At 44.4% G+C, this 125,509-nt stretch overlaps 1 protein-coding gene across 1 annotated transcript; it reads right to left on the bottom strand.

The window, feature by feature from the left end:
* Positions 1-28,503: 28,503 nt before the first annotated feature.
* On the bottom strand, positions 28,504-40,827 carry LOC121544777 (protein LBH). Its single transcript, XM_041854919.2, has 3 exons — positions 40,598-40,827; positions 33,247-33,349; positions 28,504-28,719 (listed from the first exon to the last, which is right to left on the bottom strand). The coding sequence occupies exons 1-3, from the start codon at positions 40,624-40,626 to the stop codon at positions 28,519-28,521; spliced, it is 333 nt and encodes a 110-aa protein (XP_041710853.1). The 5' UTR covers positions 40,627-40,827; the 3' UTR covers positions 28,504-28,518.
* Positions 40,828-125,509: the final 84,682 nt, after the last annotated feature.

Genomic DNA, 125,509 nt, shown 5'->3' with positions numbered 1-125,509 from the left:
TTCACAATGCGGTGGCAGGAAAATAATGGATCTCCCCAGTGAAGCTGTCGCTGTCACGCACGTTGACTGATGACTCGTGGAACCAAGGCGCAGCGTGATAAGCGTACATTTTATTTAGTACACAACACACAAACAAAACAACAAAACGAACGATACGTGAAGTCCTGAGGTTACAACAACACAAACCTTTACGGAACAAGATCCCACAAACTAACTGGTGCCAACAGGCTGCCTAAGTATGGTCCCCAATCAGAGACAACGAGCTACAGCTGCCTCTGATTGGGAACCACCCTGGCCAACATAGATCTAAACGATCTAGAACAAAAAACATAGAAAACTAAACATAGAAAAATCCACACCCTGGCTCAACATTTAAGAGTCCCCAGAGCCAGGGCGTGACAGTACCCCCCCCCAAAGGCGCGGACTGCGACCGCGCCACACAAACACAAGAGGGTAGGGGCCGGGTGGGCATTCCGCCTCGGAGGCGGATCCGGCTCCGGGCGTGACCACCACCTTTTCTCCACCTCCCCGTTGCGCCCCTGGTCTGGTCCCGCTGACTGGAGCTGGACGCGACGACGGTGGACCAAACCTTACCGGCTCCGGACTGGAGCCGCTGGCCGGAGCTGGACTGGACACCGGTGGAGCGGATTGTTCTGGCTCCGGAGTGGATCCGCTGACTGGAGTTGGACCGGACCCCGGTGGAGCGGATTGCTCTGATTCTGGAGTGGAGCAGCTGACCGGTGCCGGACCAGGCACCGGTGGAACAGGCACGGGCCGTGCCGGACTGGACACACGCACCACTGGCTTGGTGCGGGGAGCAGGAACGGGCCGGACCGGGCTGACGACGCGCACCACTGGCTTGGTGCGGGGAGTAGGAACGGGCCGGACCGGGCTGACGACGCGCACCACAGGCTTGGTGCGGGGAGCAGGAACAGGCCGGACCGGGCTGGCGACGCGCACAACTGGCTTGGTGCGGGGAGCAGGAACGGGCCGGACCGGGCTGACGACGCGCACCACAGGCTTGGTGCGGGGAGCAGGAACAGGCCGGACCGGGCTGGCGACGCGCACCACTGGTTTGGTGCGGGGAGCAGGAACAGGCCGGACCGGGCTGGCGACGCGCACCACTGGCTTGGTGCGGGGAGCAGGAACAGGCCGGACCGGGCTGGCGAACCGCACCACTGGCTTGGTGCGAGGGACAGGAACAGGCCGGACCGGGCTGGCGACGCGCACCACTGGCTTGGTGCGAGGGACAAGAACAGGCCGGACCGGGCTGGCGACACGCACCACTGGCTTGGTGCGAGGGACAGGAACAGGCCGGGCCGGACTGGGAACACGCACCACTGGCTTGGTGCGGGGAGCAGGAACAGGCCGGGCTGGACTGGGAACACGCACCACTGGCTTGGTGCGGGGAGAAGGAACAGGCCGGGCTGGACTGGGAACACGCACCACTGGCTTGGTGCGGGGAGCCGGAACGGGCCGGGCCGGACTGTGGAGGCGGACTGGAGGTCTGGAGCGGAGAGCTGACACAACCCGTCCTGGCTGAATGCCTATTTCCACGCAATATGTGTGAGGCATCAGCACAGGACGTACAGGGCTGTGCACTCGTACTGGCGCTACAGCACGTGGCACTGGTGCAGGATATACGGGACCGAGGAGGCGTACTGGAGGCCACGAGTGTTGAGCCGGCACACCCCGTCCTGGCTGCATGCCCATCTTAGCACGACACGTGCGTGGTGCTAGCACCGGACGTACAGGACTGTGCCGGAACACTCACGGCACAGTACGTGGCTCCGCATAACACGGAGCCTGCCCAGTCTCACGCTTCCTAGCCTGAGTACAGGGAGTTGGCTCTGCTCTAACTCTAGGCGCTGCCAACCACCCTTTTAGCCCCCCCCAAAAAAAATATTGGGGCTGTCTCTCGGGCTTCCTCCTCGGCCGGTACCCTCTGCGATGCCGCTGCTCCTCTCTGTAGCGCGCCTCCACAGTCTCCTCCCAAGGACGGTGATCCATTCCGGCCTGAATCTCTTCCCAAGTCCAGGATCCCTTCCCGTCCAGGATCTCCTCCCAAGTCCAGGCTGTCTGTTCCTGGACACGCTGCTTGGTCCTTTTTTGGTGGGATCTTCTGTCACGATCGTTACAGGAAGAGACGGACCAAGGCGCAGCGTGATAAGCGTACATTTTATTTCGTACACAACACACGAACAAACAACAAAACGATACGATACGTGAAGTCCTGAGGTTACAACAACACAAACCTTTACGGAACAAGATCCCACAAACTAACTGGTGCCAACAGGCTGCCTAAGTATGGTCCCCAATCAGAGACAACGAGCTACAGCTGCCTCTGATTGGGAACCACCCTGGCCAACATAGATCTAAACGATCTAGAACAAAAAACATAGAAAACTAAACATAGAAAAATCCACACCCTGGCTCAACATTTAAGAGTCCCCAGAGCCAGGGCGTGACAGTCGCGGTTACATTGCTTGTGATTTAGAATTGCAGGCGCATATTAAATGCTACGATTTCAAAATGATTTGGAGGCACAGTTGAAAAATTACAGTGGATTAATTAGAAAATAAAAGCAGCATGTGTGAGAAATATGCGTGAGAAATAAGAGGTGTGCTGTGTGAGCGTGTGAAGAGGGTCAAATGCGGGTGTCTCACGGCCAATGCCTGAGAGTTGGCAGCACTGCCAATCCATGTGTACAATCATGCAGTAGGTACAGTGTACCGCAAGCAGTTTAGAAGTTACACCGGTGGGACCCCGTGGGTAAATGAATAAAACCGAAAGCTTACCTTGACTTGGAAGAGTTGGAGTGTTGGATTGCCTTAGCCAGCTAACTAACATAAATAGCATTGCTCTCTGTTTGAGTCAAGTTGTTGAGTAGGCTAAATTAGCTGAATTAGCTTGCTAAGTAAGTGAAAGTGAAAGTGGAAAAAAGTACAATGAAATATAGCTGTCTCTCTGCTGGTTCTCCTTAATATTTTAAGAAATTAATTTGTTCAAAACGGTTCAACTATTGTCTTTCTCACTTGAGTCAACTAACGGTAGCTAACTCCGTTCCGTACATATGTGGGCAACCGCGGCATTCAAACGAGGCTGCAATGAAAACTAATGGGACTGTAGCGACTGTGTTGGCATCAAAATCTGGGGTGTGAACTACATTTCGATTCAGTGTTGATTGACATGGTGATTGGACCAATTAAATTGGAGAAAAGTTGAAAAAACTGACCCTGCTAACGCTGTACGTTAAAGTGTGATATGTCACGACATTATACAACTCATTCTGTGCCGTACAGCCTCTTTCCACCAGGTGTAGCGCTTTTCTTGCTGATTAAAACAAGAAATGATCAATGGTGAGCATAATGGTGAGTGTAAAGTTAATTACTCGTAAGTTCATGTAGTGTATTAAGATTATGACTTTGTTAATGTTTTTAAGTGGAACCTGAGAGGATGTTTATTTAGTGTCAGAGGGAATGTTTTAGTGTGACGCCACATACAAAAGACAGGAAGTGTGTGTTGTAGACAGGGGATTGGACAGTAGAGGGAGCCACCCATATCTTGGGAAGATTATATATACTGGGTAAAAAGGAAGAAGAGGTTAGAGCGGCCATTGCAATCTGGGACGCCGCTCTCCGGGTGGTCATGACATCCGTGACCTCATGCTGAAAGCTTGTGATATGAATAAACTTATGATCAAGGTTCAGTATGAGCGGACTCCTTTGTTTATCAGCAATGACTAGCAACTTTGACTCGACACTACAAATGGCGTCACGAACAGAGATAGGGTCTGCATCTCTTCTTTGTTCCATTCATTGCCGCCAGGCTGACTCGTTCTGAAGTCATGGCCAGATAAGGGTGAGTTTTTTCTCACCACTTTGGAAATTTGTTAGTTTGGAGGCTATTTGAGTGTGCGCTGGAGAGATGTACCGTTAGGACCGATGTGTGCTTAGTGTTGCTTTATTGCTGAGAACTGGGAGTCTGGCTAACCATAAATTTGGTTGCACTGGTAGACAGCGCAAAAGGGGGGAGAGTACCTATAGGTAGGAATTCTAGAACAATTGATGGTAGTGAATAAGGCAGATATACAAGGCAGATATACGTATACAATTTAGAACATTGCGGATTTGGCAAGCCCTCGGAACGAGGCGACCTCCATGGTGGGCCACAAATCCTATGACGCGTTAGGTGTTTTTAGGTCAGTCTGGGACTGGAGTTTGGTTATAGATTTTATTGTAAGTTACTGCTCATCTTGTATCCGACGGGGTATCTGTTTGGGGGGACCTCTCATAGGATATCCATAACTCACGGCAGAATAAAGTTAGGACAAAGAAAATGAATTTTAAGGTGCAATGTAGGGTACATGCTGAGTGTTGCAAGCCACATGTTGCATACATGCTAATGCTAATGCTAAATGCTAATATGCTGCATGCTACATGCTACCATGTGACCTTAGAGGGATGGAATAAAGCCTCTTAAATTATGTTTGTGTGTGTAGAATTTAGGTTCTATGCTTTGTGAGCTCTGTTAAATGTTGTTTGACTATGAGGAGAAAACGGAGTTACAGCTGGACTGTTAACTGTCTGTTTGGGTTGGGGAGAGAGCTGAGAAGCTCCCTTCCATGGTGAAATCGTATTGATGAATGTACTGCGCATGCGTGTGATTTTACGACACTAGAGTGACGTAGGGAGCATATGCGTCTGTTACACTGTGCAAGGGGGGACACAGACGAAGGAACAAAGAGGAGAGATTAGAACACGAATGGAATCTTCTAGTTGTTACATCGGCTGTTGGTTAAAGATGAAACTGTTTTTGTGACCTATTGAATTGATAAATGAGAGAGATATGTTGACGGATTAAAAATAAAAGTAATTAAATAAATAAATAAAATAAAAATGTTAGAGCTATTTATGCGATTCCTGAGTTAATTCTTAGAGCGAATGTGAACAGAGGAATATTGAATGGTTGAAGTGACTCAGTGACTGCATAGACTGCTAAATTCTTTTTCAGTTTCTCTGTTCTTTTGTCATATGAGAGGCGATGGGACGAGAGAGAGAGAAAGAGAGGAGGTGCTGACGTGTACATCACGTGACAAGGGGTGACGCGACAGAGGATCGAGTCAAAAGGTTTTGGTGCTGTTCTGTTTACAAAATCTTCCCCTACAGGATATTTGATGTTATGACAATTTCACAGAGACTTAGCAACAGACTGATCAATTGAATAAAATTTGCATTTTGGAGTTTCTGTGCATCAGTTGGTTTGATTACAGTTGTGTTGGGAATCGAGTACTGACATTATTCTGTAAAATTAAGATAATTGGGTGCTTATAAAGCAAGGGGGTTTATGGGTATTGTAGTGTTGTAGGATTGGAAGTCTTTATTTTTGGATTGCTCTGAAGTTGACTACTTGCATTTACTTTCCTGAAGGGATGTGGTAAAATAGCCACTAATTGATAAATTAGTAAAATAGGATATAGAAATAAAAAAATATGTTTGATTATTCATAAATTTTTTAATGAATTTTTTAAATGTTTTTTATTTTAATATTCATATTTTTATTGATTGATTTGGGAGAAATTATGTTTTTTTGTACTATTTTTTAGTATTATTATTAGTATTATTATTTTATTTTATATTTTTGATTCTTTAGTTTATATTAATAATTAAAGGGAGGAAGCCATAGGCTATATAGTCTAAAATAAAATAATTCACAATAAAGGAATATAAAAGAGTTGTTACAATGGGGAAAAACTACATCAAGGCTATGAAGGTAATTACACCTGTTGATATAGTACAAAATAGTAATCCTTTAACTAAAGTATTGCTAGGTTATCCGGCAAATGAAACAAAAGTTGCCCTGACATTGAACAACCATAGCTAGTAGAGGGAATCTTAACCCTGACGTCATCAACATAATGAAAGTGCTTCTGTCAATTCATAAAGCAGATCAAAAGAAAGGGAAAAAGGGAACAACGTAAAGAAAAGACACAAAGAGAGCTGGGTGTTCTTAAGTTGTCCTTCATTCTCAAACAAAAACTGATAAAAGATTCCAGCGATAAGATAAACAAAGGTATAGAGAAAATGCTAAAGGAAGAGAAGGCGACAGAAAAACTAATGGCAGAAGTTACTACACCTTTCTCACATACGGATTTAGCAAAAAGACCCCCACCTTATGAGAAGGAAGTAGAGCTTAGGGACGTTTATCCTCAGCTTCCAGTGATCATCCAGGAGGGTGATTATTGCATCAGAGATGAAGATGAACGAATAATAGAGAGAGGACAAGCAGAAACGACCATAAAAATGAATCCAAAACTCCAGAAGTAAGAAAAAACCGAGATGTCTGGAAACTAAGAGAAGAATGAGGTTTGGGAAGATGAAGATAAAGATGAAGACTTGGAGATTAAAGGTGCTTTATGTTCAAGAGGATTTTATTCAACAATGATTAGCACAGAAGAAATAGAAAGAGATATAGACCGATGCGTATCATGCCTGGATAAGGGGAATAATTTAGAAGAAGTAAGAGAACTGCAAAGTACAACTCGAGAAGCTGAAGATACAGAAGAGAGGAGAAACTGCTGAGAAAAGGATCCCAAGAATTGGAGGAGAAGAATACATTGAGGCCAAGGAAAAAGGCCACTAGGAAGAAGATGATGGAAGATGATATTTCGAGGGCAAAACTTAGAATATAAGCTGTTGAAGAATACTGATATGTCAACAACAAGAAAGAACAGGACCAAGAAACTCTCAGAAAACTCAATCAAATACAACTGGTGGAGAAGAAGAAGGAGAAGAAACAAGCTTTGGTTATGAAGAATCAGAGTGAACCAAATCAACAATCACTGCTACAGCTTCAACTGAACAAGGTCAAATGCAATTGTACCAGCCACCAAGGGCGGTACCAGTTGTTTCATATCCACAGCCAGTTTCTGGACAGACACAGAATTGGAGAGGAAGAGGACGAGAAGGCTTAGAAGGAGGAGGAAGAGTTCAGCTACACTTCCAGCAACTTTCAGAAGAGTGTTATAATTGTGGACAGGTTGGTCACTTTACCTGTGAGTGCAATGCGCCAGGAGGAAACAACAGAGGGAATTTCTGAGGAAGATAAAGAAGCAAGTGAAGATCACCTGTCCTCCAGGTGAACCCTTAAAGGAGCAAGGATTCTAGAGTGCCTAGAAGATACGAAGGGGGGTGTCAGCTGATAGCACCGATTAGGGAAAAAAATATCTAACAATTGAAGTGAAAATAAAAAGGACTAGAAGAAGGAATAGAGGAAAAGCTTTTATCTGTGTTGAGCCTAAAGAGGTTAAACATCTCACTATGTAAAATTAACTAATTAGGATAGGGATTTGAGAAAGTAAAACAGCTGATTACTCTTAAGGAACCAATTGAGCTCTGCTATAAAAAATCAAAGAGAAATTAAAATACACATACTAATATTAGAACATATACCTATTGCATTGTTGGGAAGAGATGCATGGTGTAAATTGAACTGTACAATAGGATGTACACTAGACGGCTGGCTGGTAGAAGATTTTAAAAGATTAGGGTTTTTGGGAATCATATTTGCTTGAAAAGATAATATCCTAGGAAGGATGATAATCTATTAGACTGTCTATTAGACAATCTGTCTGAAAAATAAAGTTAAAAGGGGTGACTGTTATTCTTGGTTACATTCCTACACCAAGAGGGGAAAGAGATTTCAAACTAGGCTAAAAGATGTTTGATCGTTTGCCAAGTCTGTGTGTAAAGAAGTCAGAAGCAGGTGGGGACTTCCCAATCACATATTCTAAAAATTGGTGGTAAAGGATTTTGTGAATAAATCAGTGTAAAGGTTTTTAAAGGTTAGGAGAAAAGATTAGATAAAAAAGTTAGGAGAACTAGGGTTGAAGGAACTCTAAGACAATAAGCTAAGTTTCAAAGTTAGTAGTAAGAGAGAGAGAACAGTGGTGAAGGAAAATTTAGAGTTTAGTGGGAAGATAGATATGGTAGGAGTTTAGATCTGTTAGGAGCAGATGCATTGAGAAAGTATGCGTTGCTGAATGATAAGAGAAGATTGAGGGTGATTGGGTATCTATATTTACAATTCCCAGCAGGAAGATCAAGGTAATTGTAGGTGTATTTTTTATAATCAAAAGTTTGAAAGTGAGGGATTAGAGTTAGGACTGATAGTTAATGTAGTGACACTAGTGGTGATAGATGGAAATACAAGTAAGGAGTTAAAAGTCTTAGGGAGAATGGATGAAGTAACAACAAGGACATCAACACTTCAGTTTATTATAACAACAGTGAGAAGCAATTTAACTCTTTCAACATTGATAGTTATTAAAGCCATAAATATAGTGCATTTGATTACAAGGGAACCAATAGCTCCAGCACCAATTTTAGGGGGAAAAAGACTGTTATTAGGGTTAGGATGGGTGATACAGCTCATCTTCCTTGTAGCTGTGAGAGATGGAGTGGGGATGGTGACGTTCCTCCCACATGGAGAGATAATTATGGAGAAGAAGTATTGCTATCAGGACCAGATGTAGAAGCTGTACCCCCTAGTGAAAGGAAGTATATTTTGTACAACGATATGAAGTGGAAGAGGGTTATGAGTGATTGTTCACTTATTTTGCGTAATGTTACAGAGAAGCATATGGGAGAATATATGTGTACTTATCTAGTGCAAGCATTACAATTTGTTCCGGTTAAGAATTATTGGTTAAAAGGCTATTTAATTCGTAAAGTGACGCTTATAATGGAAGATTTGAAGTCTGTTGAAAGTCTGTTGAAGCTTCCACAGTCACCAAAGGAGTTCAGGAGCAATATATTACAGTAGCCACTCCAACAGTAAATGATACACAGAGGATATCGGTAGCTTTCCCACTAGAAGTAGTTAAGGGTGTTAATACATCAACTAAATCAACTACTTTAATGGTAACTTTGAAAGGGATTAATGGTACGACGGCAATAACAAATGTAGGAAGTATGACACCGACACCAACAACAACTTTTCTGAAATTAAAGGATGTAGCAAGAGTGACTCAGGAGTTTATGATACGGATGGAGAGTGCTGTCAATGGTAGTAAGGATAGGGTTAAAATAGGAGAGCAGATGGTGGTAGAGAAGAATATAGATTCATCTGAAATAGTGAAGGATACTATCATGGAGGTACAGGATGAGTTCTTTGATTTTAATGACAGACAAGGAGAGGTATTTGATCAGTACCGCTCGTTAGGGAAGAGAGAAACTAAATGGAAGGCATATGGGTTTGATTCTTCTGTTGTGAAAATTAAAGATGGATGGGCAGGTAGGAATCTTTGGTTCCAGCAGCTAGCTCATTCTGTAAGATCAGTGAGGAATCTTGAGGGTTCATGTCTGTTGAGAATTCCAGCACCAGACACGTGGGGTTCCATTTTAGAGACGGTCGTTCAACCTCTAGCAAGTACGTGTCAATCTTATGCTTTGTCATGGCTGTTGTATCAGCAACAATCATTAACAGATAAAATAATGTCGTTGTCAAAACATTTGTTTAAGCCTAGGTTTAGGTGTTCTTGGTTAAATGAATTACCCTATGTGAATTTGTTAGATGGGAAGGAAAATCAGTTAACAGCGAACCCTGAAGCATTGTAGGTGAAATCAGTGAGGACTAAAAGTTGTTTTTGTTCTAATAAAACATATGATGGAAAGGGTATGTTCATGGGAATATCAGATTGTGATGATTATATGATGACTTTGGGTAAGCATGAACATAAGGTTAGAGATGAGAAATATAATGTTACTTTTTATGTTCCCGTTAGTAAGAACAGCAGGACTTTGATGGTGGAAGATCAGATTTTGCCTGGCAATGTGACTATTGGGAATTTTAGAGATATTTGGTGGGTTTGTGGTGATAAAGCATATATATTCTTACCCTATGGATGGACAGGATGTTGTTACATGTCAACGTTGAAGCTTCCATATGAGGTTTCTACCATTAAAAGAGGGGTAGCACCGGACACAGATAAATCTGATTCTAGGTTTGGAAGTAGGGTGAAAAGGGAAATGACGACATTTCATAGTCTTGAAGCCTATCATTGGAGGATAAGTCTAAGAGAGAAGTGGGGATTTTTCCATGGTATGGTATAACATTTGGGAAGATCATATTGATAATATTAGCTATACTTTGATTCCAGATAGTTCAGATAATATCACTAAGGGTTATAGATGCATTGAAGAATATAAGGGATGCATTTGGTAGATCTGAAGGAGCTGGATGGTCAGTGAAGTCTTGGTTGCAAGATCAGTTAGGCCAAGTGGGAGCAGTGATGGTTCAGATTTAATAGCAGCTTTGATAGCACTGTGTGTGATGTTTTCTTTTATAATTTGTTACTGACTGTCACGCCCTGGCTCTGGGGACTATGTTATGTTGAGCCAGGGTGTGTAAGTCTATGTTTGTATATCTATGTTGGCCTGAGTGACTCCCAATCAGAGGCAACGAGTGTCAGCTGGTTGTCTCTGATTGGGAGCCATATTTAACTATCGGTCTTTTCACTTTGTGTTGTGGTTTCTTGTTCTCATTTTGGTTTGTTTATGTAACCAGAGACATCACGTTTTCGTCAGTTATTTTGATCGTGTGATCAGTCTAATAAATACTATGTTCACTTTCAACGCTGCGCCTTGGTCCTCCTCATTAGACAATCGTGACAGAAGAAACCACCAAAACCAGACCAAGCAGCGTGACGAGGAGAAAGGCTGGAATTACGAGAAGTGGAGAGAGAATTGGACGAGAACCATGGAGGCCTGGTCCACGGGGGAGAGACAAGCCCAGAAATTTTTTAGGGGGGGGCTCACACCGTGGACGACGGGGCAGCAGGAGTACGGGATAGAGTGGTGCAGAGGGTTGGCAGAGAAGGCCGCCAGGTTAAGGGGGCCACTGGTCACAGAGGAGAGGGAAAGTGTGGAGGCACGGCGAGAGGTACTGGGGTGTGTTACCAGTCCGGTCCGGCCCGTTCCTGATCCCTGCGTAGGGCCAGTGGTGTGTGTCCCCAGTACGGTCCGGCCTGTTCCTGTTCCTCGCATCGAGCCTGTGGTGCGTGTCGTCAGCCCGGCGCGGCCCGTTCCTGCTCCCCGCCCCAAGTCAGTGGTGCGCGTCGTCAGCCCGGTCCGGCCCATTCCTGCTCCCCGCACCAAGTCAGTGGTGCGCGTCGTCAGCCCGGTCCGGCCCATTCCTGCTCCCCGCACCAAGTCAGTGGTGCGCGTCGTCAGCCCGGTCTGGCCCGTTCCTGCTCTCCGCACCAAGTCGGTGGTGCGCGTCGCCAGCCCAGTCCGGCCCATCCAAGCTCCCCGCACCAAGTCAGTGGTGCGCGTCGTCAGCCCGGTTCGGCTAATTCCTGCTCCCCGCACCAAGTCTGTGGTGCGTTTCGTCAGCCCGGTCCGGCCCGTTCCTGCTCCCCGCACCAAGTCAGTGGTGTGCTTCGTCAGCCCAGTCCGGCCGGTCCCTGCTCCACGCACCAAGCCTACGGTGGGCGTCGTCAGCCTGGTAAGGCCCGTTCCTCCTCCACGCACCAAGCCAGGGTTGCGCGTCGTCAGTCCAGCACAACCCGTGCCTGGGTCATGTCCGAGCCGGATCCGCCGCCGAGGCGGAGTGCCCACCCGGTCCCTCCCCTGTTGTGGTTGTTTGGCGCGGTCGGAGTCCGCGCCTTTGGGGGGTACTGTCACGCCCCTGGCTCTGGGGCCTATGTTATGTTGAGCCAGGGTGTGTAAGTCTATGTTTGTATATCTATGTTGGCCTGAGTGACTCCCAATCAGAGGCAACGAGTGTCAGCTGGTTGTCTCTGATTGGGAGCCATATTTAACTATCGGTCTTTTCACTTTGTGTTGTGGTTTCTTGTTCTCATTTTGGTTTGTTTATGTAACCAGAGACATCACGTTTTCGTCAGTTATTTTGATCGTGTGATCAGTCTAATAAATACTATGTTCACTTTCAACGCTGCGCCTTGGTCCTCCTCATTAGACAATCGTGACACTGACCTTTGAGAAAGCTATGATATTGAGATAGGTTGGAGTTGTGATGCCTGGAGACAACACTCAGATGCCGTTGTTGACTGTTCCTGATCTGGATGAAGATGGACAAGTGGGACTGGATGGAGTATTGATGGATAAATATCCTTTTTGATTATTTGATCATTTTTCAAAAAAAAATTCAATAGTAGTGTGATTTTAGTATGATGTTATGAATCAAAGGGGGGAAATAGGATAATGTGATTCATACATCATTTATATATCATTTTTTATATTCTTAGTTGATATTGATGTTTTAATTTGAAAGTGTTGTTTTGCAAAAGATACTGTTTGGTCTTTTCTTTTCTTCCAGAAGCATTTGGGGGAATATGTAGAGATTGAAATACTCAAACAGGGACAATATGAAAGGAGAATGACTGGAGGAGATGGAACAAGGAAGGTGTGGAAAGGTTCCGATTCCATCATCGAAGATGCATTGGAAGTCGAGACTACGGAGGAGATGAAGTGTAGTGGACTACATTCCAGTGTCTGCAATGAAATATAGACATATTTGCATGTGTAATACATAATTTGTGTCATATTCTTAGGTATTACTTTTTGTAGAATGATATTTGATGTTATTGAATACATGTGGGGATCTTAGATGTTTTTGTTTATTTCGTGAATGCTTAGGGACAGGGAGTCTAGGCAGGGATAGAGATCCACTGTAGGGTCCGATGGGTCGACCAGCCTGAGAGTGGACATTTTGGATAGTATTTTGTTTGCTGGGGCTTACATGTGTATTTAATTGCATCATAGTTTCAAATGCATTGATAAAGATTTATGAATTGATCTGGAGTACCTAGCTGGTTGCCTGGGGCAGAGGGGCCGTGAGAGAATTTTACTGTCTTGATTGATGGATGGATATTTGGAACGAAGGCTGCCAGACAGTTTTTCGCTCTCACACTCCATAAACATTTGTTCATATTTCATAGAAAGGTATTTACACTCCAGAGGGAAATGTTTTTGGTTTAATGTTAAAGATACTCAATAAGATAAATTGCTACTTGTCATAATCCTATTCTGTTTGTTTTCGAGACTTTTAGTTCGTCTCGAAGGGGGGAATGTAGTGTATTAAGATTATGACTTTGTTAATGTTTTTAAGTGGAACCTGAGAGGATGTTTATTTAGTGTCAGAGGGAATGTTTTAGTGTGACGCCACATACAAAAGACAGGAAGTGTGTGTTGTAGACAGGGGATTGGACAGTAGAGGGAGCCACCCATATCTTGGGAAGATTATATATACTGGGTAAAAAGGAAGAAGAGGTTAGAGCGGCCATTGCAATCTGGGACGCCGCTCTCCGGGTGGTCATGACATCCGTAAACTCATGCTGAAAGCTTGTGATATGAATAAACTTATGATCAAGGTTCAGTATGAGCGGACACCTTTGTTTATCAGCAATGACTAGCAACTTTGACTCGACACTACATTCATCAATAGGGACCGTAAAGGAAATCACACCACAAACAATCACCCACATGCTCTTAAGGAAATTGTGAATGTCATGGATACATTAGAACTAGTAGATATATGGAGGCTTAAATATACTGATCTAGTGAGATATACATGGCGGAGACTGAATCAAGCTAGTCGTCTTGACTTCTTTCTTATCTCATTCTCGTTGGCACCAAAAGTAAAAAAAAGTGTTGATAGGGGACAGAATGCGGTCGGACCATCATATAATAGGCATATACATTACTCTTACTGAATTTCCACGTGGGCGAGGATATTGGAAATTTAATCAAAGCCTATTGGATGATAATTTATTTATAATTAGAACAAAGGAATTTATAACTGACTTTTTCCAACATAACATAGGTACAGCGAATCCCCTTATTGTATGGGACACCTTTAAATGTGCCTTTAGAGGCCATGCAATTCAGTACTCATCTCGAAAACAAAAGCAATTTAGGTCAAAAGAGTTTATACTAAGAAAGGAAATAGAAAGTCTAACAGAACAGATAGATGGCAATAAAAACTGTAACATAGAGGCTCAGAATAAATTAGAGGAAAAACAAAAAGAAATGGAGAAACTTATTCAAGAAAGATCAAGTGTAATATATTATAAAAATAAAGCAAACTGGATGGAATATGGGGAAAAATGCACAAAATTCTTTTTTAATCTTCAACATAGGAATGCTACCAAAAAGAACTTAATGAAACTGGTTACAATTGACGGAGTCACCCATAATTCACCAAATGATATTTTGAAGGAAGAAACAAAGTACTTTAAGCATATGTTTTATTTTCAGTCGCCTCCATCTCCTCTAACTGAAGCTAATTGTAGAGATTTTTTTTCTATTGATAATGTCAAATTAACAGCCACACAGAAAGACTCATGTGAAGGTGAAATTACAGAGGAGGAACTTCTGGATGCAATTAAAGACTTTAAGTCTGGGAAAACTCCAGGGTTGGATGGCATACCAGTCGAGGTATACCAAACCTTTTTTGATATACTAAGAGGACCGTTATTAGCATGTTTTAACCACTCCTATGTAAATGGTAGATTATCTGACACTCAAGAAGAAGGTCTGATCTCATTATTACTGAAACAGGATACAAGTGGAAAATATAAAGATCCAGTCCATTTACAAAATTGGAGGCCCCTTACACTTCAGTGTTGTGATGCAAAAATCCTAGCAAAATGTATAGCGCATAGAATTAAAAAGGTATTGTCGGATATTATTCATTCTAATCAGACAGGTTTTTTACATGGAAGATACATTGGAGATAATATAAGGCAAGTATTGGAAACAATAGAACACTATGGAAAATATGGGAAACCAGGCCTGCTATTCATAGCAGACTTCGAAAAGGCATTTGATAAAGTTCGACTGGGGTTTATATATAAATGCCTGGAGCATTTCAATTTTGGAGAATCTCTTATAAAATGGGTCAAAATCATGTATAGTAACCCTAGGTGTAAAATAGTAAATAATGGCTATTTCTCCGAAAGTTTTAAACTGTCAAGAGGAGTGAAACAAGGTTGTCCACTATCGGCATATCTATTTATTGTGGCCATCGAGATGTTAGCTATTAAAATCAGATCCAATAATAATATCAGAGGATTAGAAATACAGGGCTTAAAAACAAAGGTGTCATTGTACGCTGACGATTCATGTTTTCTTTTAAATCCACAACTAGAATCCCTCCACAGCCTCATAGAGGATCTAGATACATTTTCTAACCTCTCTTGATTACAACCAAATTATGACAAATGTACTATATTACGTATTGGATCACTAAAAAATACAATTTTTACATTACCATGTAGTTTACCAATAAAATGGTCTGATGGTGATGTGGATATACTCGGAATACATATCCCAAAGGAAATAAATGATCTCACTTCAATACATTTTAATAGAAAGTTAGCAAAAATAGATAAGATCTTACTACCATGGAAAGGAAAATACCTGTCAATTTGTGGAAAAATCACCCGGATTAACTCTTTAGTATTATCCCAGTTTACCTATTTGCTTATGGTCTTGCCTACGCCTAGTGAACAGTTTTTTAAATTATATGAGAAAAAAATATTCAATTTTATTTGGAACGGCAAGCCAGACAAAATTAAAAGAGCATATTTATATAATGAATATGAATTCAGAGGACAGAAATTATTAAATATTAAAGCATTAGACCTATCACTAAAAGCTTCAGTCATACAAAAGTTATACTTAAATCCGAACTGGTTCTCAAGCAAATTAGTAAGATTGTCTCACCCAATGTTCAAGAAAGGCCTTTTTCCCTTTATTCAGATTACAACCACTCACTTTCAGTTATTTGAAAAGGAAATAATCTCCCAAATGTCACTATTTCTAAAACAAGCCATAGAAAGTTGGTTGCAATTTCAATTTAATCCTCCAGAAACGACAGAACAAATAATGCAACAAATATTGTGGTTAAATTCAAATATACTAATTGACAAAAAACCTTTCTTTTTTGACAGAATGTTTAAAAAAGGTATAATCTTCGTAAATGATATCATCGGTAGGACTGGTGGAGTTATGTCGCACATGCAGCTGACAAAAACATATGGAAATGTCTGCTCTACCCAAAATTACAACCAAATAATTGCAGCCTTACCGCAAAAGTGGAAGAGGAAAGTGGAAGGGGGAGAAAGTAAGGAACTTGTCTGTCGGCCTTGCATTAAAGAACATAATTGGTTAAGGAAAACTGTGATAAATAAAAAAGTATATCAGTTTCACTTAAGGACCAATGGATTGACAGCCGTCCCATATAGATTGCAAAATAGTTGGGAAGAGATCTTTGACGTACTGATCCCATGGCATAGTGTTTATGAACTGACACGCAAAACGACACCGGATTCAAAAATTTAAATCTTTCAATTTAAATTATTATATAAAATTCTTGCTACCAATAGAATGTTATTTATATGGGGGATACAATCTTCCCAGCTCTGCAGATTTTGCTGTGAAGAGACAGAATCATTAGATCATTTGTTTTGGTTCTGTCCATTTGTAGCTTGTTTTTGGACACAGGTCCAGGAATGGCTAAAGGATTGCAATATTTACCTGGAACTAACCTTGCAGATAGCATTACTGGGTGATCTGAAAAGTCATAGTCAATCAATCAATAATATAATAATACTTTTAGCAAAAATGTTTATTTTTAATTCACAATCTGTAGAAGCAATGAGAATAGAAAGGTTCAGAACTTTTGTAAAACATCACAGTACGGTTGAAATATATATGGCAAATAGAAATCCTATATGGATGGTGTTAAGAGATAGATGGGAGGTATTGAATAGAGTTGAAGGATGGGACTAATAACAAATAACAACAAATAATAACAAAGATAGCTAATAATGTAGGCATACTGTGTCCATGATAAGTGTATGGGTTGTATGTTGGGAGCTTTTGGGAGGGAGCACAGTTGGAAGGATGTGGCATGTAGAGGCGGACCGGATGGACATCGTGAGGATGATCGGAGAGGTTGAGAGTAGAAGAAGTTCAGGAGCAATAAAAAATAAAATAAATAAAAATATATATAATAGAATTATTGTAAAATTAACTCTGTCCATAAGGTGTAGATAGTAAGTATAGACCGGAAGTAGAGGCCTGGGCATTGTTGTTCACTAATTTACTCCAAGTAGGGAAAGGATGGTGGGGTTGAAAAGTAATAAAGGGGAGTATATATATATAAAAATATTAAAATATTAAAAAAACATGGGGGATTGGAAGTGATGCAGACAATTACATTGATAGAAGATACAATCTATCTGCAATATTAAGCTGATCCGTTTTTAAAAAACATTAATAAAAAGAAACAAAAATTAAAAATAAATAAAAAGTTCATCAAGAGTTAATTCAATCAATCGTACATTTTTCACGTAATCACTGCGAGCCATCATGACTCTCAAAAAACGTGACACCCACAGTTTAACTGTGAAGATAAATTTAGCGCCGCCCTAAAAACCCTATTCAAATTCGACTCAAACCTTCAAATAGGTATGTAATGAGACATTATATAAACTCTTTATAGTGTTTTATTTACATTTTAGAGGTGATAAGTTGGACAAATTGGGTGAAAAAAGCCGGTTCCCCACACAACATATCTCCCCCTTTCACTATGACGCAGTAGCTTCATGCTGCCATTTTTTAAAAGACCTGGCGGAGCTCCATTGCTTTCTTCAGTCATGCAGAGATGGGCAGCATGAAGGTCTCGTCATTGACTTTGCTGGAAAGGGGAGAAATTGTGCTTTACAATGATATTTATATTACAGTTGACCTGGAAGTATTACGTTTTTGGGGCACTAAAATAATGACAAATGTACGGAACAGCGCGATATACAAAAGTGCGTTAGCTACCGTTACTCACCACATTCTATGCACTACAGTGCTAGCTAGCTGTAGCTTATGCTTTCAGTACTAGCTAGATTCATTCTCTGATCCTTTGATTGGATGAACATGTCAGTTCATCCTGCAAGAGCTCTGATAGGTTGGAGGACATCCTCCGGAAGTCGTCATAATTACTGTGTAAGAACCATGAGCCTCCTAGGTTTTGTATTAAAGTCACTGTACCCAGAGCAGGATGGAAAATATCTGTCCTCCAGCTACACCATGGTGCTACCCTACAGAGTGCTGTTGAGGCTACTGTAGACCTTCATTGCAAAATAGTGTGTTTTAATCAGTTATTTGGTGACATAAGAATAGATTTAGTATATTTTTTTCTAAAAAGGATAACTTTTTTAATGTTTCACCATTTTCATTTTTCTGAAATTCCTCCCCTTCCTACTCTGAAGAGCCTCCATTGACACACACTCACATGTATGCAGGCAGGCATGCACGCACACACACACACACACACACACACACACACACACACACACACACACACACACACACACACACACACACACACACTCAGCAAGCATACCATGGTTGGTCAGAAAACAAATAACAAGGTTATAAGAATAGATATAATGTCATGTAACGTTACATAACATGAAACGTGAGGCAGTGTATGCAACTGCAGTCAATTATGGCAAACTTACTAGAACTACAGAGCAGTATAGTGAATGGTGGCTAGAGATGTCAGAGACGAGGGTGAGTTCCGGTCGGGCGATGTAAGAAGACGTGTTTGAGAGGTCCCCAATTAAAAATTTTTACACGCCGCTGTTAGTTCTTATGTGGATGTATCAGTTGGTTATATTCTTTTAATCACTTTTCATGGTACCATGAGCAAGACCAACCCGAAGAGAAGTGCTACGACTAACACATCGTCGAAGGCTGAACCAACTACTCGAACACAGAAAATGGCTGCCGCGGCCAGCCCTGCTGTAGAGTCGGAGGCCTTGTCTATGACCACGCTTGTAGCTGAGCTAGCTAAACAAAGAAGTAGCCTAAAAGAGGATATGGCTTCTCTCATCAGCATTTCACTGGCACCTCTCCAAACTTCCATTGACGCCTTTCGAGAAACAGTCAACACGTTTGGGCGACGCCTCACTACACTAGAAGGTTTTCACTGACAACACCGAGCGGATTGCCGAGCTAGAGGCAGCTGTATCTCATATGAAAACGGCCAACAGAGCTCTACTTTCCAAGGTAGATTCGTTGGAGAATTATACCAGAAGGGAAAACATCCGGATTGTTGGCGTCATGGAGGGAATTGAGACTGGAGTCAACCCTGTGAAATTTGTCTCCGACATGTTGGTGGAAGTGATGGGTAACGGTGTCTTTGATAAGCTGCCGGAGCTCGACCGAGCGCACAGATCCCTCGCCCCCAAACCCAACTCAGGGGAGCGGCCTAGGGCGATCATAGCCTGCTTTCTTCATTACCAAGACAAGGAACGTGCAATGCGCTGGGCGAGGGAGCATCAACCAAAATTCTGTGGCCAAGATATACGATTCTACCCGGACCTGAGTGCTAATATTGTGAAGAAAAGAGCTGAATTCAAGGACATCAAAACCTGTCTCTATAAGAAGGGGATAAAGTTTCAGCTCCTACACCCTGCCCGTATTCGTGTCTTTTACGAGGGAGAGACCCTAACTTTTGACACACTGGCCGAGGCTAAAACATTCTATGTCCGGTGCATAGAGTAAAGGAAGCGGCCCAGCTGGCTAGCCATGGCGGGAGGAATATGTGGCTGGCTACTTTGCTAGCTGGTAACGGACTGATTTTCATGACATCCACTTGGATATTACTTTTCACATGAAAGCAGTGTTTGTATTTTCTCATTCCGGGAGCACCCGATTACATCTTTATATTATTTAGTTTTATTTGACTGAGATTAGTGGAAATGTTAGCTAACACATCACAATTAAATTGGCTGGCTAGCTTATGCCACTTTTTTAAATGTATTTTTACACGGCAACAAGATGAATGCTTAACTCCAGGAGCACCCAGGGATATCTTTATTACGTCTATACTTGGCTGAGAAGATTTCAGAAAACAGGAACATTGGGCTGACTTGCTAACATGGCTAGCTACGCACAACAAAAACCGGAGTGCTGATGGACTGACTGGGTTATTTGAATGTGGTGGTGAATTTAGCAATTTCTTTGCCTTCATTAACCATTTGATTGTTACATATTCTACCTCAACAGTGTTTTGTCTAACTTTTCAGTACATGCTTTTTTTGTCACAGGATATGATTGGTGGTCTTATACAGGGTTTTCATCTCTATTCCAGTTATAATTTAGTAATCTCAACTTTTAATGACTGACAATTCAGATATTGGGGTGGGAGTTGGGGGGTCAGCTATTAGGTTTACAAGCTGGAACGTCAAGGCAATGAACGGCCCAGTTAAACGGGCTAGAGTATTTGCTCATCTTAAGAATTTAAAAACTGATATAGCATTCTTACAAGAAACACATCTGTGTACAGCAGATCATGGTAGACGCCGTAAAGCTTGGGTATGACAAAAATTCAATGCTAAGGCAAGGGGAACAGAAATACTTATTCATAAGAAAGTACAATTTATTGCTACTGATATAATATCGGATCCACAGGGGCATTTTGTTATGGTATCTGGTTCTCTCTTTCACACCTCTGTTTTGCTTGTAAATGTGTATGCTCCCAATTGGGATGATGTTGAGTTTATTAACAAACATATTTCTTTGCTGCCCAATCTCAACTCACACTATTTAATCTTTGGAGGCGACTTGAATTGTTTGATCCACCCACTCTTGGACCGCTCAAACCCTAGATCATTATCTCCCTCAAAAATGTCCAGCGCTTTGTCTGCGTTTATGAGCCAGGTGGGATGTGTCGATCCATGGAGATTCCTTTTTCCCAGTAACAAATAATTTTCTTTCTTTTCACAAATGCACCACTCATATTCTAGAATATACTACTTTTTCACTGAAAAAGCCCTTCTCCCCTCTGTTAAGAAATTAGAATACTCTGCCATTGTTATTAGTGACCATGCTCCTCTGTCGCTCGACCTCTCATTCTCATTGAACTATACAGATCACCCCCCATGGAGACTTTACTCATCTTTACTTTCAAACAATTCATTCTGCACCATTCTATCGAATGCAATTGATGTCTTTATTGAGACAAATAAAACAGAATCGATCTCTCCATCTACACCTTGAGAAACACTTAAAGTTGTTCTTAGAGGCGAAATAATTTCCTATTCCTCTCTTCTCAATAAACAACGGAAAATTAAACACCAACAGCTGATCGACCCAATTCTGGAATTAGACCAACAATACTCTGCCTCTCCATCACCATAACTTTATAAAGAAAGGCTCAGTCTTCAATCTCAGTACAATTTATTATCCACAGATAAGGCTGAGCAGAAGCTACTCCGCGCACGTGGTTTTGTTTACGAACATGGAGAAAAGGCTGGTCGACTTCTAGCTCATCAACTCAAGTGCAAATCTGCCTCACAGCTGATCACTCAAATTCACAACACCTCGGGTGTCTTAACAGTTAGTCCCACTGAAATCAATAATACTTTCAAAACATTTTATTCAGATCTTTATACGTCAGAATCACGTGAAGATAATTAAATTATGAATGATTTTCTTGACAACTTGGAAACTCCTACCATTAGCGCAGAGAAGAGAGAGGAAATCGATCAACCTTTTTGCATTTAGGGGAGATTATTAATTCAATTACAGCAATGCAAAGTGGGAAATCCCCTGGCCCAGATGGCTACCCAATCGAACTCTACAAGAAGTCTTCTGCCAAACTGGCCCCACTCCTGCTTGAAATGTTTGAAAACGCCCTGGACCAGGGTGTTTTACCCCAAACCCTGACAGAGGCGTCGATCACACTTTTGTTAAAACCCGGCAAAGATGCATCAGAGTGTGGCTCATACAGACCGATCTCACATTTAAATGCAGATGTTAAAATATTAGCGAAATTGCTTGCCTCTTGAATAGAGTCCATTATGACAGGCATCATATCGACTGATCAGACAGGGTTTATTAAGGGTCGCCACTCCTTTTCTAACATTCGACGTCTGCTTAATGTCATACACTCTCCTGCATCTTCGGACGTTCCTGAAGTAGTTATCTTTTTAGATGCGGAGAAGGCATTTGATAGGGTAGAATGGGAATATTTATTCTCTGTACTGGGAAAATGTGGCTTTGGTGCAAACTTCATTTCCTGGGTCTGACTGTTGTACTCATCACCCAAGGCATCAGTACTTACAAACAGACTTTGTTCACAGTATTTCCCATTATCAAGGGCCACACGCCAGGGATGTCCAATGTCCCCGCGATAGAACCCCTTTCTATTATGCTAAAGGCCACACTCTCAATACATGGTATCTACAGATGGGGACTGGAACACAAAGTTTCCTTGTATGCAGATGATTTGCTTTGATATATCTCAGACCCTGAAGGGTGTGTCCCTGAGGTAGTGGACCTACTGCGTAGGTTTGGTGTGTTTTCGGGTTATAAAAGTGAATTTTTTCCTATTAATGAATTAGCGTTACAAATTCCAGGGGATACTATTCCATTTCGTATGTCCAAGTCTGGCTTTAAATATTTAGGGATCAATATCACCCGTACCTTGTCTTCCCTCCATGATGACAACTTTACTCCCCTGATTAGCAAACTTAAAGTGGACTTTCAGAGATGGAGTATTCTCCTTTTTACTTTAGCTGGTAAAGTGAATTGTATCAAGATGATTGTATTGCCCAGATTTATTTATTTGTTCCAATGTCTCCCTCTTTTTTTTACCAGTCTTTTTTCACTTCAGTGGATAAGCTTATATTTGTTTTTATGGGGCGTGGGAATCCAAGAATACGTAAAGTATTCCTCCAGAGAGATAGAACACACGGAGGACTAGCCCTTCCTAACTTTATGGATTATTACTGGGCAGCAAATATACAACAGATTGTTTACTGGCTTCACACCCCAGAAACGGACTGGTGTCAAACAGGAGCCAACTCCTGTTTCTCTTCCTCTTTGTCAGCTTTAGTCACCTCCAATCTCCCTCTTTCAGCTTCGCACTACACATCCAATCCAATTGTTGTCAATACTCTTAAAATTTGGACTCAATTCTGTCAACATTTTAAACTCTGTGATTTCTCTTTTCAAGGTCCTATATGTAATAATCACCTCTTCCTTCCAGGCAAACTGGATTCAGCTTTCAGGCTGTGGCAGAGGAATGGCCTTACTAAATTTAATGACCTTTATATTGATGACACCTTTGCCAATTTCGAAGACCTCGCTATCAAATTCAATCTACCCCATTCAAGTTTATTTACAGTGGGGAAAAAAAGTATTTAGTCAGCCACCAATTGTGCAAGTTCTCCCACTTAAAAAGATGAGAGAGGCCTGTAATTTTCATCATAGGTACACGTCAACTATGACAGACAAAATGAGAAAACAAAATCCAGAAAATCACATTGTAGGATTTTTAATGAATTTATTTGCAAATTATGGTGGAAAATAAGTATTTGGTTATATACCCTTTGTTGGCAATGACACAGGTCAAACGTTTTCTGTAAGTCTTCACAAGGTTTTCACACACTGTTACTGGTATTTTGGCCCATTCCTCCATGCAGATCTCCTCTAGGGCAGTGATGTTTTGGGGCTGTCGCTGGGCAACACAGACTTTCAACTCCCTCCAAAGATTTTCTATGGGGTTGAGATCTGGAGACTGGCTAGGCCACTCCAGGACCTTGAAATGCTTCTTACGAAGCCACTCCTTCGTTGCCCGGGCGGTGTGTTTGGGATCATTGTCATGCTGAAAGACCCAGCCACGTTTCATCTTCAATGCCCTTGCTGATGGAAGGAGGTTTTCACTCAAAATCTCACGATACATGGCCCCATTCATTCTTTCCTTTACACGGATCAGTCGTCCTGGTCCCTTTGCAGAAAAACAGCCCCAAAGCATGATGTTTCCACCCCCATGCTTCACAGTAGGTATGGTGTTCTTTGGATGCAACTCAGCATTCTTTGTCCTCCAAACACGACGAGTTGAGTTTTTACCAAAAAGTTATATTTTGGTTTCATCCGACCATATGACATTCTCCCAATCCTCTTCTGGATCATCCAAATGCACTCTAGCAAACTTCAGACGGGCCTGGACATGTACTGGCTTAAGCAGGGGGACACGTCTGGCACTGCAGGATTTGAGTCCCTGGCGGCGTAGTGTGTTACTGATGGTAGGCTTTGTTACTTTGGTCCCAGCTCTCTGCAGGTCATTCACTAGGTCCCCCCGTGTGGTTCTGGGATTTTTGCTCACCGTTCTTGTGATCATTTTGACCCCACGGGGTGAGATCTTGCGTGGAGCCCCAGATCGAGGGAGATTATCAGTGGTCTTGTATGTCTTCCATTTCCTAATAATTGCTCCCACAGTTGATTTCTTCAAACCAAGCTGCTTACCTATTGCAGATTCAGTCTTCCCAGCCTGGTGCAGGTCTACAATTTTGTTTCTGGTGTCCTTTGACAGCTCTTTGGTCTTGGCCATAGTGGAGTTTGGAGTGTGACTGTTTGAGGTTGTGGACAGGTGTCTTTTATACTGATAACAAGTTCAAACAGGTGCCATTAATACAGGTAACGAGTGGAGGACAGAGGAGCCTCTTAAAGAAGAAGTTACAGGTCTGTGAGAGCCAGAAATCTTGCTTGTTTGTAGGTGACCAAATACTTATTTTCCACCATAATTTGCAAATAAATTCATTAAAAATCCTACAATGTCATAGTTGACGTGTACCTATGATGAAAATTACAGGCCTCTCTCATCTTTTTAAGTGGGAGAACTTGCACAATTGGTGGCTGACTAAATACTTTTTTCCCCCACTGTAGGTATTTCAAATCGCCAGTTTATTCGCACTCAATGCCCAACCTTTCCAATTCTATCACCCGGATCGGGTCTGGATGGCCTTTTGAAAACACCTTTTCAACTAAAGGGACTCATATCCCGTATTTTTGAGATAATCATGTCCCTTGATAACACGTCACTCAATAAAATCTGATCTGAGTGGGAAAGGAAAATTGGTGGAGAGATCTGAATGGTACCTTACTTAGGGTAAATGGAAGCTCCTCTTGTGACCGGCTCAGCTTTATACAGTTTAAGGTACTTCACCGTATCCATTCCAGTAAGGCCAGATTGTCCAAATTCTACCCAAATATTGATGGTACATGTGACGGGTGTAAAGGCTCCTTGGTGGACTTGACCCACATGTTCTGGTCCTGTCCCCATCTGGCAGATTATTGGTCCACTATATTTAAATCCCTTTCTGAAGCATTTTATATAAAGTTGCAGCCTAGTGCAGAAATTGCTATTTTTGGAGTACCAAACAACAATCCTTCTCTGACCAATGGACAGCTGGATGCCATTGCCTTTGCCTCCTTGTTAGCCTGCAGAAGGATTTTATTGGATTGGAAATCTATCAATCCTCCCATATCTGTGGCAGATTGTTTCCATAGGAAAGAATTGCAAGAATAGGCTAGAAGAGCTATTAGTAATATGTTGAGAGCACTCCGACAACAGTTTAATACACAGCCATGCACCCATACACACACTCACTCATGCACATTCTCACACCCAGCACCACAAGCCAACAACGTTCCCAGTGTTACTGTGGTGTTCTGATGTTATCCCTGCCCAAATGGAAGCTGTTGCCCTTGCAGACCACCATGTACTTAAATAGTTGTTCACACAAGGACATTGACAAAGCAATTACATTTATCGAACAGCATGGAGGGTAAGAGAAAGAAATGGATTAAAATCAGATGTCAGTTCACTAAGGGGTTGAGTTATGTACTGTTGGAGCCAGTAACACAAACAATTCGCTGCACCTGCCATAATACCTGCAAATCTGTGTACGTGACAAAAAAACGTTGATTTGATGTAACTACTACATGATTAGTTCTAGATTTACTCCAACTTGATTGAGGGATGGAGTGTTGGACCTTTGAACTGAGTGGATTTAATGCTACTGTTACGATGATGCCAGATAACTGATCAGAACAAAAACCTCACTAACCTACATATAAACCATTAGATCCTGCAATGCCTTTTTTATATGATGTTTACTGTATTGTGTCCTATAATTTTTTTGCGTTCTTAGCACCAGAGTGGTCATGACAATATAGCGGTGGCGACAGGACAAAGCAAGTCATGATTACTGATTAGCTGGGCCTGACCTTCTCCCTGCGGTCCCACGGCCTCGTCATTATCAGCCTCTGTGTATTAATAACTCTTTATGCACTGCTTTTTTTCCAGGAAGAAGGGGAGAATGTCAGCTCATTGTTCTCTTTCCAGGAAGTGGCCCAAAGACCTTGGGAGTGCCCCCTGGCCAATTTGAGAGGCCCTTGCCCCCCTCAGGTCCCACCCCTTTCACTTTGATGGACATCTCCAGGTACAAGTCAATCAAACTTGACCAGACCATGTTACAAGTACAAAGCAGTGAATCACCTGTAAAGTGTGTTTTCACAGAGACTCTTCATTTGTTCCTGTAAAGTATCAGCATGTGTGTTTTCTGCATTGTACTATGTCAATGTTGCTAGCAATCTACAAAAATCTTAACTGACTTTAGAATTTGCAATGTGCTTCAGTAGGCTGTAGAGATTAAATCATTTTAGTGCCTGAGAAGAGGGGGGGAGGTTAGAAAACAGGAAGATGTGTGGTCTGTGCTGCTATATATATTCTGTATACATGCATCAAGAACAAGGCAAGGTAAAGATGCAATGATGTGCAGGAAGTAAAACAAAGGCACTAGATCCTGTAACCATGGCAGGTAAGGAGGATTACAAAAAAAAAAATTACAAAAGAAAAAAACGAAAGAACACAAGAGTTTGTGCATTTCTTGAAAGTAATATGATGCACCATAGGGTTACCCCAGAACATTTTTATTTTGCCCCGTAGCAGTGTATCTGCTTTTGCAACCTCTGACATAGCACAAGGAATCAGTCAGACAGTTGGAAGCAAATTCAAATGTTTATTTACAACCTCTGTTCATCACAGAGTAAAGTGGTGTAAATACAAAAAAATTACAGCAAAATGGCAGCTAATCTCCCTGAGCTTTACAAAAACTACACAGGATTTGAGGGTGACAGCAGAGAGAGACAAAGAGATGTTCTGTACAGAGCTCTAAGGCCATTTACAGGGAAATGAAAGGGAGAGCGAGAGAGACATACACAAAGCTTCATATACAGATTCAGAAATGAAATACATAAGGGTATTTTTTTCTCCAGAAAACAACATGCTTTTAACAACATACATCCTTCCAAGAAGACTGGACATGCAGCTGGTGATGTAGAATAGAAATAGATGGCAAAACACCATTGGTTTGTCAAATTGCATACAAACCAAGTGGCAATTTATGTGGCAGGATCAATGAGTTAGCCAACTGACAGACACCGGTAACTGTTTTCAAGATCATAAAATGAAGCAACTTTTGAGGACTGGTTAGTAACAGTACAGAGTCCATGAACCAATGCCCATTTTTATGAACTGGAAAATTGGAGTTTCAGAAATTTATGAGAGTTATCTGGCCAAGTCACTGACCCCACATCATGTTATACCTTACTGGTTGAACATTGAGGGTGAAATACCCATCATGGATTTCAAAAGAACAGGAAGACTCTGAGCTCAGGTGAGAATCCCCTAGAACTAATTTCAGTCTCAATGTTTTGTGACAATAATAAAATAAACCAATCAACAGTAACCTCAGGTATTGGTTCTGAGGGGAAAAATATATTTACATGTCCTTCAGTGAGTCTTTGTCTATTATGGTGACACTGTTGGTTTTAAATCACTACATAATCTCAAAAATATATTGACTCTTACTGCCCCCCCCTTCCAATACCTATCCAATAACATCAGGGGGTACACGACAAGGAAACAAGCAAAGCACATGAGTGCTTCAGGGCACAACCAGCCTTCATAACATACTGTACATATTATTAACTGTTATAGAAGTAGGGAAGAGTTTCCTCTCTTTCCATCTCAGTGTAAAAAACTACTACTTTACCCAACGGGACCAAAGGTCTCCTTGTGTTTAGACAGTAACCCCTACTTCCTGTCAGCCATCAGAATCCACCGAAATGAAGAAAACATACCCCACCAACCTACACACAAGCACTTGGGTACCACAGCAGTAGCCTAGAAGGGTATGAGGAGTCTCTGGAGTCATGTGGCCGGCCAGTAGATTTGGCGAATGTTACATTTACATTTCATGTTGTGGGAACTGTAGTATCCTGCAGTACTAGATTTGTCCATAAAGCCCAGAGCTGCCACCGTTTTACTGGGCCTCCATTTTGGGGTGAGACACCGGGGTGTTTGGTGTTGATTTAAACTGTGTTTGTGTGTGTGTGTGTGTGTATTTTCATACATATGGAGTGTGAGTGTGTGTGTGGAAGGTAAAGAAACAGAGGTGAAATCTAGAGAGTAGATAAGGTACTGCATATTGCTTCTCTTGAGAGTGATGCTTTGGTGTCAAGGGAAGGAAAGTGAGCATCACTGACATGTGTGCCCTTGTTCAGTCTGTTTGAGTGGTAAGGTGTGAGTTGGGTGTACTGTAGGTGTGTGTGAGGAGGGGGGTCTGTCGTTTGGCCTCTAGTGCTGGTTGTTCTGCATCGGCTGGCCAGTTTGGCTTTTGCCATGGTTCTCCTTCTCCTCCTCACTGACAATGAACTCCTCCGGTGGCCAACGCAGCTCGCCGCTCTCCACTTCCCCCTCCGTGGGCTCCACTACGATGGACGGCAGGCGGTCTTTCAGTTTACAGCAGCGCTCGAAGTCCGAGGGGTCCGGGAAGATCTGAGGAAAGGACAAAAACACACAGTTAAAGTCCTGGGTCTGATCAAAGTCTTTCATGCTGCTAAATTTAATAGCTTTGGAAGGCATGGTGCCAAAGCTGCTTTTAAGTGATTACAAAATGGGGAAATTATACGAGAGCAAATCATAGTATTGCAAACCTACAGTAAGTTTGTTACAGTCAAGAAACCAAGCACGTTTTAAGGCAGTAGAGCTTTCTCTTAACTTAACCAAAAGAAAACTAGGTAGTAGATATTGTCAAGTCAAGTTTATTTGTCATATGCACTGGATACACATGGTACACAGTACAATGAAATGCTTACTTGCAGGTTCACTCTCGTCAGGTTCACTCTGATAGGCTGACTAAATAATCACCAATACCCCCATGATACTGAAAGCTAAGCAATGTGTATTATATCTCTGTGGAGTCTGCAGACAAAATCATTTTAAAAAAAGCAGTGAAAGCTAGACCCAAATGGGTTGTGGGTGTGCAATGTCAGACTTGCTGAAGAACCCAGCAAGATGTGTAGACTTTATTGTATCTAAAATGAAGGGCATGAGAGAGAGATACTCTGACAAGGGATTACAGCCATTCGTAGTCCAAGAACAGCATTTTTTGCTGTTGTTTGGATAAAGTGGAAGAATATTTTTAGAGCTGACATTGGAGACATTGGAAGGGGAAACCGATGTCGCTGTCTGGGCAAAAAGCCCAGTGGAAAGAAAGCATTAGATGAGGCTGAGAGGGAGACACAGTGAGAGAGAGGGAGGAAGAGGAGGGACCAAGTCACCCTGAATACCATGAGAGGGGGATGAGGAGGGAAGGGACAAAATGTTCTGAAAACTGCTGTGTTTCAGTATGTTTGGCTGTGAGTGCCTGGTTAGTGGGACAGATTTAGCATTTGCATCTCCAGACATCAGCTTGAGTGTGTGCATATATGGGACTGAGTATGAATGTTAGTCAGTGCCTCTGTGTGTGTGTGTGTGTGTGTTAGTGCATGTGTGCGCAGGGAGGTTTAGTATCTGCATATCCTTGCCTGTGTTTCGAATGTCTGTGCGTCAGCACCGAGGGGGGATGGCAGAGTGTGACCTTGCTATAAGACCCCCAGCAACAACGTCACAGCTCAGTTCACTTCCAGCGGCAGGAAATGGCAACACATCGCCAGCGAGGCACAATGACAGCTATTTTGGGTTGTGGTGGGGTGGGGGTATGGGGGTGATAGGAGCTTTGGGCGAACAGGAATCACTCAAGTGCAGACTCCAATTGAAGCTGCCGCAGAGAAGCCCTCACCTCCGTAACCAACCTCCAGTTACTCTGCTCTATAACAATGCCGCCATGCATCATTCTTTTGCAGATTTTTTTTATACAGCGACTCAAACATGGGGGTTAATGCAAAATGTAATGCTGTGTTGCATTACAGTCAGAGATGCAGTTGGCATTCAGGAGATGGACTCACAAATTGTATCAAAGTCAACAGTAAATTTGGAGGAGGAAGCGGTTAACTGTTACAGTCACCCAGCTGTCTGTCTGTCCATCCTCCTGGGCAGAGAAGTGACCTTGGGTCTGAATAGAGTAGGCAAGGTGGGTGGGGTGGAAGTGGCATACCAAATGGTGATGCAGCCAGTCAAGGTGCTCTCAATGGTGCAGCTGTAGAACTTTTTGAGGATCTGTTGGGCCCATGCCAAATCTTTTCAGCCTCCTGTGGGTGAAGAGGCATTGTCGTGCCCTCTTCACGACTGTGTTTGGACCATGATAGATCCTTAGTGATGTGGACACCGAGGAACTTTAAGCTCTCGACCCACTCCACTACAGCCCATTCGATATGAATGGGGGCATCCTCTTCCCTGCATTCCACGATCAGCTCCTTTGTCTTGCTGAAGTTGAGGGAAAGGTTGTTGTCCTGGCACCACACTTCCAGTTCTCTGACCTCCTCCCTATAGGCTGTCTCATTGGCGTTGGTGATCAGGCCTTACACCATCATGTCGTCTGCTAACTTAATGATGGTGTTGGAAGTCGTGCGCGGCCACGCAGTTGTAGGTGAAGAGGAGTACAGGAGGGGACTAAGCACACACCCATGAGGGGCCCCCGTGTTGAGGGTCAGCGTGGCAGATGTGTTATTTCCTACACTTACCACCTGGGGGCGTCCCGTCAGGAAGTCCAGGATCCAGTTGCAGAGGGAGGTGTTCAGTCCCAGGGTCCTTAGCTTAGTGATGAGCTTGGAGGTCACTATGGTGTTGAATGCAGAGATGTAGTCAATGAACAGCATTTTCACGTAGGTGTTCCTTTTGTCCAAGTGGGAAAGGGCAGTGTGGCGTGCAATAGAGATTGTGTCATCTGTGGTTCTGTTGGGGCGGTATGCGAATTGGAGTGGGTCCAGGGTGTCTGGGATGATGGTGTTGATGTGAGCCATGAACAGCCTTTCAAAGCATTTCATGGCTACAGATGTGAGTGCTACGGGGCGATAGTCATTTAGACAGGTTACCTTGATGTTATTGGGCACAGGGACTATAGTGATCTGCTTGAAACATGTAGTCATTACAGACTGGGTCAGGGTGAGGTTGAAAATGTCAGTAAAGACACTTGCCAGCTGGTCAGCGCATGCTTTGAGTACACGTCCTGGTAATCCGTCTAGCCCTGTGGCGTTGTGAATTTTAACCTATTTAAAAGGTCTTACATCGGCTACGGAGAGCGTGATCACACAGTCGTCCGTAACAGCTGATGCTCTCACGCATGGTTCAGTGTTGCTTGCCTCAAAGCGAGTATAGATGGCATTTACCTCGTCTGGTAGGCTCGCGTCACTGGGCAGCCCGCGGCTGGGTTTCCCTTTGTAATCCGTTATAGTTTTCAAGCCCTGCCACATCCGACGAGCGTCAGAGCTGGTGTAGTCGAATTCGATCTTAGTCCTGTGTTGACGCTTTGCCTGATGGCTCGTCTGATTGTGTAGCGGGATTTCTTATAAGCGTCCGGGTTAGTGCCCCTCTCCTTGAAAGCGGAAGCTCTAGTCTTTAGCTCAGTGCGGATGTTGCATTTTAATCCATGGCTTCTGGTTGGGATTTTTTATTTTATTTTTTTATTTCACCTTTATTTAACTAGGTAAGCCAGTTGAGAACAAGTTCTCATTTACAACTGCGACCTGGGATATGTACGTACGATCATGTAGGGGATGAAAACGTTGATGCACTTATTATTGAAGCCGGTGACTGTCATCGGATGGGTCCTGCAACCTATTCCAGTCTGTGCTAGCGAAACAGTCCTGTAGCTTAGCATCCGCTTCATTGGATCACTTCCGTTTTGAGCACATCACTGGTACTTCCTGTTTGAGTTTTTCCTTGTAAGCAGGACTCAGGAGGTCATGGTCAGATTTGTCAAATAGAGGGTGAGGGAGAGCTTTGTATGCGTCTCTGTGTGTGGAGTAAAGGTGATCCAGTTTTCTTTCACCTCTAGTTGCACAGGTGACATGCTGGTAGAAATTAGGTAAGACGGATTTCAGTTTTCCTGCATTAAAAATCACCGGCCACTAGGAGCGCCGCCTCATAGTGGCCTCACAGGAAAGACACAGCTGGGGTGTAAATGGTGAGAGGAAGGCAGCCCACCTTCCTACAGGGTCAGTCTGCATCCTCTTGGTCAACTCTGACACGTACAGCCACAGACACTCATAAAGGAGTGGGTTGGCCTTAAAATGGCTCAGATTCTTTCCAAACAATAAAACTTGTCAAGGCCACCTGAAGGCTTGCTACTCAGAAAGTTGCCCATCTGTGAGTTGTATTGTCGTGACATGTGCTCAGGCCCCCACAGTAAAGTCTGGAAGATTCCACTCTCCTATTAATTTCCTTTGCATGTTTTTAAAAGCCTTTGCAATCATCTCTAACTCCCTGCAAAGCTGCACTCCACCTCAAGGCAAAACTTTTTTTTTCGTTAAATAGCCCCCCTTGAAAACCCCAAAAAGATTTTGTTTGCATAACTTGTTACAACAATAACGTTGATTATTAGACCCCCTGGTTGGAAAACAAACCTCTCCTTACCCATGGTCCCCTGGGTGAGCTGCCTACAGTAAGAGATATGATGGAACATGCTGTCCTTAATCCAACCTCAACCTTTTGTTCAATATCCAAGACCATCTTTGGGTTACTAATAGTGGTGAGGACTTTTGAACATGGACGAGTTCCATAAACCAATTAAAACTAGTACACCCTCTGCCTCCTAGTTTGGCATCCCCCTTATAAAGTGCTCTACAGTGCGACCATTTTACTCGCATATGTGCCTAAATATTTTGCTGTGCGACCTGGAATTTTTATTTAGGAGTACCAGTGCGCCTACCAAAATGTAAGATTCTAGCTTTATTACCTCACATCTTTTTCATTGTGCTCCTACATTTCTTTGTGTGTGCTTAAACTTTCCAATTTAGGCACACAAGTGCTCCTTGTAAAAAAGGTCAGCGTAGAGCCCTGCCCTTATGGGTTATGTACCACAATCTTGCTGCAAACCAATTTCCCTCTGGGACAAAAACTGGTGTTAGTATGTGTGTTAGTTACCTGGAAGGAGAGCCGGTCCTTGCTGGGGCTGAGCCTCATGTCCTCCATGGGGGTGCTGCTGATCATCACTTCAGTCATGTCTCCGCTCGGCATAAACACTGGGCTGGACAGAGACATAGGGGAAAGGACTGGGTTATTCCACCATTCAGGATCCAATATCAGATCAGTCCCAAACTTTCACAATGAGGAGCAGTATTCAGAGCACCAGTGGTGGAAAAAGTACCCAATTGTCATACTTGATTAAAAGTAAAGATACCTTAATAGAAAATGACTCAAGTAAAAGTGCAAGTCACTCAGTAAAATACTACTTGAGTAAAAGTATTTGGTTTTAAATATACTAAAGTATCAAAAGTAAATGTAATCGCTAAAACATACTTAAGTATCAAAGCTAAAAGTATAAATCATTTCAAATTCCTTATATTAAGCAAACCAGGCAGCACCATTTTCTTGTTTTTTATTTTATTTACTGATAGCCAGGGCACACTCCAACACATAATTTACAAACAAAGCATGTGTGTTTAGTGAGTCCGCCAGATCAGAGGCAGTAGGGATGACCAGGGATGTTCTCTTGATAAATGCGTGAACTGAACCATTTTCCTGGCCTGCTAAGCATTCAAAATGTATGGAGTAAAAAGTACATTCTTTTTTTAGGAATGTAGTGAAGTAGAAGTAAAACTTGTCAAAAATATAAATAGTAAAGTAAAGTACAGGTACCCCAAAAAAGTACTTAAGTAGTACTTTAAAGTATTTTTACTTGAGTACTTTACACCACTGCAGAGCAGGTACATGTGTCCCAATCATAGTGCTGTACAATGGAGAATGGATAGGTTGGTGCGATATCATTTACATGTAGCTATTACTTTGGCAAGTGTTACGCAAATTAATCCTATCAGCAAGATGACCGAGTATGACTTTCAGTCATGTAGTTGTTGTGCATGAGATATGGCCCTTTGGTATTGTTTTTGCAATGACAAAGCTACGCATAAACCTTGTTCAGTCTTTTGTTTAGTCTCTATGCATGCATTTGCTTTCATTTAGTCTGACCACTGACAGGCTATGCAGCATAGATTTGGTGCACTGCACAGCTACACCACCACCGAGATGTGGTTTGCATTGGGTAGCCATGTCTAAATACAGGATGAGGTATGCTTCAACTAGGAGTGAGGGGACACAGTCATAGCGAGAATGCATTGTGGGCGTGCAGTGCAATTTGACAGGGACCCATAACACCCTATAACATGGGAGGGATCCAATACCCTCAGTTACATCAAAGGTTCACCAAACGTTCCATTTTAGTTGAAGCAAGACGCACTGTACATGCTGAAGCACTGTAAGAAATGACTGAACAGGGGGACTGAACGGAGGTACTATGTGGCAGGAAATCTATTATTGGGATGTTTGAGAACCAAGATGGCAGCCGAGCAGAGTGCACTTCTCATGCTTTCTATTTAAAGTCTGGTGGCACAGCGGTCAGTGTCCAAAGGACTGTGGTCAGGGTGGCCAACCCACCATAGGGGACAGGAAACATGGATGACCACCTGCCTCAGATGAGCAGAACAAGCACAGACTTGGTCCAAATATAACAAGTCAGTTTGTTTCTGCAAAAATGTGAATATTGGGTGCCATTAACCTCCTTTTACAGTAGAAACAATGGAACGTTTAGTGGTTGGTCATTTCAACATACCGTAGCCATGACCAACAAAACATTTTAGGTAAAACCAATGACGTGCACTTAAAAAAAGGAGCCTACATTTTTTTCATTTATATGTTGCTCCGGATGGAGTCTGTCTCAACTTAATCTTAAAAGCTCTCTTTTCTGAATATCTGAATATTTTTCTGAGGTATTTTGACAGTAATCCTATGTACAATGTCAGACAAGACCCTGAACTGGACTTCCAGACTCTTTATGGAGAAATCAACAGTGGAACCTCAGTGACACTTTCAGTTTGTAAACTTCCTGTGATCGGAAAATGAAATGTTTTCACCATAAGAGATTGTGGGCAAAAATGGAGATGTGTCGTATGACTCATAGTTTGCCACTCACTCATGTTCCTTCACTGCTTTGTTGACTTCTTTCTAAGATGTCCATGTTTATTATTCAAGAACCTATAAATCCCCACACAGTAAAGATAAGACAGTCTCCAGTGGGAATCAAGACTTTTCATCAAAAGAACACCTGTCAGTGACAGCGGTTTAAAAAGCACCAAAAAAGTTGCCTCATACTCTGATTGGAGAAAAACAACTGGAGATCAACAACCATTATTTCATTCAATGGGGATTATGTTCCAGATTAAATCTTTAAACTTCTGTCAATCCAATAATTGCAAATAAAGCCCCTATGCCATCCACATTTTCCAACACGTCACTTTCATGTAAAAGGTATTGGCCTTATGGTACCATAATACAGGACTGAGGAGATAATACATTCCTTAGGATAAGGGACAAAGCCCCTATACATTATAGTGTTAATCTATCCTGAATCTGTCAGAAAGAGTCAATGGCTTCAAACTGAAAAGGAGAGATGTGTGCAATAAATCAATTGACACAGCAACACATTGCCACACCCTGAAGCAATGGCTACTGCTGTTAAACAATCAATATTTCCATTCCCAAATTTGCATACCATGTGTCACATTCAAATTGGAAGAATATTTTTGTGCAGGTGGGGGCCGCAGGGGGAAAGCACAAGCCAAGACCCAAAGGCAGAATAGGTTTCTGGAATCTTCTCATACTTTTACAAATCAGTCGACTTGGTTCAGCGACAACAATAGCCGGAAATCTAAAAATAAAAACTAGTCCAAAGGATATTCAAGGATGAGTGTGGAAAATATGTCAAAAGACCCTTGAGATTGGAGAGAGGGTAAGCCAGAGACACATGGAGAGGGATGGACACAGAGTGGTGACAGTACAGACCTGTGCAGAAGAGCGAGGAGAAAGATAAACACTCTGCCTTTGCCAGTCATATTTCTGCTCGGGGATCGTATAAACATCCTGCTCAGCTAAGAATAACAGAACATTGGCCTAATAAAACAAAGGGGCACAATGAGGAGCACACGTACTGTAACAATTCAACCAGTGAGAGAACATACCATTCAAATCCATTACTGCTAAAAGTGTCTGCCCGATGTTACAAAATGTGTCCTTTTTTCCAAAAAGAATGTGGAAATGAGCCATGTTAAGTGTTCTGTATAATCAAACAACTCCAAATGTATGAGGATAATGATTACCATGGGCTATGCAGATAGGAAACACTTCACAGGTTCAACACTTTGAAGCCATTGTGCCAACTAATGCAGAGGCCAAGAGGTCAAATGTTGTGCATTCCTACTTCTACCCTGGCAGCACCCATCCAAGTACACATTTATTCTAAAAGGGCACCCCAAATTCTCTAATGCCCACTGCCAAAGATCAGTCACGGCACTCCACTTGTCAAGGACATATTCACTCAAAACCACTTTAAAATGATCTTAATCTTAATCCTTGACCAGGATTGGCCTGGGATGGCTCCTTTCTGACTATTGCCAAGTAGAACTTCTGGCTGGACTTGCTGTCCCATCTTCCATGGGCATGCGACATGATCAGGTACCGGCCAGCTTGGCACTTCAGTGACTATCTTTAGCACTGTCAACAGAAACAACTAGGCCTACACAGTCACATATGGGCTAATGCCAGTCCTATGTGGGCTAATGCCAGTCCTATATGGGCTAATGCCAGTCCTATGTGGGCTAATGCCAGTCCTATGTGGGCTAATGCCAGTCCTATGTGGGCTAATGCCAGTCCTATATGGGCTAATGCCAGTCCTAACACGTGTCCTGGCTAAACAAATAAAACTAAGGATCACAGAGGTTTCCTGCTGCATTTTCAAAAGATATAGACCTAGTGAGGGGTAAGGGTGGGTCAATCTAGATGGGCTTTGGCTAATCATTATGGAGCATGTGTGAAGGTCTGTCTGTCCAACATTACATTTACAGTGTCAAATATATTTTTAGATGAATCTGTGGTGAGAACAGTGTGACGACTCCAATTCCTGGATCGATGCCAGTCAGGATTTGTTCTTTAGGGTAGGTCTCTCTACAAAGCTGCACAATCCCATCAACTCTAAAGGGCAAATGACCCAGTAACTAAAAATAATATTACCCTACCCTGTATGCTGTCTGCTGTTTCATCCTCCAAGTGTGTATGGTATGGACATGACACACATTGAGGACACATTGTTCTATACAGTCATGCCAAGTAATCTGCCAGTCTGTGCTGACAGAGACAAAACATATATCCCCATAGCAATGCGACCCGGTGCACACGATAGAATATTACGTCTTGCATAATTAACATTGTTTCTCCTCTACTCCTCCCGAGTCTCGCTATGCACATTATACATCTGAGGAGGCTTGGCGACAAGGCGAAGCTGCTGCTGAGATTCCATACCAAAACTGGGCGGTAACACTATTTGTATAGTCCATCTGTAGATGCTCTACAGACTATCTACAGCAGGGGTCTCCAACCTTTTCTAGCACGAGAGCTACTTTTTTTAAATGTAACATGTCGCAAGATACAAATTTTTTTCTAGCTTTCAAATAGGCACATTCTTCTCTAGCTTTCAAATAGGCACATTCTTCTCCTCTACCCTGCAACTCTTCCCTCGCTCTAACCCTAACCCTTATCCTCATCTTATTCTAAACCTAACCGCAGGGCCGGCTCTAGCTTTTTTGGGGCCCTAAGTGAGATTTGGTTTTGGGCCCCTCCCCACCTCACGGGTAAAACATTTTAGTGCCCCCCCCGACAGTGTCCTGGAATTCTACCCATTTTGCAAATGGGGAGGAGAGACATTTTAGCAATTTTATAACAAATTTCATGCAATTGTACTCATTTTGCATGGGGCAGAGAAAATATTTGCAGTTTTACAGCAAATGTTCTGCAATCCTACCCATTTTGCCATGGGGTGGAGAGACATTTCCATTTTAAATCGAATTTCCTGTAATTCTACAAATTTTGCCTTGACTTATGCCATGTTAATGATATCTGAGTGAGAGTGACTAACAAAAGAAATAGGGGCCCCCTGGAGGTCAGGGCCCCTGGGCACGTGCCCTGCATGACCAGTCGGTATTCGGCCATGATTACTACAAGTTTAGATAGCTGGCTAGACTACTTTACCAATCTAAAAATATTTAGCTGACATGGCTAATTGAGTGACTGTCAGTGACTGACATAACAAGAGAAAAATTGCTGATGCACAACCAAATGTCCAACTTGCACCTTGTGTATTCTACTATTCTAACTTTCAAAGTAAGTTGAGACCCCGACTGAGTTCCAAAAATATATTATGTTGCTTATGCCTGGAGCCGGATGGCCCTGCCTAACAGTAACCTTAGCAAGCAGTTGCTTATCAATATAGCTTGTTGATAGCATGACCAGCTGTAGAGCATCTACAGATGGAAAATCCGGACTATCCAAATAAAGTGTGACCCGCTGGGCTGCCTGGCGGCCGGCCAAATCACACAACCTGGAGGTGTGTAGGGGTGGGGGGGGGGGGGCCGCGTCACTCGCTCTGAAACGTGTTGGAATTAATGGGCCATATCCAGATCGCTGCTCCAGTCCATAGGCTTCTTTGCTGAGCTCAGCCTTCTCAGAATACAGGAAACACTGTTACTGTGTTACTGACTGGACGGAACAAGCTCATGTTTACTTCCAGCTCCAGCACAACTTGAGGACATAATGCCAAGGTGCCAAAGTAGAGGCATTTGGTCCATGATGGCCTGATCACTTTATAGGAGAATTACATGTTCTCGTTTCAAGAGTTCAAACGTGTAAAAAGAAAAGATAGAAATGAAAGTAAAGGGGTCTTCCTGTTTACCAGGGATGTGATAGTGTGAGTTGTCACTCACCTACAAGTGTAACACCCACAAATGCAACAACTGCCCCTGGTAAAACATTGAAAGCTGTCAAATGCATCCCATGGGACTGCACTTATGACATGATAAACCTGAAACACAATTACTTTTTTCCTGCAGTGAGCTTTGAAAAAGGAACTGCAAAGTGCTATATTAGGCAGCAATGCATGGGGAAACAATAATCAAGAGATCTTAGCAAAAGGGTACCCCATGTAGCACAGAGGTATCTGAAGAACAGAGAAGCACACTGAAAGCGCAGACGAGAAGCTTTGTGGTTACTGTAAGTCATAGGGTCGGGTCTTCACTTCCTGGTGCAGGCAAACCGAGACTTGCAGAGGAAAAAAAAAACACAGAAGCGAAAAACAATTTATTGCATTAAGTATTTGGACGAAGTCTTCTAATCCTTAATGCAATGTTAAAAGCCTATATGGAGATCAGAGTACACAGAGTAAAATGGAGAGATTGAGTCACAGGCCTCCTCTGGGTGATGGACAGACCGCCAATAGGTTAAGAGCCTCATTCCATCTCCCTCTATTGCACCCCACCACAATAGCTTACCAATAAAGGTAAATTGCCTACCCACTAAAGGACAAACAATGTGAAACAGTAGTATGGTTGAACAGTTTCATATCGTTGCTTGTCGAGAAACCAAGGTCGGCTCATGTTATGTTATTCCTTCTGCAATTATCAGTAGTCTGACTAAAAGGTATTGCATCTCAATGCTCCCATTGCAACGTGAAAACATTAGGTTGCCCATCGAGGATGTGCAGGTTGACGTTTATTGTTATGAATCTTGCCCTGGAAGCAGAACTGAGTGAGTTCGGCTAGATGGGTCATCTGCAAAATCAAAATTAGCTATATTGTAAATATTATGGAAAACAAAAATGTGCATTTGGTCTTAATTTAAGGTTAGAGTTAGGCCTTAAGGTTAGCAGTGTGGTTAAGGTTAGGTTTAAAATCCGATTTTATGACAATGCCAGCTAGTGACCACTCTGCAAAAAAAACACTAACCTGCCTATGATGTCCCCTTGTGAAAGCAAAAAAGGTAAACCTCAGACACCACACCTGGATAGTCAGTCTTGGTGGGCCGCTTGACACCGGTCACCATTTGAAAAACAGAATTCCAAAAATGTGGAGTGTTTTGTTTGTGATCTTTCTTTCGGGTGGATTTATAAAGGTTTTTTTTTTTTATGCCACTGACTGCACCCTGACAGATTCAAGAGCGCATTTGTAATGGTTTGAAGCAGTAAATACTTTCTTTTGATTTACATACATTTTCCCAAGCATCTTAGTTCTCTATTGATTATACCTATTATAGCCATTAGCAAATATAAAGACAATGCTAGATATCACATCACTGGCTACATGCAATAATGAAACTTTATTCGAAAATGTTTCATCAACATCGAACTGAAGTCTCAGGTGTAAAAAAATTATATATACATGACAAAAATTATACTTACCAGTATATTTGGGGAGAATATACAGACATGAATTCACACCTGCCGTTGATTCTGATTATTAAGGAATTACTTCGATATTGATGCCTTCTTTTCCCACCAAAAAACGTTCAGCAAAGTAAATTAAACGCGAGCGTTTGTACAGAAAAGTAGAAATCGAAGCAGAGCCGTGACCTTGGTGAAACAAACAGCTCTCATGTATTTTGCCTTTTTGATATCTCGACTAGCAGAAATTACTTTTTATATAAGAGGCGTGTACTGTCGCTGCAGACACACCCTCTTCACACCGGCTCCAAATTCTTCAATGGCAGCAGGATCACTACGAACCAATCAAAGGATAGGTGCCTCGTACCCGCCGTGACGATAGCAAGGGATAAACAATTTCGTAAAAAAAGGTTTCACTCTCGCCAAAATATGTCAAAAATAACCCCAATGCATTTCTATCGGCTTATTTTGGACATAAGCTTGTCGCCTGCCTTCACGCCTTTGGGTCAACTATAACCATTGTTAGGGCGGAGACATGAGCATCTCGTCATTATATACAGATATTTATCTTCATTGATGGTCACTAAGGCAATATGATATGCTCCAAAATTAAACTGAATGAACAAAAATTGTCACACCATTGTCTGCTTATTTCTCACTTACATAACGATTTATGTTACACAACACAGGTCAGAATATCCAAGTGTCAATGTCCAAAGAAATATACATTTGTTTTCAATTATTGCAACTATATTTGCATAATTGGAGGGGATGATAATACCAGAGTAGGCTAGAAGCTCTTTTCCCGAATACATTGACATACAAATGTCACCGGTTAAGACCAAAAATCCAGGAATGCAGATTTTAGGCTACACAATACTGAAAATGTGAAAGTCACAAGTCATCCGAGGTAGCCTATATACAATATTTACAAGGCCATGTAAAGGTTAAAGCTGGGGCATACTAGTGTCAAATACAGGATGCTGTCCTCTCTAGCCCTGCGACATAGCAAGCATTTGGCAGACTATTAAGGTGTGCGTCTAAGTGTTCTACCACCACCTTGTGGCCGTAATTATTCTAACTGACCCGTAATTATTCTAACGGACTGTAACCCATAACCTCAAAAGAAGTTCATTGAAAGTATGCAACACCTTCATGGGATCAAAAAATAGGACAGCATATATATTTAGAGGGTGACATTTTTATTGCAGCAAGTTTTAGAGGGGCATCTTTTCTGAAATTCAACATAAAAGAAAATAGGAACATTTGTGTGTTTCCCAGTAAAGACCTTTACAGTTACCAACAAGGCACGTTGACCTGTAATCATTCGATTTATTTTAAGTCAGAAATGTACATTTAGGCTTTTTCACCATTTAGTGGACTTTAAGGACAAAGTCAGTTGGACACTGAAGAGATGTACACATGCTTCACTGAAAAAAAAATTATACATTTTCTCTGTAATAAACCTCAACCATTTATTTCATCAGACTAGTGACTGTTGAAAGCAATAATGAAAAGTACATGACACATCTTTGTGGTTTTGACTCTGAATTCCAAAAATCCTTAAAGGTGCAATATACCGAAATCACTCCGCCATTTCCTGGTTGCTAAAATTCTAATAGTTTGCCTAATTTCAGTTTATGTGACAAAACAAGCAATTTTGTAGAGAGTCATTTTACCATCTAAACCACTGTGAAATATATATTTTTATAACCAAACATAGTGTATTTTCAGCTGTTTGAAGCTGGTGTACCAAACCGAAAGTAAAAGATGCAAAAACTAAACTTAAGACCTGGAAGCGTAGAAATAGCGCACATAGAACATATCTACAGCTTTTTAGACTTGCTTTCAATGAGCATGAGAGATCTAATACTCACATTTCTATGTGAATTTGGTTGGGTTGCCCAAAAAGTTACATATTGCAGCTTTAAGGATATTTTACACTGACTGGTGTATTACTCAGTAACCTCTGGTCGGCCATTAAGAGAATCATATGAAAGGACATAAGATGCTTCGCAGTTGATTTAAATATGTATTCTTATGCAAATTAGGAAAACAAAAAAACAAACCACATTTCACCACATAAGTCTGTGTTAGTGGTGTCTAAACATCTAAAACTGTCAATGAGCAGGGCCGGCATAATGGGCGGGCATTAGGGTGCCTGGCCCGCCCTCCCATACCTCCTTGCTCGTCCAAATAAAATATTTAAATATTAATCATTTATTTGACCGAGACGCACGCTGACAGAAAGACTCATCAATCTCAGATAAAGCATCCGAGCAAGCGAAACAGCGCCCATCTGTCTCAGCATGTGTAGCCCATGTATCTGATGCTGTCTGGCCAAAAAGAGTATGGCATGTTATACTTGGCCAGACAGCATGAGATACATGGGCTACATATAGTAAGACAGAGGGGCGCTGTTTCACTCGCTCTGATGCTTTTTCTGGTGAGATAGTTTCAGTCAAACGAGATTCCCCAAAAACAAGCCACCTCGATACAGCGACAACCGGAAGTTGCTTTTTCGTAGCAGGTTAGCAGAACATATGCAGCAGGTGAGGAGAATTAACGTAGCAGGTTAGGAGAATTTGGTTAAGGTTAGGAAAAGGGTTAGGGACAATCCTCTGTTAACTTGCTACGAAAAGTCACTTCCGTTTGTAGCTGTATCAAAGTGGTGTATTTTTAGGGAGTCACTGGGCCAAACCGCCATGTTTTCATTCTATTTTTTCTCTCACAACACAAGCTGTGGGCGGCTTGTGTTGTGAAAAGCAACTACTGATGCGGGCTTTAAGTATATTTTACACTGACTGGTGTATTACTCAGTAACCTCTGGACGGGCATTAAGAGACTCATATGAAAGGACATAAGATGGTTGCCAGTTTATTTAAATATGAATTCTTATGCAAATTAGAAAAAAATAAAATAAAAAATATTTCACCACATAGGTCTGTATTAGTGGTGTCTAAACGTGTAAAACTATGTCTATGAGATATACACTTGGAATGCATTAAGACCACAAATATGTTTGTTTTTGCCGTCTGTTCCTTTACTCTTTCCAGCCTCAAAGAATGCCATGTAAATTACTATATTTTTTCCTGATAGGTTGGTTGGTGGTACTATAATGTACACTTGTAGTACAGCTTGGATTCCAGTTTCTTGGAATTTGCAAACTAGCGTGTTTTTAGGGAGTCACTGGGTCAAACCCCCATGTTTTCGTTCAAACTCTATTTTTTCCTCTCACAACACAAGCAGTGGGCGCCTTCTGTTGTGAAAAGCAACTACGGATGCGGGCTTTAAGGATATTTTACACAGACTGGTGTATTACTCAGTAACCTCTGGACGGGCATTAAGAGAATTATATGAAAGGACATAAGATGGTTGGCAGTTTATTTAACTATGTATTCTTATGCAAATTACTAAAAGAAAAATCTAACCATATATTTCACCACATAGGTCTGTATTAGTGGTGTCTAAACGTGTAAAACTATGTCTATGAGATATACACTTAGAATGCATTAAGACCACAAATATGTTAGTTTTTTTGTCGTCTGTTCCTTTACTCTTTCCAGACTCAAAGAATACCATGTAAATTATTATATTTTTTCCTGATAGGTTGGTTGGTGGTACTATCATATACTCTTGTAATACAGCTTGGTTTCCAGTTTCTTCGAATCTGCAAACTTGCGAAGGCCTTCATGAAATCTTCCTGGGTCACATAATCATGATCAGCACGGATCGCAAACATACTTGGGAAACACACATAGGAACAGACAGTGAATGAATGGCTTGTTTTTACGATGTCAAAATACAGTGTGTTGGATAGGTTCCTAACCTGCTTCAGTGCACACGCTCCTTAAATCAGCTCCATTAAATCCATCAGACAACTTCACAATGGCCTCGTAATCTGCAAAGAAATTCAAGTTAAAGCCCACCATGAAATTAACAACATGCGACTGAATTTCATCATTCAATTCAGTCACATCCACAGCACAGCATGGGCAGCTCAGTGTCTGTAGATACAAACCCAGAATTTAGGAGTCCGGCTGTTCTGTGATTGGTCCTGTCACGGTACACTTGTGGATGTGGTGGTGAAGTCAGGCGCAGGACACAGCGGATAAGTCAAAACGACTTTACTGAGACTCAATGAACAAATACAAATAAATGGCCTCGTAAAACACAGGAGGCGAAAGACTACGCGCAACGCGTAAAATACACTCATACACAAAATATACCGAACCTAGACAAACGACAGGCGGACAATAACACACAACTGCAAACAAAACCAAAGGGTAACTTATAGGTGACATAATCAATACAGAAGACGAAACAGGTGCACCAACTAGACAAGACCAAACAAACATCGAGAACATCAAGCGGTAGCAGCTAGTACTCCGGGGACGACGACCGCCGAAGCCTGCCCGAGCAAGGAGGAGGAGCAGCCTCGGTGGTATTCGTGACAGTACCCCCCCCCCCCCTTGACGCGCGGCTCCAGCCGTGTGCCGACCCCGGCCTCGGGGACGGCCAGGAGGACGCGGAGCAGGGCGCGTGGGATGACTACGGTGGAACTCCGTCAGGAGGGAGGGATCTAAAATGTCCCTCCTGGGCACCCAGCACCGTTCCTCCGGACCGTACCCCTCCCACTCCACGAGATATTGTAGACCCCCCATCCGACGTCTCGAATCCACGATGGACCGGACTGTGTACGCCGGAGCCCCCTCGATGTTCAGTGGGGGCGGAGGAGTCTCTCTTATCTCACTGTCCTGGAGTGGACCAGCTACTACCGGCCTGAGGAGAGACACATGGAACGAGGGGTTAATGTGATAATCATTAGGCAGTTGTAACTTGTAGCATACCTCGTTCAATCTCCTCAGGACTTTAAATGGCCCCACAAACCGCCGACCCAGCTTCCGACAGGGCAGGCGAAGGGGCAGGTTTCGAGTTGAGAGCCAGACTCGATCTCCAGGTGCGTATACTGGACCCTCACTGCGGTGGAGATCGGCGCTCGCCTTCTGCCTACGGATAGCCCGCTGCAGATGTACGTGTGCAGCGTTCCACGTCTCCTCCGAGTGCCGAAACCACTCATCCACCGCAGGAGCCTCGATCTGGCTCTGATGCCATGGTGCCAGAGCCGGCTGATACCCTAACACACACTGGAAAGGGGTCAGGTTAGTAGAGGAGTGGCGAAGAGAGTTCTGGGCCATCTCTGCCCAGGGGATATACCCCGACCACTCCTCCTGCCGGCCCTGGCAATATGATCTCAGAAACCTACCCACATCTTGGTTCACTCTCTCCACCTGCCCATTACTCTCAGGGTGGAAACCCGAGGTAAGGCTAACCGAGACCCCCAAGCATTCCATGAACGCCCTCCAGACCCTGGAGGTGAACTGGGGACCCCGATCAGACACTATATCCTCGGGAACCCTGTAGTGCCGGAAGACGTGGGTAAATAAAGCCTCAGCGGTCTGTAGGGCAGTAGGGAGACCCGGCATGGGAATGAGACGACAGGCCTTAGAGAACCGATCCACAACGACCAAAATAGTGGTATTCCCCTGAGAGGGGGGAAGGTCCGTGACGAAGTCGACCGAGAGGTGAGACCACGGCCATTGTGGAACGGGCAGGGGTTGTAACTTCCCCCTGGGCAGGTGTCTAGGTGCCTTACACTGGGCGCACACCGAGCAGGAGGAGACATAAACCCTCACGTCCCTAGCCAATGTTGGCCACCAGTACTTAACACTAAGGCAGTGCACTGTCCGGCCAATACCTGGATGTCCAGAGGAGGGTGACGTATGAGCCCAATATATGAGACGATCACGGATCTCGAGCGGAACGTACGTCCGCCCCACTGGACACTCTGGAGGAGTAGGGTCGGTGCGTAACGCCCGCTCGATTTCCGCATCGACCTCCCACACCACCAGTGCCACCAGACAAGACTCCGGCAGTATGGGAGTGGGCTCAATGGACCTCTCCTCTGTGTCATACCGCCGGGACAGGGCGTCTGCCTTGCCGTTCTGGGACCCTGGGATGTAAGTTATCTTAAAAACGAACCGGGTCAGAAACATGTTCCACCTAGCCTGACGAGGGTTCAATCTCCTAGCTGCCCGGATGTTCTCCAAGTTACGATGCTCAGTCAGAATGAGAAAAGGGTGTTGAGCCCCCTCAAGCCAATGCCTCCACACCTTTAGGGCTTGAACCACGGCTAGCAGCTCCCTGTCCCCTACGTCATAATTTCGTTCCGCCGGGCTGAGCTTCTTAGAATAAAAAGCGCAGGGACGGAGCTTAGGAGGCGTGCCTGAGCGTTGCGACAATACTGCCCCAATCCCGGCCTCTGACGCGTCCACTTCCACCTGGAACTCTAAAGCGGGGTCCGGGTGCGCCAGCACCGAAGCCGAAGTGAACAGGTCCTTCAGTTTACCAAACGCCCTGTCCGCCTCAGCCGACCACTGCAAAAGCACCGGGCCCCCCTTCAGCAGGGAAGTGATGGGAGCTGCTACCTGTCCAAAACCCCGGATAAACCTCCGGTAGTAATTGGCAAAACCCCAAAACCGCTGCACCTCTTTAACGGTGGTTGGAGTCTGCCAATTACGCACAGCCGACACACGGTCAATCTCCATCTTCACCCCTGACGCGGACAACCGATGACCCAAGAAGGAGATGGACTCCTGGAAAAACAGACATTTCTCTGCCTTGACATACAAGTCATGCTCCAACAGCCTACCCAACACTCGGCGCACCAGGGCTACATGCTCGGCTCGTGTAGAAGAGTACACTAGGATGTCGTCATTGTACACTACCACACCTTGCCCATGCAGGTCTCGGAAGATCTCGTCCACAAAGGATTGGAAGACTGAAGGAGCATTCATTAACCCGTATGGCATGACGAGATACTCATAATGACCCGAGGTGGTACTAAATGCTGTCTTCCATTCATCTCCCTCCCTAATGCGCACCAAGTTGTAGGCGCTCCTGAGATCCAGTTTTGTGAAGAAACGTGCTCCGCGTAATGATTCAGTCATACTCGCAATCAGAGGAAGAGGATAACTGTATTTGACAGTGATCTGATTGAGACTACGGTAATCAATACACGGGCGCAACCCTCCATCCTTCTTCTTCACAAAAAAGAATCTTGAGGACGCAGGGGAAGTGGAGGACCGTATGTATCCTTGTCTCAGGGACTTGGCTATGTATGTCTCCATAGCCGCCGTCTCCTCTTGAGACAGAGGATACACATGGCTCCGTGGAAGAGCCGCACCTGCCTGGAGGTTTATCGCACAATCTCCCCGTCTATGAGGTGGCAATCGCGTCGCCCTAGTCTTGCTGAACACGAGTGCCCAATCCTCATACTCGGGGGGAATGTGCATTGCGGGCACTTGGTTTTGGACTCTCCACCGTGGTCGCCCCGACGGAAACACCTAAACATCGCCCGACACACTGGACAGACCATTCCTTGAGAGCCCTCTGTTGCCACAAAATGGTGGGGTCATGGGCAATTAACCAAGGAAGCCCCAGCACCACGGGATATGCAGGAGAGTCGATCAGGTACAATTTAATGATCTCCTCATGACCCCCCTGCGTCTTCATCTTTAGTGGCGCAGTGACCTCCCTAATCAATCGACCTCCCAGATCCCAACGGACGGCTATCTAGGGCATGGACAGGGAAGGGTGCATCAACGGGCAGGAGGGGAATCCCTAACTTAACACAAAATTTGCGGTCAATGAAATTCCCAGCTGCGCCTGAATCGACTAGCGCCTTATGCTGGGAATGAGATGAGGAAATACTACAGGTATACACATGTGAACAACAGAGAGCTCTGGGTGAGTTGGGCGCCTACTCACCTGGAATGACTCCCCAGTGCGCGACCTGTTGCCTCGAATCCCTGGAGACCCTCCCCAGCACCTAGCCGCCGTGTGTCCTCCACGGCCACAGTTGGTGCAGGGACGGCCCCCCTCGGGCTCTCTCTCCTCCTCTCTCTAGCGCCAGCACCCCCGAGCTCCATAGGGCTCGGCTCGGAGATGCTGATGGATGGAATGGACGGCCCCAACTCTGGACGTCCGCGGGTGGCCAGCAGGGTATCCAGACGGATTGACATGTCCACCAGCTGGTCGAAGGTTAGATTGGTGTCCCTGCAGGCCAACTCTCGTCGAACGTCCTCACGCAGGCTGCACCGATAGTGATCGATGAGGGCCCTCTCATTCCACCCCGCATCCGCCGCTAGAGTCCGGAAGTCCAGGGCGAACTCCTGTGCGCTCCTCTTCCCCTGTTGAAGGTGGAACAGACGCTCCCCCGCCGCTTTACCCTCAGGGGGATGATCGAAAACAGCCCTGAAGCGGCGGGAGAACTCCGCGTAGCTGATGGTGGCGGCGTCTATTCCCCTCCAGTCGGCGTTGGCCCACTCCAACGCCTTGCCGGAGAGACAGGAGATGAGGGCGGAGACGCTCTCGTATCCCGAGGGCGCCGGGTGTATGGTTGCCAGGTAGAGTTCCACTTGAAGGAGGAACCCCTGACACCCGGCTGCGGTGCCATCATATGCCCTCGGGAGCGAGAGCCGAATCCCACTGGACTCCGGAGCTGGTATGGTGGGGCTGGCCGATGGTGGTGGTAAGGTAGGAGGAGGTGTGGGCATGCCTCCTCGCTCCCATCGGCGCAGGGTGTTCATGACTTCTTGCATGGCTGATCCGAGTTGCTGGATCCTGGCGTCCTGGCAGCTAACCCGATCCTCCAGCGACTCGGTCCCCGCCGCTGCTCCTGCTGACTCCATAGTAATGGTGTGTTATTCTGTCACGGTACACTTGTGGATGTGGTAGTGAAGTCAGGCGCAGGACACAGCGGATAAGTCAAAACGACTTTACTGAGACTCAATGAACAAATACAAATAAATGGCCTCGTAAAACACAGGAGGCGAAAGACTACACGCAACGCGTAAAATACACTCATGCACAAAATATACCGAACCTAGACAAACGACAGGCGGACAATAACACACAACTGCAAACAAAACCAAAGGGTAACTTATAGGTGACATAATCAATACAGAAGACGAAACAGGTGCACCAACTAGACAAGACCAAACAAACATCGAGAACATCAAGCGGTAGCAGCTAGTACTCCGGGGACGACGACCGCCGAAGCCTGCCCGAGCAAGGAGGAGGAGCAGCCTCGGTGGTATTCGTGACAGGTCCAGAGTGGATCTTCAGAATGTCTATCCGAGCCTGCTCATTGGGCAGCTCAGTGTGTGTAGATACAAAGCCAGAATTTAAGGCTTTGTATCTACAGACACTGAGCTGACCAATGAGCAGGCTCAGATGGACATTCTGAAGATCCACTCTGGACCAATCACAGAACTGCCGGACTCTTAAAGACACCCCATCCAACCTGACAGAGCTTGAGAGGATCTGCAGAAAATAATGAGAGAAACTCCCTAAATACAGGTGTGCGTCATACCCAAGAAGACTCGAGGCTGTAATCGCTGCCAAAGGTGCTTCAACTAAGTACTGAGTAAAGGGTCTGAATACTTATGTAAATGTGATATTTCTGTTTTTTTATGACTACATGGAACTCTATTCCACATCAAGTAAGTCATGCAAGCAGTACAATTAGATTGAAAAAACAGATAAATATACAGCTTATGGAACAGCGGGGACTGTGAAGCAACACAAACATATGCACAGACACATGCACACACACACACAATAACATCCGCACTATACACACATGTACACATGGATTTTGTGTTGTAGATATGTGGTAGTAGAGTATGGGCCTGAGGGCACACACTTAATGTGTTGTGAAATCTGTTGTGAATGGATTGTAATGTTTAAAAAATTGAATAATTGCCTTAACTGTGCTGGACCCCAGGAAGAGTAGCTGCTGCCAAGGGAGTAATTGCTTGAGTCTCAGAAGAAGTGGTCATCGAGGAGCTGAAAATTATTCCTGGTGTGGTTGATGCACAGGGGATGAATCATTGGGTCAATGGCAAGAAAAAAAATAGCTTGTCTATTCTTGTGTTTTTTGATGTGGAGTCCCTCCCGATCCGAGTGAAGCTGTGGTTTGTGTACTTTCCTGTAAGAGCTTTTATTTCCAGGCTGTTGGAGTGTAAATGGTGTACAATGTTTGGATATGTAGAGAGTGTCTGCAGGCGGAGGAATCCAAGATGTGGAAGTTGTGGAAAAGTAGGTCATGATGAATGTTATGAAGAAGATGTGAAGTGTTGCAACTGTGGTGGAAAGCACGTACCTACATCTTCAGAGCGCCTGACGAGGGTGAAAGAGAATGAGGTTGCCAAAGTCAGGGCCGTTTAGAGCATTTCATTTTTTATTTTTTTCATATGCAGAGGCTGTCAAAAGGGTGGAGGGAATGAAAGGTCATCCTGAGGACTCCATAGTGTTGGGTAGGCCTTCAATGCAGGCTGCAGAGTTGACTTCCCACCAGCAGGATCCAGGGATGTTACATGTTACATGTTTTTATGGCAATGGTGATCAATGGCACGGATAAAGTGGAGGGAAAGCCCAGGAAGACATTATTGTGGATGCGGCAGAGCGGTTCTTGGGAATAAAAGATTTCTCAGGGAAGGAGTTACATGAGGTGTTGTCACGAGCAGTGATACCACAGACAGAAGGTGTAACCAAGACACGTCAAAGGGGCTATAAAGCTGAAGCATCCGTTAAAAAAGTTTTCTAACCACCAAATATGGTAGTGAGAGGAAGTCCACTTGCGGGTAGTGGCAGAGGATGGAACTAGGTGAAACTGGGCCGACATTCTGCTAATTTTCTCATTGATGAAACATCTGATCTCAATAAATGTTTCTGTTCCCAAAACTAGAATCTGTTACGAACACAGTGCACTAAGTTTTGTAGACTTGACACTTCTGACAAAGTTTTTAAAATGTGCATTGTTTAGGAGTGCACTTCACAGAGGAGATGTTCCCTAACGGAAATATGCAAATATATGCTACAACGCGCCAATAGGATCTCGCTAGCTTGTGCTTGGCTTTGTCAACCTCCTTGTTTGTTCTGCCCACTATGCTTCATTTGCTCCCATTGTAAACGACACAGATTAACTATATTGGGTTAGTTATAAATATATTTGGTGATACCCTCTCAGGCCCCAGAGCCTATGGAGGGAGTTATGTTAGATAGAAGAAATGAGGGAGTGGGAAGAGTGTTGCATGATGGCAAAGCGACATGGACAGTTGTTTTGATTGAGTCAAATAGTGTCTGTAAAGCCTGGCTATTGACGGAAACGATGTGTCATACAAGAGAAACTGATGTTAATTATTAACGAATACATACTGTACATTCTTTCAGGCGTCCATCAATTTCTTCTGTAATCTTGAAGTCCCTTGTCTCTGGGATCTGCCATGATGCCTTGAAAAAAACAGCTCTGCTGAATTGTGAGTTTGAAAGTTGTGACATCAGAGTAAGTGTTTTGCTGGTTTTATGATAGGGGAGAGTGGGGTGTGTCGAGCCATTTTTTACATTCAGCATCACTCAGTCAATTGAAATAAATAAATATAAATATATGTATATTTATTTTATTTATATTTAGTATTTATTTATTTCAGGATGTTGTGTATCCCGGGAAATAATTAGAATTCATGTAAACATCACAGTTTTGAAAACATTGCTTGTCCAAAAAAAGTGGTCTCTTGGCACAGGTATGGTATATTTTGAGCTGCGGAACAGGGTAAGTTAAGCTGCCTACAAATTTCTGTACTGACTAAAATGTTACCAAAACCTTTTTTAAACCATGTATATCTTTATTTCCCAAAAATAATTCAACACAATCACAATCGCTTTTTGTGTTTTAAAAATTGTAAGCATCTTTTAACACAGGCTTGACACCTAACAAACACTTTGTACTTTTTCAATCACTTTAAACATAGGCCAGGCCCTGTTCTTACCAATAATGCCTTGCATTACGCCTGGGAAGAAAACACTTCAATTTGCTCAACTTGCCATTGGCTTAACCATTGGCTCAACTTACCCCATGGCCATTGGCTCAACTTACCACAAGGCAAACATTTGGACTACATTAGCCCACATAGCTATAAGGATGCACTTTCATTCTAGGTTTAGGACCTCATATTTAAGCTCATAGAGATGTATAGAACCATTTTTAAATTATCTACTTAGTTTTTTACACAAGCATCATGAAAACTCTAACACAATAAATGTTTTTGACTTGGTGAAAATCATTTTTTTGGACCTAACTTGCTTACCACTTTTTCCATGTGGTTTCTTCCTTCACAGACTCCATGAAATGATGACCTTTTCTAAATATTTAGTCAAATTATTAATTTTGTGTATGGTTTCCTCCTCAATTTACACCTATGGCTCAATTTACCCCACTCTCCCCTATGTATTCCAGGAACATCATAATTTATTCTAGGTGAATTTAATTGCGCTTTGATTTAACTTTGCCTTGAGAACATGTGAAATTGAAGACATTCATTCAAAACAACATATTTTGTGTAGGTGCTTTTACATACACTAGCATTGCTTTCAATTGTATCTGGTTGCACAAAAACAGTCCGTGGGATGCCAGAAGTTAAATACAATTCCATTTCAACTTACTGTGTCAATGGGCAGGAAGGTTGATCATTATGATGGGGCAATTTGAGACAAAATATCTAAAGGATTGTATTATTAAACAGACTTTCCAAACGTGGGTATATTTTAGACCCACTTCCTCTCTGCTTACCTCATGTCAAAATAAAAGTCCCCCACGTTATTCCTTTTTTGTCCACATATGGCGCACATGCAGGACTTTTATTTTGACATAAGGTAAGCAGAGAGCAAGTGGGTCTACAATAGACCCACGTTTGGAACGTCTGTTTAATAATACAATCCTTTAAATATTTTGTCTCAAGTTCCTACCGTCATAATGACCAACCGTCCTGCCTACCGGCACAGTAAGTTGAAATGAAATTGTATTTAACTTCTGGCTTCCCACGGACTGTTTTTGTACACCGCGTTGCTAAAAGCACCTATATTTTGTGGTGCTTTTGAAAATTCATTCAGCTTAAGGCTTACCTGCATATGAACATGAGAAAACATTAACAAAATGTCCATAAGGTGTCACTATTGTCTTAGAAATATTTTCAGTTCAATTCATTTCAGTTCTCTGACAGACTTTCTAGGCTGAAATAGCACGAGGACGGGAGGAAGTAAGTATTTGAAGTTACAACAACAATGTGCCATGCCATGGAGGATTCATTTGAACTCTCAGTTGTCAGAGGCTCAGTGGGCCTGCATCACTCTGGCTTGAGTCACAGGGCAGAGGGCAGGGATGGTCAGTCAGTGGGGTGATGGAGTTGAACAGAGAGGTTATTTGATACGTGGGGTTTCTAAAGGATTGTGGCAGTCAGGGTTTAAAGAGGTTGGAGAACTTGGAGAACTTGGAGAACTTGGTAAGAACTTGGTAAGACAAACCTTGGTTTTGGAGTGAACTAGGCCTATCAACTGCCCATAACACTTGTAACAAGGCTGATTGGTTCAAGGCAAAATGAATGGGACACAGAACTGATCCTGAACCTGTAGTCAACTGCAAACAATAAGCTAAAACCAGTGTGGTTGGTTTTTCCTAGCTGCGGTCACGGCGGCACCCTCTACTGTTTACTAGGAGCATTCTCAGGCCGGTTGTCAGGACTTCTGCTCCACATAAACAAAGGCACATCTGGGCAGGCGGGTGGGGCGGGAGGCCACCCGCGCGACGTGTAAACGGACGAGGCCCCTGAGGGGACGGCTGTCGTCAAGCACCCGTCGTCCTCTTGGCCGCGTTTCCAAGGAGGCTGAAGTTCCTTCCACGGGTCTCTGAACATTCCGAGTGCCGTTCTTTTTCTTCTTCTCTTCGTCGTTGTTCTCAGCTGCTGGTAGTTTCCTGTACACACCCTTGAGTTTATGAGAAGGGTCCTTGCACATCGCGTGCTGCAGAATAAACGGATGTACTCTATAGTGTATACTAGTGCTTCTAAAGCTAGAGTGGTCAGAGATCCTGTAGAGGGCGTGAAGGGTCAGCTCAGCGCATCCAGTGTGTGTGTCCTGTCACCTCTGGGACCTATATGTGACACAGCTGTGAATCACTGAGATTGGTCACACTATCAGCAGTTAGAGAGGGGTAATACAAGGTCATGCATTCAACAGTAATGGAGGCACCTTTTTGACATGATGTTGGTATTTTTAGAATGTATGCAGTGGCAGTGAATACGTGCATAACTGGTAGGCCCTACATGCTTTTCAAGTTTAGTGTGTCTATGTAAATGCATGTGTGCTTGCTTGGGACATTTTTAGACAATGTCAGTGAGTGTGCAACTGTGTTTGTGTAACTGTGTGTGCGTGTGTGCTGTGGGACATCCAATCCTCTCGCTCGCCTCACTCCACGCTTGTTTGCAGGTGGTCTGTCATGCTCGGGGGCCGGCAGTAGATTTAATATTTCATAGGAACGGAGCATGCCCCTGGACACCATCATTGAGTCCACATGGCAGGCCGGAAAGGCGCACTGTGAGCACTTGGCTTAAATATGCAGCTTGCCAGCCCCCCTTTCCAACATGCCGCCCGCTCGCTTGCTGGGCCTCACAATTACAAGCCAGCTACAGCTACAGATGTTGGCAGCTGTCTTTAACTCCTTGGATGCATTACTGGAGCCCTCTGTTTTAATGACCTCTGTGGGTTCTTTAATGGGTGAATAATTGAAAATGCTATGGGGATGTGAATGAAGGAGTCACACAGAAGGAGAAATCTATCTTTAGATGAGCTTTGCGATAGAGAAACTTTGTACAGTTTGATTACTAATTATTGCTCTTTTTATCTGTGTATGCCTGAGAGAGAGAGAGAGAGAGACAGAGAGAGACAGAGAGAGACAGAGATGCCATTGCCCACAGCACTTGAGACTGAGGAGCCCCAGCGGGCGGAGATACAGTAGTTCAGCTCCAGACGTCCTGTTTTAATGTCCTCTCCACTTCCACAGACCATATAAACAGGAAGCATAAACCAAACATGTTTATGACACAATTGCAAAATCTGTTGTACAGAGCTGAAGTTTAGCTCAGTATTCCGTTCAACAAGTTCAAGGGGCTCAGTAAACATCTACCTTTTAAAAGGATATCAGCTCTTTTTTTTCAGAAACTTGCACATTGCGTAGAGTTCAGGTTGGCTCGCAGCCAGAGAGAGCAGAGGGAACTAAACCAGCATCATTATTCAACAAGGTCAAACCCGATTTAAATTTGGAACCCCAGCCAGAGCAGGGCATCTTGAAACTGTTAGGAAACTATTCCTGGATCTTAAACAGGCCAGGGGGACTGTGTACATCTCCCTAAAATGTCAATTTATGTACAAACACTACGTTTAGTCAAGCTCCTTTACACTACTACCACTCACAAACACACACTCATTCACTCACTCACTCACTCACTCACTCACTCACTCACTCACTCACTCACTCACTCACTCACTCACTCACTCACTCACTCACTCACTCACACACTCACTCGTTCACTCACACACTCACACTCACACTCACACACACACATACACAAATATTCAAACACACACACATACACATACAACACACTATGCTCCCCTGCCTCGGCCTTTCCTGCATATGAGAATCCACAGAGCCCCTCGCTGTGTGCAGTCTCAAGCCCCCCGTCACAAACACACCGCCCCCCCAACCGAACCAGACCAGAGGAGCAAACAACAAGTCTCAGACAATAACCATGTCAGCATTCAGCTGGACAGCTTGTTCATGTTGTGGGACTTCACTGAGGACTATGGATTCCTATGGATTCATCTTGTTTGTTGTAGAGGCTTTATGTGATCAGTTCAGTCATGGGAATATACTGTAAATGTGGAACTAGTGTTTAATGTACACTATCTTTCAAAAGTTTGGGTCACTTAGAAATGTCCTTGTTTTCGAAAGAAAAGCAATTTTTTGTCCATTAAAATAACAGCAAATTGATCAGAAATACAGTGTAGACATTGTTAATGTTGTAAATGGCTATTGTAGCTGGAAACGGCTGATTTTTTATGGAATATCTACATAGGCGTACAGAGGCCCATTATCAGCAACCATCGGTCCTGTATTCCAATGGCACGTTGTGTTTGCTAATCCAAGTTTATCATTTTAAAAGGTTAATTGATCATTAGAAAACCCTTTTGCAATTATGTTAGCACAGATGAAAACTCTTGTGCTGATGAAAGAAGCAATAAAACTGGGCTTCTTGAGACTAGTTGAGTATCTGGAGCATCAGCAATTGTGGGTTCGATTACAGGCTCAAAATGTCCAGCAACAAATACATTTCTTCTGAAACTCGTCAGTCTATTCTTGTTCTGAGAAATGAAGGCTATTCCATGCGAGAAATTGCCAAGAAACTGAAGATCTCGTACAACGCTGTGTACTACTCCCTTCACAGAACAGCGCAAACTGGCTCCAACCAGAATAGAAAGAGGAGTGGGAGGCCCCGGTGCACAACTGAGCAAGAGGACAAATACATTAGAGTGTCTAGTTTGAGAAACAGACGCCTCACAGGTCCTCAACTGGCAGCTTCATTAAATAGTACCCGCAAAACACCAGTCTCAACGTCAACAGTGAAGAGGCGACTCCGGGATGCTGACCTAGGCAGAGTTGCAAAGAAAAAGTCCAGTGTCTGTGTTATTTTGCCCATCTTAATCTTTTATTTTTATTGGCCAATCTGAGATATGGCTTTTTATTTGCAACTCTGCCTAGGTCAGCATCCCGGAGTTGCCAACATTAACAATGTCTACACTGTATTTCTGATCAATTTGCTGTTATTTTAATGGACAGAAAAATTGCATTTCTTTCGAAAACAAGGACATTTCTAAGTGACCCCAAACTTTTGAACGTTAGTATACTTCTCTAGATGATCGAGCCAAACATTTCACACACCTCCTTCCCCATTCTTCTACCCCCACTGCCTGTCTCAGTATCATACTGTTATGTAAATTCACAGCTAAAGCAGAACTAGGCAGCAATGTTCTGGGACCGTTTTATCATTAACAGGGGGCCTGCCTGGTCCCTGGGCTGCATGCTGTGAGGTTCTGTAAGTCCTCCACTCTGCTTGCACACTCCAACTGAGGAGCATAAGGGCCCAAAAAAGCAGGTGTTTGCTGATCCTGTGGCCTTCTGGTCCCCTCACCAGGGATCCCTGGCCATTTTAGATGTGCTTTATTAGTTAGGGAGTGTGTGTGTGTGTGGGAGTGATCCCAGCTCTGGCAACACGCGGATCTGCAGCGCAGGGCTTGCCTGGTGGGGCTTGCAGCTGTGTGCTTAATAGCTCTGTATTGCTGTTGTTCTATCTTTCTCTTTCACTGACTAATTCTCTCTCTCTCTCTCTCTCTCTCTCTCTCTCTCTCTCTCTCTCTCTCTCTCTCTCTCTCTCTCTCTCTCTCTCTCTCTCTCTCTCTCTCTCTCTCGACTGTATGTTGATGTTCTCTATGACCGCTGGAGTGAATGACCACACCTCAGAGACCTCTGCTCCTCACCAACACAGAGGCACAGGGAAAGGGAGAGGGATGAGCTCTAAAAACACCCCTGCCTGACAATGGTCTCTCAGTCCTTGAAGGCAGCCATCTTGGATTTCTTCAATGGGCTATGTTTGGACAGCAATCATCCTGCGTATATCGTTGTATACAGTGACAGGATGAAAGACAAACCCTGAGCCAGGCAAGCACCTGTGAGGTGGAGTACAGGTCAGCTCCTCAGTGGCGATTTTAGCATGTAAATCTTGGTGGGGCAAACGCAACATTTTCTTTTTAGATGCATGCCAGCAAAGCCACAACACAACACTAAACAATACATTAATTGCACTATAACGGTGACAAACGGTGCCCACAAACTGTTAGGACCTACATAAAGCTGTCCCAACAGCATAGCTTTCTTTTCAGCACCATGGAGTGAATCCTTACCATCGCTACATCTGGCTATCAGCGGAGCCTTGTCTGGCAGCAAAACAGTTCATTCAGCTTCATTTACTGCCTTTTTAAAAAACATAGCTGATATGGCTGACTTGCTTAAACAAATGTGGTTTCTACTGACAATTGAGATGTACAAACTATGGCATAAGGGAACGATGAGCGGATAAGAGGCAATCCGTAATTTTGTTTAAGACATTAATGAGCGAGCTAAGACGGACGTAGTCAATATAACTATTTGTTCAGCACTTTTGAAATGTACAGCGTGTCACGTCCACTCCTTCTCCCCCAATCCGGCGCTCGACGTCACCGGTCTACTAACCACTGGTGCTGGCAACCCATCTTTACGCACACCTGGCAACCATCATTACGCACACCTGCATCTCATCATTAGTCACACCTGGACTTCATTACTCCCTTGATTACTTACGCTTTATATAGCACTCTATTGTTATCAGTCATCAGGTAGTATTGTTTATGTTTCTATGTTAGACGCGGCTCTTGTTTTGTATCATGCCATGTTCGTTATTATTAAACTCACTAACTGCACCTGCTTCTTGACTCCCTGTGTCTATGTTACACAGCGACAGAATTCAGAACATGGGCCGTTCTTACAGTATTCTCCCTGTACACCAAGTCAGAACCATAGGATAAATAAAGGGGGTATATAAGCAGACAATGAAAGCTCTTACAATATTCGATGATGAAATGTATCTAAAACAGACTATAGGCTACATGTGCACCACCAAGTCAGAACAGTAGGCTAAGTTATGAGGGGGAAAGGGACCAAATTATTAGGGTGAGGCATATGGGCTACTAACAGCTTACTACACAACATACACTTAGTATTACTTTCTTAGCTACAGTATACATATCTCCCTGGCATATTACATCATTTATTCAGCAGCATACAAGACTTTGGACTCACCTTGTTGTGCTGTGCTCACTTGAACAGGAAGGTGGCGTGGCAGTCCTTCTTGTGGACAAATTTTGTCATCAAAGTCTGGCATTCTCTGGATTTATGTTGCTTTCAAGACAACTAGGAATCATGACGTCAGTGATCTTCAGGTCGGAGCTCTAGAAAGAGGCCAGAGTTCCCGAGTTGGATGACCATTCAAAATGTATTTTCCCAGTCGGAGCTACATTTTTTGTGAGTTCCCAGTTGTCTTGAACTCACTGAAGTCTGAGGTTTCCTAGTTCCGAGTTTCCAGTTGTTTTGAACGTGGCAGAAGTCATGCTGGATTGGCAGTATGGCCAATGTATTCAAACTTTTCTGGCCCATGGTGTTGTGAATGTTTATCCTTTTAAGCTTGGAAAAGAGACCCTTAAACCCAGACTTGGACCACACACCCTCTCCACCGTATAGCAGGCTAGTGATTGCTTTGCAATGCTTACAGTTAGCCACTGATTCCTTCTAAACCACTCATTGTTGAATTTGCGATTTCCAACTTGTTGTGTAATGTTTATGTCCAATTGCCGATGAGCACTGATATGTTTTATCTATAATTTATCTTCATATGACAAGGATTGAAAAGGATTTGCCAGTAGATTGTCGACTTGATTCCTGATGGTGACTGCTTGTCTAGCTTGCTAGCTAAGATTTTAAAATGATGATGTTGACATGATCAGTCCAATCAAAGCTACGGTAGATATAACATGATTTGACGTCATTTTATCTGTGGCCAATGACCTTGAGCCTTCTTGGATGGGCACTTCTAATGTAAATCTACTGCAGCACCCAAGGAGCTTGAACTTTCTAGCTCTCCCTGTAGATTTTGCGGTGACCTAGTGTCCCAATGAGTGACAGAACACTGAGCCAATCACGGCGCAACTAGAGAACATTACCAGCCCCTACACTCTGTATTTTCCGCTGGCTTCCCTACCACCACAGAAAGCACTGTGCTTGGCTGAAACACCTGCATTTTGGAGCTGCCTTACTCAAGAAAGCAAAAAAGAGACCATGTTTGTATGCGGCTTTAATAACTCAATTATTTTTTTTAATTTTACATTGCTTACAAACTGATATGTGACACGTATTAATCCCAAAATGACATGCAAAACGAGCAAAAAAACCCCAAAAAACAGGTGGGGCTATGCCTCACTTGCCCTGAATGACGGGTCACCACTACAGATCCTATTCTCTGGAAAGTATATCAGTCTCTATCTCAGTCTGTAGCGTTCTCCTTCCCTCTTCATCACTCCCCTCTCCATTAAGATAGGACAGGTGAAAGCAACATAGTGGAGGCCTTAGTGTCTGGGGATTGATTTAAACTGTCCAGGGGTGAGTTTCTCAAAAACACAAACATCATCTTTAGCACTAAGATCATCTTAAGTCCATTGGTAGGCAATAGATGAATAATGATCTTAATGCAAAAGACGATCTTTATGTTTTTTGGGAAACTGAGCCCAGTTCCTTTAGTCCAGTTCTGAAGGAAAGGAAGGAATGGAGACAATGACATTAGACCAGGGGTGTCAAACTCATTTTAGCTCAGGGGCCACATGGAGGAAAATCTATTCCCAAGTGGGCCGGACCGGAAAAATCATGGTATATATAACTTAAAAACAACAACTTCAGATTGTTTTCTTTGTTTTAATACGATCAACATACAACATAAAGCTGGAGCCTGAGGACAGTGTGTCCAAAATAGTACAAGCACAACATCACTATTAATCATAAAACACGTCAAGTTTATTTGAAAATTCTAAAGAAAAAGAACACACAAACACACAATGCCTCAGTGATTAACAGAACTGTTTCACAGATCACAGAACTATATCAGGGTGTCATTTCTCAGGCAGAAATGTAGATAAAAATAATGAAATCCTGTTCCCCAAACAAGTGCAAGAACCACAGAGTCAAGAATAGGTTAAATATACAAATAAAATAAAAACAATTAAAAACAATAGCACATCAACATAAAAACATATAAACATAAAGCTGGAGCCTGAGGACAGTGTCCAAAAGCACAACATCACTATTAATCATAAAACACCTCAAGTTATTTGAAAGTTCTGAGGACAAAGAACACACAAACACACAATGCCTCAGTGATTCACAGAAGTATATCACAGATCACAGAACTATATCAGGGGTGTCATTTCTCAGGCAGAAATTTAGATAAAAATAATGAAATCCTGTTCCCCAAACAAGTGCAAGAACCACAGAGTCAAGAATAGGTTAAATATACAAATAAAATAAAAACAATTAAAAACAATAGCACATCAACATAAAAACATATAAACATAAAGCTGGAGCCTGAGGACAGTGTCCAAAAGCACAACATCACTATTAATCATAAAACACCTCAAGTTATTTGAAAGTTCTGAGGACAAAGAACACACAAACACACAATGCCTCAGTGATTCACAGAAGTATATCACAGATCACAGAACTATATCAGGGTGTCATTTCTCAGGCAGAAATTTAGATAAAAATAATGAAATCCTGTTCCCCAAACAAGTGCAAGAACCACAGAGTCAAGAATAGGTTAAATATACAAATAAAATAAAAACAATTAAAAACAATAGCACATCAACATAAAAACATATAAACATAAAGCTGGAGCCTGAGGACAGTGTCCAAAGGCACAACATCACTATTAATCATAAAACACCTCAAGTTATTTGAAAGTTCTGAGGACAAAGAACACACAAACACACAATGCCTCAGTGATTCACAGAAGTATATCACAGATCACAGAACTATATCAGGGTGTCATTTCTCAGGCAGAAATGTAGATAAAAATAATGAAATCCTGTTCCCCAAACAAGTGCAAGAACCACAGAGTCAAGAATAGGTTAAATATACAAATAAAATAAAATCAATTAAAAACAATAGCACATCAACATAAAAACATATAAACATAAATCTGAAAGCGTTGCTCAAACTCCCGTAACAGTCCCGTAATTTTATCTTTGAACCGCTTCATGTCTGCCACATGTTGGGTCGCGCACACATTTTTCAGACAGGGGAAGTGAGCTGCATCACCACCGGCAAGTTGCGTCTCCCACAATGACAGCTTCAACTTGAAAGAACGTATGCTGTCATAATACTGCGTGACAACTTTGTTGCGCCCTTGCAGCTGTTTGTTCAAGTTATTCAGGTGCTCTGTAACATCCACCATAAATGCAAGGTCCTGCATCCATTCTGCGGAATGAAATTCTAACACTGGTTTGCCCTTTTCTTCCATGAACTGTTCAATTTCTTCTCGTAAATCAAAGAAACGCCTCAGCACAGCACCTCGGCTTAACCATCTTACCTCAGTGTGGTATGGTAGGCCATAGATGTGGTCTTTCTCTCTGAGAAGGCTGTCAAACTGACGGTGATTCAGGCTTCTGGATCGGATGAAATTAACAGTTTGGATGACCACCTTCATGACGTTATCCATCTTTAATGACTTGCAACACAAAGCCTCCTGGTGCAAAATACAGTGAAAAGTCAAAAATCACGTCCTCCATTTGCAGATTGCACTTTCTCTCTGAACTTTGTCACAACGCCTGCTTTTTTCCCGATCATTGAGGGCGCACCATCTGTAGCCAGGCTGACAGCGCGGGCCAGTCCACTCCGACCCTGTCCAGCGCGCCGACGAGTGCGGTAAAAATATCAGCTGCTGTCGTTGTATCTGTCATTGGCACCAACTCCACGAACTCCTCGGTGACGGTCAATGTGTCATCAACTCCGCGGATGAAAATGGCCAGTTGTGCAACATCTGTAATGTCCGTGCTTTCATCAATTGCAACCGAAAACGCAATAAATGACTTTACTTTTTGCTTCAACTGGCTGTCCAAATCCACTGAAAGATCGGAAATCCTGTCTGCAACTGTGTTTCTTGTCAGGCTGATATTTGCAAAAGCCTGCCGCTTTTCAGGGCACACAATCTCCGCTGCCTTCATCATGCATGTTTTTACAAATTCACCCTCACTAAATGGTTTTGAAGCCACTGCGATTTCATTAGCAATGAGGTAGCTAGCTTTCACTGCAGCGTCACTGATGTCTCGGCTGTGAGTAAACACAGACTGCTGTTTCTTCAGACCCGCCAACAGTTCATTCACCTTCTCTCATCTCCGCTGTCCTTGAAAGTTGTCATATTTGTCGGCATGAAGACTCACATAGTGGCGACGAAGGTTATATTCTTTCAGCACTGCAACATGCTCTGAACACACCAAACATACAGCTTTCCCATTCAATTCCGTGAATAAATAGGATGACCATTTTTCTTGGAACACTCTGCACTCTGCGTCCACTTTTCTCTTTTTTGACAGAGACATATTGGGGCAATGAGGGTGCCAAAGCACATAATGTTAAAAGTAGAAGCCGTAATAAATATCGCGGGCAAAACAAAGTAGCTCATTGGCTGCACGTGCTTGACCTACTTGCTCTGCCCCGGTATAAACAGTTTGCTTGCTTAACACAATTGCTATTGCGCCATCCAGTGGACGCAATTGGAACAGCAGTTTATTTTAATTGAAAAATTGCAGCGCATTTTTATACTTTAAAAAAAATAAAAAAAGTAAATTTATTTATTTATTTATTTTGTTTATTTTTTTTGAAATCATCTCGCGGGCCGGATTAAACCCGTTTGCGGGCCTGATCCGGCCCGCGGGCCGGACGTTTGACACCCCTGCATTGGACTATTAAGATGCTTCCAGTCTCTGGGTGTTTGTTGCTTGATCTGTGCACCACTAGAGGGCAGCGTCTTCAAGCGAGATGAGGTGTGTCCTGACTGCCCCAAAGCACTAGCCACCTCTTTCCTAAATGGATACAGCGATTATAATGTGTAAAACAGCTAGAGGAAACTAACAGAGTCGTTGTCACACCAGATCTTAGTCACACAGAGAGGTGGCAGTGTTGTATTATTGGCGCACCTCAAAAAGAAACGGAGTCCCGCCATTCTACAGTTCCACAGAAAGACAGAGGAACATGTTTGCTCATGCCGCAGGGCGCAATGTTTTCAGAGGAACAGCAGGAGCGATGAGAGGGAGGTAGGGAGGAGGGGAGGAGGGAGGCTGAGGGAGTCTGGTGGCCACATGTCCCTTCTATTGCTCAGTGCTTGGTTATTGCAGGGTAGGGTTACATGCTAAAGATTCACGGAGAGGCTGAAAATAAACCCTCTCCAAACACAGGGGCTGGGTGGTGGTGTGGTGAGGACAGGCCCTAGCCTCCACATCCCTCAGCTTTAGCTCAATTAGACCTCCTATAGCAGGGTTCCCCATCTGGCGGCCCTCGGTCCGAATTTGGTCCGCGGGTGATTTTATTTGGCCCCCCAAGTTATTTTGTTTCATTGCTGGACATAAAAAACTGTAAAAACAACGGCAAAACAGCTCCAAGGGATTTTAATATTACAAATCTGTTCAAAAGTATTCCAATGGCTAATAGAGAGATATATGTGATTGTATGCAAATGTTAGTAAAGTTTGAAATGATTACGTTTTAGCCAAATATTATATATATTTGGGCTTCTTGTGGCCAATTTGCAGTTCACTAATTATTTGTAATTATGTTCCGGCCCCCTGACCATCCACTCAAGAACAAATTGGCCCGTGGCTGAATCTAGTTGATGATCCCTGGCCTATAGTATTGTATACTCTTCTGAACTCCCTCGTCCACACACACACACACACACACACACACACACACACACACACACACACACACACACACACACAAATTAGCATATATTTCAAATGTTATGCCAAAACATATGGATAAAAAGATTAATGGGAATAATCTGTAAAAGGAGAAAAACAACAGTAAAAGCCTAGCGATCCTCAACCAAAGAGATGCACAGATATCCGCCAGACAGTCTCAAACAAACACTGCAGGGTTGGGATCAATTCCATTTGAATTCCAGTCAATTCCAATTCCAATTATCTTAAATTATTTTCAATTAGGAAAATGTGGAATTTGAATTTGGTTTACATTCTGAATTGATTGGAATTGACCCCAACCCTGAAAAGCTGTGCAACATTAGCTGCCTGTAAAACATGGAAAGAAGACTTTAATTGCCGTTTGCCATCATTTGAAATGTTTCCACTCCTCTGAAGAACACGTTCCCCTGCCAAAAGAGAAGTCAAAGTCATAGCGGAGTGGGGGAACCACATCAAACAGACTTTGTGTATGAATCTGTCAGCGTTGAAGGGCTATTACTATAGTAGCAGCACTGTGCCTTAGGGAGGATCCTGTCAATTTCCTCATTAAAGGGCCTTCACCTGCACTGTGAGGCTTTAGATGGTTCACTCAAGGCACTGCAACTGTCTCTGTTCTGTAGGCTTTTACATAACCTCAGAGCACTGTGCTTCAAGCAGTATAATGTGTAAGAGAGAGGGTAGGTGTGTGTGCGGGGGTGTAAGTGTGTGTGCAGTGTGCAGACCTATGTCCATGAGTGTGTATTGAACATTGTGTGTGCACATGCGTGCGTGCGTGTGTGCGTGCGTGCGTGCGTGTGTGTGCGTGCGTGTGTGCGTGTGTGTGTGTGTGTGTGAAAGAGTGTCAGAGGGACACTTAGGAGCATGTGTGAAATCAGCACCGACATACTAACACATCAGACCCCTTGACAAGCCTTCTCCTGTGAACAGTTATTAGAAAAGCATCCGCAACAGAACACTGACACTGACAAAGCTTACACGACTTAACAACCTTTTCCCATCCAAGAAGCACACACAGCAGGGATACCGCCAGCCAACCCACACTAACATGGAATGGAGCTCCAACCGGCCACACCAAAAACAGCAAGACCTCCCCACCCTCAGTGCTTCAATCCTGGGTTAGCATCACCGGGGCCTGGCATGTGGACCCAACCTCCATGGAGGTATCATGAACCTGTCTGTCTCCTGTCACATCAGACTGCTGTCACCCACACATTCAACCCCATCCATACCCCCCCACCTGACTGCCTGCACTGAACACATATGTGATTGCTGACGGGCATGTCAGGAGTCAAGTAGAGCCTCTTAAAATGTGGCCCGGGGGCAAACGTTCATCCACTAATGAGTAAAAGCTTTTTCTTTCTTTGTTTCTCCATGGGACTGGTAGGGGAGAGGAGGAAATGTGCTCACTAGGTGGTGGTTGGGAGTGGGGGGGGTGAGTTGGCGGGTGGGGGGTATGGCGGTGGAGCAGTGGGGTACCAGCACCACCAGTGGATTGTGTGAATGGATAGGTGGAAACAGAGTTAAGGGGAAGTGAGAGGTGAGCTCTCAGGTGAGAGGGGGCGGTAATGATAAACAGTGTTTGTCTGGAGAGTCCGACTGAATGAGAAAAAATGTAGACTTTGTTTCTCTCGTGTGTGTGTCCTCAAGTCACCACACTGTTGCTTTCCTGTGCCTGACCCCATTCAGGTGTTGTAAGATAGGCTACATTCTTTCTTCCCTTCTTCCCTTGTATAGTCATAGAGAGTACAATCAATGATCACATTAAGGAAGTTATGACATGCATTCCTGTGAAATTAGATTGAAAGCACTTCCCCCAACGCTTGAATATTTGATTTCACACTCAAGTTTCGCTCTGTTAGCAGTCATTATTCAATCCCACTAAATTACATTATCTCCTGTGTTCCTCTCTCTCTCTCTCTCTCTCTCTCTCTCTCTCTCTCTCTCTCTCTCTCGCTCTCTTGCGCTCTCTCTCTCTCTCTCTCTCTCCTTTTTATATCAGTCTTTTCAGTATGGTGTTTTCAGTACTGGTAGCGTTTTGGCATTCTGATAGGTCTTCCATAACGAGTTGATTTCACTGGTGTGTCAGTGGTTACTTTGTTGCTTTCCACTGTTTGTTTTGGTGTTGTTGGAGCTGGAGAACACACAGGTGAGGAGTTTTCTTCCAGGCTGACACTTGTTTCAGGTTCTCTTTCCACAGGATAAGGTAAGTCCATCATGGTTTTCGGAGTGTGTCATTTCATGTGTTTTTAACAGGTGTCTCCGGTTCCTTCTGTAGATTCTCTCTTGTTTGGTGTTTGTACCATGTATGACCTTAGCTGGTCATGTTTTCCAAGTACAATTGCTGGTTGCCATTTGTTGTCTTGTCGGATCCTGACTCGTTCTCCTTCCTTCATGACCAAAGGTTTACATGTGCCTTAGTCGAGGTAATGTTTTTGTCTCTGTTGTCTGCTTATGAGACGGCTCCTGACTTTAAGAGTCTCTTTGATGTCGACAGCATCCTTCCCATTAGTAGTTGTGCAGGTGAGAGACCTACTCCATCCAGGGGTGTGTTTTTGTACTCAAGGAGAGCTATGTAAGGATCTTCGTTGCTGTCGTGCTTTTTTCAACAGGTTCTTCATATTCTGAACTGCTCTCTCAGCTTGGCCATTTGACTGTGGAAATCATAGGCTCGACGTGACATGTTTGAACTCCCAGTTGGTAGCGAACTCTGACATTTCTTGACTCACCAGCTGTCTTCCATTGTCGGAGCACAAAACGTTGGGCACCCCATGCCTTGTGAAGTTCAACTTTAGTGCTGCAATGATGTATTTGCTTGTTTTCCCATTGAGCTTGGAGATTTCTGGGTATTTTGAGTAGAAATCCACAGATAGTAGATATTCTGCGTCATTGTAATGGAAGAGGTCCACTCCAACTTTGGCCCAAGCTCTCTCTTGGATTGGATGAGACATGAGGGGCTCTCTTTGGTTGTTGTGTTTCTGTGTGTTGCAGACTGCACATTTTGCTACAACATCTTCAATATTCTTAGCCATGCCTGGCGAGAACAGAACATCACTTGCTCGTTCCTTGCATTTCACGATTCCCATGTGTTCTTCATGGATCTTTTCCATGATTTCTTCTCTAATTTCCTGTGCAATGACAAGTTTTGATATTTTGAACAGTAGTCCATCTGAGCATATCAAGTCCTCTCTGAAGGTCCAGCAGTGCTGTATTTTCTTTGCAACTTTGCTTCTCATGTCTGGCCATCCTTTTCGAACTGTTTCTGTGACCAGTCTTAACTCTTCATCTTCTGCTGTTGCTGTATTGAATTGCTACAGTTTCTCTTCTGAAACAGGAAGTTGATGAGAGATTAAGTTTACATCCAGCTCTCTCTGTTCCTTCAGGTATGCTCGGCTCAATGCATCAGTGATGTGCATCTCCTTTTCTGGTTTGTATGTCATGTGTAGAATGTATCTCTGTAGTCTCAATAGCATTCTCTGCAGTCTGGCTGGTGCTCTCTGGAGCGACTTCTTAAAGATTGTTTCCAAGGGCTTGTGGTCTGACTCCACCTGGATCTGTTTTCCATACAGGTATTAATTAAACTTACCGCAGCCATACACTATCGCCAGTAGCTCTTTTTCAATTTGAACGCATCTCTTTTGACAGTCTGAGGGACCTTATCCCGTAGATGATTGGCTGACCATCTTGCAGGATCACGGCTCCCAAGCCTTCCGAGCTTGCTCTCTGAAGGCTTTGGAGATGTGTTTTTCACATCGTAGTACTTTAACATTGGTGATTTGCTGACAAGTGTTTTCAAGCTTTTGAAGCTCTGTTTCTGTGCAGACTCCCAGTGCCACTGAACGTCGCCTTCCAGTAGTTGTCTGAGTGGTGCACTGACACCTGAGAGATTTGGGATGAACTTTGCGAGATACTGCAACATTCTCACAAACCTCTGAAGCGCTGTTTTGTCCTCTGGCTCTGGCATTTCTTGTATTGCTCTGACCTTTTCAGAGTCTGGTTTCAGGCCTTCTTTGCTTAACACGTCCAATGTAGCTGATTTCTGTCATTCAGATTTTGCACTGATTCAGTTTCAAGTTGATGCTTCTCAGTCTGTCTAGTAGCTGTCTCAGTCTCCGGTCGTACTGCTCTATGTCATCACCCCAGACAAGAATGTAATCCATGATGTTCATGACACCTTCCAGACCTTCCAAATGCTGGGTGAGGCACCTCTGGAACACCTCTGGACAGACATTCTGAATGGTGGCCAGAATACATCACTAGCTTGCAGTTGGAGTTTTGCATGGAATCGCCACTCACTTTCAGTGTTTTCAAGTCTCTCACGGACGTGACGTTACACTCAGCTCCTGTATCCAGCTTAACAGTAAGCTTCTCGTTGTTTATTTTCAGTGTTTCTGTCCACTGCTCTTTCTCTGTATTTTTCTAATTGATTGCTAGCTGAGCTACACATTGTACTTCACTCTGTGCAGTGCAAATAGCCCGGGTAGCAATGATTAGCTGTTCAGGAGTCTTATGGCTTGGGGGGTAGAAGCTGTTGAGAAGCCTTTTGGACCTAGACTTGGCGCTCTGGTACCGCTTGCCATGCGGTAGCAGAGAGAAAAGTCTATGACTAGGGTGGCTGGAGTCTTTGACAATTTTGAGGGCCTTCCTCTGACACTGCCTGGTATAGAAAGGACACGCCTTGCGGTCGGAGGCCGAGCAGTTGCCATACCAGGCGGTGATGCAACCAGTTAGGATGCTCTCGATGGTGCAGCTGTAGAACTTTTTGAGGATCTGAGGACCCATGCCAAATCTTTTCAGTCTCCTGAGGGGGAATAGGCTTTGTCGTGCCCTCTTCACGACTGTCTTGGTGTGTTTGGACCATGATAGTTCATTGGTGATGTGGACACCAAGGAACTTGAATCTCTCAACCTGTTCCACTACAGCCCCGTCGATGAGAATGGAGGCATGCTCAGTCCTCTTTTTTTTCCTGTAGTCCACAATCAACTCCTTTGTCTTGATCACGTTGAGGGAGAGGTTGTTATCCTGGCACCACACGGCCAGGTCTCGGACCTCCTCCCTATAGGCTGTATCATCGTTGTCGGTGATCAGGCCTACCACTGTTGTGTCGTCAGCAAACTTAATGATGGTGTTGGAGTCGTGCCTGGCCATGCAGTCGTGGGTGAACAGGGAGTACAGGAGGGAACTGAGCACGCACCCTTGAGGGGCCCCTGTGTTGAGGATCAGCGTGGCAGATGTGTTGTTACCTACCCTTACCACCTGGGGGCGGCCCGTCAGGAAGTCCAGGATCCAGTTGCAGAGGGAGGTGTTTAGTCCCAGGATCCTTAGCTTAGTGAGGAGCTTTGAGGGAACTATGCTGTTGAACGCTGAGCTGTAGTCAATGAACAGCATTCTCACATAGGTGTTCTTTTTGTCCAGGTGGGAAAGGGCAGTGTGGAGTGCAATAGAGATTGCATCATCTGTGGATCTGTGCGGTATGCAAATTGGAGTGGGTTTAGGGTTTCTGGGATAATGGTGTTGATGTGAGCCATGACCAGCCTTTCAAAGCACTTCATGGCTACAGACGTCAGTGCTACGGGTCGGTAGTCATTTACGCAGGTTATCTTAGTGTCCTTGGGCACAGGGACTATGGTGGTCTGCGTGAAACATGTTGGTATTACAGACTCAGTCAGGGACATGTTGAAAATGTCAGTGAAGACACTTGCCAGTTGGTCAGCACATGTTCGGAGTACACATCCTGGTAATCCGTCTGGCCCTGCAGCCTTGTGAATGTTGACCTGCTTAAAAGTCTTACTCACATTGGCTACGGAGAGCGTGTTCACATAGTCATCCGGAACAGCTGGTGCTCTCATGCATGCTTCAGTGTTGCTTGCCTCGAAGCGAGCATAGAAGTGATTTAGCTCATCTGGTAGGCTTGTGTCTGTCGTAGAAATATTTGACTAAAAAATAGTCAACTCAAAAATATCTCTCAAGAGACTGGAGCTTGTGAATCCAGAAATTAGACTTTATTATTGCGTAACAAAGCCGAGCCACTCCATAGAACGGCTGTCTCTCTTTGGCTTAGAGATCTCTTATATACACACACAAATGCACAGCCATGTATATATAGCTTACAAAGCTACTCCCCTTAAGATCACTGATTAACATCTTTAACTGCCACGCCACTATTATCATTGAAAGTCCAATAACACATGTTGTTTACTCCAAAAGGCCATGGGCGCTTTTGCCTCTTTCCCTTATCTCATTATATTGGTGGCATGGCTCAGACACTTTAAAAATAAAATACATACATTCATCAAAGCATGTTTACACATTGTATTGACTATATTCCTTATTTAGACATGCATCTGGACTTATAAAATGTCAATCATGTTTACTATATTTTATCTTTGACATTTCCCAACATTTTCCTTAATGATACATAAAATATTACCATATAATCCCCCCTTTGGGACATTCCAACAATGTCCCAAATAATACAAAGATTAATTTTTTAATGAATGTAAGCATGCGCATTTACTTATTCTTATCCTTGCCATATGTGGTTACTTTTCATATGCATATATTTAAACCAATATATATTCCTCATTATTTGACCCATCCTGATGAGGACCCAGAGCCCAGTCAGGTATTGGATACAAGTTTGGAAGGTTTTCCTCTAAATTAACCTCCAAGTTTTTCTATTAGGCTTTGTAACCATGGCAGGCCCATCCACCCCCAGGAACAACTTCATACAAACATTCAGGATTCCCAAATTCCCAAAATTTCCCATATTCATTTACCTACTGTCCTGGAACTCCCTGAACTGGGTGTATTTCTTTATAAACATTGCTCCCCACTTTTGTTTAGTTACTGTATAGCATTTCCCATATATGTGTTAGTATCCTATCACATCAACATATGCAACTTTGTCTTAACAATAATATCTAGGACATGTTAAGAATGGTGTCAATATCTTTAGCTTACATAACCTTTTTCACCCATATCACAAGTATTATAACAATCAAAATAATCAATATCAATATCTAATCCATTAATTGCAATGTCAACATCACTAAGCATTAATATTAATAAGTTATTCAGATCAATCAGTCCACTTATAATTTATAATCATAATCAAATTAATTACCCAAAACAACTTTGAAATGACAATTCTTAGTTAGTCACCTTTGTTCCATCATTCAAAGTTAAAACTCTCACCTTGGCACATATTGACACTGGCGGAATGTATATTTATATTATAATAATTCTAGCATTAACTTCCTCATAACGAGAATTACAACAGATCAGTATCTTAATGCATTCCTAGTCCAAATTACTATAAATTTAGTAGTGTATAATACCTCCTTAATCAACATACTACCTCAACTAACAGTCCCTTCCTCTACTGGCACTCAATCTTCTGGCGTCTTCACTATGTTCTTCAGATAGCTTCATAGTTAATCTTGGATTACCCATGGCAATGTCCCAATTCCAATGTCACATCTGAACTGCCCCACCTCCACCATCATTCTGTTTTGTCCATTTGCAAACCAGTATACCCAAACTAGGAAGAACGTTGCATTTGCATAGACCTCTCTCCTCCTGCTCACTCCACATGGACTCCTGTCACATTCTTGAGAGAAAAGGCACAAAAGAGAAGGCAATTGATTGCTTTGATTTGATGCTGGATTCAGGTCTCCTGGCAGAGGTGGTGTCAGACAGGAATGTCTTCACCGCCTTTGTTGTTCCTCTTCAGCCGGGTAGAGGGTTTTTGGTTTTTATGAGGTTTACACCGCTCTGGACCGAATTATTTCTGCTATACGACACCATCCGTAGCAACCTCAGGAAAGGACAGATCATAACAGTTTAGTTGAGTTAATTTCCAATCCAAAACATCCCTATTAACATTGTCTACATGACAAATCATTATGTTTCATCACTCATTCTTAATACCCATTTCTATCTAATGCCTGATAGATTTTTCTTTGAGGGGTCCCTGTATTACAAAGGCTATCTGTTTAAACACCCCCTATTTTCACATTCTCCCTTGAATTCTCCCAAACTATATAACCCAATTGTTTTACTTTAACATTCCTATATTTTTGCTCATAATCTATTTGACATTACTCTGGTGTTTCCCTTTTCCTTGTTCCTATTCTAACAATTGCTTACACTTCTCTCCTCATCCTGGTTGATCATAAAATTGTTTATAGTTAGAATTTCCTAAATATTACAAAAGTTATGATTGAATCCTAGCACACAGTCCTAGTAACTGTAAAGATGTTGAACTACTGTTAACTATTTAAAACGGAGATGTGGTGCATATTAGACTATTTTCTTTTATTTAATTTTAATGCAATATATTGTACTCATCTATACCAATCATTGTTTAACGGCTCCTTCAATTCCCTTTCTTCTGTATTTGGTATGGCTCTAACATGTACAGGGTTCAGTGCACTTTCCCAAGGAATAACTACTCCAATAACACTTCCCCCTGGAAATCTAACACTAAATACTACATCAAATTGTTTATCTAAGTATTGGACTGTTCTCCTTATGTCTATGATTCACCTGTCTCTTTCTTTCATTATCTTAAAGTCACACTACCCCATGTGACTTCCCCATACTCTTTGTGCTGGTTCCTCACACACCAATAATATTTTAACCCTTGTATTTTAATAGTGATCCCTTCCTGCATTTTAGTTATGGTTCCTGCCTGTGCAAGAATATACATTATAATCCTGTCTATATCCCTTCTCTGTCTTGTTCTTCTGCTCTCTACTATTATCAGTACTCCATTCCCCTTATTCTCAGGGAACTAGTCAAGTACAGAGAAATCAATGATGAGGATTTCTGGTGCGTCTTGGAGGTCTTGAAAGTCTTGGCGGTCTGGAAGGTCTTGGGAGGTCCTGAAAGTCTCGGTGGTCTCTTAGTCATCAGTTTCCTCACTCTGGTACAATGGTTTAGATGATACCCGATCGCGCTCCCCTCTATCCGTACCGCTGTTGGTGTAACCTGGACGACAATGTATGATCACTTTAGCTGTTAACCTTCTTCCCTCACTAGGGTCTCCGGATCAGCCAGAGTCCCTCTCAATCTATCGACATCGGTCTGCGAAGAGTGTCCTTCAATCAGCCTACCCATAGGGAAGCTCAGAGTTACTGCTGCAAAGACACAAGCACAGACACACACAAAAGACAACAATGCTACCCAATGGCTGAGGTTGGAACACTCCTATAGTGGGAAACATGGATCTAAGTATGTGTCTCCACCATAATTAAGATAGCCAACAACACCTGGTACAGGCCCCTCCACATAGGGTCTTTTCAGCTCTTTCTTCTGTAGTCTTTTGCCATCACATAGTCTCCAGGGCGCAGAGAATGCTCAGACTCTCCTACTTAGTTGGGCAGAGTTATCTTCACCCATGAAAATAAAATCTTAAGAGCATTGTTATGTTAAGTGAGACACAGTATGCTACTCATGTCCTCTCATCCGTCAAGAGAAGCCTTGAGATTATGAAGCACACCTGCTTCCAGCTTGTTGTAGTCCACTTATCTCATAGACAGACCTCCTCTACACCATGCCTCCAATCACAAAAACAAAAAAGATTTAACCTAACCCATAACACATTATTACTACTGCTCATATCCTTAATACACCTCGCATATATCCCCACAAAACCATAATAAAACATTAAAACCTCTGTTATCCCAACTTCCCCCCTTGGACACATGCATCACATCGTGATTCATGTGTACAAAAAAACAAAACAACAACAATATTGCCTATCAAACCTAAAATAATAACTAACCTTAAAATGACAACCCTTGAGCATATCTTTACTTAACTGTATCCCATAACACTATTCAAGGAATACCTCTCCTTCAGGACTAACCCTCTCACTTCATCCTTGTCCTGTTTGGACTAATTAATATATAGGATTTTTTCCAAATTATAAACTTCTTCACAATTATCCTTATTATATCTAACCCCCTATTTCAGCATGCCTCTAGAATTTATAGTGCGGGTGATCAGGTCACACTATAAAGCCAGGACAGATTTCAGAGGTCATTGAAATCATTCAATGAATTGTTTCATCCAATAGTATACTACTCATTAATAACCATCAAGACATTTCATAAATGTTGTATCCCGAGTGTACAGTAAGTCCTTAGTACAGCTCTTTTCAAAATAAATCCCACATACAGTGGGGGAAAAAAGTATTTAGTCAGCCACCAATTGTGCAAGTTCTCCCACTTAAAAAGATGAGAGAGGCCTGTAATTTTCATCATAGGTACACGTCAACTATGACAGACAAATTGAGAATTTTTTTTCCAGAAAATCACATTGTAGGATATTTAAAGAATTTATTTGCAAATTATGGTGGAAAATAAGTATTTGGTCACCTACAAACAAGCAAGATTTCTGGCTCTCACAGACCTGTAACTTCTTCTTTAAGAGGCTCCTCTGTCCTCCACTCGTTACCTGTATTAATGGCACCTGTTTGAACTTGTTATCAGTATAAAAGACACCTGTCCACAACCTCAAACAGTCACACTCCAAACTCCACTATGGCCAAGACCAAAGAGCTGTCAAAGGACACCAGAAACAAAATTGTAGACCTGCACCAGGCTGGGAAGACTGAATCTGCAATAGGTAAGCAGCTTGGTTTGAAGAAATCAACTGTAGGAGCAATTATTAGGAAATGGAAGACATACAAGACCACTGATAATCTCCCTCGATCTGGGGCTCCACGCAAGATCTCACCCGTGGGGTCAAAATGATCACAAGAACGGTGAGCAAAAATCCCAGAACCACACAGGGGGACCTAGTGAATGACCTGCAGAGAGCTGGAACCAAAGTAACAAAGCCTACCATCAGTAACACACTACGCCGCCAGGGACTCAAATCCTGCAGTGCCAGACGTGTCCCCCTGCTTAAGCCAGTACATGTCCAGGCCCGTCTGAAGTTTGCTAGAGTGCATTTGGATGATCCAGAAGAGGATTGGGAGAATGTCATATGGTCAGATGAAACCAAAATTGAACTTTTTGGTAAAAACTCAACTCGTCGTGTTTGGAGGACAAAGAATGCTGAGTTGCATCCAAAGAACACCAAACCTACTGTGAAGCATGGGGGTGGAAACATCATGCTTTGGGGCTGTTTTTCTGCAAAGGGACCAGGACGACTGGGGCCATGTATCGTGAGATTTTGAGTGAAAACCTCCTTCCATCAGCAAGGGCATTGAAGATTAAACGTGGCTGGGTCTTTCAGCATGACAATGATCCCAAACACACCGCCCGGGCAACGAAGGAGTGGCTTCGTAAGAAGTATTTCAAGGTCCTGGAGTGGCCTAGCCAGTCTCCAGATCTCAACCCCATAGAAAATCTTTGGAGGGAGTTGAAAGTTAGTGTTGCCCAGCGACAGCCCCAAAACATCACTGCTCTAGAGGAGATCTGCATGGAGGAATGGGCCAAAATACTAGCAACAGTGTGTGAAAACCTTGTGAAGACTTACAGAAAACGTTTGACCTGTGTCATTGCTAACAAAGGGTATATAAAAAAGTATTGAGAAACTTTTGTTATTGACCAAATACTTATTTTCCACCATAATTTGCAAATAAATTCATAAAAAATCCTACAATGTGATTTTCTGGATTTTTTTTCCTCATTTTGTCTTTCATAGTTGACGTGTACATATGATGAAAATTACAGGCCTCTCTCATCTTTTTAAGTGGGAGAACTTGCACAATTGGTGGCTGACTAAATACTTTTTTCCCCCACTGTATTTACTTATCCCTCAGTAAATTAAACCCAAATTACATGTGTATGCCCCTTTAAGATATTTCACTTCCATCCCGTCAAAAAACCCAAAATAGAAATAAAAATCCTATACAGAATAACATTTCATACTAAGTAGTTTGTTTGTGGTTATTTGAACACCATATATTAAAACAATAAACAAACAAAAAATGGCCTTATTTATTTTGGTAGCTCTCTATGACAACCTAAAAATAAAACTACTTAATTTTACTAACTAGTTCCACCCTAGCCTACAGACTACAGACTTATCCCAATGAGATATAAAGAAATCCCCATGTTCCTGGAAGAGAAAGTATACATGTCGTTAACATAGAATCAACAATCCAAAGATAGTAATTACACACAAAACATCATACATATATCCCCAGTCCTATCTCATCAACAATCATTCGTATCAATCTCACTCCTCAGAACTACTCCCATCGTTCGACGTACTATAAACAAATTATCGTTATCTGAAGTATTGAACCATCGTCATAACTCACCGCTGTTTAACCAAACTATATAATGTCATAATAAAATGATCAATTATCAAATATCGTTCCTTATTCAACTATGGAGACATGTTCTTCATTAGTAAATCGTCTCCACAAAGCAATACTACCTAATAACATATTCTCATTCTCCTAAATAAAAACAATTACTTCTATTAAACAATCCCATTCAACATCAAGTCAACCTGTCTCATCACCCAATTAACTTACTTATTTATTTTTTTAAACCCTCTACAATATCTATCATACTCTACCACTAATTTTCCTCATAATGGTACCTCAACAGATGACAAATTATTTTACATTTATAGTCAAAACCAATAAAACATCCAATTCACCAATATGCAATTTTAATTACTATGTTATCCTATCCGACATGGATTGATAGGACAACATATTTCCTATAAAGTTATCAATGAAACCAGTAATTCACGTCAATAGCATCAATGTAAAAGATTTGCTTTCTGTCCCTTACTGGATTCGAACCAGGGACCCTCTGCACACATCGACAACATTCACCATCGAAGCACCGTTACCCGTCGCTCCACAAAAGCCACCGCCCCTGCAAAGCAACTACTTCCAGTTCATGAAGCAAGTGACGTCACCCAACGAAAACCGCACTAGCTCTCACCGCTAACTAGCTAGCAATTTCCTGCCGATAATATTCAACCTCCTACGACTTCCTACAAAAACGATCCTTGTACACCTAACGTAACCCATAATGGCCCTTATAGCGCTCTCACGTTTCAGCAAGCCCCAATGGTTAACACCCGCAGACAAAAATGGAAATTCTTCCATTTTTACTAGCAGACCTACTAATAAAACACACTTTCAAACAGCGTTCTGCATTTACCTCTATCATAGGGTTTAAAAACGAACTTAACAACATTAACCATCCTAAATTGCCGTAGTAACGTCATGTTTGGTTCAGTTTATCTATTACCATATAAGACATTCACTTCTCCATGCGTCGTAAACTATATCCTATTTCTATTGTAATCAACTAAAATCATAGCCACGCAATTAAACCATCACTCCGCCATTATCAGAATGAATGAACAATCCTTTCTAAGTAAGCTACAAGTAACACCAAACACTTGCTGTAGTTTACCATCATATATTGAAATCATCCATTTATCATGATCCAATTTATTTATAGACATATTCCACCATTGTCACTCGATTAATCTAGCAAAACCTTATTCAATGACTACCACGCACTCTTCTCTCCATACCCATTAACATTTTTATATGTTAGTCATTTAGCTGATGCTCTTATCCCAAGCGACCCACAATTAGTGAGCTCATAAATTTTTATACTAGCCCCCCTTGGGAATCAAACACGCACACCTGGCGTTGCAAGCACCGTGCTCTACCAACTGAGCTACAGAGGACCACAGATGAGCGTATAGTGCCTTTTTCTGATAATGTTATAATTGTAGCCTATTGCATTACTTTAGTTTAAAATATAAGTTTGTTTATTCAACAAATCTAGAACCCACTATAAATTGGTGCTATTCCCTCAGCATATTAGCCAAAGCTCCTTCCATCCCCTGGTTCACGTAACGAAAATACATTATCATTCTAGAATTCACCAACTATTCGCATACATACATTACTGGTGTCACGCGAACTATAGAATAAAGTAATAACAATTAGAATTTGTTAAATAAATGTTTTCCATCCAGCTATTCAAACTTGCTTCAAATATCTCTTTCAGCTCGATACAGTCAAGCAAGTACTCTCTTTTACCCGGAAACTAGTTCATGGCATTAGTAAAGTCTATTCACATCCCAACAATAACTAATAATATATTTATATTCATATTATTAAAAGACCTTACTTTCATTCCAGTCTACCTAAACAATTCAAATTATGGCCATAACTCTATCGCAATTGCCAGTACGCTATTCAAATGTATGTAACTGTCCTTTCTGACTATAGTCACTCCTTCTTTCCCGTTGAATAAGTGAGTCCTTCAGTCTGAAAAGACGCAGGCTGCTAAATCGTCCAGTCTTATCCTGAATGTTCCGTCAATCTAAACAACCCACAACTATAGTTAAACTATACTTAGAAAACCTAGACTCTGTTCAGCGATGCAGAATCTATGCTTTATTGAAAAGACAAGTTAATCCTCCTTTATTCCAATGATAATGGTCAGTAGTTTTAGTATCTGGCACATACCACACTTTATCAGAAAATAGCTTTGAAGGACACAGATCTCACACGCTCAACGTAAATAACTTAACAGTCAACGAGTCAAACCCCACATTCATTGATTCGGAACCAGATCTAACAACCTAACCAAATGAATTATATTTTCCCATAATATACTAAAATTCCTTGACTATATCACCTCTGCTTCTGAAATAATAGATAGTTTATTATAATGCTTAATTCTACCACATGCCCTATGTACTCTCTCCCATTTCCACGTACGTCTACGTGTTTGGGCAAGTCAACACCTATAATTTTATCCAATCCCTGGTATTAAATTACACTCACATAAAATTCATTCTATTCCAATATATTCATATCTACCAAACCATTCATGTTTCTAATGATTCTTTATTGCCACAAATCAGTTAATCACAATCTAGTCTCAGCGGAACGAACAACAAATTACCCAAATCCTTCCCCTCAATCATAGAATCCTCCCAGAATCGTATATGTTGGTCACTATTCTATCTCATCATTCAAACGTCAGAGTGCGACTCATTTACACCATTTATACCACTCTCATTCCATATTTATACAATGTTGTTCTCAAACGCGCTTAATTACTATTTGTATAACCTACAGGAATATTTTATTCTATCAAAGGGCCCAAATTTGGAATGTTAACCCTATCCCAGTTATTATTTGACTGTAGTCAATTTATCATAATACTACATCACCTCTAAAGTTTCCAAATATAATGTCAGAAACATACCCTAAAAGATTGATCAAAATACAATGCATAGACATCATATGATCACACCGGTACACGTGACCTGTTCCTCCAACAGGATTTATTCTACCCCTCCTGGTAACGTGAATTTTCTACACTCAGTTGGTCAATGAATATCCACGCACCATTTATTGTTCTCTTTCCTAATGTGAGATTAGGCACGCCCTTTCTCCATCAGACAGAAGCTTCAAACGACCTCAAATATATTTCCTTTCCTTACAGAAAGGCTATTTACTTGCAGGATTTCTTATTATTCTCACTCACACAGATGAGCAGCCACTTGTGCCCAAATGAATCAGACAGTTTAATGACTCACAGTAGCCCAAGCAAACCACTCATCCACATGATCAGACCTACTCTATTTAACACTTTCTCTATATTTTGAAGCCTTAGTGACTGTTTAACCCATTCACCTACTCAGGATGACCTAACTTTTTTACCTGATCGACCCTGCCTAACTTTGGCATCACCACAACACAGGATAATGCCCCACCTACCCGAGCAGACCTCTAACAATGAATTCCTCATTAGAGCGGTAACCGTAGGTCCCAAATTTAGCTAGCCACCTGCCCGTTCAGCCCTCTGGAGCGCTAATTTTAGCTCTCCAAAGCGGTATCCACAGGATTTCTATTTATTTAGCCCCCTAGGTGATACACTTCCTTGACACACCTGGACTTTTACTACGCTTTCCTAAGCGACCTGTAAATTCTTCCATTCTTCTCTGATTCACTTCCTCGACACAGAAAATAAGCAGTATTGCACAGGATTTCGCCTACCTAAGCAGCCTATAAACGATACACTTCCTCGACACGTTTATAGCGGTATTCGTAGGACTTAACATGTTATTGTCTGATCGCTCAACCAGATGGACAACCGCCTGTGCCGAAATGACTCAGACAGAGCGATCAGCAGGATGAATCAAATGAATCAAATGAATCAAATGAATCAAATGAATCAAATGAATCAAATCAATTGAACAGACGGTTCAGACGAACAACAGAGTGACATCGACATGTATTCTTAAATTCAAAAGCTCCCAGTCTCTAATTTTCTGGTTCTTAAATTTGGAGAGACCTACTTGGTATTTCTGCAGCTGATGCCGTGCCCCGGATCGAACCACACAAACGTTTATACTATATAAGTAAGAACTTGGCTTACCTTTTAAAAGCGGCCGCTTTTGTTTGTATGGTCCGTCCAAGCCGTTTCATAACTGCAGATGTACACTGTCTCTGGACCGTTTTTTTCAACTCCTGGCAAGCTCGCCAAATATGTTGTAGAAATATTTGACTAAAAAATAGTCAACTCAAAAATATCTCTCAAGAGACTGGAGCTTGTGAATCCAGAAATTAGACTTTATTATTGCGTAACAAAGCCGAGCCACTCCATGGAACGGCTGTCTCTCTTTGGCTTAGAGATCTCTTATATACACACACAAATGCACAGTCATGTATACATAGCTTACAAAGCTACTCCCCTTAAGATCACTGATTAACATCTTTAACTGCCACACCACTATTATCTTTGAAAGTCCAATAACACATGTTGTTTACTCCAAAAGGCCATGGGCGCTTTTGCCTCTTTCCCTTATCTCATTATATTGGTGGCATGGCTCAGACACTTTTAAAAATAAAATACATACATTCATCAAAGCATGTTTACACATTGTATTGACTATATTCCTTATTTAAACATGCATCTGGACTTATAAAATGTCAATCATGTTTACTATATTTTATCTTTGACATTTCCCAACATTTTCCTTAATGATACATAAAATATTACCATATGTCACTGGGCAGCTCGCGGCTGTGCTTCCTTTTGTAGTCTGTAATAGTTTTCAAGCCCTGCCACATCCGACGAGTGTCAGAGCCGGTGTAGTACGATTCAATCTTAGTCCGGTATTGACTCTTTGCCTGTTTGATGGTTCATCGGAGGGCATAGCAGGATTTATTTTAAGTGTCCGGGTTAGAGTCCCGCTCCTTGAAAGCGGCAGCTCTACCCTTTAGCTCAGTGCGGATGTTGCCTGTAATCCATCGCTTCTAGTTGGGGTATGTACGTACGGTGACTGTGGGGACGACGTCATCGATGCACTTATTGATGAAGCCAGTGACTGATGTGGTGTACTCCTCAATGCTATCTGAAGAATCCCGGAACATATTCCAGTCTGTGCTAGCAAAACAGTCCTGTAGCTTAGCATCTGCATCATCTGACCACTTTTTTATTAACCGAGTCACTGGTGCTTCTGCTTTAGTTTTTGCTTATAAGCAGCAATCAGGAGGATAGAGTTATGGTCAGATTTGCCAAATGGAGGGCGAGGGAGTGCTTTGTATGCGTCTCTGTGTGTGGAGTAAAGGTGGTCTAGAGTTTTTTTCCCTCTGGTTGCACATTTAACATGCTGGTAGAAATTAGGTAGAATGGATTTAAGTTTCCCTGCATTAAAGTCCCCGGCCACTAGGAGCGCTGCCTCTGGATGAGCGTTTTCCTGTTTTCCTGTTTACTTATGACCTTATACAGCTCATTGAGTGCAATCTTAATGCCAGCATCGGTTTGTGGTGGTAGATAGACAGCCACGAAAAATATAGATGAAAAGTATCTTGGTAAATAGTTTGGTCTACAGCTTATCATGAGATACTCTACCTCAGGCGAGCAAAACCTCGCGACTTCCTTAGTATTAGATTTTGTGCACCAACTGTTGTTTACAAATATACACAGACCGCCACCCCTTGTCTTACCGGAGTCAGCCGTTCTATCCAGCCGTTCTATCCAGCCGTTCTATCCTGTAGCGTATATCCCGTCAGCTGTATGTTGTCCATGTCGTCGTTCAGTCACGACTCATAAGATAAACATAAGATATTACAGTTTTTAATGTCCCGTTGGTAGGATAACCGTAATCTTAGGTCGTCCAATTTGTTCTCAAATGATTGAATATTAGCTAATAGGATTGATGGAAGAGGCAGTTTACTCGCTCGCCGTCGGATCCTTACAAGGCACCCCAACCTACGTCCACGATATCTCCGTCTCTTTCTCATGTGAATGACGGGGATTTGGGCCTTGTCGGGTGTCTGTAGGATATCCTTAACGTCCGGCTCGTTGAAGAAAAAATCTTTGTCTAATACGAGGTGAGTAATCGCTGTCCTGATATCCAGAAGCTCTTTTTGGTCGTAAGAGACGGTGGCAGAAACATTATGTACAGAATAAATTACAAATAATGCGAAAAAACACACATAATAGTACAATTGGTTAGAGGGCTGTAAAACAGCAGCCATCTTCTCCGGCGCCAGTTAAAAAGTAACAGAAAGGAAAGCTCGACACTATGAAACATGGATCAAATGAGACCGGCAACTACGTTGAGCCTAGAGGGAAATCAAGCCGAAAACTGGAGAGCGTGGATCTCGTAAAAAGATATGCCTCCGAGGTTTACTTGGCTCACAGTACGTTCGGAAAAGGTATTTTAATAAAGTCATTTTTAACTTCTGACACCATATAATATACAGCACACTGAGGCCGGGATGCAGGTAGAAGAACAACATTTCTCTGATGTCATGGGTCAAGTATAAGTCTAGATGATCACATGTAGTAATTAGTAACAGTGCCACCTTTGGGAACTCCAGGTAACTACATATACATACATGCCAGTTACAATCCACCAAGCAGATGGGGCACGTGCGGCCATGCAGCGTGCTCTTCACGGATTTTGTGGCTGTGTTATCTTGCCATGGGCTCAAAAGGAAAAAGAAAATCATACCTGCTTGCTCTAATTGTGCAGTACCTCGTCTGTTCTCCTTTTTGTTTTGTCAACATTTCGGCATGTTCTCTGTGAAGTAGGATACAGGAGTTTTTAAAAACTTTTTCCACCTTGGCTTAGTACTAGCACGCTAGCTGACGGACATCTGGAATCTATCTATTTTGGATTTCCCTGACGCTCCCTTGGCCCGTTGAAGCGCCCGCCTCCACCTTTCTTTGATAGCTAACTCAGCCTGCACTCTTTTAAAAGTTTTACTATCGGATGGTCACCAGCCATCAATCTGTAAATCTGCTCTCTCTTTGCTTTCAATCTACAGTTATGTTTTGGTTGTGTTGTGTTAGTTGTGTTCTAGCTGGTCTCCAGTAGTTGGGCTCTAGCTTGCCGACCATAACCGTGGGGGTTGGCTAGGCTGGCTAGGCTAGTAGCTAGTTGGCTAAATAGCTTATGTTAGCAGGCTAGTTGGCTAGTAACCTTGCAAGTTGATTTGTAACAATAAATAAATAAAGTATTTGCTTGTTGGCTTTAAATGTAATTGAAACCATTAGTCATCAGCGCAAACGATTTGGTTTAATTTGAAGTTATACATTTGAAGTTATTTCTGTTGGAGTTTACATTCTAGGGAATGCGCTGGCTTGCCGGGTCCTCCATATTACATCACACTCTGGAAAAACATTTTCCGACATTACTTCGGCATTCTTTGTGATTCTGATCGGTAGAAAAGTGAGGTGTAACTTTGCATTGGGACTTTTGATGCGTATGCTAATGAAAATCAATTTGTTACATGTGGTTACGTTTATTCTACCTACCCTTTAATAGGCCCAGCTTGCTCAATACCGCCCCTGTCTCAGCCTCCAGTATCTATGCTGCAATAGTCTATGTGACGGGGGGCTAGGGTCAGTCTGTTAAATCTGGTGTTATTCTCCTGTCTTATCTGGTGTCCTGTGTTTTTAAGTATGCTCCCTCTAATTATCTCTCTCTCTCCCTCCCATCCCAGAGGACCTGAGCCCTAGGACCATGCCTCAGGACTACCTGGCCTGATGACTCCTTGCTGTCCCTAGTCCACCTGGTCATGCTGCTACTCCAGTTTCCATTCTTCTGCCTGCGGCTATGGAACCCTGACCTGTTCACCGGACGTGCTACCTTGTCCCAGACCTGCTGTTTTCAACACTCTCTCTCTACCACACCTGCTATTTCAACCTCTAAATGCCCGGCTATGAAAAGCCAAGTGATTTACTCCTGATGTACTGACCTGTTGCAAGCTCTACAACCACTGTGATTATTATTTGACCCTGCTGGTCATCTATGAACGTTTGAACATCTTGGAGAAAAATCTGGCCTTAATGGCCATGTAGTGTTGTAATCTCAACCCGGCACAGCCAGAAGGGGACTGGCCACCCCTCAGAGCCTGGTTCCTCTCTAGGTTTCTTCCTAGGTTCCTGCCTTTCTAGGGAGTTTTTCCTAGCTACTGTGCTTCTACATCTGCATTGCTTGCTGTTTGGGGTTTTAGGCTGGGTTTCTGTATAGCACTTTGTTACACCTGCTGATGTAAAAAGGGCTTTATAAATAAAATTTGATTGATTGATTGTTATGATTTACCAGTATTAGAACCCAAATGCAGACAAGTACACCAAGCCAGAGAAGGTTTAACAGGTTTATTTAAAATGTTCAATAGTCCAGGTTTCCAATAATAGGGGAAGAGCAAGTCCAGGTTACAGGGAGGGTAACAGATCCAGGTCAGGGCAGGTGTGGTACCGTAATGTCCTAGTGTCCGTGGTGAGTCCAAAAGAGAGGTCCGGTAGTGGAGAGCAGGATGGTGGTGGCAGGAGTGAAGCGGAGGCAGGAGTCAGGTTCCAAATATCTGTGGCACAGGAGAAAAAGTAAATAGAACAGGCCAAAACACAAAGAGCAAAAATAAACAGGTTGAGTCGGCAGCGAGACTAACATGGTCGTCTTGACTATGATCTGACGATGAGTGGAAAGTTTGACCGGGTCTTAAAGGCTGAGGTGATTATGGTGAATGAGCTGCAGGTGGAACCCTGACTCCCGCACACCAGACTTCACTCCTGCAATCAAGGACAGACAGAGGGGAGGGAGAGAGCAGAGAGAGAGCTACCTAGCAGCAGTAGGCCTAACAGTACCCCCCCCTCTACGGACGCCACCTGGCGGCCGACGGGGTTTATCGGGATGTAACCTATGAAACTCTCGGACCAGAGCAGGATCCACAATGAAGCTCCTGGGCACCCAGGAACGTTCCTCAGGACCATAACCCTCCCAATCCACCAGGTACTGGAAACCACGACCCGGCGGCGAACATCCAGAAGTCGCCGGACAGTGTAGACCGGACCCCCACCCACGATCCTGGGCGGAGGAGGGGGACGAGAGGGCGGGCACAGAGGGCTAACCGACACAGGCTTAATCTGGGAAACATGAAAGGTGGAATGAACCCGTAGGGAGGCAGGAAGCTGTAGCTTAACCGCGCAGGGGTTAACAATAGACAGTATCTTGAACGGTCCTATAAAACGAGGCGCCATCTTCTTAGACTCCACCTTCAATGGAAGGTCCCGTGACTTCAGCCATACCTCTTGACCAGGAGAGTAACCGGGAGCCTGGGACCGGTGACGGTTGGCTTGCCTCTGCATGTACGCCGAAGCTCGGGACAGAGCTACCCTGGCCTTCCTCCAGACCTTGAAGCAGCGGCGCATGTGGGACTGCACCGAGGGTACCGCCAGTTCCCTCTCTTGAGAAGGGAACAGGGGAGGTTGATAACCCAGAGCACACAGAAAAGGAGACAAACCAGAGGAAGCGTTAGTCAAGGTGTTATGAGCATATTCCACCCAGGGGAGCATGGAGCTCCATGACCCAGGGTTAGACCCTGTGACACAGCGAAGAGCGGTCTCCATCTCCTAGTTCGCTCTCTCGGCTTGCCCGTTGGTCTGGGGGTGATATCCAGAGGACAGGCTGGATGTAATGCCCAAAGCTTTACAGAAAGCTTTCCACACCTGGGAGACAAACTGGGGACCCCTGTCAGAGACAATATCCGTGGGTAGACCATGAGAGCGGAACACATGTTCAACCAAAATATCAGCCGTCTCTCTGGCAGTGGGCAGTTTAGGTAGGGCCAAAAAAATGAGCGAACTTAGAAAAACGATCAATCACCGTAAGAATTACAGTCTTTCCAGACGAGGGGGGAAGTCCAGTGACAAAATCCATAGCGATATGCGACCAGGGCCGGCTGGGTATAGGTAGAGGTCGTAGATGACCAGCGCTGGCCTGGGTGGAGTTCTTACTTCGTGCACATACCGTACAAGCAGCAATGAAGGCTCGAGTGTCCGCCTCCATCGTGGCCCACCAGAACTTCCGTCGCACAAAGTCAAGGGTCCGCGAAACTCCAGGGTGACAGGTAAGGGGGAGACGAGTGAGCCCACTGAAGTACCTGGGAGCGAGCAGACTCAGGGACAAACATCCGGTTAGGAGGACCCCTCCCAGGGTCAGCTTGATGATGTTGAGCCTGTCTAACAATCCCCTCGATGTCACATGTGACGACCGCAATACTGCAGGTAGGAGGCAAAATGGGTTCAGGGTTACTACCAGTATCAACAGCCGAATGAACACGAGACAGGGCGTCAGGCTTGACGTTGCGTGACCCAGGACGGTAAGACAGAGAAAAATTGAATCTCCCAAAAAATAGTGCCCACCTGGCTTGACGGGGGTTGAGCTGCTTCGCTGACTGGAGGTAAGCCAGATTCTTATGATCCGTCCAAACGATGAAGGGTTGTTCCGCCCCCTCCAACCAATGTCGCCACTCCTCGAGAGCCAGCTTAACGGCAAGCAGTTCACGATTGCCAACATCATAATTCCTCTCTGCCTGAGAAAGTTTCCTTGAGAGAAAAGCACAGGGATGCAGTTTGTTATCTTCAGGAGAACGCTGTGACAACACCGCACCTACCCCAGTGTCGGATGCATCCACCTCCACGACAAACTGGCGGTCGGGGTCCGGCTGCATCAGAATGGGAGCCGAGGCGAGCGATGTTTCAGTTCTTCGAACGCTGATTCGGCCCCTTCATTCCAAGCGAATGGTCGTGAGATGGAGGTGAGAGCGGTGAGTGGCGCCGCAATGCGGCTGTAGTCCTTGATGAACCTCCTATAGAAGTTCGCAAACCCCAGAAATCGTTGAAGTTGTTTGCGGGTAGAGGGGCTGGCCAGTCCGTGACAGCAGAGATCTTAGGCAGGAGTCAGGTTCCAAATATCTGTGGCACAGGAGAAAAAGTAAATAGAACAGGCCAAAACACAAAGAGCAAAAATAAACAGGTTGAGTCGGCAGCGAGACTAACATGGTCGTCTTGACTATGATCTGACGATGAGTGGAAAGTTTGACCGGGTCTTAAAGGCTGAGGTGATTATGGTGAATGAGCTGCAGCTGGAACCCTGACTCCCGCACACCAGACTTCACTCCTGCAATCAAGGACAGACAGAGGGGAGGGAGAGAGCAGAGAGAGAGCTACCTAGCAGCAGTAGGCCTAACATTGATTGATTGATTCAGCTAGCTGCTAATAGGCTACGGAAGGGCATAAAGTTACAAAAACAGGAAGTATTTCTCTCCTCAGCATTCCATATTACACCTGACCCGTTAATGTACATTTCCTCACAAAGAGGCCGCCTGGCCTTGCCTTCAAGCCAAGAGCCGGAGGAAAAACTGGAGATTTTACCCCAGAAAAACAACCAAATCCCTACTTTTACAAACCCGGTGGGATCTGACATTGTTTTTTTAGTTTTTTTATGTCTTTACAGCTTCCTGAGAAAAAGAACAGTAAATGAGTTGTGAAGGTAAATACCTGTGGATATAGGGGGGGGGGGGAAACATCAAGGAGATTTGTGTAAGGCTGTAGACTCAATGGTGTAGAGAGACACAATGAACTAGTCAAAAGCACAGGAAATGTCAGGATGAAAATACCTGCATATCCCCCAAACAAAGACGGAGGACAATGGGACTGTGGTGGTACTGTATCTGTACTGTGTCTGTCTGATGGTGTGAGTGTGTGTGTGGGCCTGAGGAGAGCAGGCTGCATCAAATGTTCATGGCCATTCTTCACCAGGCATCTTATCTTCATGTAAACGTCAGACATGTTCTCTTCTCATCATTTCTCATCTGGGCTATAGTTTAGCCAGAGGCCTTGATACTATGAGCGTCGAGCAGAGTGCATCCTAAATCCCCAACTATCCAACTGACAATGTGATCAAAGACAATACAAATATTTCAATTTTCTTCCTCTTTCTTTCATTCTTTCTCATATGTTCCCCCTTTTTAAATGTTCCTCTCTTCATTCAAATCAAATGTTATTTGTCATATGCTTCGTAAAAAACCTGTGTAAACTAACAGTGAAATGCTTACTTACGGGCCCTCCCAACAGAGACAAAAATAGAGAAATAATAGCACAAGGAATAAATACACAATGAGTAACGATAACTTGGCTATATGCAAGGGGTACCAGTACTGAGTCGATGTGCAGGGGTACAAGGTAATTGAGGTATATGTACATATAGGTAGGGGTAAAGTGACTGGGCAATAGGATAGATAAAACAGTAGCAGCAGCGTATGTGATGAGTCCAAAGAGTTAGTGCAAAGAGGGTCAATGCAGATTGTCCGGGTACTGATTTGGTTAACTATTTAATGAACTATTTAGCAGTCTTATGGCTTGGGGGTAGAAGCTGTTCAGGGTCATATTGGTTCCAGACTTTGTGCATCGGTACCACTTGCCATGCGGTAGCAGAGAGAAAAGTCTATGACTTGGGTGGCTGGATTCTGACGATTTTTAGGGACTTCCTCTGACACCGCCTGGTATAGTGTCTCTTGTGTGTTTACGTGTTGATGTGTTTAGCTATGTATGTCTGTCTGTCTGTCTGTCTGTCTGTCTGTCTGTCTGTCTGTCTGTCTGTCTGTCTGTCTGTCTGTCTGTCTGTCTGTCTGTCTGTCTGTCTCTGTTTATCTCTCTCATCCCCGCCCTCTCTCTTCTATTAAGGTGACTGATGGCAATGTTGAATTTTGGATAAGAGTCATGACCCCTAAAAGGTAACACAAGAATGTGTGTGTTAAGTCGCATGATGACTGTGATCTTTTTTCAGTAGCCTTCCTACACTGACAGGCTAAGTGTGTGTGTATCCATGTCTCTCCTCTGGCGTGTGTGTATGTTTCCCATGTCTTCTCCCAGCACTCCTAGGAATTCTAATCCCCCTCTCCCTCTGAAGAGCCACACTTGAGCTGTGACCTCATTTGCGAGGCGAGCACCTGTAGAGTGCAAACAATTACCCCATTAGTGGCAAGAGCACAGCCACTCCCCAACTACCTATACCCCCCTCCCCAAAACCCCCCTTCCCCCAACAGGCTTTGGTTTCTCCCAGGTCCCACATCTAAGACAGGGGAGTATTTGGGAGGTGTGGTAGCACGCTAAAGGGGAGAGGCGGAGGCAGAGAGATCAATGGTGTGACAGAGCTGGTTGACAAAGCTCAGACAAAAAGGGCCTTTTTCTCTCAGACAGCCGGGTGCTGCCCATACACACCTGGACAGGCAGAGTAGAGGGGAATCACATGGAGGGAGGGAGCCGCGCTTCAAAGCCACACTGCCACCTGGGAGAGCGGGGAAGGAGGGGAGGGGGGAGATGGATGTGACACACACACACACAAACATGCACACACACACAAATCAAGGTGTAGACTTACAGTGAAATGCTTACTTAGGGGCCCTTCCCAACAATGCAGAGCGAAAAATTATATAAAAAAATTATAACACAATTAGTAACGATATCTTGGCTATATACACTGGGTACCAGTACCGAATCAATGTGCAGAGGTACAAGGTAGTTGAGGTATATACAGTACCAGTCAAAAGTTTGGACACCTACTCATTCAAGGGTTTTTCTTTATTTTGACTATTTTATACATTGTAAAACTATGAAATAACACATATGGAATCATGTAGTAACCAAAAAAGTGTTAAACAAATCAAAATATATTTTATCTTTGATATTCTTCAAATAGCCACCCTTTGCCTTGATGACAGCTTTGCACACTCTTGGCATTCTCTCAACCAGCTTCACCTGGAATGCTTTTCCAACAGCCTTGAAGGAGTTCCCACATATGCTTAGCACTTGTTGGCTGCATTTCCTTCACTCTGCCGTCTGACTCATCCCAAACCATCTCAATTGGGTTGAGGTCGGGGGATTGTGGAAGCCAGGTCATCTGATGCAGCACTCCATCACTCTCCTTCTTGGTAAAATAGCCTTTACACAGCCTGGAGGTGTGTTGGGTCATTGTCCTATTGAAAAACAAATGATAGTCCCACTAAGCCCAAACCAGATGGGATGGCGTATCGCTGCAGAATGCTGTGGTAGCCATGCTGGTTAAGTGTGCCTTAAATTCTAAATGACATTTTACATTTTAGTCATTTAGCAGACATTCTTATCCAGAGCGACTTACAGTTAGTGAATGCATACATGTTATTTTTTCTATTTATTTTTGTAAAAAAAAAAAATCATATTGGCCCCCCGTGGGAAACGAACCCACATCCCTGCCGGCCAAACCCTCCCCTACCTTGGACGACGCTGGACCAATTGTGCACCGCCCATGGGTCTCCCAGTCACGGCCGGCTGCGACAGAGCCTGGACTCGAACCAGGATCTCTAGTGGCACAGCTACCACTGCAATGCAGTGCCTTAGACCACTGCGCCACTCGGCGCATAAATAAATAAATCACGACAGTGTCACCAGCAAAGCACCCCCACACCATAACACCTCCTCCTCCATGCTTTACGGTGGGAACTACACATGCGGAGATCATCTGTTAACCCACATCGCGTTTCACAAAGACATGGCAGTTTGAACCAAAAATCTCCAATTTGGACTCCAGACCAAAGGACACATTTCCACCGGTCTAATGTCCATTGCTCGTGTTTCTTGGTCCAAGCACGTCTCTTCTTATTATTATTGGTGTCCTTTAGTAGTGGTTTCTTTGCAGCAATTCGACCATGAAGGCCTGATTCACACAGTCCCCTCTGAACAGTTGATGTTGAGATGTATCTGTGACTTGAACTCTGTGAAGCATTTATTTGGGCTGCAATTTCTGAGGCTGGTAACTCTAATGAACTTATCCTCTGCAGCAGAGGTAATTATGGGTCTTCCATTCCTGTGGTGGTCCTCATGAGAGCCAGTTTCATCATAGCGCTTGATGGTTATTGCGACTGCACTTGAAGAAACTTTCAAAGTTCTTGAAATGTTCCGTATTGACTGACCTTCATGTCTTAAAGTAATTATTTGAGCTGTTCTTGCCATAATATGGACTTGATCTTTTACCAAATAGGGCAATCTTCTGTATATACCCCCCCCCTACCTTGTCACAACACAACTGATTGGGCTCAAATGCATTAAGAAGGAAATAAATTCCACAAATTAACTTTTAAGAAGGCACACCTGTGAATTGAAATGCATTCCAGGTGACTACCTCATGAAGCTGGTTGAGAGAATGCCAAGAGTGTGCAAAGCTGTCATCAAGGCAAAGGGTGGTTATTTTAATAATCATTTTCCCTTCACTTGTGGACTTCAGTTCACAACACATCAGCTGTCTGTGACCAGGCAAAAAAAAATTCAAAGTCAAACCTTCATATCAAAACCGCTAACCGCTACATACAGCCTCACTACATTGTTGTAGCTACTAGAACCAACGTGTAAACCTGCTACAATCATGCAGTACTGCGTACAGTCATCAAGCAGTTTAGCAGTTACACCGGCGGGCCCCGGTGGCAATAAATTAATCAAATCAAAAGCTTACCTTGACTTGGAAGAGTTCAAGTGTTGGAAAGCCATAGCCAGCTAGCTAACATAGCATCCCTCTCTGTTTGAGCCGGGTCTTTGTGTAGGCTAAACTAGCTAGCTGCATTTAGGAATTTTTACTAATTAATTAAAAATGAAAAGCTGAATTGTCTTTAGTCAATAAGTATTCAACCTCTTTGTAATTGAAAGCCTAAATAACTTCAGGAGAAAGAAGTTGCTAACAAGTCACATAATAAGTTGCATGGACTCTGCGTGCAATAATAGTGTTTAATATGATTTTTGAATAACTACCTCATTTATGTACCCCCACATACAGTTATCTGTAAGGTCCCTCAGTCAGGCTGTGAATTTCAAACACAGATTCAACCACAAATACCAGGGAGGTTTTCCAATGCCTCGCAAAGAAGGTCACCTATTGGTAGATTGGTTTAAAAAAAAGCAGACATTGAATATCCCTTCGAGCATGGTGAAGTTATTAATTACACTTTTTATTTTATTTTTATTTAACCTTTATTTAACCAGGTAAGCCAGTTGAGAACAAGTTCTCATTTACAACTGCGACCTGGCCAAGACAAAGCAAAGCAGTGCGATAAAAACAACAACACAGAGTTACATATGGGGTAAAAAAAAACATAAAGTCAAAAATACAACAGAAAATATATATACAGTGTGTAGTAAGTTATGGAGGTAAGGCAATAAATAGGCCATAGTGCAAAATAGTTACAATTTCGTATATTAACACTGGAATGATAGATGTGCAAAAGATGATGTGCAAATAGAGATACTGGGGTGCAAATTAGCCAAATAAATAACAATATGGGGATGAGGTAGTTGGGTGGGCTAATTTCAGAATGGCTGTGTGCAGGTGCAGTGATCGGTAAGCTGCTCTGACAACTGATGCTTAAAGTTAGTGAGGGAGATAAGAGTCTCCAGCTACAGAGATTTCACTTTGGATGGTGTATCAATACACCCAGTTACTACAAAGATACAGGCGTCCTTCCTAACTCAGTTGCCAGAGAGGAAGGAAACAGCTCAGGAATTTCACCATGAGGCCAATGGTGACTTTAAAACAGTTACAGAGTTTAATGGCAGTGATAGGAGAAAACTGAGGATAGATCAACAACATACTAACCTAAATGACAGAGTGAAAAGAAGGAAGCCTGTACAGAATACAAATATTCCAAAACATACAACCTGTTTGCAATAAGGCACTAATGTAAACTGCTAAAATGTATGCTTTTGGTGGTTGATCTGCTTCTGTTCTGTGGGTGGCACTGTGTGCTCTTTTCAAAGGATGGGTCCCAATCTCTCAAAGGCCCTAGGATCCAGGGGTCTGCCAATCACTCGGACGATAACCCAACTTGGGATGGGGGGAGGTTTTAGCGGGTGGAATAGTTGAGAACAATTGGAGGTTTACTTAGTAGCAATGCAAATATCAAGGTACAGCTATATGGACACTTAATCATTATGGTACTTTTTAATGGTGAGTTTACAAACATATATTATGATAAATAGAATTGAAACTTGTATCTCATTATGGTAAATGGTGAAATAAGTATAGCCAGTTATAATTGTAAGGGCTTAGCAGATAATAAGAAAAGATTATCAGTATTTATCTGGCTAAAAGAGAAGGAATATAATATATATTGTTTACAGGAAACTCACCCAACAATTTTAGATGAAGTTGTGTGGGAAAAGGACTGGGGGAGAGTGAGGGGGGAGAAATGTACTTATCCCATGGGCAAAGAAACTCAAAAGGGGTGATTATATTAATTAACAATAATATTTGATCCAAATGTGCAAATTGTCCATACAGATCCACAAGGTAGATGGATTATTTTAAAAATGTTATTGGACCATAAACAGATTTGGCTCATTAATCTATACGGTCCAAATAATGATGATCCACGCTTCTTTGAAAATATATATAATAATTTATCAAGGCTAAAAACAATACAAGGCTCTATTATTATGGTTTTAAATACCTCAATGGACCGTAAAGGAAATCACACTACAAAATATCACCCTCATGCGCTTAAGGAAATCACAAATATCATGAATATATGTGACTTGTTTCAGGAAACTAGGCGTATGTCGTACTACTTCACAGGAGCGCCATTTGAACGTAAACTTAAAAAAAAAATCTAAATGCGTTTTTGGGCAGAAATACCTTCTGGAACATGTGAACTTTCATGTGCCTTAGTAACAAACTTGTATGCCATCTGTTAATACGAATAAATTACGAGCCTAGTTGGTTTACCCATGGAACATAAAAACAGCCTAACCAGCTCCGCTAGGGCGAGTAAAATGGTCAGAGTGGGGTGTTCTCTCATTTGTGTCTGGAAGTAGCTAGCAAGCTAGCCAACGTTAGCCAGTTAGCTTGGGTGCTTGACTGCTATTGTTAGGTCAAAATGCTCGCATCAACCCTACTCCTCGGCCAGAGCATCCAGTGTGCGCTCTGAACACTCCGAGACCGAAACGCTCTGAATTTACGAACTGACAATCTGACAATGTTCTGAGTTTACGAATGCCCAGAGCACATTCTGGCACTCCAGATTAAATTTACAAACACACCCGTAGTATAAACAAGTCTTTAGTCTTGAAATCCACATGTGAATCCTTAAAGAGATGGGTGGGGCTAACGCTTAAGTGGGTGTGAACGACGCTGAATGGGTGTAGACAAAGAAGAGCTCTCCAGTAAATACCAAAACATTCAAGGATCATTTTCTCAAAAGTGAGGTTACAAGTTTATCAACTTTCAAAGCAGAATTACTTTCCCATTTTTCCTCAACTGTAGTGTATGATATAACATTTTCTAGCTGTCTCTACTTTTATCCAATGTAAAAAACACAATTTCAAATTTTGCTAATATAAGATTGAGGCGGTCAGTCACATATTGGAACTAGTGGGTATATGGAGGCTTAAATATCCTGACCTAGTGAGATATACAGTGGGGAAAAAAAGTATTTAGTCAGCCACCAATTGTGCAAGTTCTCCCACTTAAAAAGATGAGAGAGGCCTGTAATTTTCATCATAGGTACACGTCAACTATGACAGACAAATTGAGGGAAAAAAATCCAGAAAATCACATTGTAGGATTTTTAATGAATTTATTTGCAAATTATGGTGGAAAATAAGTATTTGGTCACCTACAAACAAGCAAGATTTCTGGCTCTCACAGACCTGTAACTTCTTCTTTACGAGGCTCCTCTGTCCTCCACTCGTTACCTGTATTAATGGCACCTGTTTGAACTTGTTATCAGTATAAAAGACACCTGTCCACAACCTCAAACAGTCACACTCCAAACTCCACTATGGCCAAGACCAAAGAGCTGTCAAAGGACACCAGAAACAAAATTGTAGACCTGCACCAGGCTGGGAAGACTGAATCTGCAATAGGTAAGCAGCTTGGTTTGAAAAAATCAACTGTGGGAGCAATTATTAGGAAATGGAAGACATACAAGACCACTGATAATCTCCCCTCGAACTGGGGCTCCACGCAAGATCTCACCCGTGGGGTCAAAATGATCACAAGAACGGTGAGCAAAAATCCCAGAACCACACGGGGGGACCTAGTGAATGACCTGCAGAGAGCTGGGACCAAAGTAACAAAGCCTACCATCAGTAACACACTACGCCGCCAGGGACTCAAATCCTGCAGTGCCAGACGTGTCCCCCTACTTAAGCCAGTACATGTCCAGGCCCGTCTGAAGTTTGCTAGAGTGCATTTGAATGATCCAGAAGAGGATTGGGAGAATGGCATATGGTCAGATGAAACCAAAATATAACTTTTTGGTTAAAACTCAACTCGTCGTGTTTGGAGGACAAAGAATGCTGAGTTGCATCCAAAGAACACCATATCTACTGTGAAGCATGGGGGTGGAAACATCATGCTTTGGGGCTGTTTTTCTGCAAAGGGACCAGGACGACTGATCCGTGTAAAGGAAAGAATGAATGGGGCCATGTATCGTGAGATTTTGAGTGAAAACCTCCTTCCATCAGCAAGGGCATTGGAGATGAAACGTGGCTGGGTCTTTCACATGACAATGATCCCAAACACACCGCCCGGGCAACGAAGGAGTGGCTTCGTAAGAAGCATTTCAAGGTCCTGGAGTGGCCTAGCCAGTCTCCAGATCTCAACCCCATAGAAAATCTTTGGAGGGAGTTGAAAGTCCGTGTTGCCCAGCGACAGCCCCAAAACATCACTGCTCTAGAGGAGATCTGCATGGAGGAATGGGCCAAAATACCAGCAACAGTGTGTGAAAACCTTGTGAAGACTTACAGAAAACGTTTGACCTGTATCATTGCCAACAAAGGGTATATAACAAAGTATTGAGAAACTTTTGTTATTGACCAAATACTTATTTTCCACCATAATTTGCAAATAAATTCATAAAAAATCCTACAATGTGATTTTCTGGAAAAAAAATTCTCATTTTGTCTGTCATAGTTGACATGTACCTATGATGAAAATTACAGGCCTCTCTCATCTTTTTAAGTGGGAGAACTTGCACAATTGGTGGCTGACTAAATACTTTTTTCCCCCACTGTACATGGCGGAGGCTCAATCAAGCTAGTCGTCTTGACTACTTTCTTATTTCATTCTCGCTGGCACCAAAAGTTGAAAAAGTGTGGATAGGGGACATAATGCAGAAACTCTTACAGAATTTCCACGTGGGAGAGGATATTGGAAATTTAGTCAAAGCCTATTGGATGATAATGTCACGCTCTGGCTCCGGGACTTTGTATTATTGAGCCAGGGTGTGTTCATTTTTGTTGTGTTTGGGGATTAGTTGGGTTGTTATTGGTGGTTTCATTGTTTGGTCCAGTGACTCCCAATCAGTGGTAACGAGTGTCAGCTGTCGGCTCGTTATCTCTGATTGGGAGCCATATTTAAACTGTCATTGTTCACCTTGGGGTTGTGGGTTTTTGTTCTATGTTCAGTCGTTGTCACTGAGGACTTCATGATCGTGTTTTGTTTTGTATTCTCGTGTATTGCATTAAAGTCAATATGTTCGCTACCAACGCTGCGCTTTGGTCCTACTTCATAGACGGTCGTGACAGAATTACACACCTGATACGGGGCAGCAGGAGTACGGGGTAGAGGAGTGCAGTAGGTTGGCAGAAAAGGCCGCCAGGTTAAGGGGGCCACTGGTCACGAAGGGGAAGGAAGGTGTGGAGGCACGGCGAAGGGTACTGGGGTGTGTTACCAGTCCGGTCCGGCCCGTTCCTGATCCCCGTGTAGGGCCAGGGGTGTGTGTCCTCAGTGCGGTCCTGTCTGTTCCTGTGCCTCGCATGGAGCCTGTGGTGCGCGCCGCCAGCCCGACTCGGTCTGTTCCTGCTCCCTGCACCAAGTCTGTGGTGCGTTTCGTCGGCCCTGTCCGGCCCGTGCCTGCTCCCCACACCAAGCCAACGGTGTGCGTCGCTAGGCCAGCTCGACCTGTTCCTGCTCCCCGCACCAAGTCTGTGGTGCGTTTCGTCAGCCCTCTCCGGCCCGTCCCTGCTCCCCGCACCAAGCCAATGGTGCGCGTCGCCAGCCCAGCCCGGCCTGTCCCTGCTCTACGCACCAAGCCAAAGGGGTGCGTCGCCAGCCCAGCCCGGCCGGTTCCTGCTCCACGCATCAAAACTACGGTGTGCGTCGCCGGCCCAACCCGGACTGTTCCTGCCACTCGCACCAGGCTAAGGGTGCGAGTCGTCAACCTGGGTCAGCTCGTTCCGGCTACTCGCACCAAACCAAGGGGGCGAAGTCGTCAACCTGGTTCAGCCTATTCCTGCTACGCGCACCAAGCCAGGGAGGCGAAGTCGTCAGCCTGAGGAGGTCCGTTCGGCTACACGCACCAAGCCGAGGATGCGTATCGTCAGCCAGGTCCGGTCCGTCCCTGCCTCACGCGCCAAGCTAGGGGTGCGCGTCATCAGTCCGGATCCAGCCAGCTGGGTTGGATCGGACCGGGGGCCATTACGGGGGATGGATGTAGGATGGTGGTCAAGCCCGGAGCCAGAGCCGGAGCCGCCTCCGAGGAGCAACACCCACCCAGCCCTCCCCTATTTGGGTTCTTTGAGGCGCGGTCGCAGTCCGCGCCTTTAGGGGGTACTGTCACGCTCTGGCTCCGGGACTTTGTATTATTGAGCCAGGGTGTGTTCATTTTTGTTGTGTTTGGGGATTAGTTGGGTTGTTATTGGTGGTTTCATTGTTTGGTCCAGTGACTCCCAATCAGTGGTAACGAGTGTCAGCTGTCGGCTCGTTATCTCTGATTGGGAGCCATATTTAAACTGTCATTGTTCACCTTGGGGTTGTGGGTTTTTGTTCTATGTTCAGTCGTTGTCACTGAGGACTTCATGATCGTGTTTTGTTTTGTGTCAGGTGTTTGTGCGTGACCCGTGTTTCGGCACGCCATTTGCTATTTAGCTTCCTCCTCGGTTGAGGAGAGTTTTGCGCCCTGTGTTTGTGCGCTCGTGTTTTGACGCCTGTGTGCGTCTTTTGGCCTCTGGCTGTTTTGGATTTATTTTTGCACTCTCCAGTAAAGTCTTGTTGGACTGTCTCTCTGCTTCTGCGCCTGATTCCACACCACACCATTTCTAACATCGTGACAGATAACTTGTTTTTAACTAGGACCGAATAATTTATAACTGACTTTTTCGAACATAGGTACAGCAGATGCCCTTATTGTATGGGACACTTTTCAATGTGTCTTTTAGAGGCCATGCAATTCAATACTCATCTTTAAAACAAAAGCAATTTAGGTCAAAATATTTCAAATTAACAAAGGAAATAGAAGGGCTAACAATACAGATAGATAGCAATAAAAACTGTACCACATAGGCACAGAATACGTTAGAGGAAAAACAAAAAGAAATGGAGGAACTTATTCAAGAAAGGTCAAGTGTAAAAATTTATAAAAATAAAGCGAACTGGATGGAATATGTGGAAAAATACACAAAATTATTTGTAAATCTTCTACATAGGAATGCTACCAAAAATTATTTACTGAAACTTGTTACAAATGATGGAGTCACCCATCATTCACCAAACAATATTTTGAAAGAGGAAGCAAAGTACTTTAAGCATACACTACCAGTCAAAAGTTTTAGAACACCTACTAATTCAAGGGTTTTTCTTTATTTGTACTATTTTCTACATTGTAGAATAATAGTGAAGACATCAAAACTATGAAATAACACATATGGAATCATGTAGTAACCAAAAAAGTGTTAAATAAATCAAAATATATTGCATCAGATGACCTGGCCTCCACAATCCCCCGACCTCAACCCAATTGAGATGGTTTGGGATTGTCACGAACAGAAGAGGACCCAAGAGCGCAAGTTCAAATTCAGAGTTCTTTATTCAAGGTTACAGGCGGGAAGAGGAGTCCCAGGGGTGTCAGGGGTCTTTCAGGGTCCTCCTGTGGGTACCTGTGCTCCGGGGGTCACCAAATGTCCGGGGGTGTCCAGTCCAAGTGCTTAGTGTGTGTGTTCCCCAGTGATGGAGCGGCGTATCGGGCTGAGGGTGGTGAAACGTCTGGGCACGCTCATCTGGTGGTCGGAGACCTGGGGGAACACACACACACAACAGCAATATGAATGGCAGGCAGAAGTACAGATCAGGGCTGGGCAAATATCGTGGTGAGAGACAGAAGGCAGAAACGAGTTACCGGAGGGGCTGAAGATCGGAGAGTAGTCGAGGTCCAGAAGGCAGGTTGGGATAGACGGGGCAGTAGAACAAGGAGGCAGTCAAGAAAGGATCGGTATCACAAACAGGAGTCAGAGCGCAGACAGGCAGGTTACTGGTCCGGGTTTGAAGACGATCTGACAGGGCTTGGCTGAAAACCAGGGCTTGATATACTGGGAGAGGTAGTGGGGAAATGCAGTTCAGCTGGCAGAGTAATTAGAACAGAGTGAGGCAAGGTGAGGATGGTGAGTGGGAAATGCAGTGCAGCTGGCCAGGTAACAAGAGCAGAGCAGGGCAGGTGGAGCTAGTTAGGCTGAGTAGAGAGAGGGAGGTGAGCAGAGTGGAAGATAATTGAATGCAATTAATGTTGCTACCAGGGAGAGAGAGTGCTCATGACAGGACCCCCTCCAAGGGGACGGCCCCAGGAAGTCCCAAGAACAACATCATGCCGGGAGGGTGGAGGGGAGCAGGCGGCGGGTCAGAACTCCTCCGAGCGGTCCGAGTGAATCTCCTCATCCTCAGAAGGAGCTGGAGGGTCACGGTCGGGAGACAGGACAGGCACTGAGACAGGAGCAGGGCGGGCCGGACGGCTAGGAACCCCTCTGGGACGGCTCCCTACGGATTGCAGGCTGATCAGGATGTAGTCGGTGGAAGTCAGTGATAAGGGTCCGGTGCACTATCCTCCTGGCCGGGATCCAGGTCCTCTCCTCTGGACCATATCCCTCCCAATCAACGAGGTACTGGAGACCCCTACCCCTTCGCCTAGAGCGGAGCAGCCGCCGGACGGTGAAGACAGGACCGCCATCTACGAGGCGCGGAGGAGGTGGCGCCGGAGCTGCAGGGACCAGGGGACTTTCATGGACCGGCTTGACCTTGGAGACGTGGAAGGTGGGGTGGACCCGCATGGAAGCGGGCAACTGAAGTCGGACCGCCGTTGGACTGATGACTTTCTGCACAGGAAAAGGACCAATGAAGCGAGGGGCCAGCTTTCGTGATACAACCCGCAGCGGCAGATCCCGGGCAGACAGCCAGACCTTCTGACCAACCCGGTAAGTAGGTGCTGGGGTCCTCCGTCGGTTGGCACCGACGGCGTAGCTGGTTCCAGACTTCAGGAGCACAGTGCGAGCCTGGGCCCAGAGATGCGGCGGCAGCGGCGGGCATACGCAAGAGCAGACGGACAGGTGGCATCCGCCTCCTGGCTGGCAAACAGTGGAGGTTGATACCCGTAGACACACTGAAAGGGGGAGAGCCCGGTGGAGGAACTGGTGAGTGAATTATGGGCATATTCCACCCAGAGCAGGTGTTGAGCCCAGGCCCGGGGATTTTGGGAAGCCACACACCTCAGTGCCTTCTCCAGCTCCTGGTTCATGCGTTCAGTCTGGCCGTTTGACTGCGGGTGGAATCCAGACGATAGGCTGGCGGTGGCCCCAAGGAGATGACAGAACTCCTTCCAAAAGGTTGCTGAGAATTGCGGGCCCCGGTCTGACACTATATCCTGGGGTAGGCCATGGATACGAAACACATGTTCCAGGACCACCTGGGAGGTCTCTTTAGCAGAGGGTAGTTTGGGAAGGGGCACGAAGTGGGTCATCTTACTAAAGCGGTCAACAATGGTAAGGGATGACTGTGTGTCCGTCAGAGGGCGGAAGGCCCGTAACAAAGTCCAGTGAAACGTGGGACCAGGGCCTCTTGGGTATGAGTAGGGGTTGCAGCAACCCAGCAGGAGGCTGGTTGGGAGTCTTGTTTGGTTACAAGTGGGACAAGCTCGGATGAATTCTCGGACATCCCGTCTCATCCCCCGCCACCAGAACCGCTGGCGGACCAGATGAAGGGTGCCAGTGATGCCGGGATGACAGGCCAGACGGGATTCGTGCCCCCACTGAATCACAGGTGACCTGAGATTTGCTGGAACAAACAGACGGTTGGGGCGCTGGTGCTTGGACCTGGCTGGTCCCGAAGAGCCTCCATGACCTGCTTCTCGATCTCCCAGGTAAGGGGCCGCTACGACCAAGTGGCTGGGAAGAATGGGAGCTGTCATGGCGGTGGTCTCGTCCTTCTGAAACATCCGGGAAAGAGCATCAGGTTTGATGTTGCGAGATCCCGGGCGGTAGGAGAGCGTGAAATTGAAGCGCGTAAGAACAGAGACCACCGCTGTTGACGGGAGTTCAGCCTCCTGGCTGTTTGGATATACTCCAGGTTCTTGTGGTCTGTCCACACTACGAATGGTTCCTTTGACCCCTCTAACCAGTGCCGCCATTCTTCAAGGGGCTGAGCTTGACAGCCAACAGCTCGCGGTTCCCAATGTCGTAGTTGCATTCGGCAGGGGTTAGCCGACGGGAGTAGAAGGCACAGGGTGCATCTTGCCATCCTCAGCTGCTCTTTGAGAAAGCACTGCACCCACTCCCACGTCCGAAGCATCTACCTCCACCACAAACTGCCTTGCTGCATCTGGCATCTGGAGGATGGGAGCAGAAGTGAAACATGTCTTGAGGATATTGAAGGCCTTATCAGCAGCTGATGTCCATTGGTACGGTTGTTTAGTGCTGGTTAGCGCCGTGAGGGGGTGCAGCCACTGTGCTATAGTTTCTGATGAATCTCCTATAAAAGTTGGCAAAGCCCAGGAACTGTTGCAACTTCTTCCGAGACTCAGGAACTGGCCAGGAAGTGACAGCCGACACCTTCGTGAGATCCATCTGAATGCTGCCCTCGGTCACCACATACCCCAGGAATGAAACGGTCTTGGCATGGAACTCGCACTTCTCTGCCTTCACGAAAAGAGAGTTCTCCAGCAGGCGGCGCAGGACCAACCGGACGTGGTGCGTGTGTTCTGACAGAGTCTTTGAGAATATTAAAATATCGTCAAGGTACACAAATACGGACGTATTTAGCATGTCCCTGAGGATATCATTCACTAGGCTTGAAAAACTGCTGGGGCATTGGTGAGGCCGAAGGGCATGACGAGATATTCATAGTGGCCGGTTGGTGTGTTGAACGCTGTCTTCCATTCGTCTCCCTCCCTCATCCGCACCAGATGGTAGGCATTGCGAAGGTCCAGCTTAGTGAATACAGTGGCTCCCTGCAGCAGTTCGAAGGCAGACGAAAGTAAGGGCAGTGGGTAGCGATTCTTAACCGTGATGTCGTTCAGACCCCGGTAATCTATGCATGGACGAAGAGAACCGTCCTTCTTGCCGACAAAGAAGAATCCCGGCTCCTGCGGGGGAAGACGACGGTCTAATTATCCCGGAGGCAAGAGAGTCATTAATGTAGTCCTCCATGGCCTTTCTTTCCGGGGCTGACAGTGAATACAGACGACCCTTGGGAGGTGCTGTGCCAGGCAGGAGATCAATCGCGCAGTCATAGGGTCTGTGTGGGGGGTAGAGATGTCGCCTTGGATTTGTTGAACACCTCTTTCAGGCTGTGGTAACAGGCCGGAACATTGGATATGTCGGAGGTAGCGCTAGATCCTTCCCGGTGAACGGGCAGGGTGGCCCCCCTTAAACAGGTCTGGTGACAACTCCTTCCCCCACTCACGGACTGTTCCTGTCTCCCAGTCGATGTGGGGGTTGTGCTGACGGAGCCACGGGTATCCAAGAATGAGTGGTTGGCCAGGTGAGTGTAGGAGGTGAAACTGGATGGACTCCTGGTGGTTTCCTGACAGCAGGATTGTCACAGGGGCGGAGATATGAGTGACAGTGCCAAGATGATGCCCATCCAGGGCTCGTGCAGGAATGGGTTGTGTCAGTTGATGATGGTTCACGCCCAGTTGCTGTGCAAGCTCAGGGTCCATGATGTTTGCTTCGGCTCCGGAATCCACAAGGGCGGCCAATGTATGAGTCTTGTCAGAAAGCTGAAGGCGGAGATGAAGCAGGGTCTTTCGGATGGAGGAGACTGAAGGCTTGTTGAGCTCACCCGGATCTCCCCCTACACCTGGTGAGCTGCGGCTTTTGCCGGACAAGTAGCGACACGGTGATTCTCGCCACCACAGTAGAGGCAAAGGTTGGAGCTTAGACGGCGCCGACGGCTCTCGGGAGTCAGAGAGGCACGGCCAATCTCCATGGGCTCAGGCTGATTGAGTTGGCTATGGGACTTGACAGGCAGGGGCTGGACAGAAGCGGTATCGACCCGAGTACGGATGGCAGGTTGACTGAGACGGCCCCTTCTCCCTCCTCCGGGTCTGTATACGGCGGTCAATGCGAACGGCAAGGTCAATGGCGGCATCAAGCGTTGAGGGGCGGGTCATGGGAAACAAGCTCGTCCTTGATATAGTCCGCCAGGCTATGGAGAAAGGCTTGCACCAGTGCCTCTGGGTTAAACGAGCCTTGACTGGCCAGGGTACGAAAGTCAATGGAGAAGTCTGCCACTGTCCGATTGCCCTGACGGATGGTGAGCAGAGCTTGTGACGCTTCGGCTGTTGGCGAGCCTAGGTCAAAGACCTTTAACATCTCCTCCTCAAAGGCACTGAAGGAGGCACAGGCTGGGGTTTGCCGGTCGAATTCCGCCGTTCCCCACAACCGAGCTCGACCGGTGAGATGTGTGATGACATACCCCACCTTGGCTCCCTCTGTTGAGAAAGTCCTGGGCTGTAGTGCAAACTGGATTCGGCAGCTGCTCAAGAATGGTCTTACTTGCTTCTGGTTGCCATCAAAAGCGTTCGGGTTCCCAATCCTTGGTTCAGGAGCGTGGGGATCTGGTGGCAGCACTGCCGGGCCTGCAGCATTGGGACCTCCAGCGGAGGGATGAAGGAGTATCGGTGGTACAGGAACAAAAGGACCAGGGGGGTGCAGGTGGAGTAGCCGGGCTTGAGAGTAGTTGCAGGGCTTGGGCTAGCTGTTGTTGCTGCAGTTGGAACTGTTGTTGCTGCTGGTTGAATAGCTGGAGAAGGGGAGCGATGTCGCCAGCCATCCGATTTATGTCTCCCTCAGAGCGTTCCAGTCGCTGTAGGGCAGTCCTCTCTGGCTCTTCCTCCATCGTGGTCAGGGAGTGCGCTGGGTCCATGAGGGTCAGATCGTTCTGTCACGAACAGAAGAGGACCCAAGAGCGCAAGTTCAAATTCAGAGTTCTTTATTCAAGGTTACAGGCGGGAAGAGGAGTCCCAGGGGTGTCAGGGGTCTTTCAGGGTCCTCCTGTGGGTACCTGTGCTCCGGGGGTCACCAAATGTCCGGGGGTGTCCAGTCCAAAGTGCTTAGTGTGTGTGTTCCCCAGTGATGGAGCGGCGTATCGGGCTGAGGGTGGTGAAACGTCTGGGCACGCTCATCTGGTGGTCGGAGACCTGGGGGAACACACACACACAACAGCAATATGAATGGCAGGCAGAAGTACAGATCAGGGCTGGGCAAATATCGTGGTGAGAGACAGAAGGCAGAAACGAGTTACCGGAGGGGCTGAAGATCGGAGAGTAGTCGAGGTCCAGAAGGCAGGTTGGGATAGACGGGGCAGTAGAACAAGGAGGCAGTCAAGAAAGGATCGGTATCACAAACAGGAGTCAGAGCGCAGACAGGCAGGTTACTGGTCGGGTTTGAAGACCGATCTGACAGGGCTTGGCTGAAAACCAGGGCTTGATATACTGGGGAGAGGTAGTGGGGAAATGCAGTTCAGCTGGCAGAGTAATTAGAACAGAGTGAGGCAAGGTGAGGATGGTGAGTGGGAAATGCAGTGCAGCTGGCCAGGTAACAAGAGCAGAGCAGGGCAGGTGGAGCTAGTTAGGCTGAGTAGAGAGAGGGAGGTGAGCAGAGTGGAAGATAATTGAATGCAATTAATGTTGCTACCAGGGAGAGAGAGTGCTCATGACAGGGATGAGTCGGACCGCAGAGTGAAGGAAAAGCAGCCAACAAGTGCTCAGCATATGTGCGAACTCCATCAAGACTGTTGGAAAAGCATTCCAGGTGAAGCTGGTTGAGAGAATGCCATGAGTGTGCAAAGCTGTCAAGGCAAAGGGTGGCTATTTTAAGAATCTCAAAGATAAAATATATTTTGATTTGTTTAACACTTTTTTTGGTTACTACATGATTCCATATGTATAATTTCATAGTTTTGATGTCTTCACTATTATTCTACAATGTAGAAAATTGTAAAAATAAAGAAAAACCCTAGAACGAGTAGGTGTTGGACTGGTACAATGGGTTAAAGTTATGTATAGTAACCCTAGGTGTAAAATATTAAATAATGGCTACTTCTCAGAAAGTGTTAAACTGTCACGAGGAGTAAAACAAGGTTGTCCACAATCAGCATATCTATTTATTATGGCCATCGAAATGTTAGCTATTACAATCAGATCCAATAATAATATCAAGGGGCTAGAAATCCAGGGGCTTAAAAAAAAGGTGTCATTGTACACGGATGATTCATGTTTTCTTTTAAATCCACAACTTGGATCCCTCCACAGCCTCAAAGGGGATTTAGATACTTTTACTAACGTCTCTGGTTTACAACCAAATTATGATAAGTGTACTATATTACGTATTGGATCACTAAAAAAATAAAACTTTTACATTACCGTGTAGTTTACCAATAAAATGTTCTGACGGTGATGTGGACATACTCAGTATTTATATCCCGAAAGAAAGAAATTTTCTCACTACAATACATTTTAATAGAAAGTTAGCAAAAATGGATAGGATCTTGTTACCATGGAAAGGAAAATACCTGACTATTGGTTGAAAAATCACCATGATTAACTCTTTAGTCACATCCCAGTTTACCTATTTGCTTATGGCCTTGCCTACACCTAGCGACTTGTTTTTAAAATTATATTCAATTTTATTTGGAACGGCAAGCCAGACAAAATTAAACGGGCCTATTTATATAATTAATATGAATTCGGAGGGCAGAAATGATTAATTATTACATTTTAAAGCATTAGACCTCTCACTGTGATGGGTGACTTGAAGGAGTCAGGCGCAGGAGGGTAAATCACAGAATAACAGGATTTATTCCGGAATACAGAGTTACGCAGTAAAGCGTCAAAACAATCCAGTGCGCAAAACAGGCGAACTGGAACCAACACGGCACACTGCGAATATAACCCGCCGATACAAAATACAAGGAGCTCCACCGAGCTTCACTATCCTCACAATAAACAATCACACACAAAGACAAGGGGGCAGAGGGAACAAGACAAAACCAATGGAATGATGAGATGAGGAGCGGCAGAGGCTAGAAGGCCGGTGACGATGAACGACAAAGCCTGCCCGAACAAGGAGAGGAAGCAGCTTCAGAGGAAGTCGTGACAGTACCTCCCCCCCTTGACACGCAGCTCCAGCAGCGTGCCGACACCGGCCTCGGGGACCGCCAGGAGGACGCGGAGCAGGGCGAGCCGGATGGCTACGATGGAAATCCCGCAACAGGGAGGGATCGAGGATATCCCTCACCGGGACCCAGCACCGCTCCTCCGGACCGTACCCCTCCCAATCCACAAGGTACTGAAGGGCCCCCACCCGTCGCCTCAAATCCAGGATGGAATGGACGGAGTATGCCGGGGCCCCCTCAATGTCCAGAGGGGGCAGAGGGACCAGCCTCCACCGGCCTGAGGAGAGACACATGAAATGAGGGGTTAATATGGTAATCTGGAGGGAGTAGTAACCTATAGGTAACCTTGTTCATTCTCCTCAGGACTTTGATCCGCCCCACAAACCGCAGGCTCAGCTTCCGGCAGGGCAGGCGGAGGGGCCGATTCCGGGTCAAGAGCCAGATCCGATCACCCGGTACAAAGACCGGGGCCTCACTGCGGTGGCGGTCAGCGTTGGCCTTCTGGCGACGCACGGCGCATTGGAGGTGGACGTGAGCAGCGTTCCATATTTCCTCCACATGCCGAAACCAGTCATCCACCGCAGGAGCCTCGGTCTGGCTCTGATGCCACGGTGCCAGAACCGGCTGATAACCTAAAACACATTGAAATGGCGTTAGGTTAGTGGAGGAGTGGCGGAGAGAGTTCTGGCCCATGGCAAGAACACTGACCACTTCCCCAGCCGGTCCTGAGAGTAGGACCGCAGGAACCTACCCACATCCTGATTCACCCGTTCCACCTGCCCATTAGACTTGGGGTGAAAACCAGAGGTCAGGCTGACCGAGACCCCCCAGACGTTCCATGAACACCTTCCAGACCCTGGATGTGAACTGGGGACCCCGGTTGTGCTGAATGCTGTCTTCCACTCGTCCCCCACTCGGACACGCACCAGGTTGTACACACTCCGGAGATCTAATTTTGTGCAGAAGCGTGCCCCCTGCATTGACTCGATCACAGATGGAATGAGGGGTAGAGGATAACTGTTACATATTGTCCACTTGTTCAGTAATCAATGCAAGGGCGCAGACCTCCGTCTTTCTTCTTCACAAAAAAGAAACTTGAGGAGGCGGGCAAAGTGGAGGGACGTATGAACCCCTGGCGCAGGGACTCGGAGACGTATGTCTCCATTGCCTCCGTTTCAGCCTGTGACAGGAGATACACATGACTCCTGGGAGGCACAGCGTCTACGCGGAGGTTTATCGCGCAATCCCCCGCCCGATGAGGTGATAATTTGTTCGCCTGCGTTTTGATGAGGTATTCGGGGGAATGCGCATCAACGGAAACACCTAGACACCTACCCTGACACTCTCCCGACCACCCCGTGAGAACCCTCTGCGGCCATGAAATGGTGGGGTTGTGTACTGCTAACCAGGGAAGACCTAACACAACAGGGAAATCAGGAGTCTCATGCGGAACCATAGTGACTGGTGCTGTAACTTCCCTAATAAACCCAGACCCTAATGGTTGACTGTCAAGTGCTCTGATGGGGAGTGAAATCATAGGGGAACCAATGTAATGTCTAGACTATGTGCAAATGACCTATCCATAAAGTTCCCAGCTGCGCCTGAATCGACCAGCGCCTTACACTGGGGAACTACCATGTAATCAGGAAAGTGGATGTGTAGGGTACAGTGCACAGCAGAGGGCTCTGAACGAGTGTGGGTGTTCGATACCTGGGGTGACGTGAGAGTGCCCTGCCTGCCACCTCCAGACCCAAAAGAACGCCGACAACAGCGTGCAGCAGAATGTCCTCCCGTGCCACAAGAGTGGCACTGGCGCTGTCGTCCTCCGCTCTCCCGGATCACCGCTCCACCCAGCTCCATCATCTCGTGATCTGGGTTGGGTGGGGGTAGAATGGCAGGCCCCTTCCAGGATGCCCTCTAGAAGCCAACAGGTTGTCCAACCGGATGGCCATGATCACCAGTTGATCGAAAGACTACGTGGTGTCCCGGCAGGCTAGCTCCCTTCGGACGTCCTCTTGTAGATGGCACTGGAAGTGGTCAATGAGGGCCCGCTCATTCCACCCAGACCCAGCCGCTAGAGTTCGACACTCCAGGGCAAAGTCTTGCGCGTTCCTCGTCCCCTGTCTCAGGTGGACCAGCCGCTCGCCCGCCTCTCTACCCTCGGGCGGGTGATCGAAGACGGCCCGAAAGAGGTGAGTGAACTCCCTGTAGTTGTCCAACACGGCTCCTCCTTCACTCCAGAGCGCGTTGGCCCACTCCAGGGCTTTCCCCGAGAGGCAGGAGACGAGGGCAGACACCTTCTCCCGCTCCGATGGGGCCGGGCTGATGTTCGAATAATATAGCTCCAGTTGTAGGAGGAATCCCTGGTAGAGAGCAGCTGTCCCGTCGAAATCCCATGGTCGGGATATATGGATCCCTCTGGGTGCTGGGGTGTGAGTGGCTGGATCCGGTCGGCCAGCTGGTTCCGACAGATCGGGTCCTCTCCTCTCCAGTCGTTGGACGACCTGGAGAACCCGATCCATCGCTTCTCCCAAGCTGGCTAGCATAGTTGAATGCTCCCAGACCCGTGCCATGACTCCAGGCATGTGCTCCTCTCCTGCTGTCTCCATGGCGGGTGTGTGATTATGTGATTGGTGATTTGAAGGAGTCAGGTGCAGGAGAGTAAATCACAGTATTACAGGATTTATTCCGGAATAAAGAGTTACGCAGTAAAGTGTCAAAACAGTCCAGTGCTCTGGAACCAACAAGGCACATGGGGAAAATAACCAGGAGATACAAAATACAAGGAGCTCCACCGAGCTTCACTATCCTCACAATAAACAATCACACACAAAGACAAGGGGGCAGAGGGAACACTTATACAGGTACTGATGAGGTAGGGGATATGAACCAGGTGTGTGTAATAAACAAGACAAAACCAATGGAATGATGAGATGAGGAGCGGCAGTGGCTAGAAGGCCGATGACGACGAATGCCGAAGCCTGCCCGAACAAGTAGAGGCAGCTTCGGAGGAAGTCGTGACACTCGCTAAAGGCTTCAGTCATACAAAAGTTACATTTAAATCCAAACTGGTTCTCTAGCAGATTAGTAAGAATGTATCACCCCTTGTTCAAGAATGGCCTTTTCCCCTTTATTCAGATTACAACCTCTCAATATTGCTATTTTTAAAACAAGCCATAGAAAGTTGGTTGCAATTTCAGTTTAATCCACCAGAAAAGACAGAACAAATAATACAACAAATATTATGGTTAAACTGAAATATACTAACTGATTAAAAAAAACATTATTTTCAGATAAATAAATAAAAAGTATAATCTTTGTAAATTATAACATAAATAGGACTGGTGGAGTTATGTCACACATGCAACTAACAAAAATATATGGAAATGTCTGCTCTACCCAAAATTACAACCAACTAATTGCAGCATTACCGCAAAAAATGGAAGAGGCAAGTGGAAGGGGAATAAGTAAGGAACTTGTCTGTCGGCCCTAAATTAAAGACCAAAATTGGTTAAATAAAATTGTGATAAATAAAAAAAGTATACCAGTTTAATTTAAGGACAAAAAAATGGACAGTTGTGCCATATAGATTGCAAAATAGTTGGGAAGAGATTTTAGATATACATATGACACATGGCTTATGAGCTGATACACAAAACGACGCCGGATTCCAATTTTCCAATTTAAATGAAAATACAAAATTCTTGCAACCAATAGAATGTTATATTTTTGTGGGATACAACCATCCCAGCTCTGCAGATGTTGCTGCGAAGAGACAGAATCATTAGATCATTTGTTTTGGTACTGTCCATATGTAGCTTGTTTCATGAATGGCTGAACCTGGAGCTAACTCTGCAAATAGCACTGCTGGTTGATTTGAAAAGTCATAGTCAATCGATCAGTAATATAATAATACTTTTAGCTAACAAAATGATCTTTAATTTACAATCTGTAGAAACTATGAGAATAGAAAGGTTCAGAACTTTTGTGAAACATCACAGCAGAGTTGAGAAATATATGGCAAATAGAAATCTAAACTGGATGGTGTTAAGAGATAGATGGGAGGGGTTGAGTGGAGCTGAAGGGTGGGACTAAAACAACAAGATAACTAATGTAAAATATACTGGGTCCGTAAAATGTATGTCGGTTCAGAACCTTTGTGAAACATCACAGTTCAAAATATATGGCAAATAGAAATCAAAACTGGATGGTCTTCAGAGATAGATGGGAAGGGTTGAGGGTAGCTGAAGGATGTGATTAAAAACAAAAATTATTGTAAAATACAATGGACAGTATATAGTATGTATAAGCTGGAAGTACAACCCTAAGTGTTGTTGTCCAGTAGTTTACTTCAATTAGGGGAGGGGTGGTAGGGTTAGGGGAACATAATAAAGGAAATTATATATTAAAATAAATAAATATAAATATATATATATATACAGTGAGGGAAAAAAGTATTTGATCCCCTGCTGATTTTGTACGTTTACCCACTGACAAAGACATGATCAGTCTATAATTCTAATGGTAGGTTTATTTGAACGTTTCTTGTAGTTGGCCACCAGGTTTGCACATATCTCAGGAGGGATTTTGTTCCACTCCTCTTTGCAGATCTTCTCCAAGTCATTAAGGTTTCGAGGCTGACGTTTGGCAACTCGAACCTTCAGCTCCCTCCATAGATTTTCTACGGGATTAAGGTCTGGAGACTGGCTAGGCCACTCCAGGACCTTAATGTGCTTCTTCATGAGCCACTCCTTTGTTGTCTTGGCTGTGTGTTTTGGGTCATTGTCATGCTGGAATACCCATCCACGACCCATTTTGAATGCCCTGGCTGAGGGAAGGAGGTTCTCACCCAAGATTTGGGGTGAGGTAGCTTAGTGGTTAAGAGCGTTGTGCCAGTAACCGAAAGGTCACTGGTTCTAATCCCAGAGCCGACTAGGTGAAAAATCTGTCGATGTGCCCTTGAGCAAGGCACTTAACCCTAATTGCTCCTGTAAGTCGCTCTGAATAAGAGCGTCTGCTAAATGACCCCCCCCCAAAAAAAATATTTGAATTTTTTTTTTTGACAGTACATGGCCCCGTCCATCGTCCCTTTGATTCGGTGAAGTTGTCCTGTCCCCTTAGCAGAAAAACACCCCCAAAGCATAATGTTTCCACCTCCATGTTTGACGGTGGGGATGGTGTTCTTGGGGTCATAGGCCGCATTCCTCCTCCTCCAAACACGGCGAGTTGAGTTGATGCCAAAGAGCTCGATTTTGGTCTCATCTGACCACAACACTTTCACCCAGTTCTCCTCTGAATATTTCAGATGTTCATTGGCAAACTTCAGACGGCCCTGTATATGTGTTTTCTTAAGCAGGGGGACCTTGCGGGTGCTGCAGGATTTCAGTCCTTCACGTCGTAGTGTGTTACCAATTGTTTTCTTGGTGACTATGGTCCCAGCTGCCTTGAGATCATTGACAAGATCCTCCCGTGTAAGTTCTGGGCTGATTCCTCACCGTTCTCATGATCCTTGCAACTCCACGAGGTGAGATCTTGCATGGAGCCCCAGGCCGAGGGAGATTGACAGTTATTTTGTGTTTCTTCCATTTGCGAATAATCGCACCAACTGTTGTCACCTTCTCACCAAGCTGCTTGGCGATGGTCTTGTAGCCCATTCCAGCCTTGTGTAGGTCTACAATCTTGTCCCTGACATCCTTGGAGAGCTCTTTGGTCTTGGCCATGGTGGAGAGTTTGGAATCTGATTGATTGATTGCTTCTGTGGACAGGTGTCTTTTATACAGGTAACAAACTGAGATTAGGAGCACTCCCTTTAAGAGTGTGCTCCTAATCTCAGCTCGTTGTCTGTATAAAAGACACCTGGGAGTCAGAAATCTTTCTGATTGAGAGGGGGTCAAATACTTATTTCCCTCATTAAAATGCAAATCAATTTATAAAATTTTTGACATGCGTTTTTCTGGATTTTTGTTGTTGTTATTCTGTCTCTCACTGTTCAAATAAACCTACCATTAAAATTATAGACTGATCATTTCATTGTCAGTGGGCAAACGTACAAAATCAGCAGGGGATCAAATACTTTTTTCCCTCACTGTATATATATACTGAACAAAAATATAAACGCAACATGCAACAATTTCAATGTTTTTACTGAGTTAAAGTTAATATAAGGAAATTAGTCAATTTAAATAAATAAATTAGGCCCTAATCTATGGATTTCACATGACTGGGCAGGGGCGCAGCCATGGGTGGGCCTGGGAGGGCATTTTTATTTATTTATTTTTATTTCACCTTTATTTAACCAGGTAAGCCAGTTGAGAACAAGTTCTCATTTACAACTGCGACCTTGCCAAGATAAAGCATAGCAGTGCGATAAAAACAACAACACAGAGTTACATATGGGGTAAAAAAACATAAAGTCAAAAAATACAACAGAAAATATATATACAGTGTGTGCAAATGTAGCAAGTTATGGAGGTAAGGCAATAAATAGGCTATAGTGCAAAATAATTACAATTAGTATTAACACTGGAATGCTATATGTGCAAGAGATTATGTGCAAATAGAGATACTGGGGTGCAAAATAGCAAAATAAATAACAATATAGGGATGAGGTAGTTGGGTGGGCTAATTTCAGATGGGCTGTGTACAGGTGCAGTGATCGGTAAGGTGCTCTGACAACTGATGCTTAAAGTTAGTGAGGGAGATAAGAGTCTCCAGCTTCAGAGATTTTTGCAATTCGTTCCAGTCATTGGCAGCAGAGAACTGGAAGGAATGGCGGCCAAAGGAGGTGTTGGCTTTGGGAATGACCAGTGAGATATACCTGCTGGAGCGCAGACTACGGGTGGGTGCTGCTATGGTGACCAATGAGCTAAGATAAGGCGGGGATTTGCCTAGCAGTGATTTATAGATGGCCTGGAGCCAGTGGGTTTGACGATGAACATGTAGTGAGGACCAGCCAACAAGAGCGTACAGGTCACAGTGGTGGGTAGTGTATGGGGCTTTGGAGACAAAACGGATGGCACTGTGATAGACTACATCCAATTTGCTGAGTAGAGTGTTGGAGGCTATTTTGTAAATGACATCGCTGAAGTCAAGGATCGGTAGGATAGTCAGTTTTACGAGGGCATGTTTGGCAGCATGAGTGAAGGAGGCTTTGTTGCGAAATAGGAAGCCGATTCTAGATTTTACTTTGGATTGGAGATTCTTAATGTGAGTCTGGAAGGATAGTTTACAGTCTAACCAGACACCTAGGTATTTGTAGTTGTCCACATACTCTAGGTCAGACCCGTCGAGAGTGGTGATTCTAGTCGGGTGGGCGGGTGCCAGCAGCGTTCGATTGAAGAGCATGCATTTAGTTTTACTAGTGTTTAAGAGCAGTTGGAGGCTACTGAAGGAGTGTTGTATGGCATTGAAGCTCGTTTGGAGGTTTGTTAACACAGTGTCCAATGAAGGGCCAGATGTATACAAAATGGTGTCGTCTGCGTAGAGGTGGATCTGAGAGTCACCAGCAGCAAGAGCGACATCATTGATATACACGGAGAAAAGAGTCGGCCCAAGAATTGAACCCTCTGGCACCCCCATAGAGACTGCCATAGGTCCAGACAACAGGCCCTCCGATTTGACACACTGAACTCTATCTGAGAAGTAGTTGGTGAACCAGGCGAGGCAGTCATTTGAGAAACCAAGGCTATTTAGTCTGCCAATAAGAATGTGGTGGTTGACAGAGTCGAAAGCCTTGGCCAGGTCGATGAAAACGGCTGCACAGTACTGTCTATTATCGATCGCGGTTATAATATCATTTAGGACCTTGAGCGTGGCTGAAGTGCACCCATGACCAGCTCGGAAACCGGATTGTATAGCGGAGAAGGTACGGTGGAATTCGAAATGGTCAGTGATCTGTTTGTTAACTTGGCTTTCAAATACTTTCGAAAGGCAGGGCAGGATGGATATAGGTCTGTAACAGTTTGGATCTAGAGTGTCACCCCCTTTGAAGAGGGGGATGACCGCGGCAGCTTTCCAATCTCTGGGGATCTCAGACGTTACGAAAGAGAGGTTGAACAGACTAGTAATAGGGGTTGCGACTATTTTGGCGGCTAGTTTTAGAAAGAAAGGGTCCAGATTGTCTAGCCCAGCTGATTTGTAGGGGTCCAGATTTTGCAGCTCTTTCAGAACATCAGCTGTCTGAATTTGTGTGAAGGAGAAGCGGCGGGGGCATGGGCAAGTTGCAACGGAGGGTGCAGAGTTGGTGGCCGGGGTAGTGGTAGCCAGGTGGAAAGCATGGCTGGCCGTAGCAAAATGCTTGTTGAAATTCTCGATTATTGTAGATTTATCGGTGGTGATAGTGTTTCCTAGCCTCAGTGCAGTGGGCAGCTGGGAGGAAGTGCTCTTATTCTCCATGGACTTTACAGTGTCCCAAAACTTTTAGGAGTTAGTGCTACAGGATGCAAATTTCTGTTTAGAAGTTAGCCTTTGCTTTCCTGACTGCTTGTGTATATTGGTTCCTAACTTCCCTGAAAAGTTGCATATCGCGGGGGCTATTTGATGCTAATGCAGTATGCCACAGGATGTTTTTGTGCTGGTCAAGGGCAGTCAAGTCTGAGGAGAACCAGGGGCTATATCTGTTCTTAGTTCTGTATTTTTTGAATGGGGCATGTTTATTTAAGATTGAGAGGAAATTAATTTTAAAGAACAACCAGGCATCCTCTACTGACGGAATGAGATCTATATCCATCCAGGTCAATTAGGAAGGCCTGCTCGCTAAAGTGTTTTAGGGAGCGTTTGACAGTGATGAGGGGTGGTTGTTTGACCGCGGACCCATTACGGACGCAGGCAATAAGGCAGTGATCGCTGAGATCCTGGTTGAAGACAGCGGAGGTGTATTTAGAGGGTAAGTTAGTCAGGATGATATCTATGAGGGTACCCATGTTTACGGATTTAGGGTTGTACCTGGTAGGTTCGTTGATAATTTGCGTGAGATTGAGGGCATCTAGTTTGGATTGTAGGATGGCCGGGGTATTAAGCATATCCCAATTTAGGTCACCAAGCAGTACGAACTCTGAGGATAAATGGGGGGCAATCAATTCACATATGGTGTCCAGGGCACAGCTGGGGGCTGAGGGGGGTCTGTAGCAAGCAGCAACAGTGAGAGACTTATTTCTGGAAAGGTGGATTTTTAGAAGTAGAAGCTCAAATTGTTTGGGCACAGACCTGGATAGTATGATAGAGCTCTGCAGGCTATCTCTACAGTAGATTGCAACTCCACCCCCTTTGGCAGTTCTATCTAGACGGAAAATGTTATGGTTGGGGATGGAAATTTCAGAATTTTTGGTGGCCTTCCTAAGCCAGGATTCAGACACTGCTAGAACATCAGGGCTGGCGGAGTGTGCTAACGCAGTGAATAACTCAAACTTAGGAAGTAGACTTCTGATATTTACATGCAGGAACCAAGGCTTTTGCGATTACAGAAGTCAGCAAATGATAGCGCCTGGGGAGTAGGAGTGATACTGAGGGCTGCAGGGCCTGGGTTAGCCTCAACATCACCGGAGGAACAGAGGAGGACTAGAATAAGGATACGGCTAAAGGCTTTAAGAACTGGTCTTCTAGTGCGTTGGGTACATAGAATAAAGGGGGCAGATTTCCGGGCGTTGTAGAAAAGATTCAGGGCATTATGTACAGACAACGGTATGGAAGGATATGAGTAAAGTGGAGGTAAACCTAAGCGTTGGGTAACAATGAAAGAGATAGCATCACTGGAGGCACCAATTGAGTCGGTCTCCGCGTGTATGGGGGGTGGGACAAAGGAGCTATCTAAGGCAGGTTTAGCTGGGCTGGGGGGATCTACAGTGAAATAGTACAATTAGAAATAACCGAAACAACAATAAGCTAACCATATTGAGATGGGAGAGAGGCATAAAGCAATCACAGGTGTAATTTGAGAGAGCTAAGACAACAGCTGGTAATGACGACACAGTTTGGGCTGAGGCTAAACATAAACAGGATGCGGTACCGTAAAAAGGAACAGTCCAGCAGACATCAGCTGTATAGCTGAGTTATCATAAGGTCCGGTGAACAGCAATAGGATAGTTCGGAGGTAGTTCGGGGGCTGCTAAAGCACTAGCGAGCAAGAGGCCACGGCTAGCGTGTGCTAGCGGGCCGGGGCTAGCAGATGGAATCTTCGTGGTCGACGTCGTAACGGGAAGCCTGTTGTAACCACATCAGACGATTTCGTCGGCAGACCAGTCATGTAGGATCGGCGGGGCTCCGTGTCAACACTAGGTGGTCCCGTCCGGTTGACAGAGAGGTAGATAGCCGGGAGATGGGCCTAGCTCAGGATGATTAGCCAGACCACAACGTCCATTTTGTTGCAGCTAGCTGGTAGCGATGAATCCGGAGTTAAAGGTCCAGTGATTCAGTGATTCCGGCAGAAAAACTGATATGTTCTGGGTCGATAACGCGCTGTGCAGACAGTGCAGACTGGCTGAATAATAGTCCAGACTAGAGCTGGCTGGTGGGTGGTGCAGGCCAAGGACAATGGTGAAAAACTGCTAACGGTAGCTGATAGCAAGTAGCTAGTTAGCTGGCTACTCCCGTCCGGTAGACCTAGAGGTAGATATGAGCCTGGCTCTAGGCTAGCTCGAGGCTAACTGGTGCTTGCATCGGGGGCAGTGGTGATTAGCCAGACAGCAACATCCATTCGGTTGCGGCTAGCTAGTTGCGATCCGGTGATTAATGTCCAGTGATTAAATTATTCCCGCAGAAAAATCCAATGTTCTGGGTGAAATACCGCTAACTGTGGCTAATAGCAAGTAGCTAGTTAGCTGGCTAGCTAGTTTCAACTGGAGATTCTAGATAAAAGGTAAGTCAATAATAGAATCCGTTCCACATTGAGTGAGGCGGGTTGCAGGAAAGTATATTTTGTAGAAGGATGAAAAGTCTGATAGGGAAATATGTACTAAAAATACAAAAAAACAGGGTATTTACAGGCTATTTACAGACACATGACAAAAACAGGACTGCACTACTACGCCATCTTGGAACAAGATAGGCCCACCCACTTGGGAGCCAAGCCCAGCCAATCAGAATGAGTTTTTCCCCACAAAAGGTCTTTATTACAGATAGAAATACTCCTCAGTTTCATCAGCTGTCCGGGTGGCTGGTCTCAGACGATCCCGCAGGTGAAGAAGCCGAATGTGGAGGTCCTGGGCCGGTGTGGTTACACCTGGTCTGCGGTTGTGAGGCCGGTTGGACATACTGCCAAATTCTCTAAAACGACATTATGGTAGAGAAATTAACATTAAATTATCTCACAATTGTTCTGGTGGACATTCCTGAAGTCAGCATGCCAATTCCACGCTCCCTCAAAACTTGAGACTGTTTTATTGTGTTGTGTGAAAATACTGCACATTTTAGAGTGGCCTTTTATTGTCCCCAGCACAAGGTTTGCCTGTGTAATGATCATGCTGTTTAATCAGCTTCTTGATACGCCACACCTGTCAGGTGGATGGATTATCTTGGCAAAGGTGAAATGCTCACAAACAGGGATGTAAACAAATTTCTGCACAAAATCTGAGAGAAATAAGCTTTTTGTGAGTATGGAACATTTCTGGGATCTTTTATTTCAGCTCATGAAACATGGGACCAACACTTTAAATGTTGTGTTTATATTTCTATTCAATATAAGTAAAACAAATATATGGGTGATTGGAAATGATGCAGACAATTACATTGATGGAAGCTACACTCTATCTGCAATATTAAAGCTCATCTACCCCCTACGTTTATTTTTTTATGGAAAACGCCAACAAAATTGGCAAAAAAATTACCTTTATGACTGATTACCACTCTTTATATTTTCAAGCATGGTGGTGGCTGCATCATGTTATGGGTATGCTTGTCATCGGCAAGGACTAGGGAATGTTTTAGGATAAAAATAAATGGAATAGAGCTAATCACAGGCAAAATCCTAGAGGAAAACCTGGTTCAGTCTGCTTTCCAACAGACACTCTGAGATAAATTCACCTTTCAGCAGGACAATAACCTAAAACACAAGGCCATATATACACTGTAGTTGCTTACCAAGACAACATTGAATGTTCCTGAGTGGCCTAGTTACAGTTTTGACTTAAATTGGCTTGGAAATATATGGCAAGACTTGAAAATGGTTGTCTAGCAATGATCAACAATCAACTTGACAGAGCTGGAAGATTAAAAAAGAATAATGTGCAGATATTGTACAATCCAATGTGCAAAGCTCTTACAGACTTATGCAGAAAGACTCACAGCTGTAATCGCTGCCCAAAGTGATTCAAACATATATTGACTCAGAGGGTTGAATACGAATGTAAATGACATATTTCTGTATTTCATTTTCATACTTTTTTTACACGTTTGTATATTTTTTCTACTTTGACATTAGAGTATTTAGTGTAGATTGTTGACCATTTACATTTTTAAAAATCAATTTTAATTCCACTTTGTTACACAACAAAATGTGGAAAAAATCAAGGATGGTGAATACTTTCTGAAGGCACTGTATGTTCGCCAACAGAACGGAGGGTAGAGGCAGTTTATTTGCACTCCAACGTAGTCTAGTCAGGATGCTGGCTCTTCTGCCTCTTTTGCGCTGTCGATTCCTCTTCCGAGTCCAGGGGATTAAGGCCTGGTCCGGAGTAAGCGGAACGTCCAGAGCGGCCTACTTGTTGAAGTAGAAATTAGAAAAAGTCAAAATCAAGGTCAGTGATTGCTGTTCTGATCTTCAGAAGCTGTTTTCGGTCATAGGAAATGATGGCTGAGACATTATGTAGAAAAAAAGTTACGATTAGCGTAAAAAAACCACACAAAATTGCTGAATTGGTCAGGTGCCCGTAAAACGGCTGCTATCCACTGTAGCGCCATCTGATGGCACAAGCGAGCAGACACACACACACTGCATGCTTAAACACACCACCCAAGAGAAACAATGTTTTAAACCACTAACACCATCGGGACTCCACCACTGTGTCAGTCAAACTAAATACATACAGACACAAACCCCACAAACACAGATACATATTTACATTTTAGCAGACGCTCTTATCCAGAGCGACTTACAGTTAGTGAGTGCATACATTTTCATACTGGCCCCCCGTGGGAAACGAACCCACAACCCTGGCGTTGCAAGCGCCATGCTCTACCAACTGAGCTACAGGGGACTACGATATACAGACATACACCATCCTTCCACCACTCCACTCCCACAGAAACACGGATGCCGCACAAACACTTGTACACACATGACGATACACAGAAACGTAAACTCAATCTCCCTCCACACATTGGCCCATCGGTGTGGTGCTGCTGCATGCATGGGAACCAGGGTTTGGGGTGCTGCTGTGCTGCAGGAGCTGTTTGAAGCCAGCTGTCACAACCTGACAGGCTGTTGTTTTAGAGGCCTTTGGTTTGGCCGAGGGGGCCGAGGGGAGAAAAACAACACTAGGAATGTGTACAAGTCAGGACCCAACAGTAAATCCTTCGTCCGTTTCCTCTCTCCCACCGCAGACTGAAGAGGGTCGAGGAGCAGGGACATGGGAGCAGGTAAAAGCCTTGAGTCAACGCTCAGGTTATGGGACTACATGGCCATTCTTCTCTCTCTCACCATCTCTGATGGTATTTCTCTCTCTCTCTCTCTCTCTCTCTCTCTCTCTCTCTCTCTCTCTCTCTCTCTCTCTCTCTCTCTGTCTCTCTGATGGTCTCTCTCTCTCTCTCTCTCTCTCTCTCTCTCTCTTTCTCTTGCACAGTCTGTTTATCACTCCTAAAGCAGTACTCAGTCATAGCAAGCGCACATAAACAACTGCTCAGAGAGGGGGGGATACACACACACACACACACACACTAACTGCGAGAAACCGGTAAATTATAATACATTATTTATATGTACAGCATGGCGTGAAATGGCGTTAAATGATATGCGATGTCTAAATATGGCTTCTCTACGGCCTCATCATGAGGAATCATCAACGCTCAGGGTGGGGACAGACAGCCCATCTCAGTATGGAGCGCAATGCATGTAGACCTACATATCATCTCATAATGGTAACTTTTTTTCTTGTGACAGGTAGGCCTACATTTGCTGCAGCATAGCGTATGCTAAACTAATATAAGACCGAATGCGCGTCTAATTTACCCATCTCCATCTTCTTTCGGAGGTCACCTTGGTTTTTAGTTGTAAAGATCGTAATTTTTTTAATTGCAGCTGCAGAGTTTTAAAACAGCCTATCACTCGAATATCGTTGCTTTAAAAAATAAGCTTCTAACTTACAGTCTCTGTCTCTTGCGCAATACGCAAGTACCTGTGCTCCGCTGGCCTCTCCTTAAAGAACGCTCCTTAGCTCTTGGAGTCCTATGCAGGAAATGCTAGACTAGAATAGCTGGCTGGACATTATATTTTTAGCATTTCTTATACAAATAGACTATTCGAAGAGGGACGCAAGCTCTTTTTTGCTGAATGTTAAATACAGTAGCCAATAGAACTCACGGGTAGTTTGAAATAAGAGCGAACGCACAATGGCGGTAGGCTATAAAAGTTATTTATTCAGAACCTGTCAGGGATTCAGCCGAGGCTGCTCTTCCTCCTTGCTCGGGCAGGCTTCGGCGTTCATCGTCACCGGAGTACTAGCTGCTACCGATCTATGTTTCTGTGTTCTACTTGTCTTGTCTTTATTGTTCACACCTGGTTCCCATTAGGTATTGATTACTTCCCTATTTAACCCTCTGGCTCCCACTGTATGTTGTGCGTGTTTGTTCATGTTTGGTTGTCGTCTGGTGAGCGGGTTTGTTTCCTCCCTGCGTGGAGGTAATGTTATTTACCTACGAGTAAAGTACGTTTTCGATTAGCTCTGTGTCCTGCGCCTGACTTCGTCCTACCACATCGCACTGACACCCTGACAGAAACACGTACCAAAATATGGAGTCAGCAGGTACATTAATTTCGTCCGGATCAATGGAGGAACGTGTCCAACAGCAGGCGACCATGATCCAGACTCTCGGCACCGCAATGGAGCACGTGTTGAACACTATGGAGCGATGGGAGAGAGGTGGTTGTCCTACACCTCCTCCAACTACACAACCACCCACACCGCTGTCCACCCCTTCGTCACCTGGGTCCAGTGGGATTCGGCTCTCGCTCCCGAGGGCATACGATGGTACAGCTGCCGGGTGCCAGGGTTTTCTGCTCCAGGTAGAGCTCAACCTGGCTACCATCCACCCGGCTCCCTCGGGATACGAGAGTGTGTCCGCCCTCATCTCCTGTCTGTCTGGAAGAGCGCTCGAGTGGGCCAACGCCAATTGGGGAGGAATAGACGCAGCGTCAGTACCCTATGAGGATTTCACCCGCCACTTTCGGGCGGTATTCGATCATCCACCGGAAGGTAAAGTGGCGGGGGAACGTCTATTCCACCTCAGACAGGGGAGGAGGAGTGCACAGGACTTTGCACTGGACTTCAGGACTCTGGCTGCCAGCGCAGGATGGAATGAGAGGGCCCTGATCGACCACTACCGATGCAGCCTCCGGGAGGACGTTCGTCGGGAACTGGCCTGCAGGGACACCACCCTTAACCTGGACCAACTGGTGGACATGTCGATAAGGCTGGATAACCTGTTGGCAACCTGCGGACGTCCGGATCAGGGGCCGTCCATTCTATCCCCCAGCACCTCCGACCCTACTCCTATGGAGCTTGGAGGTGCTGCACTTAGGGAGACCGGAAGGAGGGCCATCTCCTGCACCAACTGTGGCCGCGGAGGACACACTGCTGGTCGGTGCTGGGGAGGGTCTTTCAGGAGTCAAGGCGGTAGGCAGAGCACTGGTGGACCGTCTCAGCTGAGTAGGCACCCGACTCACCCAGAGCTCCCTGTTGCGCATATGTGTATTGATATTGTATTTCCAGAGTTTTCCCCTCATTCCCAGCATAAGGCGCTCATAGATTCAGGCGCAGCTGGGAACTTTATTGATCGTCAGTTTTCCCGTAGTTTAGGGATTCCTGTTGTTCCTGTTGATGTGCCCTTCCCTGTACACACCTTAGATAGTCGCCCTTTAGGGTCAGGCCTGATTAGGGAGGTCACAGCTCCACTCTGGATGAAAACGCAGGAGGGTCATGAGGAGAAAATGTGTCTCTATCTGATTGATTCTCCTGCGTTTCCAGTGGTGTTGGGGCTTCCCTGGTTAACTTCTCATGACCCCACGATTTCATGGCAACAGAGGGCTCTCAAGGGATGGTCAAGTCAGTGCTCGGGGAGGTGTGTAGGTGTTTCCATAGGGGCAACTATGGTGGAAAGTCCAAACCAGGTCTCCACCATGCACATTCCCCCCGAATATGCCGATTTGGCTCTCGCCTTCTGTAAAAAGAACGCGACTCAATTACCACCCCATCGACAGGGGGATTGTGCGATAAATCTCCAGGTAGGCGCTGCACTTCCCTGGAGTCACGTGTATCCCCTGTCACAGGAAGAGACGCCGGCTATGGAGACATATGTCTCCGAATCTCTGGGGCAGGGATACATTCGGCCATCCACTTCACCTGTTTCCTCAAGTTTCTTTTTTGTGAAGAAGGATGGATGTTTATGCCCATGCATTGACTACCGGGGTCTCAATCAGATCACTGTCAAGTACAGTTATCCACAACCGCTCATTGCTAGTATGACGGAGTCATTGCATGAGGTGCGCTTCTTCACAAAATTCGATCTCAGGAGCGCGTACAACCGGGTGCGTATCCGGGAGGGAGATGAGTGGAAGACGGCATTTAATACCACATCTGGGCACTATGAGTACCTCGTCATGCCGTACGGGTTGATGAACGCTCCATCAGTCTTCCAATCCTTTGTAGATTAGATTTTCAGGGACCTGCACGGACAGGGTGTAGTGGTGTATATAGATGATATTCTCATATACTCCGCTACACGAGCCGAGCATGTGTCCCTGGTGCGCAAGGTGCTTGGTAGACTGTTGGAACATGACCTGTATGTCAAGGCAGAGAAATGTCTGTTCTTTCAAAAGTCCATCTCCTTCCTAGGGCACCGACTGTCCGCGTCAGGGGTGGAGATGGAGATTGACAGCATTTCGGCCGTGCGTAATTGGCAGACTCCAACCACGGTTAAGGAGGTGCGGCGATTTTTAGGGTTTGCCCACTACTACCAGAGGTTTATCAGGGGCTTTGGTCTGGTAGCGGCTCCCATTACCTCCTTGCTGAAGGTGGGACCGGTGCACCTGCAGTGGTCAGCTGAGGCGGACAGGGCATTTGGTCACCTGAAGGACCTGTTTACCTCGGCTCCGGTGCTGGCTCATCCAGATCCCTCCTTAGCATTCACAGTAGAGGTGGACGCATTCGAGGCTGGGATAGGAGCTGTACTGTCTCAGCGCTCGGTACGCCACCAAAACTCTGCCCCTGTGCTTTCTTCTCGAAGAAGCTCAGCCCGGCGGAGCGCAACTATGATGTGGGGGACCGGGAGCTGTTAGCTGTGGTTAAAGCTCTGAAAGTGTGGAGGCATTGGCTTGAGGGGGCTAAACACCCTTTTCTCATTTTGACTGACCACCGCAATCTGGAGTACATCTGGGCGGCGAGGAGATTGAACCCTCACCAGGCAAGGTGGGCCATGTTTTTCACTTGTTTTGTGTTCA

The sequence above is a fragment of the Coregonus clupeaformis genome, chromosome 29 (genome assembly GCF_020615455.1).
Source record: "Coregonus clupeaformis isolate EN_2021a chromosome 29, ASM2061545v1, whole genome shotgun sequence".
Taxonomy (NCBI): domain Eukaryota; kingdom Metazoa; phylum Chordata; class Actinopteri; order Salmoniformes; family Salmonidae; genus Coregonus; species Coregonus clupeaformis.
Note: the sequence above shows the minus strand (reverse complement) of the source record. Positions and strands in the feature narration are given on the sequence as shown.

What these genes read in the sequence shown, in the direction of transcription:
- LOC121544777 (XM_041854919.2), bottom strand. Translation starts at nt 40,626, where the DNA reads ATGTCTGTATATTCTCCCCAAATATACTG. An exon ending in TATTCTCCCCAAATATACTG is followed by an intron (nt 33,350 to 40,597) that starts GTAAGTATAATT and finishes GTCTCTGTCCAG; the next exon opens with CCCAGTGTTTATGCCGAGCG. An exon ending in AGGACCGGCTCTCCTTCCAG is followed by an intron (nt 28,720 to 33,246) that starts GTAACTAACACA and finishes TCCTTTCCTCAG; the next exon opens with ATCTTCCCGGACCCCTCGGA.